Raw genomic sequence first — 141,546 nt, 5'->3', positions numbered from 1 at the left:
GATTTTATTTATTTATTTGAGAGAGAGAAATCGAGAGAGCAGGAGTGGAGGGGGAGAGGCCGACTCCCTGCTGAGCAGGGAGCCCCAATGCAAGGCTTGATCTCAGGACCCCAGAATCATGACCTGAGCTGAAGACAGGTGCTTAACTGACCAAGCCACCCAGGTGCCCCTATATCACTGTCTTTATTTCCTTAATTTATATTCTCTCAGCCTACTCCATGCAGGTTTTATTGCCTATCCCACTACTCTCCATGGAAACTTCCTTTTTTTTTTTTTTTTAAGATTTATTTATTTACAGAGAGCGAGAGACACAGGTAGAGGGAGAAGCAGGCTCCATGCAGAGAGCCCGATGTGGGACCCCATCCCAGGACCCTGGGATCACACCCCGGGCTGCAGGCAGCGCTAAACCACTGCGCCACGGGGACTGTCCTGAAACTTCTTTCAAGATAATCCATGAATGGAAAAAAAAAAAAAAAAGAAAAAAGAAAAAAAAATCCATGAATGACACATGAGAATTAGTCAACAGATATAGGTGACCCTAGGTCCTCTGCCCTCCCCACCACTGGTGCTCTTTCTCTTAAATAAATACTCTTTTTTTTTTTTTTTAAATAAAATCTTTGAAAAAAGACTCTAAGGGATCCCTGGGTGGCCTGCCTTCAGCCCAGGGTGTGATCCTGGAGTCCCGGGATCGAGTCCCACATTGGGCTCCCTGCATGGAGCCTGCTTCTCCCTCTGCCTGTGTCTCTGCCTCTCTCTCTCTCTCTCTCTCTCTGTGTCTTTCATGATAAATAAACAAAACCTTAAAAAAAAAAGACTCTAAGATTTGTGTCCCACTTGGGTTACACACACACACACACACACACACACACACACAAAGACTACAAGAAATAAATATCAATGACAATGGGATTTATAAACTTATCACTTATGCAAGCAGCTTTATGGGAAAAGGAACCTGGAGAATATCAAATCATTTGCATGCTCCAAAATTACTTTCATGTTTTATACTTGTATACACAAATATTTTGTACAGAAATAACTAGGATGCATACTATTTGTATTTACTTTTTTCATTTAATATTAACCATTGACATTATTTTGATGTTCACTTTTCTATGTTAATATTTTACTTTCAAAGCAAAAAGGATGAAATTAAATACGGTTAAAAGCAAATGCACTTTAGTTAAGAAACAACTGTACAAATACAGGATGTGAGAGACTTGACTTAGTAGTATGAGTGAAAATAAAGGCTTGTGGGTTTTTTTAATAAAGATTTTATTTATTTATTCATGAGTGATACACAGAGAGAGACAGAGGGAGAAGCAGGCTCTGTATGGGGAGCCTGATGTAGGACTTGATCCCAGGACTCCAGGGATCAGGACCTGAGCCGAAGGCAGATGCCCAACCAGTGAGCCACCCAGGTGCCCAAGGCTTGTGGGTTTTAGTTTGCCACAAGGTGACTATAACTAACTCAGCAGTGTGATATGGCTGTTGTATCTGTGAATGAGTTCTTGTGCTGTAAATGCAAGTGATGGAAACAGCCATCATGGCAGTGCTTAACATGGACCAGGTGCTGTGCTAAGCATATGATGTGTGTTATATTATTTAGTCCTTGTTTTGCTGGAAGGTATTACTGTCATCATAACTACCTTCTGGATGCAGAAGTTTTCAGAGAGATGTGAGCTGGCCAAGGACTAGCTAGAAACTAGAAACTAGGGGGACAGGATTTGAATTGAGATCTCTCCATCTCATGGAGAGATGATTTCTCCAGTGCCTGGTTCAGATCTTGGCTCAGTAAAAAACAAGAGATTATCTCCGGGCAGAGGGTGGGTTGTGAAGGGGGTGTGGGAAGCTTGTGAAACCATACCAGATGAAGACTCTTTGAAGGATTTAAAGATGTTTAGCTTGGAGAAGGAAAGACTTAGAAGGCTCATAATAAGAATCTTAAAATATTTAAAGATAGGGCTGTCATTGGCAAAGGATAATGAGATTATTTTGTGTAACTCCGGAGAGCAGAGGCTGGAGGTAACCAAGAAGCAGATTCCAGAAAGGATATTTTAACAGTTAAAGAGTTGTACAAAAAGCAGAATGGGGGGATCCCTGGGTGGCTCAGCGGTTTGGCACCTGCCTTTGGCCCAGGGCGTGATCCTGGAGTCCCAGGATCAAGTCCCACATCGGGCTCCCTGCATGGAGCTTGCTTCTCCCTCTGCCTGGGTCTCTGCCTCTCTCTCTGTGTCTCTCATGAATAAATAAAATCTTAAAAAAAAAAAAAAAGAAAAAGAAAAAGAAAAGAGTTTCAACAGAGGCTGTCTCATCTCTCTGTGGTTGTGTGGACCTCCGGCACACACATGTAGGGCAGGAGGCTGTAGGGCAAGAGGATGATCTAAATAATCTCTAAGATAACCCTTTCACCTAAAAGACTTCTGGTCAGTGTTGGAGCTCCTTTTACCTCTTGCCCAAGCTCCCCCATCTTGAAGTTTTCTCTGACACAGTCCCCAGTGATTTGTTCCTTCTCCTGGCTCTTCCTTCCCCTGGTATCTGCCTTTCTCTTCAAGGTGTTACATTCCCTTGAGGGTAAAGAACAGAACTTTGCACATGGCAGGTACTCAAGTACTTGTTTCCATTTAGTAACACGAAGTTTCTTTCGGTTACCTATTGTCTTGTTTCCTGGATTAGTCTTGGAAGTGGATTGGAAGCCTTCTGAGGTCAGAGACTATGGTTTCCATTCATCTGTATTCCCCAGCAGCACCACCAGGTGCTTGATAACCATTGCTCAATTAATTAATTAATTAATTAAAAGATTTATGTAATTATTCGAGGGAGCGTGCACAGCAGGTAGCCCCACGCAGGACTCATCTCCCACCCCAGGACCACGACCTGAGCGGCAGGCAGGTCCCCAACCGCCAGGCGGCCCAGGCGGCCCAGGCGGCCCGCTAAGTGGAGCGGAACCAGAAGCGAGCCTTAGGCGCCCCCAGATGTGGACCCAGGACTGAGAGCGAAAGTGCGAGAACCCCGAGGTCCAGGAACACTACCGTTTTGCATAAAGGAGCGGTGCGTTTCGATGAAAAAGGATACGATCCTATACGCACTAACAGGAAGCTCGAGGAGTAACAGTCTGTGGCCGGAGGGGCTTGACACGCAACCGTTAGTCCCCCGAGAGGAGAGACCATTCTGGAAGGCAGGGCTCCGCGGCGGATCGAAGGTGCGGAGCGAGAGGCAGACCAGCCCCGCCGGGGGATGTCACAGGGCATCCGTCCGGAGGTCGGCGTCTACCACCTGGGTGCGTCCGTGCACACGCGGGGTGGCGCTGAAAGTTCTTGGGAGGATGGACTCCTGCGTCGCCCAATCCGGGGTAGAGGGCTCCGTCCCCTCGCCCCGTCCCCCCTGCGGCGCCCCCTCCCCAGGCTCCGCGCTGCGGGCGGGGGCGGGGCCCACGCGGCCGCGGCCAGGTAGCCCTCCACGCCCGGGGCGGTCTCGCGGCGCCGCCCCCGCCTCCTTGCAGGTGGTCCCCTCGGCCTCCGGGGGGAGCTCAGGGCGCAGCCAGCCCGCGGGCCCCTGCTTCAGGCTCGCCGCCCAATCAGGGCGCCCTCACCTGCCGCAGGTGAGCCTGCTCCGCCGACGCCGCGGGGCCCCGGCCAATCGGAGGCGGCTGGTGTCGGCCGGGCGCCGGGGCCGCGGGGCGGGCGGCAGGGGGCGCGGCTGCACCTGGCGACGGTGAGTCACCCCGCGGAGCGGCGGCTCGCTCCGCCAATCGGGACGCGCGGCCCGGGGCGCCGGCCAATCGCCGCGGGGGGCGGGGCCGGGCGGGGCCCAACCTGGCGGCCCCGGCGCAGTCGGCGGGCGGCGGCGGGGCAGGCGGCGTCTGTCCCCGGGCTCCAGCGGCCGCGTCGGGTCGGGATCCTGGGCGACATGGGCACCGAGGCGACGCGCGGGACGAGTCAGCTCCCTCTCCTCGCATCGGTCATCCTGTGTAAGCTCCCCGGGTTTCGGGAGGAACCGGCGCGGCGGGTCCCAGGCCGGGGGGAGGCGCCCCCCGCGCCCCTCGCCCGCGGGAGGGGAGGAGTCGGGAGGCTGCCAGCCTCGCCTTCCTAGTCCCCCTTCCAGCCCTGGCCCTCCTCCGCGGGCCCCCTCTCCCGGGCCCCCCCTCCCAGCCCCCCTTTCCCTAGCCTCCCCTCCCCCAGTCTCCCTCTCCTCCGCGGGTCCCCTCCCCCAGCTCCCCTCTGTCCCCCTTCCCCTAGCCCCCCTCCCCTAGCCCTCTCCGCGGCTCCCCTCCCCCAGCCTCCCTCCTCCCCCAGCCCCCCTCCTCCGCGGGTCCCCTCCCCCAGCCTCCCCGCCTGGGAGCGCCCTGCACCCCCCCCGGGGGGGCCCCTCCTCATGCCCCCGGGAAGGGCCCTCCTGCCCTCCAACACGCCCCCGCGCCCCTCGCTCCCTCCCTTGGCCCCTGGTGCCCTGCTCCCGAAGGGGCTCGGGGAAACCGAGTGGAGGTGACGCGGGGCGGGGAGGGGGGGTTGGGGGGCATCTGCTGCCGGGGGTGTTCTTGAGTAGCTTCCCTCGGTCTTTGAGTGGCAGTGGTTGCTCTGGGGAAAGTGGGTGCAGAGTCCTTAGAGGAAATAAATGCGAAGTCTCCCCTTTCTCAGAGCACAGCACGTCGAGTTCCTTTCTGGGGTGGCTACCTCGAAAGTCCTTAAAAAATGTTGTTGACTGAGCGCCTATTCCCAGGGGCAGGACCTGTCTGTTGGTTGGCTGGATCCTTCTGGAGCCAGGGCTCTGGCCTCCCCCGCAGCTTCTGAGAGGTTTTGTTTCCTTTGTAAACTCCCTTTCCTGTGGAACAATGAGGCTCGCTGGCTGGGCTGCGCCGTCCAGAGATAGGTTTGGGCTGGGCTGCGAGTTCGGTCTGGGCCACCTAGTTAGGCACCCTGTGTCCCCAGCCCACGGCCGTCCCTCGGGTTCCCGGGTGCCGGCAGGTGCTCCTGTGGATCGTTGTCAGTGTGCGATGTGTGGGGATCTTTGTGTTTCCCCTTGAGGTCGGTGCTTCAGGAAGGGGTAAGAGAACTGAACAGTTAGAGTCGGCATCAGGGGTTATTCAGCAGTTCATTTTGCTCAGTTTTGAAGGGTGGAGGTGCATTCCCTGCCCTTAGATGGAGGGATTGACAGCTCCTTTGTCCCTTATCACAAAAAACATAAGCCCTTGGGGTGAACTGGACCAGAGGCCAGTCTATTCCTCTCCCTATTGTACAGACACGGAAACAGGTCCAAAGAGGGGAAATGACTTTTCCAGATTGACCAAAGGATCTGGGAATGGAACCAAAGTCTCCTGAGCCCCTTCTTTGTCCACTACTGGATGCAGCATCAAGCGCCCTGTGGCACAGGGACCGTGCTCTCAAACATCAGTGGGGGATAATACCTCCATCTCCTGGGGTCCACTCTCTTACCTTCTTATACTTGTCCCCTTCATTCTATGCCTCCACTCTCTTTGATTCAGCTTCCATTCTTTTCCTGTTCTCCACCTTTCTTACTGTTTTTTTTTTTTTTTTTTTAAGATTTTATCTATTTATTCATGAGAGACACACAGAGGGGCAGAGACATGGGTAGATGGAGAAGCAGGCTCCATGCAGGGAGCCCGATGCGGGACTTGATCCCAGGACCCCGGGCTCACGCCCTGAGCCGAAGGCAGATGTTCCACTGCTGAGGCACCCAGGCGTTCCCCACCTTTCTTACTTCTGCCTGAATCTTAGAACTGCTCATGACACCATGGTCTTTTGGTCCCATGTGCTGCTCCTGCTGATACCCAACCTCACGCTGAACCAGTGTTTCCCCCTCAGGACCCAGAAGTTTCTCATCAGTGACGCTATCTGGCCATGTGTGTCAGGCTTACAAGCTTCCTAAAACCAACATCTTTCTTTTCCCCTTTTCCTCTCCTCATTTTCTGCCTTGTGACATCCCCCAATAAGCACATACTGGTGCCGAGGGGGCTGGGATAGCCACATCCAGAGCTTGGGGATGTCCTCTAGTTAGTCTGTTCAGGGATTCAAATGGTTCGGAGGCAGCCTGAGGCGATGGGACGTGCCCAGGGCATGGGGGACCTGACCATGTCACATTTACATCGGGCTAGACCTGGGGGGAGTGATTTGGTTAGTACAAAGAGGATGGAAATGGGAGCCAGATGACCTCCCCGGGCTCTAGTTTGGCTCTGCCTTATTTGTGAGCGCCCAGTCTTTCCATCCGTGGAGCAGGAGTCCTAAGGCTTGGCCTGTGGGTCGACCAGGATAATGGCTACATTATGTGTACACGAAGGGATGACTGTTACTGGGCAGCTGTTAACCCCTTTGGATTTTGGGAGGAGGAAAGAATGCTGCCCCAGGAGAGTTGGTCAAAGGAAGGAGGGTCTCCCCTGCTAGATCCCAAATGGCAAAGGTGAAAAGGTAAGGGCTCCTTCTTGGGTGTGTGGTCTGTCCTCTGGCTCTGGGATGTCTGGAGCATGGGTGGCATGTGTGGGTGCCCTCGTGTTCTCTCTTCTCCCACTGGGGCTGCCTCTCGCCGTGGGCTCTGCCATCAGGGAGGAAGAAGAAAGGGTGGGGTATGATCAAGTCCAGCAAAGGCCCAGGCCCAGCCTGGGAAGCCTAGTGGAGAGGAAAGCCTGAGCCGCTGGGACAGGGATTAGAGCCCAAACACCGAGGGAACCGGGCTTGGGAAAAGCACAACCAGTGACCAAAAGCACAGTCTCCCTCTCCCGGGGGAGCCTGCCTTAGAAAAAGTTTCCAGCAATCTCCAGGCAGGGAGAGGCATTTCTGCTTAGCAAGGCCATGTGAGAATGGATGACTTTTGGTGTAAAAGCACAGGGAAGGAGGGGGAACCTGGGTTGGATCCCTGGTTCTTACCCCCCACCCCATCCCACTGGGGTGGCGTGGCCCCACTGAGGCATTCCAGGAGGCGGCATCTGGGTCAGTCGGCGGGCGCCCGTGTTCTCTGCTGGTGTTTGGGGCGCAAGCCTTCCACCTTTGCCATTGGGCTTTGCTGGCTTTGCCTCCCGCTGCACGGAGGCCAGTGGCTTCCCCTTTCCCCTCCTAGCCACCAGGTGAATTACTCCCAGGAAAGACTTGCTCCCTCGAAACCTGAAACCTGAAACCCAGGGACTGAGGGGGGGCCGCGGGAGGAGGAAATGAGCAAATGAGCGGAGGGGGAGGTGGACTCCAGTGCTGTGCCCTCGCCTCCTGGCCCAGGACACTTTCACTTTGCGATGATGTCTCTCTCCGGTTTCTTTGTGGTCTCGGTTCGCCTGGGGTGTGGGGTGTTTGGCCTCATTTGGGTTTGGGGGTGGAGCTCCTGCACCTACGGGGAGGCACCAGCAGACCCCCTGCCGCGCCGGGCTCCTGTGCGTTTCCCTCACCGCCGGGGGCCCTGGTCTTTAGGATCCCCCCCCCCCGGTCGTTAGGATCCCCCCCACAAGTCACCCGTCAAGGGCCACCTGTTCTGCGGACACCAAAGGGGCTGAGCCCTTTGCTCGAGGATGGATGTGGAAGCCATACACATTTTGTGTGATCGAGTAGGAAATAATGGAGCTTGTTTTCCTCCTCTTTGGTGTCGAGGAGCGACCTTGGGGCCCTCTAAACTCAGCCTTGCTTCCTTTTCGGAGGTTCAGGAAACACCTGGATGACCACTAGTCAGATGTAATTGGGGGAGAGGGTGCAGCATCGCGGGGGGGGGGGGGGGGGGGGGGGGAGCCTCGTGAGTGGATGCCTACTGGGCCTTTCCAGGCATGGAGAACCCAGAGTTCATCTGCCTGCGACTCCCCGATAAGCAGGGTTTCTGTCTAAAGTCCGGCGGGGCAGGAGTTTCGCAATGTTGGGGGGAGGCCAGGAGGAAGCAGCTGGCTGACCGGAAGCCTGATGCCAGCCTGATGCCAGGCCCCAGAGGCCAGGCCCAGGAGGGCGCGCTGGCTGGGGCTTTCCCGGGACTGGGGAGATGGGTGCGGAGGGGAGGGGCCGGCAGGTCGAACTGGAAATTCTGCGGAGAGAGGGCAGGAGGGAGCCGCGGAGGGAGAGCTGGCCTGCCCCCCCCCATCCCACCTGACGAGCCAGCTGACGTCGCTCCAGGCGCAGCCCATAGGCCTGTTGAGCCTCAGCCCCGCCTGTTCGCCTCCGAGCCTTCCTCCTGCCCACGCATTCCTAGTCCTTATCTGTCCCACCCTCACCTCCCGGAGGAGGGTGACTGGTGGGGAGGAAGGGGCAAACTGGGGTGGAAGCCCTGGGCCCAGCTTCTCTGGGTGCGGCCTCGGCATGATAATCCAGGAAACGCTGGTGTCTACAGAGTTCCGAGCCCTGTGCTAGAGATTAGGGATAAAGCAGTGAATAATACCTGCTATCAAGAAGCCCTGAGGGGCGGGGCGTCTGCCTTCTGCTCAGGGCATGACCCCAGGGTCCTGGGATCGAGTCCCGCCTTGGGCTCCCTGCATGGAGCCTGCTTTTCCCGCTGCTTGTGTCTCTGCCTCTCTCTGTGTGTCTCAAATAAGTAAGTAAGTAGTCAGGGATATTGGAAGCAATTAGTCCACATTAGGTAAACTGAGGCCCTAGCTCACCCTCCTCATTCTGCAGCTCTAGCTCCCTTGCGGCTGGAGAGTCCTTTGATGCTCAGATGCCTAGAGGGGAAGTTTAGATGAATTCTTAGAGAAAACCAGAGTCTGTCTGTCTGGCTGGTTTCCCTCCTTTTCCTCCCCACCTCCCCCCCTTTTTAAAAAATGGAAATCAAACAAACTCATGGTACAAAAGCAACTTAAGGAACATTCTAATAATTAACAGGATGTATAGAGGAAACAAAGGTCTCTTAATAAAGCAGTAAAAGGAAGTAGCTCTTCTGTGGTGGGTTTGGTCTGTGTGTACCGGGCGGTGGCTCGTCGGTTCTGTTAAGTCTGGATGCCCCTCCCCCCCACTTCATCACAGCGAGCTCTGGTGGGGGGTCATGAAGCACTTTTCTGGGCAAAGCACAGCGCTGGGGGGGGGGGGCGCCTGGAGGGCTCAGCGGGTGAAGTGTCTGCCTGCAGCTCAGGTCTTGATCTTGGTCCTGGGATCGAGCCCTGTGGAGGGTGCCCTGCTCAGCAGGGAGTCTGCTACTCCCTCTTCCCTCTGCCTCCTTCCTCCACCCCATGTACTCTTTCTCTTGATCTGCTCTCTCTCTCTTCTCTCTCAAATAAGTAAAATCTTTATTTTTTATTTTATTTTTACTTTTATTTTATTATTTTTAAAAGTATTTATTTATTTATTCATGAGAGACAGAGAGAGAGAGAGAGGGGGGCAGAGACACAGGCTCCCCTGCAGGGAGCCTGATGTGGGACTCGATCCCGGGTCTCCAGGATCTCTCCCTGGGCTGAAGGCAGCGCTAAACGGCTGAGCCACCTAGGCTGACCAAATCTTTATTTTTTTAAAAAAAGCACAGTGCTAGGATATACTAATAACTTGGATTCTCTCCTCAGGGAACCATGGATGTATGCTGACTAAGCAGAAAACAGAGCAACATGTGCCAGGCGCTGCCATCAAAGTACAAAATGTTTTGGGAGCATAGAAGGAAAGAGATGCGTTATTTTAAAAGATAAATTTTTATTGAGAAACCATGTGTGCTCAGTGTAGAAAAATGGGAAAGCAAAGGAATACAGAGAAAATAAAAATCACATGTAATCCTATTATCGAGATAAACAGTCCTGGTGTTTAATTCCAGTCTTTTCCTGTATGAATAATGTCATCTATATGTGTATATACTTTATATGTATTATGTGAATGTTTTTTAACTGAAATGTGCTTTATTTATTGATTTATTTATAAAACTTTTATTTATTGATTCACGAGAGACACAGAGACACAGGCAGAGGGAGAAGCAGGCTCTGTGCAGGGAGCCCAATGTGGGACTCGATCCCAGCACCCCAGGATCACACCCTGGGCTGAACACAGACGCTGAGTCACTGAGCCACCCGTGAAATGTGCTTTGAACAAAGTCCACAAAAAGAAAAACAAAAACAAAAACAAAGTCCCTTCAATAGTATTCTACTGCATGGCTAGATTATAATGAAATGTTTACCTTTTGTTGGGCTTTTAGGTTTTCTTTTGCTTTGCTATGCTGAATAATATGAAATTGTCCCTGTACATTCATTCATCTTTAAGTTTAACCTTTAATTATTTTCTTAGACCACATTCCTAGAAGTTGGAGAGAGATTAATTTTGCCTGGGGAAGGTCATAATGGATCAAGGGGCATTTGAACAGGATCTTGAAGGTTGAGTGGGCTTTCGCTGCTTGTCTGATGGAGATGCTCTGCTCTGCAGCATCATCATTTTGGAGCCTCAGAATCAGGCAGACTTGGGTTAAGATTGGTTCCCTTCCCAGCATGGGGCACCTGGCTGGCTCAGTGGGTGAGACTCTTGATCTCCAGGTCATGAGTTTGAGCCCCACACTGGGTGTAGAGATTACTTAAAAAAAAAAAACCCAAAAAACCAAAGTGGGGGGCAGCGTCTGCCTTTGGCTCAGGTCATCTCCCAGGGTCCCAGGATCCAGTTCCGCATTGGGTTCCCTGCATGGAGCCTGCTTCTCCCTCTGCCTGTGTCTCTGCTTCTCTCTGTCTCTCATGAATAAATAAAATCTAAAAATCTAAAAATTAAAAAAAAAAAAAAAAGATGCCCTTCCCACCTTGTTGGCTGTGTGATTTCAGGTAACTATTCTAAGTTCAGTGTTCCCATCTATGAAATGGGATGATAACAGTAGTACTTGTCTCACGGTGTTTTTGTGATTAGAATCTAAGGAGACGGCATGGGCACCAAGCTGGATGTGAGGGCTTGCTGTGTCATTTCTGCCATGACTGGCCATCTGTCGAAGGAGTCGCAAGACCCAGATTCAAGGGGAGGCCTAGACAATCCTTCAGTCACAGTGTAAGAAAAGTATGTGGGATGAAATAAACATATAGATCTATATGTCTATTTTGGAAGGTCCAGTTTGCCACAGTTTTATTATTCAGATGTATAGAGTTTCAAGAATTACATAGTCTTACAGATTTCTACACCATCAGCTCTGTTCTGAAGTGGATGAAAGCTTGTAGGGATCGATTAATAACTAAATGGCTAAATCACCACCTCCGCATCTCTTTACCCAGCTCACCTTCTCTTGTTTCTACTCCCACCCCCTTGTGCCACTCCTCCTTCCTACTACTGTCAGTCCTGGTTATCTCCAGGTCACCTGTGCTGTGTTTTCCTCCTGCCCTTTTTCTGTGCTTGAGATTTATCAGACTCCTACTCTTCAGCATCTTGATGGTAGAGTAACCTCATATTTTCTTTCTTCTGTGCGTGTTTTTTTTTTTTTAAGATTGTTTATTTACTTAGAGCACACATGGGGGGAGAGGCAGAGGGAGAGGGAGGGAGCATCTGTGGCACACTGTGCTGAGCCCGGAGCCAGGTGTGGGGCTCCATCTCATGACCCTGAGATCATGACCTGAGCCAAAATCAGGAGTCAGGTGCTTAACCGACTGAGCCACCCAATCAGTGTTTTTGCTTCTCCTTTCTGGCTTTGTTTTATTCTTCCCTCCTTCTTGTGATCTGATTTTCTTTATCCCCATTTTCATTTCCCTTCCCCCCTCCTTTTTCTCTGAATTAAAACACTTATATAGAACATGGAGAAGAAAAGCTGCCTGTGGTCTCAGATAATACTCAGTCATGTGCTTGGGTCTATTCTTAGAGATTTTGTTATGCATATAGTCAGATTATTTTTATTATTTATAAAAATAGGATCATAGTCTACATATTTTTATAGTTTTTTAAAAAAGATTTTATTTATTTATTCATGAGAGATACAGAGAGAGAGAGAGAGAGGCAGAGACACAGGCAGAGGGAGAAGCAGGCTCCATGCAGGAGCCTGACGTGGGACTTGATCCCGGGTCTCCAGGATCACGCCCTGGGCTGAAGGCAGTGCTAAACCACTGAGCCACCGGGGCTGCCCTATTTTTACAATTTGGATATGTTTTCTGTGCTAGTACGAGTCGATCTACCTTGACCTTTGGGATGTCCATATGTATTTTTTTACATAATTGTATGATGTACCAGAGCCAGATTGCCTGGGTTAGAACCCTAGCTCTACCACCTTTTACCTTCGTGACTTGAGAAAATTACATTATATGTCCCAATGAACTCATATATAAGATGGGAGGAACAATAATATTTATTTCATAGCATTATTGTGAGGATCAAATAAATTAATTCTGTAAAGGGCTCAGAGAGTCCTGACATGACGAGTAAGTATTCAGGAAATGTTAATGGCTATTATTTTATTTATGCTCCTATTTTATTCACTTGATCATGCTCAAGAACATGTGTCTAGAATTCAGTTATGATATAGTTGGGATGCCTGGGTGGCTCAGTTGTTGAGTGTCTGCCTTTGGCTTAGATCGAGATCCCGGGGTCCTGGGATCGAGGCCCCCATCGGGCTCCCCACAGGGAGCCTGCTGCTCCCTCTGCCTGTGTCTCTGCCCTCTCCCTGTGTCTCTCATGAACAAATAAATAAAATCTTAAAAAAAAAAAAGATATGATTATAGTTGACTCTTGAATAATGCAGGGGGTTAAGGGCACCAACCCCATGCAGTTGAAAATCTGTGTATAAGTTTTTGACTCTGAAAAAAACTTAAAACTACTAATATCCAACTGTTGACTGGAAACTTTACTTGGGAATAGTTGACTAACACCTATTTTGTTGTTATGTGTGTTGTGTTATATTCTTAGAGTAAATTAAGCTAGAGAAAAAAAATCTTAAAATCATAAGAGAAAATACATTTACTGTGCTGTACTGTATTTAAAAAAACAAAAATCTGTGTGTAAGTGGACCCATGAAGTTCAACTTGCGTCGTTCAAAGGACAAATGTAGTTAAAAGTATAGGACAGGTCTTCCGAAGATGTTCAGCAGTTCTGTTGATTCTTTCCTTTTAATTATTTAGTTTTTAATTTATTCTATTTTTTAAAGATTTATTTCTTTATTTTAGGGGTGGGGGGGAGAAAGCATGCTCACCTATTGGTGAGCAAGGGGAAAGGCAGAGGTCAAGAATCCTCAGGCAGATCCCCTGCTGAGTGTGGGGAGAGCATGGGTCTTGTTCCCAGGACCCCAGGATTGTGACCTGAGCTGAAGCCAAGAGTTGGCCACTCAACTGACTGGCTCAGACGCCCCTATCTTTTTTTTTTTTTTTTTTTTATTGAGATAGTATTATATTAGTTTCAGGTACACAACATAATGATTTGGTACTTCTGTATATTGCAAAATAATCACCACAGTAAGTCTTGTTAACATCCATCCCCATACATAGTCACAGAATTTTTTTCTTTTTATTTTTTTCCCCTTTTTTTAAGATGTTATTTATTTACTCATGAGAGACACACAGAGGCAGAGACACACAGGCAGAGGGAGAAGCAGGCTCCATGAGGAGAGCCCGATGTGGGACTCGATCCCACGACCCTGGGGTCATGCCCTGAGCCAAAGGCAGACGCTCAACCGCTGAGCCACCCCGGCATCCCCCTCTTTGCATTCCTCCCAGCAGTGCACACGGATTCCCTTTCCTCTACATCCTTACCAATACTTGTTACTTCTTGTCTTTTTGATAATAACATGAAGTGACATTTTATTGTGGTTTTGATTTGCATTTCTCTGATGACGAGTGATGTTGAGCATCTTTTCGGGTGCCTGCTGACTGTATGTCCTCTTGGGAAAAAATGTCTATTCAGATCTCTGCCCATTTCTTAGTGGATCGTGTGGGGGTTTTTGCTATTGAATAGTGAGTTCTTTACATGTTCTCAATTTTGGGGATATTAATCTTTATTAGGTAGGTGATTTGCGAGTATTTAGTCCCCTTTAGTAGGTTGCCTTTTCATTTTGATGATGGTTTCCTTTGCTGTGCAGAATGTTGATTCTTTCACTGGGTGGAAATGTCATCATAATTACTGAAGTCAAGGCTGTAGTCACTGGGAATTCAGCCAACATGCCCGATGCTGACACCCAGCTTAGACCTGTGTGTTCATCTGCCTGGATGAATCACAGAATGTCACAGACTGGGGCTTGAACAACAGTAATTTACTTTCTTTTTAGTTAAAAAAAATTAAATTTATTTATTTAAAAAAGATTTTGTTTATTTATTCATGAGAGACACAGACAGAGAGAGGCAGAGACACAGGCAGAGGGAGAAGCAGGCCCCCTGCAGAGAGCTTGATGTGGGACTCGATCTTGGGTCTCCAGGATCACGCCCTGGGCTGAAGGCGGTGCTAAACCGCTGCGCCACCTGGGCTGCCCTAAATTTATTTTTTAAAAGATTTCATTTGAGAGAGAGAAAGAGCATGAGCAGGGGTAAAGGGCAGAGGCAGAGTCTCAAGCAGACTCCACTGAGGGCAGTGCTTGCCTCAGAGTTTGATCTCGTGACCCATGAATGAGATCATGACCTGAGCCGAAATCACGAGTTGGATGCTTAACTGAGCCACCTAGGCACGCCTCTGTTGCTGCTTTAGACCTTGCATCAAAAACCCTGGCACTCCCACTTTTGTTTCTGCACGCTTCCGTGGATGCAGGAAAGCAGCCTCTACCTTTGTGCATGCAGTCACCTGTAGGCACACTGCAACCCAGGGGCAGAAGTCAGTCCCTGTTGCAAAATGGCAGTTGGAAATTGCCTTTGTGCAGAGAACTTTGACTTTGTTTCAAAACTATGAAGCAAACTTAAAAACACTTAATTTTGATTTTGAAGAGCACCTGACTGGCCCAGTCCATGGAATGTGTGACTCTTGATTTCGGGGTTGTGAATTTGAGCCCCCTGTTGGGTATAGATATTACTTTAAAAAATATTTTTAGGGGGATCCCTGGGTGGCACAGCGGTTTAGCGCCTGTCTTTGGCCCAGGGCGTGATCCTGGAGACCCGGGATCGAATCCCACGTCGGGCTCCCGGTGCATGGAGCCTGCTTCTCCCTCTGCCTGTGTCTCTGCCTCTCTCTCTCTCTCTCTCTCTCTGTGTGACTATCATAAATAAATAAAAATTAAAAAAAATATATTTTTAGGGACTCCTGGGGTGGCTCAGTGGTTGGGCGTCTACCTTTGGCCCAGGGCGTGATCCTGGAGTCCCAGGTCGAGTCCTGCATTGGGCTCCCAGCATGGAGCCTGCTTCTCTGCCTGTGTCTCTGCCTCTCTCTTTGTGTGTCTCTCATGAATAAATAAAAATCTTAAAAAATTTCTTTTTAAAAAACCACTTAATTTTTTAAGCTCTGAAGCTAAGTTTAAGAAAAAGATTAATGGAGGGGCACCTGGGTGGCTCAGTCGGTTGGATGTCTGCCTTTGGCTCAGGGTGTGATCCCAGGATCTGGGATCGAGTCTCACCTTGGGCTCCCTGCGAGGAGCCTGCTTCTCCCTTGGCCTGTGTCTCTGCCTCTCTGTCTGTGTCTCTCGTGAATAAATAAATAAATCTGTAAAAAAAAAAAAAAATAGGAAAGAAAAAGATTAGTGGAATAGTCATCTTTCCCCCCCTGAAAGCAGAACAGTTTATTAAAACTTTTAAAAGATTGAACTGTGGATCAAGTTTGTTTTTCCTTCATTAGGCCGTGCCTCATCTGCCAGTTTTAAAAATTGGCTTATCTTTGCAGATAAACCTTAAGAACTGGATAACGTAGTGAATGGCCTGATGACTTAGTTTGTTAAGTCTCCATGTTGTTCAATGTCAGCTTGTACCAGGCATTATGCTCAGTACTGAGTACTCAGAATAATAAATAACACATGGTCCCTGCTCCCTGGGGGTTTACTGTCTGGTTGGGGAGACCTACACGCGCACAGATGATGTCATTGTACCGTGGGAAGTGCATCGCCTCTGTTTTGATGGGGTTTAGTTAAAGCCTAGGAAAGAGGTCTGAAGCTGGCTCTGATAGGATTGGGGGTGGGTAGGCCATTTCCTGGAAAATTATGTGGATGCATTGCTGCTGACCAGTTAAGAAAGAGGGGAAAGGGTGCTTCACAAAGCTGGAATAGCAGGAGCAAAGCAGAAGTTGTGAAACTGCTTTTGCTGGAGATTTAAGTAATCTATACTGCTAGAGGAGAAGCTGCAAGGGTAGAGAGGCTGATGAGGCCACTAATCACAGGGGTCAGGCAGTGCTGGACCTCTTGCTCGATGAAGAATTTGGATTTTATCTGAGAGGCAACGTGAAATCACTGAAAGCTTGAAGCAAGTGTTAGATTTGCGTTTTTAGGAAGGCTGTGCGATTAGCATAGCACAGCCTCTGGAAGCAGGCTGCCTTGATTTGATTCTGTACCACAACTTAGCTGCTCTGGGCCTCAGTTTCCCTGTGTAGAACATAGAGATGATAGGGGTGCCTGGTTGGCTCAGTCAGTTAAGTGGCTGACTTTTGGTTTCAGTTCAGGGCATGATCTCAGGGTCTTGGGATGGAGCCCCGGGTCAGGCTCCACACTCAGCAGGGAGTCTACTTGAGATTCTTTCCCTTGGCCCCTGCCTCCATCACACAAGCATCTCTCTCTCTCTCTCTCAAATCAATCAATCAATCAATCTTTACAAAATAAAGATAATAATAACAGTATCACCCAACTCCTAAGGTTGTTGTAGGGATAGATGACAGTCCCTATAATATGCTTGCAGCAGTGTCTGGCACATAGTAAGTGCTCAAAAAATACGAGCTCTTCCTCCAACAGTGGGATGGAGGATGGATTTGAATGGATCAAGATTAAACAAGGCAGAGAAAGCAAGTGTAATTGAACGACAGTTGCGATTCTTCAGATATGATGGCACTAATAAGTGGTAGCCCAACTTGGAGGAAGATTTGGGAGGTGATGATGTCATGCTTGCTGTTTGATTTACAAGAGTGAGGGAGCTGGTTGTGAGCGAGTCCATGGTGATAGCACTGATCTGGACAGGGGAGCAGGAGGACAGGTGGTGGCAGATGCAGGAGGTGGTGTGGAGAGACCTGGTGGAGAGGGTGCGAGGAGGCTCAGCCATGGGCGTCTGTAGCTCTGGTGGGAGGCAGGGACTGGAGCCGGCCCTAGGTGGGTGCAGATAAAATTCAGGCTTTTGTTTGAGATTTCCTGGAGAGTATGTGGAGAGGAAAAAAGGCCCGAGATGGAATGCTAGCGATCAAAGAGGAAGCAAGTTTCAAGGAGGAGAATGAGAAAACTCAGAGGAGGTGGGGACTACCAAAAGGGTGGCTCACAGAAACCTAGGGACAGAGTGACTTTTTTTTTTTTAAGATATTATTTTATTTATTTGTTTTTTTAATTTTGAGAGAGAAAAAGAGCAAGCAGGGGGAGGGGCAAGGGGAGAGGGTGAGAGAGAATCTCAAGCAGACTTTGCGCTGAGCGTGGACCCCCAATATGGGGCTCTATCTCACAAAGCTAAGATCATGACCTGAGCCTAGGTCAAGAGTCAGGTGCCAGGTGCTCAACCAAACTGAGTCACCCAGGTGCCCCCAGAGTAACTTCGGAGGAAGGGAGTGGTCTGCGGGGCCACTGACACCTTAACGGGGCCACTGAAGGGAACTGAAAAAGCAAATTGTGGGTATAACCTTAACTCGAAGACTACTTCGATGTTTTGAAAATTGGGATGTGACTTTCAGCCTAGGTATACATTTAATATCCTGTCCCCCCAAGAAGTTATTATTTAATTGATGTATATCATATAATCGGGGTATTTTAGAATTGAGGGATGCAATGCCTGGCGATCTTAGTAAAAGCAATTTTAATTCTAAGGTGAGAGCCAGAGACCTACTGTAGTAGGTTGAGCTGTGAATGAATGTGTTGGGCTGAAAACACTGTGTGTTGACCGACTACTACTTTAAGAAGTTTGCAGAGCTCAGTGGGTTAAGCGTCTGACTCTTGATCTCCGCTCAGGTCCTGATCTCAGGGTCATGGGTTCAAGCCTGGCATTGTTCTCCACGCTGGGCAAGGAGCCTACATTAAAAAAAAAAGAAAGTTTGCAGAGGAAGGAGGGGAGGCGTCCTGCTAGAGAGGAGTGCAAGGTTGAGTGCAGGCTTTCTGTACACGAAAGGCCAAAAATCTATTGATGCCTTTGACTTTGTGGCTTTTCTCATTATGAACTTGGAGTGAATCAAGCATCACGGTGAAAAACATGAATTTTCCTTCTGTTGTGGTTTACGACGTGCATTTGTGGGACCTCCGTGTGTGTGTACAGTGAGCAGTGTGCACTGCAGAGAGGCTGTGGATGTCCTGCTGGAGACAGGGTGCAGTGAGGGAAAGCCCTCCGTCCTGCTGGTCTGTCTATGAAAGTTCTAGAAAAGAGTTAGCCTTTCCAAGGCAGAAGGTTGAGATGGTTTGGTGAGCTGGGATATAAGCATGTTTTTCAAGCAGAGTTTATATTTATTTATATGTCTTATTGAAGAAAACTGAAGTCAGAAAAATAAGTGTACAGAGGGACATGGGCAGATGATGATCCCGTAAGATTAAGAAGACATAATAGTTATTTGGTGCTTCCTGTTGTAGGCATTATGTTTGTATTAGCTCGTTTAACTCTCAACCACAGGCCTTTGATGTAGAAACGGTTATTATCCCCGTTTTACAGATGGGTGAACTGAGGCTCAAAGTGACTCAGGTCGCTTGCCCGGGTCAGGGACCCTGGTTCCAGATGCTTGTTTGGGGTGGCAGGGGGAACGGGGGCCACGATGGCCGAGGTGCAAAGAGGGCGAGATGCAAGGAGGGCGTGCTGGTGAGGCTGGGCTTGATGCACGCAGGGACTCGCAGGCCCAGTAGACCTTGAGTATTGGCAGTCAGCTGCCATCCTGCCTCCGACGGAGGCCAAGGGAGGCCGGACGGCACTGGGGGGCAGCCCTGTGTTTTAAACAGGACAAGCCTGAATTGGGCAACGGAGATCAGGACTATTAGGGAGCTGGGGAGGATGGTTGTCACCCAGCACGCTTGTGTTTCTATGTGATGTGATTTCTGGGGTGTTGTATTTAGTTTTATTTTTTGAATTCTTCTCTTTTTTTAGGATTTGATTTTTAAGGATTTATTTATTTATTTAAGAGGGGGAGAGAAAGACAGACAGACAGTGTAGTAGGGGGAGGGACAGGGGGAGAGGGAGAGAGAGCCTCCAGCAGATTCCCCGCTGAGCTTGGAGCCCAACTCTGGGCTGGATCCTAGGACCCTGAGATCATGACCTGAGCCCAAATCCAGTCAAAGACTTAACCAACTAAGCCACCCAGGCACTCCCTAAGGATTTAATTTTAAGTTAAAAAAAAAAAAATATATATATATATATATACACTTCTTTCTTTTTTCTTTTTTCTTTCTTCTTTCTTTCTTTTTCTTTCTTTTTCTTTCTTTCTTTCTTTCTTTCTTTCTTTCTTTCTTTCTTTCTTTCTTTCTTTCTTCTTTCTTTCTTCCTCCCTTCCTCTTTTCTTTTCTTTTCTTTTCTTTTCTTTTCTTTTCTTTTCTTTTCTTTTCTTTTTTTTCTTTTCTTTATTCATTTATTCGTGAGAGGCACACACATACACAGAGGCAGAGACACAGAGGGAGAAGCAGGCTCCCTGCAGGGAACCTGGTGTGGGACTCCATCCCAGGACCACGAGATCACAACCTGAGCCAAAAGCAGATGCTCAATCACTGAGCCACCCAGGCACCCCTATATTTTTTCTAAGTAATCTCTACACCCAATGTGGGGCTGGAACTTGCAACCTGAGATCAAGAATCGTGAGCTCTACTGACTGAGCCACCTGGGTGCCCCACTCCTTGAATGTTCTAGATTTGAACATTGGGAAGTCAAAAGAACTTGAGCTAAAGTCAGAAGTGATGCAGAAACAATCCCCAAATGCATATGCTGTGATTTCTTTTTTGGTGGCCTTATATTTCAGACACTAGTTGTTAGTTTAATTAGAAGCTCCTCTTTATTTGGGTCGTGTCACAGGTTGGGTCCTAAGGAAGCTGGCTCTCAGAGGTCAATTATTGTACCAAGACGTTTATTAGGGAGTGTTCTTGGGATCCATGCCTCGGGAAGGGCAGGGAAGGGGAAAGAAACAGGATTGGGCAGAGGGAGAAGCTGAGTTGCACTGTAGCCTGAGCTGTTCCCCAGGAAGCTTTGGGCAGGATTAGCCTTTCTGTGTTGCCCCAGAATGGGGGGTTGGGGCCCCGGGGCTCCCTGGAGCTGCCCAGGTCCTCAGTGGATGCCAGCTGCCACTGCCCCTGCCCTAGTGGAGGGCGTGCCCCGGGCTGGGCCATGTGTGGGCCCTCTGCAGAAGGCCGGTAGCTGAGGGCCTTCACCTGGCACAGGTCCCAGCAGCTGGGTAACAGGACCTTCATTCCTAAGGGACATCTGGTTTGAGCATCACGCTGCACACCACAGGGAGCATGTTGTAGAATTTGACGGCCCTAAAAATATAGTTCCCATCATCATAGCAGAGAAAGCTGACCGGGGCCCAAATTGAAGCATTTCCTTATCAGCATTCCCGGTAACAGCTGAGTAAGAGACGCCCATGTGCTCAGTTTTCGAGGAAGTAAGAGCTGTTTGATTTAATTTCTTATCTGTTATTACGTTTGGTTATAAACTTGGCGTTAAAATATAATGCCAAATATATAGATACACTGTAATACTATTAGGAATGATTCACAGATAAATGGACCTGACCTTTAAAAGAATGACATTTATTACATAGTCTTGCCCCCATTAAGTCATGGCTTTTCTGAGAAACAGTGTGACTTATTAAAAAGCCCTGGGTGGCTCAGTCAGTTAAGGGTCAGACTCTTTTGGTTTCTTGGTTTTGGCTCAGGTCATGATCTCAGGGTTGTGAGATTGAGCCCTGCATCAGGCTTCCAGCTGCTTGTCGGAGTCTGCTTGTCCTTCTTCCTCTGCTGCTTCCCTCTGCCTCTCTCTCTCTCATACGTAAATTTAGAAAATTAATACATAAAATCTTAAAAAAAAAAAAATAGGGACACCTGGGTAGCTCAGTGGCTGACCATCTGCCTTTGGTCCAGGGCGTGATCCTGGAGTCTGGGATCGAGTCCCACATCGGGCTCCCTGCATGGAGCCTGCTTCTGCCTCTGCCTGTGTCTGCCTCTCTCTCTCTGTGTCTCTCATGGATAAATAAATAAAATCTTTAAAAAATAATAATAATGAATAAAAATAATAAAATAAAGATTAAAAAGGAAAAGAGTGTGAGGGAACCTGTGTGCTAATCTGAGCTCTGCCATTTTGTAGCTATGAAAACACGGGCCAGCCCCGTAACTTTTTAGACATTTAATTTTCTCATATGTAAAGTGGGAGAGAGAATACATATCTACATTAATTTACCATGTTGTGTCAAGTTGATACAAATAACTTTTTTTTTTAAAGATTCATTTATTGGAGAGAAAGAGCACAGATGGGGAGGGGAGGGGTGAGAGAGAGAGAGAGAGAGAGAATCTCAAGCAGAGTCCCCACTGAGCGAGGAGCCTGGCTCGGGGTTCATCTGTCAACCCACAAGGTCACAACCTGTCAGGTGCTTAACTGACCGAGCCACCCGGGCGCCCCTGTATCTTTAAACATTGAGGCCAAAACAAACACAACAACAAAAACCCTAAAGGACTTTACAGAACATCTAGTTCAAACCTTGTGTGTTTCAAGTGAGAAAAGGGAGGCCTATAGGCCCCTGGCTCAGCGTCTGCCTTGGGCTCAGGGCGTCACCCTGGGGTCCAGGGATTGAGTCCCACATCAGGTTCCCTGCAGGGAGCCTGCTTCTCCCTGTGTCTCTGCCTCTCTGTGTCTCTCATGAATAAATAAATAAAATCTTTTTTTTTTATTTTAAATTTTTATTTATTTATGATAGTCACAGAGAGAGAGAGAGAGAGGCGCAGAGACACAGGCAGAGGGAGAAGCAGGCTCCATGCACCGGGAGCCTGATGTGGGATTCGATCCCAGGTCTCCAGGATCGCGCCCTGGACCAAAGGCAGGCGCCAAACCGCTGCGCCACCCAGGGATCCCTAAAATCTTAAAAAAAAATAAAAATAGAAAAAAAAGAAAAGGGAGGCCTAGCGGTCACATGACCGAGCCCAGCTCTGCGAGTTCTTACTTAAAGACGTGCTTGCGCTTAGCAGACGTGCTGGCGTTTGCCCAAGGAAGACGGGCTTCCTGGAAGCAGCGAGAAAGAAAGCTCGCTTGGTGGACTTGAACTGGGAAAACATGAACGGGGGTGATGATGGTGTGAGTGCAGGTGGGGGCAGAGCCTGGCTCCCCGGGTCCGTGGCTGCTGTCATCTTGGAGCGCCGGCCCCTCCTGCCAACGCCCTTGCCGCTCCCCGGCGCCTCTGCACCCCAGCACCCACCGCCAACCCGGCTCCTTCTCCGCAGGGGGAGGGGGAGCGTCCCCGGAAGGGGACCCAGCCCCGTGGGGTCCTGACCCCATCTCGGACGGCTCTGATCTTAGGCACGAGCCTTTACTCCTCATGCGCTTGGTTCTTCGTGTAAAACTGGGATAATGACACTCGTCCTGCTGATCTGTCGTGCTTGTTTCAGGGATCAAACGACATAATGGATGTGAAAACACTTTAGAAAGCACAAAACGCCCTACAAATGTCAAGTGTTATTATTATCCTCGTTACTGCTCCTCCCCTGCCTCCCCTCCTGCCTCCGTGGCCTCCAGCCTCCCTCTCTGGCCTCCAGCCTTGCTGGCTTCCTGCCAGGAGTGCCTGACAAGTGGTTGCAATTAATTACTTGTTGAGAAGCTTTCTCTGAACCATGAAATGTCATTTGGGGAGATGTTCTTGGACTCGGGGGAATCGGATTAGATTACTGGGAGTTGAAGAGGGAAACACTGAAAAGATGAAAGAACTACCTTGGAAAGAAATGTTTTGTTGCCATTGATAATGGAAGTATTGGCCTGCAATGGTGACAAAAAGCATTTAAAGAAACTTTTTAAAAAAGATTTTATGTATTTATTCATGAGAGACAGAGAGAGGCAGAGACTCAGGCAGAGGGAGAAGCAGGCTCCTCGCAGGGAGCCCAATGTGGGACTCGATCCCAGGACCCCAGGGTCACGTCCTGAGCCAAAGGCCGGTGCTCAACCGCTGAGCCGCCTGGGCGTCCCCAGAAACTCTTCAGGACATCGGTGAGGGGGTGTGAGACCAGGAGGAGCTCGGGTGTCCCGGGTCTCTTCACTGGGGAGAAGCCTTGGGCGCGGCCCAGCTCATGTGCAGCCCCCTTCTGATGGGCTCCTCCTCCTCAGGCTCCCTGGCGTTGGGCAGGGGTGCTGTGTACACTTCGGAACCTGAAGTCAGAGTCGCTGAGAACAAACGTGAGTCGGGGCAGCTGTGGAAGGGGGAAGCTGGGTGGGCGGGAGCAGGTGCAGGGCCCCGGGGACTGGGCGAGCATCCAGCGCAGACTGAAGTTGGGGGCCGATTTCCCCTTTCCCGTTTGCTGCTGCTCCTTCCTCCCCTTGACATTTGTGTCCTCTGCAGCCGCCAAGTTGTCCTGTTCCTACTCTGGCTTCTCCTCTCCCCGCGTGGAGTGGAAGTTTGCCCAGGGGGACATCACCAGCCTCGTTTGCTATAACAACAAGATCACGGGTGAGTTCCCCCCACTTCCTTCCCGACGGCCTTGGTGGTGGAGGGTTGATGGGCCTGGATTCCCAGGGAGAGGTGCCCCCTGGGGCCCAGGTCCCGGCACCTCTCCTGCCACCGCCGCCAGCTTCTCTGCGCTCTCCAGCTCATCCAGCTCATCCAGCCCCTCCTTCCTCTCCTGCCAGCTTCCTATGAGGACCGAGTTACCTTCTCACACAGTGGCATCACTTTCCACTCTGTGACCCGGAAGGACACGGGGATGTATACTTGTATGGTCTCTGATGAAGGCGGCAACACCTATGGGGAGGTCACCGTCAAGCTCATTGTGCTTGGTATGTGCCACCCTTGTTCTGTATGGTCTTGGAGTTCGTGGCGTCCCTAACCCCTCCCTGGCTCTGCAAAGCTTTGGAGCTCATCGATGGCGAGAACGCCCCCGGGTGGGGGGGATTCAGAGTCATGGTGCTGGTGCCAGGAGGGAGGGGATGAGCCCCTGGGGTGGGGGAAGCTGAGGGCATGGTAAGGAACGGAGGCCAGAGCTGATGGATGGGGGTGTCGGCAGTGTAGCCTCTAGGCAGCGCTCCTGACCTTGTGCTCAGCCCCTCCTGTCCCTTCACAGTACCTCCATCCAAGCCCACGGTCAACATCCCCTCCTCTGCCACCATCGGGAATCGGGCAGTGCTGACCTGCTCGGAGAAAGATGGCTCTCCCCCTTCTGAGTTCTACTGGTTCAAAGATGGGGTCCTGATGCCCACAGAGCCCAAGAGCAGCCGGGCCTTCAGCAACTCTTCCTATAGCCTGGATCACAAGACAGGGGAGCTGGTAGGGATGGGGTAGCAGGGAAAGCTGCGGGGGGCACGGGTCTGTAGAGCCCTTGAAGGTCGGGGAAGGAGAACAGCAACAAGATGAATTTGGCATTAGGGTCAGGAAACAAAAGATGGGTGCTTGGACCCTCACTAGGAGGAGCACGGCGTAATGTATAGAACTTTTGAATCAAGGAACGTTGTACATCTGGAAGCAGTGTGATCTTCTGTGTCAGCTACACTGCAATTAAAAACAAAAATGGAAAAAACAAAACAAAACAAAAATGGGGGGTGGGGGCACCTGGCTGACTCAGTCAGTGGAGTGTGCGACCCGTGGTCTTGGGATCATGAGTTCAAGCCCCACTGTCGGGGGTAGAGCTTACTTAAAAAAATGAAAATAGGTTCTTGGCTTCTTCTGGCACAAAGCCCATTTTCTTCCCTTCTGGGCTTTCTTCCCTCCAGATCTTCGATCCTGTGTCAGCTTTTGATACTGGAGAATACATTTGTCAGGCGCAGAATGGGTATGGGACACCCATGAGGTCAGAGGCGGTGCACATGGAAGCTGGTGAGCAGGGGAGGACGTAGCAGGGGCTTGAGCTCAGCCGGGGTGAGGATCGGGGTCCGCTTGTCATCCTGGCTTTGGTGGTGGTGTCAGCAATGTGAGTGAGCATTCAGAGGACTGACCTCTCGTTTGTGTCTCATAGCGGAGTTGAATGTGGGGGGCATCGTGGCAGCTGTCCTTGTCACACTCATTCTCCTTGGATTCTTGATTTTGGGCATCTGGTTCGCCTATAGACGAGGCTACTTTGACAGTGAGTACTTGCCCTCAAAGGCTCTCCTTTTTATCGTCCCCGTTTCAGGGCACGGTTCTTGGGTGCCATCTGAGTACTGACCTGATAGTGAGCCCACATGTGCAGGGGTTACCTCCCGGGTGAGCACCCCTTACCTACTGCGTGCTACTCCCCCCATCCCTCTGTGCCCAGCCCTCTTCCCTCCTGCTCACACTCATGGTCCCGTTTCTTCTCTTTCAGGAGCAAAGAAAGGGTGAGTGAGGTGCTGTCCTGGGGATCTCCGAGGTGGAGGCCATGGATGCATGTGGTTTGAAGCTGAGATGGGCCCGGGGGAAGGGGTCGGAGGCAGAGGCAACCCTGGCTGGGCGGGCATCTGGATTTCTACCTCTCCCTCTGCCCGGGGCCTTGCATTGGTCCTGCCTCCCTCGGCCCACACGTCCCTACTGAGGACTCTGTGCTTCTGTGAGGTTCCCCGTGTGGCCTCGTGAGGTTCCCCGTGTGGCAGGCAGGGGTTAGGGACAGTACTGGGGCCCTGAGCATCCCCGTCTTCTCGCTTATCTGCAGGACCTCCAGTAAGAAGGTGATTTACAGCCAGCCCGCCGCTCGCAGCGAGGTAAGCAAGCCGCCTGGGCGCTGGGTCCCCCCTGGGGGCTTATCAGCTGAAGGAGCGTGCAGAGGGTTGACCTGCGTGTTTTTATCTCCCCAGGGGGAGTTCAGGCAGACCTCGTCGTTCCTGGTGTGACCCTGGTCCGGCTCCTGTCCTGTCCCCCGCGCTTGCCTTATTCTGGTGCTACCAGACTGGCCCGTGATGTCTGTACTTCCGCAGGATGCCTTATGCGTCATCTAGCCCCCACCTGGGTCCCCACTTTTATCTTAGTTAGGATGTGTTTTTAAAGATACTGTCAGCTGTGTGCCCCTTCCTCCTGCGTCCTTCCCCACCTCCTTTTGCCACTTGTGTAAAGCTTTCAGTCCCTGTCCCTGTGAGGGATCCAGCAGGGGTCCTGAGTGGCACCTGCTGACTTCCTTCCAAGTAGGTGGGTGAGGACTGGGGCACGAGGCTGCAGACCCTCTCTGCCCCCTGTGTGTAGTGATCTCGAGCTCAGGCCCTCAGTCCTTTTCTCCTGTGCTGAGGCGGTACCAGCCATTCTAGAACGGAACCTGGAGACCTGGAGACTGAGCAGGTGGTTCGGTGACAACCTCCAGTCCCTCCCACCTCTGCAGCCCACTTCTGTCTTCCCACGGGAAGTGCCACTGGGATCCTCCCGCACCGTCCTGAGCACAACCAGATTGATACTAACTGTGTCTGTAGAAAACAAGACAACAAAACACAAAAAAGACAACAAACCCCAAACAGGAGCTTTTGCTACAGAGAGCACGTGAGCTTCCAGGGACCACGGAGTAAAGGAGTTTTCAGGGAAGCTGGAGCGGATACTCAGGCCATCGGCCTTCCCTTGGCTGCAACACCTGGACGGACCCCTTGGAGAGGCCTCTGCGGGGCTGTGGGAACGTGGGTAATAGGTCTGAGCTCTCTGCTCTTTGCTGAGCGTGTATGTGCGTGCATGTGTGCGTGTGTGTGTGTGTGTGTGTGTGTGTCCAGGAAGACAAAATTACAGCCTGTCATGTGGTGTCTTAGCTCTGCCGAATTTGATCCAGTCTGTGTTGTTGGAGCTTCCGAGCTCTTTGGTGAGGTTTCGTTGGCGTGTGTCTTTCTGTAGCTTGATGTTGCTGGAAACAAGAATTCGGTTTGTGAAAGCTTCTAGGTGGGGGAGGTGGGGGGAGCGGGATGGAGAGGGGGATGAGGTGCCTTTGTACAAACAGAAGATGCCTAAAAAAAAAAAAAAAAAAAAAAAGAAGATGCCTGAAGCCCAGTTTCCCTGCAGCCTGGGCTTGGTCCTGGCTGCCCAGGCCACCCCAGCCTGGTTCCAGGCTCCAGGTGGTGCCTGAACCGCGGTCCCTTAGTCTAGAGCCCTCTGGTGGCAGGAGGATCCCACCCAGCGAGAGGAGGAAGTGGGTGCCCACCCTCCCGCCGCCGCCAACTGGCTGCATTAACAGACTTCTCCAAGGCTGTGGGGAAACTGCTCCAGAGCCCGAGGCAGGAGGGTGCCTCTAAGCCTTTGGAAAACTCCTTCTTCTCGTAGTACAGTGGTCACCGCTAGTTTAAGCGGGTGGGAGCGGGGTGAGGTGCTGTCGAAGGAGAAGATGCTCAGAGACCAGGTGGTGAGGCCGCCGACACGGGAGGAAGCAGGAGGAAGCAAGGTGCACCTGCCTTTCATTGCCTTCCTCGCTCCACCTGGACCCTTTCTGCCTTTAAATTTCTGTCTCCCCATCTGCCACAGTCCCCTGGTCTATTTATTAACCAGCAAGACGGCAAATAAGGTGTTTTTTAGGGTTGATTTTTGCTTCTTTCTGTGGAGGATGCTAAGCCCCACTTTACCATGTTTTATTCCCTTTTCTGGAAAGCCCTAACAGAATCGAGTGGTCTATTAAGAATCCGGAAGAAAAACCCAAACCGACCAAACCATCAGTTAAGGGTCATGCTCCAATAAGAAAATAAATATTCCAGATGGAAATAAAATTTAATGAAACAATAAAAGTAGAAATTATGAAACAGATCAGTAAGAATGAGATTTTTAAAAGTATGTTTCAGCTTTGGATCCTGCTTGGGAGATGGGGTGGGAGGGATGGAGCGAAAACCCCACAGGGAAGCAGAAGTGATTCAGCATTCCTTTGGCCGAGGTGAATGGTTCCTCACTCCCTCAGTCACTTGGGGCGAGGAGGAGTCCTTTATTACCAGCCTTGGAATTCACCTCTGCAGCTTCCCACAGCCCCTTGGAGTTGGAAAACACCTTGTCTGTTTTCATCTTGAAATGTCAAAACTCATTTTTGTAATAAATGTTTATTTTTCACATTGAGTTTGTTTAAATCCTGAGGGTCTATGTCAAAAGAATAGGGACTTCCAGAGTGGTGTGGATATTCAAGATCTTCCTGATGGTCTTATTAAGAGATTTGAGGTATCCTTGGACAGAGCCTGGTGTTTCTTAGGCCTACTGTTGGCCTGTGCTTCGATGGGAATGACTCAAAAAGAAAAAAAGAATGGGAATGACTCAAGTGGACGTTTTATACATCGAAGTGACAATTGGGTGAAGCAGTTCTAGGGAGACGGGGGTTGTGAGATACAAACCTGGTGTGATTGAGGATAAAATGATTGTCAAGGATGTGTTCTGTCTTGAAGGTTCTACAGATTGGGGTACCCGGCTGGCTCAGTTGGAGGAGCAAGCAACTCTTAGTCGCAGGGTTGTGGGTTTGAGCCCCAAATCTGGTGTAAAGATTACTTAAAATCATTTTTTAAAAGATTTTTTTAAAAAAGATTTTATTATTTATTTATGAGAATACACACAGAGAGGCAGAGACAGGCAGAGGGAGAAGCAGGCTCCATGCAGGGAGCCCGACCTGGGACTCGATCCAGGGTCTCCAGGGTCATGCCCTGGGATGAAGGCAGGTGCTAAACCGCTGAGCCACCTGGGCTGCCCGAAGATTTTTTAAAAAATTTATTCATGAGAGAGAGAGGCAGAGGGAGAAGCAGGCTCCTTGCTGGGACCCTGACATGAGACTCGATCCCGTGACTCCAAGATCACGCCCTGGGCTGAAGGCAGGCACCAAACTGCTGAGCCACCCAGGAATCCCCAGATAACTTAAAATCTTAAACAAACAAACAAAAACACACAGGTGCCTGGATGGCTAAGTTGGTTAAGCCTCCCAAATCTTGATCTTGGCTCAGGTCTTGATCTCAGGGTTGTGAGTTCAAGCCCTGCATTGGGCTCCATGCTGGGTGTGGAGCCTACTTAAAAAAAGAAAACAAAAACAGGGCAGCCTCGGTGGCTCAGCGGTTTGGCGCTGCCTTCAGCCTGGGGTGTGGTCCTGGAGACCCAGGGTCGCATCCCGCATCGGGCTCCTTGCAGGGAGCCTGCTTCTCCATCTGCCTGTGTGTGTGTGTCTGCCTCTCTCTCTGTGTGTCTTTCATGAGTAAATAAAATCTTTGGGATCCCTGGGTGGCGCAGCGGTTTGGCGCCTGCCTTTGGCCCAAGGCGCGATCCTGGAGACCCGAGATCGAATCCCACATCAGGCTCCCGGTGCATGGAGCCTGCTTCTCCCTCTGCCTGTGTCTCTGCCTCTCTTTCTCTCTGTGACTATCATAAATAAATAAAAAATTAAAAAAAAAATAAAATCTTTATAAAACAAAACCAAAGAACCCACAACAGAATGTACAGATGAAGGACAGGGGAGGGAAATAGGCTTGGCTCATTCCCCCCCCCTTTTTTAATAATATTTTATTTATTTATTGAAGGGACAACTATGTTTTATGGGGTAAAGGGACAACTTAAGGGGAATAAATGGAGAAAATACAATTTTAAGGAAAGAAGTTCTGATTCTGTAGCTCCTCTGATTTATTACCCCTTTTATATTGGCTGTAAAATTTTTTATTTTACAATTTTAATTATTCATGAGAGAGAGGCAGGGACACAGGCAGAGGGAGCAGCAGGCTCCATGCAGGGAGCCCGATGCGGGACTCCATCCCAGGACCCCGGGATCACGCCCTGGGCTGAACGTAGACGCTCCACTGCTGAGCCACCCAGGCATCCCTGGCTGTAAAAATCTAATATGAAAAGAAAATTCTTTATCGAGGGGTAACTTGTCGAATGATTATTATCATCCATTAATTTACTGAGTGCTATTAATTTCTCCGGTCCACAGGTGGGGAAAAGAGGCACAAATGCTAAGTAACTTGTCGAAATTCACAACCAATAGTAGGCAAGTAGACGATCTGGGATTCAAGAGAGCTGGGGAGAGAAGGTTCCTGAATGCAAGAGCAGCCAAAAAGAGGAGTAGCTGGAAGCAAGTTCACTTTCTCTTTAAAGGTGTCTGTGTGGGTGTTCGGAGGGAGGACTTTGAAAGTAATGATGTCCACCTGGGTTTCCCCACCTCAACTGAGACTGTCACTTGAGTGGGCCTGCCATCTCAACAGGATCTACAGGACAGAGTGGCCTATGAGTGCCACCTTCTGGAATGAAGGATAAAGCCACTGCATTTTTTGCCAGTGACACAGGTGAAAACCAGAAGACATACATATCATATTTGTGGATGGCAACGAGGAGGGCAGTGCCCTCAGCTGGCAGACTGAGAATTCAAATACTTCAATAGAACAAACATGTTTACTAGAGGGGAGGGGCGTGGGCGGTATGGGTGAGGTAAGTGAAGGGGATCAAGAATTCACTTACCGGCCCCCCCCCCCCCCAAAAAAAGTTCACTTACCCTGGGACACGGGGGAGGGGGGTGGGTGCTCAGCAGCTGAGCGCCTGCCTTCGGCCCAGGGCAGGATATCCTGGGATCTAGTCCCACATCAGGCTCCCCACAGAGAGCCTGCTTCTTCCTCTACCTGGGTCTCTCATGAATAAATAAGTAAAATAAAATAAAATAAAAAGGGAATTGCCGAATCACTGTATTGTGTACCTGAAACTAATATAACACTGCATGTTAACTACACTGGATTTAAAACAAAAAAATCTCAATAGGAATGATACACTCCATCTCCTAGACCAAAATTCAATAGTAGTAAGACTGCCTTTAGGTCCAAAAAGTCAACGGATCATTATCAAGATGAGAAAGATGTAGAACATCTAAAACTCAAGAGGCGATCTGTTGGTGGCATTAGACCCCCCGTATCAGGTTGTTTAGGCGCCACACTGTAAGGTCTTGGACTACAGACCAACAGGAACCTGTTCATAGAAGCCGTATGGATGGTAAAGAGACTTAACTAAAAGGGTCAATGCCAAGCTCAGAGTCAAAGTCTCCAGGAAGACAAAATTATAGCCTGCAGATATTTATGGGTTTCTGTATGAATGGCCTCAAGGAAGAAAATTAGGACCAATGGATGGATGTCCAAAGAGGACACAATTCAGAATGTGCCCTTCAGAGCTCTCGGGAGGGTGTTGTGTACTGGAAAGACGGCTGGCTTTGGAGGCACAGACCTTGTTGTCAAACAGCCTTTAACGTTGGCAACGTTTTCTGTCAGTGTCTTGTTACCTAACAAATGGTGATAATACCTGCATTATGAAGTGTTTAAAAGCAAATGAGGCAAAAAAAAAAAAAAAGAAGAAACAAAACAAAAAAAATGAGGCAAGATCTGGAAAGTGCTTCATGTCACCTCACATAAGACATGTCCATGAGAAAAAAAAAAGAGCAAGCTGTCCATGATTGCTTTCAAACTGGACATCTTAGGCCAGGATTTGGCAAACTTACAGTAAATAACCAGGGAATAATTTTTTAATTTCTATTACAAAAGTTTATTTAATAAAAAGAAAATAGAAAATTATTTCTAAAATTATTTTAAATATTTAAACTATTTTAAAATAATTAAATTATTTCTATTATTTCTAAAAATAGAAATTATTTCTATTACAAAAGTTTTTTTTAATAAAAAGATTCAATAAGATGTACGTGATCTAATTTTTATATTATTTTTTATTTATAAGATGCACTGTGGAGAGAAGACATGGAAGCAGGGATTTCTCTGCTTTATATTCTGGTTTTGTTGTTCATACTCTCTCAAAGGCTTCCACCAGGATGATACCTTTTCCTACTATTATCGCCAGGCCAGTGTTACTCTGTCGCCCGCTGGCCACCACTTGCACGTGCTTGTCCATCACAAGATTCATAAAGAGATCAAATCACAATATTCCTTAGACATAGCTGCTATCATTTAATTTCAAAAATAACTTCTTGGCCATGAATTTTTCCAACTCGGGGTGAGCGTCTACCCGGCAAGCTCAAAAATGCCTTCGAAGTGATTTTTTTATACTTTTAGACATACAGTCTCTAAACAACTTTACAGGCATAGCAAGAAAACACCCGTAGATCATGAATGAGCATGGCCACGTTCCATTAAAACTTCATTTATGGACACTGAAATGTGAATTTCACAATTTCCATATTTATGAAATAATGACCTTTTGATTTTTTTCAATCATTTAGATATGAAAACCTATTCTTAGACCCGAGGCTGCACAAAAACGTGTGAGAGGCCAACAGTTGGTATTTTACTCATAGTTGAAATTAAAAGAAAGCAGCTAACCTCATTGTTTTCTAATTAAGTTATTTTATTATTTTTTGAAATGATTTTTGATTACTTAGCCATTTATATATTTGCGAGAGAGAGAGAGAGAGAGAGAGCAAGAGAGAGCATGAGCATGCACAAAGGAGCAGAGGGAAAGAGAATCCCAAGCTCCATCTCAGGACCCAGAGATCATGAGTTGAAGTCAAGAGGATCACACCCTGGGCCGAAGGCAGATGCTCAACCGCTGAGCCACACAGGCATCCCCGATTTTTTAAGAATTAATTAATTTAATTTCACCTTAGTTTTCATTGCTTGCTGTCTTAAATTGAATGCTGGCTCCCTGCCAATACTACCAAAATCACCTGTCAGCAAGGCGAAGCCTAGTGGATTGTCTGCTGTAGTTAGGGGGAGACTGACATTGAGAAAGTAGAGCCTGAGTGGGGGCGGGCAAAGAAGTCGCTTAAACTAAGTGATTTTGTGGAGGCCTTTGTAGGATGATGACTTAGGAAAAGCAGGTAACAGAGGGTTTCCTAACTACTCCTTGTCTGATGAGCCATTTTACTCAACGAGGCTTAGTTGGATGTCTAGGTACTTGCAACTTCATCTTCTGGGCAGAGTTTTCTGCAATAGTAAAGTCGGATAATGCAGACCTTCCTTGTAGACAAGCCACTTAATGTAGATGGTAAACGGTGTGGCTGTTCTTGAATCTAAGTGAGGTTTGGTGAGTTGAGGTCTGGAGCCAACAACCAAGAAAGAATTATTTTTATTTCTTCATGAGAGACACAGACAGAGAGGCAGTGATATGGGAGAGCTGGGCTCTTGTCTCACGGAGTTAAAGAATGAATCTCAAAAAAAAAAAAAAAAATGAATCTCACGGACACAGAGTGAGCAAAGGGAAAGGAGTCTCTAGGTAAAGATACAGAGAGACCTCAGAAGTGAGAGGGGTCCCAGCAGGGTTGCCCCTGAGGGCATGTAGGGTTGGTCTTTTATTGGAAGCCTAATCAGGGAACCTAAATCCTTTTAAGGTTATTTACTGACATCACCATTGAGTAAGTACTAGTGATAACATCTTTAATGCCTTACTTCTTCTTTGGGATCTGGTTTTCCTTTGTTGTTTGGCTCTGGGTGTGATCCCAGGGTCCTGGGATGCAATCCCACATTGGGCTCCTGCCTGCTTCTCCCTCTGCCTGTGTCTCTGCTGAGTTAGGGACAAATGGGGCTAGGCAGGGCTAGGTAGGGGGCCATGGAAGCAGGCTCACTAAAATCCAAAAAAATACTGAGATGTAAGGAAATGAGAGATAAAGGATCAGGCCAGATTACCCTGCCCTGGGTGTGGGTGGGGAGGGTGTCTTTTTATGAGAATGGTTATCTCATAAATGAGATGTTAATATTAGAGTGAAAGAGAGAAGATATGGAGTGGCACTTCTCTTGAGTGTCCTGTTTTGTCTAGTTTTGACTTTTGGAACTGTTAAATAACAAAAATTTAACAGTAAATTTAAAAAAAATTAATTTTTTTGAAAGTAGGCTCCATGCTGGGCATGGAGCCCCTGACCTGGAGATCAAGACCTGAGCTCAAATCAAGAGTTGGATGATCAACTGAGTGAGCCACCTAAGTGACCCTCAACTGAGTAAATTTTAAAGAACTAATGGGCTTTATTAATCAATTCATGGGGGGTCCCTGGGTGGCTCAGCGGTTTGGTGCCTGCCTTTGGCCCAGGGCATGATTCTGAAGTCCCGGGATCAAGTCCCACGTCAGGCTCCCTGCGTGGAGCCTGCTTCTCCTTCTCCCTGTGTCTCTGCCTCTCTTTCTCTCTCATGAATAAATAAATAAAATCTTAAAAAAAATCAATTCATGAATCAGGAAGCCTCCCATCTAGTAAGTAGAGGAGAGCTCCAAAAGGCTACAGAAAGGGAAAGGTTTTTAAAGGTAGAGAAGGAATGGGGAAAAGCAAATTATTAACAAAGAATCTATTGTTTTAGACAAGGTCGTCCTCCTAAGAGGAATGGTGAGGTCTATCACTAAAATTTCTAACGCTGACCAGGAAATCCCTTGTTAACTGGTTAAAGGTTAGATTTCTGGGGGGTTGAAATTACAGTCAGGGTAGGCAGTAAGTCTTGGTCTACTGACTTGGGACCTTAAGGTAAATGACACCATATGGGGCCTCTGGTTTTCTTTTTAACAGAACCATGTTAATGTTTTGCTCATAAAAAAATAAATCCGTGAGAAATAAATGGGAATTACATGGGAGTGCTTGCCAAGAGACTCCCATAATGGCGCAAAGGAGCTGGGCGTTGACCAAGCTTGAGCTAGGATAGTTCTTGAAACAGTACTAAAGAGACAAATTGAACATAGATAGCATGACAAAGGGCTCAAGTCAAGGCTGCACATTTTGGAAGGAGGTATTTCTAGGGACTGTTGAATGTGCTGGGTGAAGAGTCAAACCTAAAAATCGCTCAGTGATTGATTAAAAGGAGAAGTCTCTAGAAGCAGAAAACTAGAAAGTAAGGAGTGTCAAATGGCAAAAATAAACACAATTTAGTAATGAATTCGATGCCCCTTGTGATGAAGTTTTGGAATATAGGTGAGGTCTGGAGCCGACGACCAAGAAAGAATTCTTGAAAAGTCTTTGGTGCAAAATGGTGGTTTTATTAAAGCAGAGACAGGACCCGCGGACAGGAAGAGTGGTTGCCCCGGGCCTGTGAGGAGTGGCTCATTATATACCCAGCAAGCAAAAAGGGAGATTGCAAAAGCATTTTCATATGCTGTGGAGGACCTACAAGATACTGGAGGCCTTGCCATTGTCAAGTTAAAGATTGTTTTTCTTTTTAGCAAAGCCTTAACATTGAGACAGCTGGAAGTTTCCTGTAGTGTCACACATATCCCACCCTGGGTGGGGTGGTTTGTGGGATATCAGCTGTGCTCTGTCCTCAGCTAGACCTGCTCCTTCATCATTTATTTCACTAGAAAGTAATCCATGGGTTGGTTGTGTCTCACAGTAGAGTCTGGTCAAGGAGAGAGTCTTTGTCACCTGGCACTGTGGGTAGTGCTGTGTTGAGGCCCCAGAACAAGCACGTGGTGGGTGGACAGTGACAGGACTCATGGCCCCCTTCATAACTTGCATTAGCCACCAGCCAAAACAAGCACTGCTTTGGGGGCCTTGGGAAGGAGTTCCACAAGTTGCCAGCCACTGGATGCGAAGAACAGGGCTTGGAGGGAGGCTCGGTAGGAAGCAATACACTTAGGACATAACAACAGCTTGTGAGTTTTGCTACCCAAATTCTTGCTGTCAGTTAAGGAAAAAATTGTGAAGGGTTTTGAAATGGTGAATACTGAGCATCCCTCCCAGTGGAATACTAGGTTTTGTCTAGACTAGAGGACCTTCCTTGGAGTTTAGGGATTCTTTTTTTTTTTTTTTTAAGATTTTATTTATTTATTCATGAGAGAGAGAGAGAGACAGACAGACACACACACACACACACACACACACACACACACACAGACATAGAGGGAAAAGCAGGCTCCCCGTAGCCTAATGTGGGACTTGATCCCACATCCCGATCCCACATCCCAGGGTCACACCCTGGGCCAAAGGCAGATGCTCAACTGCGGAGCCACCTAGGTGTGTGTCCCAGAGTTTTTGGATTCTGTAGAGGGTTGTATTCTTCATTATCTTTCAGTGTTTTGTGACTCTGTAGAGAAAGTAGTTAACCCAGAAGTCTGATGATGAAGCAGATGATCCATGTTCATAGAAATGCAAGTGATTCCTGTCTGGTACCCATCTGATTGGTTTCTCTGTAGAAAAGGGGTGATTTCCATAATTTTTTGTTCTATAGGACTAATTAATGACTAGTTGTTAACATGTCCATTTTATATTTCTATGGGAGTCATGATTTTACCTTAAAAATCTTTTCAGGGTGCCTGGGTGACTCAGTCGATTAAACCACCGGCTCTTGATTTTTAGTTCAGGTCATGATCTCAGAGTCCTGGGGTTGAGCCCTGTGACCAGCTCCAGACTCATCGGGGAGTCTGTTTGAGATTCTCTCTCTCTCTGCCTGCCCTCTGTCTCTCTCTCAAATAAATAAATAAATAAATAAATAAATAAATAAATAAATAAATAAATCTTAAAAAAAAAAAGCAAAAAGCCTCTTTCAGGGCACTTGGCTGGCTCAGTCTAGGGAGCGTGCAACTCTTGGTCTCAGGGTTGTGAGTTTGAGCCCCACGTTGAGTGTGTAGCGATTAGTTAAAAAACTGATAATTTAAAAATATAAAAATCTTTCAACTACCTAATATGTTCTGAGGGAGCTGGCTGTCAGCAGTAGGGGTGGATATAGGTTTGGTGGGCCTGAAGTTTACACAAGTTGGGGGGGGGCGTTCTTTAAGGAAAATACAGCATTAGGTAGAGGGCCTTGGAGCTTAAACTTTAAACATTACAGACCATTGTTGAAAGATACTTTTTGGAGGAAAGGTAAAATCATGAATCTCATTCAAATATAAAGGTCAAAGACTTTATTTTGATCATAGGGGAGAATCAAGCAGGCATTATAACCGGCTCAAATGAGAATAGAGAAAGTATGGGGCAGCCCTGGGGGCTCAGCAGTCTAGCGCCGCCTTCCGCCCAGGGCGTGACCCCGGGGTCCCGGGATGGAGCCCCGCGTCGGGCTCCCTGCGTTGAGCCTGCTTCTCCCTCTGCCTCTCTCTCTCTCTCTGTGTCTCTCATGCATAAATAAATAAAAATCTTCTAAAAAGAATAGAGAAAGTAAGTTTAATTATTTGTAAAACATTTTTTAATTTTTTTTTTTAATTGATGTAACTTTCACACCCACCCTGGGGCTCGAACTCACCACCCGGGGGTCAGGCGTCCCACCGGGGCACGTAGTTCAGGAATGAAAGGCCAGAATCAGGGCAACCTAGGGGGCTGCAGACCCTGCCGCCTTGCCCCTCGGCTGGACCCGGGGTGCGCATCTTTGGGGCCCTGGGGGGACGCAAGCCTGAGCCCACCCAGTGCAGCTCCAGCGGCGAGAGCCACACGGCGGCGTGCGCGGGGGTCCCCAACTCCCGCGCTGGACGCCTCGCCCCAAACCTGTTCCCGGGAACCCGCGCGTCCCGGAGGCCCCGGGGACGGATGAAACTGGGGGGCGGGTGCTGGCCGCGCCCCGCCCCGCGCACCTGTGCTGAGGCAAAGGTGACATCTAGCGGCGCTCGGGGTCTCCCGTCCTCGGTGTTTGTGGGGGGAGGCTCCGGAGGGAGGGCGGGGCGGGGGCGGGGGGAGCGCCCGGGCCGCTCGGCTGCCTGGGGCTGGGCCCCGGGGCGCACCGGATCCCGCGCTCGCGGCACCTGCGCCGGGAGGGGCACCTGGGCGCTGGGCGCTGGGCGCTGCGGAAAGGGCGCTTGGGGATCCCAGCAGCTCCCTGGATCCACCGGCGGCGCCGGGAAGCAGCCGGGAGCTCGGGGCGCAGGGCCTTCCGCAGGCTGGCGGGCAGGTGCCGGCAAATGCGGGCAGGTGCGGGGAAGAGTTGCTGAGATTAAGGACCTCTTTGCATCCTCTTTGCATGTTCCTTTGCATCCTCTTTGCACGTTCCTTGCAGCACAATTGTAAAGAGGGATTTTTCTTTCTAATGATTGTGATTTTTCTAAATATGATCCCTCCAGGAGCCTTAACCTTACCAACTTTTAAGCTTCCTTTCTTTTTTTCTTCTTTTTTTTAAAAAATATTTTATTTATTTATTCGTGAGAGAGACACAGAGAGAGAGAGGCAGAGACGCAGGCAGAGGGAGAAGCAGGCTCCACGCAGGGAGCCCGATGTGGGACTCAATCCCGGGACTCCAGGATCACACCCTGGGCTGAAGGCAGATGCTCAACTGCTGAGCCACCCAAGTGTCCCCTACTTTTAAGCTTTTTATGTCTACAGACTTGCAGCAAATATTATTGCTGAATATTTGTGGGATTAAATTGTGGGTGTGTCCCCCCCCCCCCCCACGCTCATCCAATCCGTAAGTTGAAGTTCTAATCCCCAGACCTGTGGAACATGACTATATTTGGAGATGGGTCCTGTAAAGAGGTAAACTAAGATAAATAAGTCATTAGGGTGGACCCTAACCCAGTGTGACTCGGGTTCTTAAAAGGAGGGGAGATCAGGACCTAGATGCAGAGCCAAGGCCGACCCAAGGGCTAGATGGGGCCCTTTGCAAGCCCTGGAGGGAGGCGTGGGTAGAAATCAAACTTGCCCACACCTTATGATCTTAGACTTCCGCCCCTGGCACTGTGAGAAAATAAGGTTCTGCTCAAGCTCCAGCGTCTGTGGTATTTTGTTAGGGCAGCTCTAGCAAACTAGTGTGCCTGTGTTTAAGGATGGTGCCCGTAGAACACCTTCTTCACTTCTACAGGTAAAATCCTCTGGCTGTATGCCATGTTTCCATTCATCCCTGACTCATAACAAAGTCTGATCTCACCCACATGCCGGTGTCTCGCTCCACTCCTGTGTTTTGGAGTCAGACCCTGCTCGGGCTCATCCGTTTCTCTACAGCAAAGGCTGTTTGTGGTGGAAGTCTGCAGCTTGCGTTTCCACTAGGTCAGTCCCTCAGTTCCAGCGTGGGAGCTCCCCTTGAGGGATCATGCTTGTGTTAGGTGCCCCGAAACGCCTGTTTTTCTTCAAATAGAAAACAGGAAATGATAAGCAGCTTGTAAACTGAGAGTCTATCTTGCATCTATTAGTTTATAGCAAAACACAAACAAAATTACACTCTTTCAGCAGGGCACGGACACTTTGGGCAACGGGCACGTTAATGAACTGGTGGTGGTCATGTCCATGGTCACAACCTTTTTTGAATGCATTCTTACAGCAGCACCTTTCAATGGCCATAAAATTGTTCACACCTTGAAGTTCAGTAATCCCTCTCATGGGAATCTGCCCTAAGGAAATAATTAAACAGAAGCAAAAGCTCATATACCTGTATATGTGAAAGATGTTCATTGTAGCATGCTTTGTAAGAATAAAAAATTGGAAAGCAACCAAATTCTCAACAATCAGTAAGTTGTTAAGTTAGAACACAAAAGCCAATGAAATATTATGCAGCTATTAAAAATGATAATTATGAAGAACATGTAAAAACACGAATAATGTTTATGATTTTTACACATATACCTGTTGAGAATGCAAAGTAGGATCCCCTTTATAATTATATCTGTGTGAAAAAGGTTATAGTCAAAAATTGAGAGATGCTAAGAATGAGTACAAAACTTTCTTAGGGTAGCAAAATTGTGAATTGCTTTTTCTTTTAGACATTTTATTTGAAGTATTATAATTTTTATTTTATTTTATGTTTTTAAAAGATTTTATTTATTTATTCATGAGAGACACAGAGAGGCAGAGACACAGGCAGAAGCAGGCTCCCCGCAAGGAGCCCAATGTGGGAATGGATCCTGGATCCTGGGATTACACCCTAAGCCAAAGGCAGAAGCTCAACTGCTGAGCCACCCAGGCGTCCCTGTTATAATTTTTAAAGAAGTGTTCTGATAATGTCGGACTGTACTAGTGGGCTCGGTCAAAATATAATTTTGAAAACTTAAGACATGACTCATACAACTGTAAAGTAAACATGCGTCAGAGGTTTATTCAACTCAGTGAGGAAACTGGCCTGTAGTAGGGCTGGTTCAAAAAGCATTTGCAGGGATCCCTGGGTGGCGCAGCGGTTTGGCGCCTGCCTTTGGCCCAGGGCGCGATCCTGGAGACCTGGGATCGAGTCCCATGTCAGGCTCCCGGTGCATGGAGCCTGCTTGTCCCTCTGCCTATGTCTCTGCCTCTCTCTCTCTGTATGACTATCATAAAAAAAAAAAAAAAAAAAAAAAAAAAAAAAAGCATTTGTAGAGGGGCGCCCGGGGGGGCTCAGTCAGTGAGGTGTCCATCTCTTGATTTGGGCTCAGGTCATGATCTCAGGGTCAGGCATCAAGCCCTGACGTGGGCTCCGTGCTTAGAGTCTGCTTGAGATTCTCTTTCCCTCTGCGTCTCCTCCTTCCCCCACATGCTCTTGCTCTTTCTAAATAAATATATAAATAAATAGGATATTTAAAAAAACAAAACCGAAGAGCATTTGCAGAAGAGAGATTGATAGAGTCAAGAAGGGCATGATGGAGTAAGTCAACTAAGTTACAGACAAACTGAACAATACACATTTGGGGTAGTCTTTAGTCATTTGTGTTTTTACTGGGTGATTTAAGCCCTAATTAATGGTGAAGAGCAAATCAAACAATGTGTGGACATTACAGGGGCACTGTCCAACTGAAGCATAATGCAAACCACATATATATTTAATAGTTTCTATTAACTCTATTAAAGGAAATAAAAAAGAAACATGTGAAATTAATACATTTGTGTGTGTAGCCAAAATATTGTCATTTCAACACATAGTCAATATAAAAAATTTATTTTCTTGTTAACGCTTCAAAATACAGTGTGTATTTAACACTCACAGCTCAGCTCAATCTGTGTGCTAAATATTTACCAGAAAACGTTGATCTGCATTAAGATTTCATAAAATTTATAGTTGAAGAAGTTGTTTCAAACATAGTAAAAAACATACTTAAGACTTCCCTAGTAACTGAAAACTATTCAGTTTTAACTTTGTTTTTATTTTATTTATTTATTTTTATATATATTTAAAATATTTTATTTATTTATTCATGAGAGACTCACACACACACACACACAGAGAAAGAGAGACATGGGCAGAGGGAGAAGCAGGCTTCACGCAGGGAGCTCGATGTGGGACTCGACCAGGGATTCCAGGATCATGTCCTGGGCCAAAGGCAGCCGCTAAACCACTGAGCCACCCAGATGTCCCTAATTTTGTTTGTTTTTATTTTTAAGAAAATATTTATTTATTATTATTTTTTTAAAGATTTTATTTATTTATCCATAGAGACAGAGAGAGGCAGAGGCACAGGCAGAGGGAGAAGCAGGCTCCATGCAGGAGCCCGACGCGGGACTCGATCCCGGGACTCCAGGATCAGTCCTGGGCTGAAGGCGGTGCTAAACCACTGAGTCACCCAGGGATCCCCCCTGTTCTCTTTTTACAGTTGGGATATCAAGGCTTGGAAAGGCTGATAATTTGCAGTTACTAAGAGGCAAAGCAAGTACTTTGATTTCATTAATTTAAATTAATGGTTTAATTTAAAACCCTTTTTTTGGGACACCTGGGTGGCTCAGTGGTTGAGTGTCTGCCTTTGGCCCAGGGCATGATCCCAGAGCCCCAGGATCAAGTCCCATATCGGGGTCCCTGCATGGAGCCTGCTTCTCTCTCTGCCTGTGTCTCTGCCTCTCTTTCTCTGTGTGTCTCTCGTGAATAAATAAATAAATAAAATCTTTAAAAAAACCAAAAACCTTTTTTGAATCTTGCTGGGTCAGTGCTTCCAAACCTTTGCATCCTGGCCCACACAGAAAAGGATGATATTCCCCTGGCATCCCTGGAAGAGGTGCTCCTGGGTGTAGCCCATAGATGACACTCTCTGGTGGTGGGTGTTACGACTAAAGTCTTCTGCCAAGACAATAATAAGTGAATTTAGGGAGTATACAGAGACAGCCATACAGATAATGATCCAATACAACTTTGTTTTATTTATTTATTTATTTATTTATTTATTTATTTATTTATTTATTTATTTAAAAAGATTTTATTTATTCATGACAGACACACACAGAGAGGCAGAGACACAGGCAGAGGGAGAAGCAGGCCCCATGCAGGGAGCCCCACGTGGGTCTCGATCTCAGGACCCCGGGGTCAGGCCCTGAGCTGAAGGGAGGTGCTCAACCGCTGGGCCACCCGAGGGGCCCCTGATCCAATATAATTTTGATTGAAGTAAAAATTTAAATGGTTGTAGAAACATGGCTTTGGCTTTTGCATCACTGTAAAAAATGTACAACCATCGACGAAAGGATGAGAGGAAGAGAAAAGAGAGTCCCGCCAGTGACCTTGCGCAGCTCCTTTTCCCTTTGAGGACAAGGGCCAGATTCGGCTTCCTGCTGTTCTTCCCTGGGGTCACCAGAGGGTGCAGTGCAGACGGGTCACTGCGCGGTTCTCTCAGCTAAGGGCGCAGGGGAGAGCTGGGGCAGGGGGGTTGGGCGCCGTCCTCCAGCTGAGGGTGCGGGGGAGAGCAGGGGCGGGCGCTGGGTGCAGGGGGGAGGAGGGGCGGGGAGTGGCTGGCTGGGCGCTGTCCTCCAGCTGAGGGTGCAGGGGGGAGCAGCGGGGGGGGCTGGGTGCCGTCCTCCAGCTGAGGGTGCAGGGAGAGCAGGGGCGGCGGGGGCTGGGTGCTGCAGCCTGGGCCCGAGGGGCAGGCGCGGAGGGCACCGAAGCTGTGCCCCGCAGCCCACTGGATCAGCAGGCTCCCGTGGGGAGCGTCGCGGGAAAGCCTCGGGGTGTGGGTGGCTCGGGCATGTGGGTGCCCGCGGCCTCGCTCTGTGCTGCTGCGTGGCTGTGCCGGCCGGGTGAGGCGGCGGGACGGGTGCCCCCACCCTTGCACTCCTGCTCCTGCAGCCTCGGCCCCGCAATTCCCAGAGGGGCTGGGTGCTCGGGCTCCCCAGTTCTCCCCACAAGCCTCCTGACCGTTGGCAGGTTTGGCCGGCGGAGCAGAAGGGTCGCAGGGACGGCACTGCCCTGGGGCCGGGGCCCCCGAGTCGCCCCAGGTGTCCTCACATCCAGCAGCCGGCTGGGCTGGTAGAGAAACAACAAGCTTTTATTTTATTTATTTATTTTTTATTTTTTTACAACAAGCTTTTAAAAAAATTAAAATTATTTTTTTAGATGCAAAATCTACTTTTTCTTCCTTTTTTTTTTTTAAAAGAAAGATTTTATTTCTTTATTTTATTTTTTTTAAATGGTTTTTTTTTAAATTTATTTATGATAGTCACAGAGAGAGAGAGAGAGAGAGGCAGAGACACAGGCGGAGGGAGAAGCAGGCTCCATGCACCGGGAGCCTGATGTGGGATTCAATCCCGGGTCTCCAGGATCGCGCCCTGGGCCAAAGGCAGGCGACAAACCACTGCGCCACCCAGGGATCCCTCTTTATTTATTTTAGAAAGAGTGTGAGCAGGGGAAGGGGCAGAGGGAGAAAGAGAGAATCTCAAGTAGGCCCCATGCAGAGCGAGGAGCCTGGGATCAGGACCTGAGCGGAAATCAAGAGTCGGTTGCTCTACGGACTGAGCGCCCCGGGTGCTCCAGCTAGCTTTTTGTTTTATTTTATTTTAAAGATTTTATTTATTTATTCATGAGAGACACACACACACACAGAGAGAGAGAGAGAGAGAGAGAGAGAGGCAGAGACCTAGGCAGAAGGTGAAGCAGGCTCCATGCAGGGAGCCCGTTGCAGGACTCGATCCCGGGACCCCAGGGTCAGGCCCTGGGCTGAAGGCAGTGCTAAACCACTGAGCCACCTGGGCTGCCCCCCCCCCCTTTTTTTTTTTTTAAAGATTTTATTTATTTATTCATGAGAGACAGAGAGAGAGAGACAGAGGCAGGGACCCAGGCAGAGGGAGGAGCAGGCTCCATGCGGGGAGCCCCAGTTTAGTTTAGGTTGGATAGTTGATTACTCACATGGACAGCAGAAGGGTCCGCAAAGGCGTCAGCATCTCCTCTGCCACATTCCCCAGGACAGCACAGGCAGGGGGGCTGGACGACAAGGTGGCACGTTAGCCACGGGCTCTGTGGCAGAGGAGCCGACCTGTGTTCCAGCTACTCAGTTTTGTCACTTGCGGCGGTACCCTAAGAGGTAGGGGTGGGCAGCAAGGCAAAAAGCCTCTGACCTCCCTGGAACCTGGGAGGCCAACACAAATTTGGGATACCTGTTGTGACAGCCTCCCCAAAAAGGTGGGAGGTGGCTGCCCCATAGCAGCCCCCACAAGCTTTCCCAGCAGTCCCCCCACAGGCTGACCCCACATGCCTGAGCTCCTGCCCAGAGATAACCACTGCTGTACCTTTGTTATCATACAATTTGGAACTACAAGAGCTCTTCAGCACATTAAGAGGCATAGATTAAGTAGCAAAGATCCTCTGAGAGAAGGTGCTGGTGACGAGCTGGAAAAAAATGTCATTTTCTGACCCGAATCCCTGTCCTCATTCGGGGTGCAAACTGTTATTTGTAATCAAGAAAAGAAATGTCTCCATTTGTCTTGTGAAATTAAGTTCATATCCAGAAGTTTCTGTATCCCAAATCTTGGGAAATCTTGGGAATTTCTGTATTCCCAAATCTTGGGAATTTGTCATTGTTCAAAACATCACAGTCAACTGGTTCAACTACTTGTTTATTTTTGTCTTTGAGTCAATTTTAGTATTGATCTTAAGCAAGTTCAGCTTTTGATCTTAAGCAAGGAGAGAGCTGGAGCTGTTTTGAATTATCTGATCCTATTTCAAGTGTTGAGGTCAAGGTGTCTTTTGATGAATACCACCTAATGAGGAGGCCGACTACACAGAGACTTACGGAGGCAAATGCCCTCTCTTCCAGAATCATCGCTGTGGTGACAGCACGCAGGCAGGGAGGCTGTCCCATAGGTCTTGGCTTGTCTCCATGGCCCAGCATTATCCTACCTAAGGCAGTTCTATTTTTTCCTGATAAGAGAGGGAAGACCTGGCTAAGCCCTGTTTGAGGAGGGAGAATTCTTTTCTTCCACTGCCAGCAGCCAAGCTCCATTCACTTGTATTACAAAGTCAGCAATGAAGACTAGCCAGTGCCATTGTTAGTAAGAGGCAGCCAGGTCGCAAAGGTGCATCACCGTGAGGCTGCACTTGTCCCCAGGACCTTGAGAATGGCTCCTCCTGGGAGGCGTGCGGTGTCTTGTGAAAAGATGTGGCACAAGTAATAGACTCATGTCAAACAAAATTGTTATTTTTCCTTAGAAACCTGATGGCCCCTTTACATGAGAGGTGAGTAAAATGACTGAGCCCTGCTGGTAGGCCTGTGTTGAGTTAGAGGCTGAGGCCATCTACGTAGGACATAAGCGTAGAATATCCAGGAAACGTAATGCCACCCAAGTGTTTTTTAAGGATTGGCAAAGATAAACACGGACTTTCAGTATCCAAAGATTCAGGAGACCTTGATGTTTAATGGCAAGTAAAAATGTTGGGTAGCCCGGGTGGCTCAATGGTTTAGCACCTGCCTTCAGCCCAGGGTGTGATTCTGGAGACCCGAGATCAAGTCCCACGTTCCCTGCATGGAGCCTGCTTCAGCCTCTTCCTGTCTCTGCCTCTCTCAATCTGTGTCTCTCATAAATAAATAAAATCTTAAAAAAAAATGTTGTAAGGGTGAATAGGATAGAAACAAAGGAGGAAGAACACCTAATACCTCCGGGGAAAATTGCAGGATGGAATGGCCATTACCCGGTGGCTAGATTGAGGAAAACTAGGAAAAAAGTCAGCGCCATTGCACTGACGGCTCAGAGATCTTGACCATAATGACAAGCACATTTGTTTTGCTATTTAACTAAAAGAATTGAGGATTGTCAAGAGCTTTTATTTTATTTTATTTTTTATTTTTAAAGATTTTATTTATTTGAGAGAACGGGAGAGAGAGAGCATGAACAGGAGAAGGAGCAGATGGAAAGGGAGAAGCAGAGTCCTGGATGAGCAGGGAAGCCCATCATGGGGCTCCATTCCAGGACCCTGAGGTCATGACCTGAACTGAAGATAGACATCTAACTGACCCAAGCCACCCAGGCATCCCTGTCAAGAGCTTATAAATGGAATTCTAATTTTTTTTTTAGATTTTATTTATTTATTTATTTATTCATTCTGCTACACACAGAGGCAGAGACACAGGCAGAGGGAGAAGCAGGCTCCATGCAGGGAGCCTGACGTGGGCTCGATCCCAGGTCTTCAGGATCACACCCCAGGCTGCAGGCGGCGCCAAACCGCTGCACCACCGGGGCTGCCCGGAATTCTAATTTCTTATAGCAGTTGTAACAATGACATCACAACGTGGACACCTACCTCTGCTTCTGGATGCAAGGGAAACTGAAGCATCTCATTTATTGTTTATTTATTTAGTTAGTTATTTTTAAAATAAAAAATACATTTTATTTATTTATTAGCATGGGGCTCGAACTCATGACTCTGAGATAAAGAGTAGAATGTTCTACTGACTCAGCCACCCAGAAATCCCTGAGATATTTTATTTTTTAAAATTTATTTTAGGGGTGCCTGGGTGGCTCAGTTGGCTAAGTATCTGCCTTCAGCTCAGGTCATCATCCCAGGGTCCTGGGATGGAGCCCACGATGGGCTTCCCTGCTCATTGGGGAGCCTGCCTCTCCCTCTGCCCCTCTCCCCCACTCGTGCTCTTGCCCCCCCCCTCAAATAAATAAATAAAATCTTAAAAAATTTATTTTTATTATTTATTTATTAAATGATAATTGACATAACATGACTTTCAGGTGTACAGTGTAGTGACTTAACATTTTTATTATGAAGTGGTCACCCTGGGGCCCCTGAGTGGTTCAGTGGTTGAGCATCTGCCTTTGGCTCAGGTCATGATCCAGGGGTCTTGGGATCGAGTCCCATGTCGGGCTCCCTGCAGGGAGCCTGCTTCTCCCTCTGCTTGTGTCTCTGCTTTTCTCTCTGTGTCTCTCATGATAAATAAATAAAATCTTAAAAAAAAAGTGTTCCTCTTGATAGGTCCAGTTAGCATCTATTGTATATACTTATGTTTTATCTTCTTTTCCATATGTGTGTTATTAGGTATAGTAAAGTTTGCTTTTTAACAATAAAGCATAAGCAAATCACTTGGAGGAGCTAGGCTGGATGTGAGGTTGTGGGAGAGCTTTCCCCCATGCTTTTCTCTGTTACTGCACACACATACCATCAAGTTTTTTGCCTCAAGTACATTTTGAATTATTTTGACATGAACAGGCCATTGGTGATAAATCTAAGCCCACAAAAAGCAATACTATATCAAAAGCAATACTTTATTCCGTCTTTTACATTCTTACCAACCATCCCCCACGTCCCAACAATTTCCAACTTGTCACCACACACAGCCCAGCCGTGCCACCGTTGTGTAGTGGAAAGGCAAGTTGGCTACCATTGCTACCACTTAACCTTTCCCTCACTCCCTCAGCTCCTCTTCACTGCCAGTGCTATGACATTCCTTGCTGGTTCTCCTGTTACCCCCCTAACTTCTCTCCCTGATTCCCATTTTCTGGTGCATATGGAAGTTCGGTGATCAGCAGACTTAATCAAAAATGCATAAAAGGCCCAAAGTGGGGAAGAGAGATGGTGGTGGGGGCCCATGCTAGGTATTAAAGCAATCCTACCGACCAGCAGCAATGGAATCACTCTTCCCTTTGGACATGTGAGCAGTTCAACTCCAAAACTCTACCCTGATAGCCTGTTTCCAGAACCATCTCTGATATTATCTGTCTTGGCCTGGGTCCTCTGCAAAGGAAAGCCTGTGGCAAAGATTAAGGTGCTAAAATAACTCGAGAGGAGCAAATTCTGGGAGGTGGGGATGAGGAAAGAAGGGAAGAGATGCGAGAAGTGATTAGAAACCACATGATGTGTGATCACTCTGCCCACCTCTTTGCACTGATTGATTCTCTGAGAGGCGTGGAGGCTGAGAACTGAGAAGTATCTGTCCCATGTCCCATGGTGCATTCTCCAGCCTGGGAGAGAGTGGCTGCATATGAGGAACAGGGACAACTGTGGGCAGAGAGAGGAAGGGGTGTGACAGAGGGAAGGGTCAGCAGATAAAGAAAGTGAAAAGCAAAAGAGGAAGGGAAGGGAGGCAAAGTTGAGGTGCTAAGGGGAAGGCTCATGGAGGGAGGAGAGAAAGATGGAGAAGTGACTGAAGAAAAGGGAATTATTCATATGTCCCTGAAACAAGCCATCCCACTGAGCTCAGCTCACATTGCAGATTCATGAACAAAAAGAAATGATTGCTGTTTTGGGGCATCTGGTGGCTCATAGTGATTTCAAAGTCCTGGGATCAAGCCTGCACTCAGTAGGGAGTCTCTTGTCCCTCTTCCTTCTCCCCCTTTTCCTCCCCCCATTGTGCTCTCTCTCTTTCAAATAAATAAAAATCTTAAAAAAAAGAAAGAAAGAAATGAGTGCTGTTTTAAGCCATTAAGTCTTAGAGTGGTTTGTTATGCAGCAATAGATGATGTAAATGTTTTCGGAGGTAGTTTGTGTTTAATAAGGATCTTTGTTGACAGCTATACGGATAAGGGATGGGAGTGGGCCAGTACTGGACACAGAAGAGGATTAGAAATGGAGGCCAACAGAGGGCCTTGTTCTAGGGCTCACCAACATCAATCCCATGTCCAGATGATTAATTTGAGGCGATCAGGGTAGTTCCACCATCCTGGCTAGTGGGTGGTTCAAGAGTGGGCATTTTTAAAGTGAGCTTTATATCTAGTTTGGTGCTTGTAACTCAGGACCCTGAGATCAAGTCACGTGCTCCACTGACTGAGGCAGCCAGGTGCAACAAGAGTGGGCATTTGACCCATCTCTCGTCAATGAGACATGTGGAAAAGTGTGCGGGGCTTTTGAAAAATGCTTCCCCTCTTCTAAAAAGGAGTGACAGGAAGAGAGGATCCCTCATCCCTCTGGAAATTGATTTGACATATAGATTGTTATGGGTTGAACTGTGTTCCCCCAAATTCATATGTCAGATCCCAAACCCTTGTATGTCAGAATGTGACTATATCTGGGGACAGGGTCTGCAAAGAAGAGATTGAGTTAGCGTGAGGCCATTTGAGTGGGTGCTAATCCAGTGTAACTGGTGTCCTTCTAAGAAGAGGGAATGTGGGCACACAGAGACATTAAGGATGTGTGCACAGAGGAAAGTCCATGTGGAGCCATGGCGAGGAAGATGCCATCCGCAGGCCAAGGAGAGAGGCCCCGGGTGAAACCAGACCTGCTGATACTTTGATCTTGGACTCCCGGCTTGTAGGACTGCGACAAAATACATTTCTATTGTTTAAGCTCCCAATCTGGGCATTTTGTTAGGGTAGCTCTCGCGAAATGATCCGTAGGTGATGTTTGGAACTTGGCAGACGTCTTGCTCAGCCAGATGGTGAAGCCAGGGCAGAGAGAATGAAAGGGTCCTTGAAGATACCATGATGCTGGTGAGAGGATCGTGCCTCTAGATTTCCGTGCCTCTAGATTTCCCATCTCATGAGGCCATTTGTTTACTTTTTGTTTAAGCCACCTTGAGATGGGATTTCTATTAGTCACAGCTGAAAGCATCCTAACTGATCCAGACCTGAGCCAAACAAGGGTCAGGGCAGTAGGATTTGGGGGACGTGGTGTGGGGAGCTGCTTTAAGAGGAAATAGGAGGGAAGATCAATGGGACACAGTGACAGTGAGGGGTTGTGGCTGGATGATAGTGATCAGAGGGGCCGTATCCCTAAGGTTAGATCTACCATTTTCCCGGACTGTTAGACACCATCAGCTGTCCATGTGGATTGTTCCAAAGCTGTACCACTAAGGAGGAAATGCAGAATGATATTAAAGATGTCAAAATATGAAAGAAATGTGTCTTAGAATCATACAAAAAAAGAAAGTACCAAAAGAGGCATAAATTTTCTTTGGAGCTTTTCTTCTTGAGTGCTCTTCTATTTTCATTTATCAATGTATCTTGAGTATTTTGTGTAAATCAGTACTTTGAGCCTACAAAGGTAAAAAATAATACATTAGGAAAAAAGAGACATTTTTCTAAGAATTGCTGTATTATTAGTGCTATAATAACATCGTGTATTAGGTATGTGGTGTCACTGGGAAGGGAGCACTCAATCCCCTTGCAGCTGAGGGAGGATGGTGGGGGGAGCCTAGAGGCGTTGGGGGCAGTTTGTACTAACTTATTCTCGAATGCAATCTCCTGCATGGTGCTCATCTGTAGTGGATTTTCACTAGCTTGTGGCAAAATGAGGAAATTAAGGACAAAGTAGGATCTTTTTATGAAGCTAAATTTAATTCAGCTGAAGGTTTATATTTATTCTGAGATGATCACGTTCCTATTTTGTTGTTAAAATTTCCTTTTTTAATAAGATGATAATGATGGTAGATATTTAATTTGACTAAATGTTTTTACTTTGTTGTTTTTTAAAAAGATTTGTATTTATTTATTTGAGTGAGTGAGAGAGAGAGAGAGAAAGAGCACAAGCACAGGGAGGGGCGGAGGGCGAGGGAGAGAGAATCCCAAGCCAACTCTGTGCTGAGCCTGGAGCCCGACATGGGCCTCTATCCCAGGATCCTGAGATCATGACCTGAGCTGAAATTAAGAGTCAGATGCTCCTCATAAGTTCATTTTCAATACTATTTATATATATCACTGTATTTTCTGCTCTCCTGTTTTTGAGCAATTGTTTTGTTCCCAGTTTTGTTTTTTTTTTTCCTCAATGAAGAACAATGCTGCTAGGACCATGGCTGGGTGTGTCTCCAGGTACACATGTACTCAAGTTTCTTTTGAGTACGTGACTGGAAGTCAAATTGCTGGCTCATTAAAATTTATGAATATTCAACTTTATAAGATAATATCATATTTTTTCCAAAAACTACCAATTTACACTTTCATCAGCAATATATAACTATTCCATCGATCCATATGCTCTTGAATATTTGGTATCATCAAGCTTCTTTATTTTTGCCAATTAAATGCTCTATATTTGCATTTTCCATTCCTAGGGAGATTGAATATCTTTCCGTGTATTTATTGGCTATACGCGTCTCTTTCTCTGTGGAGTGCTTTTTTTTTCTTTTTCCTGTGGAGTGCTTATTCAAACACTTCGCAAAATTTTCTATTGGATCATCTTTTTCTTATCTTATTGATTAATAGAAATGCTTTATATATTAGTATTAATTGACACTAATACTTTGTTAGTTATATGTGTTGCAAATATATTCTCTCAATGTACATCTTTTATTTTTACTTGTTGATGGTATTTTTTGAGGAACAAGAACTCTAATGTTTTTTTAAATATTTTATTTATTTAAAAAAAGATTTTATGTATTACAAAAAAAAAAAAGATTTTATTTATTGGGCAGCCCCTGTGGCTCAGCGGTTTAACATCACCTTCAGCCCAGGGTGTGATCCTGGAGACCTGGGATCAAGTCCCACGTCGGGCTCCCTGCATGGAGCCTGCTTCTCCCTCTGCCTGTGTCTCTGCCCACCCCCTCTCTGATGAATAAATAAATAAAATCTATGAGAAATGAAAACAAGTATTGCTGTGTCTGACCTAGCATACAGACAGCATATATGCTGACCAGTACACACTATGTATGTACAAAGAAGCATTTAAGATACATGGCAAGTGTGACTGTGCTAAAAAAATGCATATGTGAAATTGACAACTGAACTGCAGCCAGGAGAAAAGGCAAAATTTCAAAGATTTGACAAATTAAGAGCAAAAAGAACAGGGCAGAAGCAACCACTGCATTTAGAAAAGACAAGTGGCTAGAAGCGAAAGATAAACTGTTATTTTTAAGACCTGAAGAAGGGGCTGGGAGTAAATTTCTAGGGTCCAAGACCCCAAAGTTGGCCTTTGATCTAGGCTGGGAAGAATTACTAAATTTTTTTTTTAAGAATTACTAAAATTAAAGCACAAGGTAACAGAAGTCTCTGCTAAGGACTTATAAACCTGAAATCATGCTTTAAAAGCCTCCGTTGGAATGAAGCTGATCTATTTTCGACGTTTAGTGGCGTATCTAAGTGCCTGAGCTTGTGCTGGGTGGTACAGCAGGGACGGAAGACAGGAAAGAAGCGTCAGGGCAGAGAGTGGAGCAAGGGGAGGTGGAGCGTGTGATCCCAAGTCTCTGCTGTAGCAAGAAGCAAGCACCCAGGAGCCCTAGGGAGTGACACCAGAGACACCCTGGAGGGCAGGTGTGCCAGGAGGACTGAGAGAACTCTGCAAGGATAGTTAGGTCAGGGGTGTGGGGGGTGGGGGTGTTTGTGGGTGTTTGGGGAGGGGCTGGGTCGGGGAATAAGAAGGGAAACGCTGAGGGGAACGGGAAATTCAATCTAGGCTCTTCATCTTTGGCAGAGTATTGGGTCGGTGTGTAGGCACGTGCAACCGATGTGGTTGGGAAAGTGCTGACACTAACACAAGTTAGACACGACAGACAATAACGTGAAGTAGAATAAAATCCCCCAGGATGAAGTTTGTGCATGTCAAACCAATTTTACTTTACTTATGGTCAGTTGTGAATGTTCCTACTGTTAAAAGGATGAGGCAACCCGGCTGTGAGTTGCAGATTAATACTGACCCCTGAGCACGTGTACTCACTCTCAGACGGGCCGACGCAGCAGGACAAAGTCAGAGGGGACAGAGGCTTGCACGAATCACCTTATGGGTAAAGCTTCGATTTTGATGTCCTGTATTATAATTCACAAACTAGGTGGCAGGGCACCTGGGAGCCATCCGGCTTGCTTTTTTCTTCTTTACAAAGCACTTGATATATGAATACATCAAATATAAAAATCTCAGCATATAATTTGATACTAATCCGATTCTGATTTATACTCTATATCAAAAGATACTAATGTAGGAGACAAATTTATATTTAGTTATCTCTCAGCTGTATAAAGCAATTCATGGGTACATTTCTCCCCCAATTTGTGAAAATGTCTTCATTCTTTTTTTTTTTTATTAACATAGGAACTCCTTTTATTTTAAACATTTTATCTTGGGATCCCTGGGTGGCGCAGCGGTTTGGCGCCTGCCTTTGGCCCAGGGCGCGATCCTGGAGACCCGGGATCGAATCCCACATCAGGCTCCCGATGCATGGAGCCTGCTTCTCCCTCCGCCTGTGTCTCTGCCTCTCTCTCTCTCTCTGTGACTATCATAAATAAATTAAAAAAAAATAAACATTTTATCTTTATTTATTTTTTATTTTTAAGATTTGATTTCTGAGTAATCTCCATATTCAGCGTGGGGCGCAAACTCACAACCCCATGATCAAGAGTCGCACACTCCACGGACTGAGGCAGCCAGGTGCTCCTGTAGAAATATCTTGTTCCAGGGCAGAGAAGCAGAGGTTGAGCCCCATTTCCTACAGCAGATGGCTGGTGGCGGGGACTTAGCCTCCAGTTCTCTGATCGTTTGAGCTATTTCTCCATCCTGAAGCCAGACTAGCAGGTTCCTGAGATGAGCCCTGATGTGGATTGGACTCTGGCTCCTGAGTCCTTGACTCAGATGGGGCTCCACCAGGTTATTTGCTGTCCTGTGTGTTGCTTTTACCAGGCTCGTTCTTCTTGGTGGGAATATCACTTGCCTCTAATTTAACCTGGACCTGAAAGTCATCACACCCAACAAATAAACAATAGCTGGCTGATTTTCTTCTGGCAAGTGAGGGCCCAAGAAGATAAACATACATAGAAGGAGAAGCAGTGTTCTAGCCTTTCTGAGAAGGACCGTTAGAAAAAGGCCCAGAATAGTGGCTGCGCTTGTTAAGAAGCCAGTTATGATTTCAGAAGCACAGACAGTGTGCACGTAGTTGGGAGATAAAGACAACGAGTTCTCATTTAGTGACTATTGCTTTTTTTTTTTTTTTTTTAATGCAGTTTCAAACGAGAATGTTTCCTGTTTTCCTGGAGACCTAGAGTAGGACTTCCCCTTTCACTGGCTGGTCACTGGTGGTCCTTGGACACACTTTCCAATCCCTTCTTTGCAGCCAGTCCCCTTGACATGCTCCCGGATGGCCCGGCATCCAGGGAAGGAAGTCCGCAGAGGGCTCAGACGAGTGCTGATCAAAGATGAAGTTTTTTCATTACTCATTGTTTATGGAGCCTCAGGTGTTGATTCGTGGCTGGTCGGTCACCCCCTAGACCTGGAGCACCTAAGAGTTGACCTGGAGTGTTTACTGCTGTGTCTCCTTTGCTTTTTTTCTTTTTTAAAAGAGGGTTGGGGAGGACGCTCAGCGGTTGAGCACCTGCCTTCAGCCCAGGGCGTGATCCTGGAGTCCTGGGATCGAGTCCCACATCGGGCTCCCTGCGTGGAGCCTGCTTCTCCCTCTGCCTGGGTCTCTGCCTCTCTCTCTCTCTTGAATAAATAAATAAAATCTTAAAAAAAAAATAAAGAGGGTTGGGGAGGGGCAGAGGGAGAGGGTGAGTGAGAGAGAGAATCTCAAGCTGACTCTATGGCCAGCACTGAGCCCAGTGTGGGGCTTGATCTCACCACTCTGGAATCATGACCTGATCCAAAACCAAGAGTTGACTGAGCCACCTAGGTGACCTACTGCTCTGTCTCCTCGATGCCCATGGGATAGTTTCATTTTGGATCTCAGCTTGACATCTGTTCTGATTTACGGATCTGGGTCCTCAGGAAACAAGCCTGGAGCTGCATCCAGCTCAGCCGCTCTCAATAGCTCGGAGATTCACGCTTGCATTTCACCCACAGATTCCAAGGAGTTTTCTCTAGTTCTGGTGGAGATACTCAGCAAGGCTGGAAGCCGTGACTTCTCGCAGTGGGGTCATTACTCCTGATGGTGAGCACTGCAGGCCCACTGCACTTAGGAAGTCCTGCCAGAAGCCTGGAAGATAATGCATGGCTCCCTTCAGGCCTCCTGCTCTCATTTTCCCTTCCTCTCTCCTGCTTCTCTCAGCAGAAATATTCTTATTTCTGTTCTTATTTTCAAGCAGTTCCCTTGATGTGGTCAGTTGTTTGCATGACTAAGGATTCAGCACTCCGGCGTTGAACTCAGTCTGGGGTTCAAATCCCAGCTCTAGGGCAGCCGAGGTGGCTCTGTGGTTTGGCGCCGCCTTCGGCCCAGGGTGTGATCCTGGAGATCTGGGATCGAGTCCCACGTCGGGCTCCCCGCATGGAGCCTGCTTCTCCCTCTGCCTGTGTCTCTCCCTCTCTCTTTCTTTCTCTCATGAATAAATAAATAAAATCTTTAAAAAAACAAAACAAGTCCCAGCTATACCCAAAACTTGGTTTTCTCATCTGAAAAATGGGGATATTACTGGTACTTACCTTTCAGGGTTGTTGTGAGGATTAAATGAAATAATTAACATGGAGTGTCCGGTAGATAATGAGGACCCAGTTTTTGTCACGTGTGGTTCATATCTTTTCCTCCTACAGGCTCTACATATGCTAGATCTTTCTCTGAACCGTGGAAGTGCCTTGCTCTCTGCCCCATATCTAGTGCAGACCCAGGCTCCAAGCTCCCTGGAGTCACCAGCCTTCCTCCAGCCTTCTTTCTTCCCTTACCACCTTTTAGCTGACGTATTCCTTTCTCTCTGGTTTCCATTCCAGCAGGCTCAAGCCTATTTATCTATTGATTGACCTATCTATTTTAAAAAAGATTTTATTTATTTATTTGAGAGAGAGTGAGAACAAGAGAAATCACAGAGGCAGAGGGAGAAGCAGACTCCCCACTGAGCGTGGACCAACGCGGGGCTCGATCCCCGAGACTCTGAGATCACCACCTGAACCGAAGGCAGACACTTCGCTGACTGAGCCACTCAGGTGCCCTGAGCTCATTTTTTTTTTTCTTACTCCGTGGCCCTCGAACTTTTATACTCTTCCTTGGCCTCATCCTCCTCTACCGCTGCACCCCACAGGTAGCGACTGTGATACTTTTGGTGATCGAGACCACACCACTACTTACATCCTTCAGAGTTCTAAGAGTAACAGCTGGGAGGCCAGCTGCCTCAGGGAAAGTGGGGAATGTGGGACTCCAAAACTCTGACAGGCCAAGCAAAGATCAATGTCCTGAGTGGATTAGCATATTTCACTTTTTCTAAAGAACCAGAAAAAGCAGACTGTGTAGTGAGATGAGCCCTGGACTGGGAACACTGGATAATACTGTGTCAATAGGTAGGGATATTTTAAAATTTAATGGAATCTTAAAATAAAAAATTATTACTAAAAAATAATAAGGGGTTATTATTTCTAAAAACAGTTGCAGTTGGGATCCCCGGGTGGCTCAGTGGTTTAGTGCCGCCTTTAGCCCAGGGCGTGAACCTGGAGTCCCAGGATCGAGTCCCATGTCGGGCTCCCCACAGGGATCCTGCTTCTCCCTCTGCCTGTGTCTCTGCCTCTCTCTGTGTGTCTCTCATGAATAAATAAATAAAATATATATATATATATTTTTAATAAAGGTTACTGTCAGGATTATTTTCCCTCAGGTACATTTCTCTGGATTTACAACTGTTCAGAGAACCTAAATGCACACACTTAGTTCATCTGCCTAAACAGAATTATATTATGCAGATTGTTTTGTGAACATCTCAGAGTGCTTTTAAATGTGAACATCATATATATGTCCACATATATATTCATATATATGTCTTACTCTTTTTATTTTATTTTTTAAAAGAGAAATATTTATTTATTTATTTATTTAGGAGAGAGTGAGAGAGCACAAGTGATGGGGGGAGGGATAGAGGGAGAGAATCTCCAGTAGATTCCCTGCTGAGCATGGAGCCTGACATGAGCCTTGATCTCATGACCCTGAGATCATGACCCAAGCTGAAATCAAGAGTTGGACACCTAACTGACTGAGCCACCCAGGTACCCCATTTTACTCTTTTAAAGGCTTCTTAAGGGATCCCTGGGTGGCGCAGCGGTTTGGCGCCTGCCTTTGGCCCGGGGCGTGATCCTGGAGACCCAGGATCGAATCCCACGTCGGGCTCCCAGTGCATGGAGCCTGCTTCTCCCTCTGCCTGTGTCTCTGCTTCTCTCTCTCTCTCACTGTGTGCCTATCATAAATAAATAAAATTAAAAAAAAAATAAAGGCTTCTTAATATACTATAGTATAGAATTCATACTCCTTTTTTTTTCTTCCCAACTATTACCTCCTGGTGAACATTTTGGCTATTTCCAGTTTCTTACTTAACAGTGGTGTAAGGAAGAAACTTATCTATCTTCGGGCATTTGTGAAAGTATTTTTGGAGTGTTAGAGTATTTCTGTTGGATAAATTCAAACAGGGGGGTTATTGCTGGGTCAAAGGGCATGAATATTTCGCATGTTACTAATTATTATTAAAGTGCCTTCTAGTGAATTATCAGAATTGAAGGTAGTCATAGGGACTCCAAACTTATAATTAGGCTTACAAATGGGTGGTCTTGGGGACTTGGGAACTTTGCAGTTGGGCTGTACTAGAATAACCTTGACTCAATGAAATATGATGTAAGTATGGTTTGAGAAAAGGAAGGATGAAAGGGTGAGGTTTGATGAACCTTTAATTCCTGGAATGGCCCCTGACTTTTCAATGTCTCAAACTTACAGAAACCTAGAGTATATGCATGGGAAGTGGAGCTATGGGAGTTTCTGAGTTTATGTGGATTTTGTAGGGTCTTGGGTGTTCATGCAAAAGTGGCTGAATTGCACAGAAGCGCCCTCTCTATAAGGACCCTGCAAGGCAAGATATAAACTCCACGTAGGCAGGACTATCATGGCTTAGCTCACAGTATTTCTCAGGAGGAACAGAATGCTTTCTTGAGGGAAGTCATTCATTCTTTTGGCACTCAACACTCTATAACCAACTATTAAGAAGCAGATACAAGGCCAGACTCTGGAAACACTAACTAGAGAGAGCACAGACTTCATGATGAAGTGCTCAGGGCCAGGCAGGGTAGTGTGTAGACAAATAGCAGTTATCATGTGGTCGAGTACGTTAGAGACTAACTGAAGTCAAGAGGTTTGCTGCTTAGGGTGCATGAAATTAAAGACAATACAAGGAAATGTTGAAAGTAAAGAACTTTTTTATTTTTAAAGATTTCACTTATTTATTTGAGAAAGAGAGAGAGAGAGCATAAGTAGTGGAGAGAGAGAAGCAGGCTGCCCAACAAGCAGAGAGCTTGATGTGGGGCTCCATCGCAGGACCCTGAGATCATGACCGGAGCCAAAGGCAGACACGTAACGGACTGAGCCACCCAGGGGTCCCAGCAAAGAACTTTTCATTACTAGTTATAGGTAAGGAGGAAGGGAGATAGCTCACAAAGTGCTGCCTCCCGTGGGGTTAGTGCAGGAGTGTATTAGGAGACGGGAGCAGGGAGCTTACATAGGAGCTTCAGTTCTGTTGCACATGCCTAGGATGTCAACATTCTAGTGCATACATCGTATGTCCAAAAAGTGTCAGAAAACTACCTGTAGGAGTTCTTAGTATTATAATGAGCTAAAGGTAATTTCAGGACAACTCAGGGGGGCTTCTGCAAAGGTCCTCAGCTCCAGTACAGCTCACACTGACTCACCTAAGGGGCTATCAGGCGAGACACACCCAGCAAGTGCTATCAGATGAAACAACTAGTTGGGCATCTCTTTGGCTAGAACCGTTGGTTCTGCAAAATAAAACACAGTCCTTTCCTGATTTTGTCCCTTCCCCTCCTTCCTTTTGTAGATAGCGTTCAGCTGTCTTATTTGAGTAACTTCCCGTTGCATTCTAGCTAACAAGACCACAAGACATAATACTATGTCTGCTCCCAATTCAGTTTCCAGGGGATGGTAGGTCATCCATGCAACTGGTGGAGAAAGGATGGAGCTGGTGTTGGGGTCAGGCTCAGTGAAGCCGATTCGTAAATGTTGTTGGTTAGTTGCTTTGAACGGCTGGACTTTGTCTTCCATCTTTCATGGCAGGAAATTTACCCTTCCTTGTTGCATCATTCTGGCCTCTCTCTCTCTCTTGAATAAATAAATAAAATCTTAAAAAAAAAATAAAGAGGGTTGGGGAGGGGCAGAGGGAGAGGGTGAGTGAGAGAGAGAATCTCAAGCTGACTCTATGGCCAGCACTGAGCCCAGTGTGGGGCTTGATCTCACCACTCTGGAATCATGACCTGATCCAAAACCAAGAGTTGACTGAGCCACCTAGGTGACCTACTGCTCTGTCTCCTCGATGCCCATGGGATAGTTTCATTTTGGATCTCAGCTTGACATCTGTTCTGATTTACGGATCTGGGTCCTCAGGAAACAAGCCTGGAGCTGCATCCAGCTCAGCCGCTCTCAATAGCTCGGAGATTCACGCTTGCATTTCACCCACAGATTCCAAGGAGTTTTCTCTAGTTCTGGTGGAGATACTCAGCAAGGCTGGAAGCCGTGACTTCTCGCAGTGGGGTCATTACTCCTGATGGTGAGCACTGCAGGCCCACTGCACTTAGGAAGTCCTGCCAGAAGCCTGGAAGATAATGCATGGCTCCCTTCAGGCCTCCTGCTCTCATTTTCCCTTCCTCTCTCCTGCTTCTCTCAGCAGAAATATTCTTATTTCTGTTCTTATTTTCAAGCAGTTCCCTTGATGTGGTCAGTTGTTTGCATGACTAAGGATTCAGCACTCCGGCGTTGAACTCAGTCTGGGGTTCAAATCCCAGCTCTAGGGCAGCCGAGGTGGCTCTGTGGTTTGGCGCCGCCTTTGGCCCAGGGTGTGATCCTGGAGATCCGGGATCGAGTCCCACGTCGGGCTCCCCGCATGGAGCCTGCTTCTCCCTCTGCCTGTGTCTCTCCCTCTCTCTTTCTTTCTCTCATGAATAAATAAATAAAATCTTTAAAAAAACAAAACAAGTCCCAGCTATACCCAAAACTTGGTTTTCTCATCTGAAAAATGGGGATATTACTGGTACTTACCTTTCAGGGTTGTTGTGAGGATTAAATGAAATAATTAACATGGAGTGTCCGGTAGATAATGAGGACCCAGTTTTTGTCACGTGTGGTTCATATCTTTTCCTCCTACAGGCTCTACATATGCTAGATCTTTCTCTGAACCGTGGAAGTGCCTTGCTCTCTGCCCCATATCTAGTGCAGACCCAGGCTCCAAGCTCCCTGGAGTCACCAGCCTTCCTCCAGCCTTCTTTCTTCCCTTACCACCTTTTAGCTGACGTATTCCTTTCTCTCTGGTTTCCATTCCAGCAGGCTCAAGCCTATTTATCTATTGATTGACCTATCTATTTTAAAAAAGATTTTATTTATTTATTTGAGAGAGAGTGAGAACAAGAGAAATCACAGAGGCAGAGGGAGAAGCAGACTCCCCACTGAGCGTGGACCAACGCGGGGCTCGATCCCCGAGACTCTGAGATCACCACCTGAACCGAAGGCAGACACTTCGCTGACTGAGCCACTCAGGTGCCCTGAGCTCATTTTTTTTTTTCTTACTCCGTGGCCCTCGAACTTTTATACTCTTCCTTGGCCTCATCCTCCTCTACCGCTGCACCCCACAGGTAGCGACTGTGATACTTTTGGTGATCGAGACCACACCACTACTTACATCCTTCAGAGTTCTAAGAGTAACAGCTGGGAGGCCAGCTGCCTCAGGGAAAGTGGGGAATGTGGGACTCCAAAACTCTGACAGGCCAAGCAAAGATCAATGTCCTGAGTGGATTAGCATATTTCACTTTTTCTAAAGAACCAGAAAAAGCAGACTGTGTAGTGAGATGAGCCCTGGACTGGGAACACTGGATAATACTGTGTCAATAGGTAGGGATATTTTAAAATTTAATGGAATCTTAAAATAAAAAATTATTACTAAAAAATAATAAGGGGTTATTATTTCTAAAAACAGTTGCAGTTGGGATCCCCGGGTGGCTCAGTGGTTTAGTGCCGCCTTTAGCCCAGGGCGTGAACCTGGAGTCCCAGGATCGAGTCCCATGTCGGGCTCCCCACAGGGATCCTGCTTCTCCCTCTGCCTGTGTCTCTGCCTCTCTCTGTGTGTCTCTCATGAATAAATAAATAAAATATATATATATATATTTTTAATAAAGGTTACTGTCAGGATTATTTTCCCTCAGGTACATTTCTCTGGATTTACAACTGTTCAGAGAACCTAAATGCACACACTTAGTTCATCTGCCTAAACAGAATTATATTATGCAGATTGTTTTGTGAACATCTCAGAGTGCTTTTAAATGTGAACATCATATATATGTCCACATATATATTCATATATATGTCTTACTCTTTTTATTTTATTTTTTAAAAGAGAAATATTTATTTATTTATTTATTTAGGAGAGAGTGAGAGAGCACAAGTGATGGGGGGAGGGATAGAGGGAGAGAATCTCCAGTAGATTCCCTGCTGAGCATGGAGCCTGACATGAGCCTTGATCTCATGACCCTGAGATCATGACCCAAGCTGAAATCAAGAGTTGGACACCTAACTGACTGAGCCACCCAGGTACCCCATTTTACTCTTTTAAAGGCTTCTTAAGGGATCCCTGGGTGGCGCAGCGGTTTGGCGCCTGCCTTTGGCCCGGGGCGTGATCCTGGAGACCCAGGATCGAATCCCACGTCGGGCTCCCAGTGCATGGAGCCTGCTTCTCCCTCTGCCTGTGTCTCTGCTTCTCTCTCTCTCTCACTGTGTGCCTATCATAAATAAATAAAATTAAAAAAAATAAAGGCTTCTTAATATACTATAGTATAGAATTCATACTCCTTTTTTTTTCTTCCCAACTATTACCTCCTGGTGAACATTTTGGCTATTTCCAGTTTCTTACTTAACAGTGGTGTAAGGAAGAAACTTATCTATCTTCGGGCATTTGTGAAAGTATTTTTGGAGTGTTAGAGTATTTCTGTTGGATAAATTCAAACAGGGGGGTTATTGCTGGGTCAAAGGGCATGAATATTTCGCATGTTACTAATTATTATTAAAGTGCCTTCTAGTGAATTATCAGAATTGAAGGTAGTCATAGGGACTCCAAACTTATAATTAGGCTTACAAATGGGTGGTCTTGGGGACTTGGGAACTTTGCAGTTGGGCTGTACTAGAATAACCTTGACTCAATGAAATATGATGTAAGTATGGTTTGAGAAAAGGAAGGATGAAAGGGTGAGGTTTGATGAACCTTTAATTCCTGGAATGGCCCCTGACTTTTCAATGTCTCAAACTTACAGAAACCTAGAGTATATGCATGGGAAGTGGAGCTATGGGAGTTTCTGAGTTTATGTGGATTTTGTAGGGTCTTGGGTGTTCATGCAAAAGTGGCTGAATTGCACAGAAGCGCCCTCTCTATAAGGACCCTGCAAGGCAAGATATAAACTCCACGTAGGCAGGACTATCATGGCTTAGCTCACAGTATTTCTCAGGAGGAACAGAATGCTTTCTTGAGGGAAGTCATTCATTCTTTTGGCACTCAACACTCTATAACCAACTATTAAGAAGCAGATACAAGGCCAGACTCTGGAAACACTAACTAGAGAGAGCACAGACTTCATGATGAAGTGCTCAGGGCCAGGCAGGGTAGTGTGTAGACAAATAGCAGTTATCATGTGGTCGAGTACGTTAGAGACTAACTGAAGTCAAGAGGTTTGCTGCTTAGGGTGCATGAAATTAAAGACAATACAAGGAAATGTTGAAAGTAAAGAACTTTTTTATTTTTAAAGATTTCACTTATTTATTTGAGAAAGAGAGAGAGAGAGCATAAGTAGTGGAGAGAGAGAAGCAGGCTGCCCAACAAGCAGAGAGCTTGATGTGGGGCTCCATCGCAGGACCCTGAGATCATGACCGGAGCCAAAGGCAGACACGTAACGGACTGAGCCACCCAGGGGTCCCAGCAAAGAACTTTTCATTACTAGTTATAGGTAAGGAGGAAGGGAGATAGCTCACAAAGTGCTGCCTCCCGTGGGGTTAGTGCAGGAGTGTATTAGGAGACGGGAGCAGGGAGCTTACATAGGAGCTTCAGTTCTGTTGCACATGCCTAGGATGTCAACATTCTAGTGCATACATCGTATGTCCAAAAAGTGTCAGAAAACTACCTGTAGGAGTTCTTAGTATTATAATGAGCTAAAGGTAATTTCAGGACAACTCAGGGGGGCTTCTGCAAAGGTCCTCAGCTCCAGTACAGCTCACACTGACTCACCTAAAGGGCTATCAGGCGAGACACACCCAGCAAGTGCTATCAGATGAAACAACTAGTTGGGCATCTCTTTGGCTAGAACCGTTGGTTCTGCAAAATAAAACACAGTCCTTTCCTGATTTTGTCCCTTCCCCTCCTTCCTTTTGTAGATAGCGTTCAGCTGTCTTATTTGAGTAACTTCCCGTTGCATTCTAGCTAACAAGACCACAAGACATAATACTATGTCTGCTCCCAATTCAGTTTCCAGGGGATGGTAGGTCATCCATGCAACTGGTGGAGAAAGGATGGAGCTGGTGTTGGGGTCAGGCTCAGTGAAGCCGATTCGTAAATGTTGTTGGTTAGTTGCTTTGAACGGCTGGACTTTGTCTTCCATCTTTCATGGCAGGAAATTTACCCTTCCTTGTTGCATCATGTCTTGAGCACTACTTCTCAAGATCAAGGGCATGGCCAGATTGTCTCTGAGGAAGCTCTGTAGGGTGAGGGCTGCCCCTTGGGAGGGAGACAAAGAAGAGCAGAGCTGATAACCATTGATCCAGCAGAAAAAAGCCATGCAGGGCTACATTAAGAAAAAATAAAATGAAAAATAAAAAAGAAAAAGAAAACGAGGGGTGCCTGGGTGGCCCAGTTGGCCAAGCATTAGAATCTTGATTTTGGCTCAGGTCATGTTTTCAGGGTCATGAGAGCTGGGCTCCCTACTCAGCAGGGAGTCTGCTGGAGATTCTCTCTCTCTCTCTCCTTCGGTCCCTATCCCCATTTGCTCTCTATCTCTCTCTCTCTCAATAAATAAATACATCTTAAAAAAAAAAGAAAAAGAAAATGGAACTTACCTATGTTCAGAGTTTTTTTCATGCATACTCTTAGCTATAGTTATTGATTTGATCCTGAAAACTACCTTGTGAGGAACAGGAGCCAAGGATTGATTTCACAGGTCAGAAGGTCACTTGGCCGGGATCACACAGGTTGTTCTTTAAATTTTTTTTTTAATTTTTATTATTTTAAATTTAATTTAATTTTTAAAAAGATTTATTTATTTATTTATTTATTTATTTATTTATTTATTTATTCATGAGAGACACAGAGAGAGAGAGGCAGAGACACAGGCAGAGGGAGAAGCAGGCTCCCTGCAGGGAGCCCGCCGTGGGGCTCGATCCCGGGAAACCAAGATCATGCTCTGGGCTGAAGGCAGATGTTCTACCCCTGAGCCACCCAGGTGTTCCCGCACAAGTTGTTAAACTGCTGAACTGTCACTCAAGGCTCTGTCCAGAGCACCCTGCTTCCTTCATGGTACCTGAGGCTCTAGCCTGCCGCTCCCGAGTCCAGCTTCAGACGGAGTGATAGGAAATGGATCAAAGGATGGAAATAGAGAAAAAGGGCTGACCTGAGGGAACTGAAAGTATTTGCTGCCAAGGGAAAAGCAGAAGAAAAAAAAAAGTCGTGGGGCCCCGAGGTATAGTCTCAAAGCAAACGCTTTCTGGGGAAGATGGGATGCCATGGCCTCTCCCCTCCATGGGGGCATAAGAAGGATCACAGCTACCTGGTCTTCGTGGAGGGTAGAATTGAAGGGTGGGCTGGGGAGGACAGCGAAGATGAGCTTGGTTGCTGTCTTGGTGAGACAAGGCAAGGGGAGGAAGAGAGAACTATTATGGAAAAGTAGAAAAAGAGGAAAGGAGGGGATATAGAAGCACAGATAGGAAAGGAGCCAAAGCAAATCTATATAAAGACATTTCAGTTTGCATGTGGTTAAACCTAGCTATCAACTTGCTGAGCATCCCCAAGTCTTAGATCTTTCTGGTGTCCCCCGCTGCTTTGACACTTCACCCACTTGTTCAGGGCTCCACTTCTCAGCCCACACGTCCCCAACCCCCCCTCCCACCTTCACGGTGCTCGCTGGAATGGGATAGTCTGGGATAAGGGCTGTTTGGCCCCCCTGCCCATTGGCAGCCTTCTCCGTGTTGCCGGTAGGATGGGGAGACCTGGGGCATTTCTTGGTCGTCTGTCGCTTGAACCAGGCAGCCCGCCCGGGGCCGAGCAATGGACAGGATTTCGAAGCTGGTTTTGTGAGTCACTGTGAACTCAGCACCCGCCCACTTGAGGCCCAGTTTGAGCACTGAGCTCGTGCGAGCTGTAGGACCAGGTCCAGGTACTGGGGCTTTCTCCGTGGTCTTGTTCGCTCTCAGCCGTTGAGAACAGCCTTGAGTTGAGGAAATTGTGGCCGGACAAAGAGCGAGGCAGTTTTGCTCCCTGTTGCCCTGGCTGGCGGCTGCTAAGCCTGTGCACCTGCAGCACGTCTGGCGGGAGAAGAGTGGCTCGGTCCTCTGGGGATGTTGGGGCAGGCTCTCGCCCTCACCCTCCTCCTGCTCCTCCAGGGGCATTGGGGCCAAGGTAAGGGGCCCTGGCCCAGCATGGGGGGTGTGGCAAGGACTTGGGCCATGGAGATCAGAGGCCGGAGCCCCTGGATTGGGCTGCTTACTGGTGGGCTGGCACTGGGCCTCTGGGGCCTCGATGGCTGGGGGGGGGGTGGGCAGGTCAGAAGGCGGGTTGGAGGCCCCCCGAGGGCATCTGGCTGAGCGACTGCCACCTGGGCAGCTGGGGCCCGGGCACTGCTTTCCACTGGCTCCGGGGGCCCTGTGGGCGCTGGGGAGACGCCGGCCCCTCTGCTGGCTGTAGGAAGGACGAAGGAAACAGCCTCAACTTGGTACCGCGACCAGCAGAGAGAAGTGGCCCCTGGGCTCGGGTTTCTCTAAGGAAGTTGGTGGTTCTGGAATCGGAGATTGACAGATGGTCGCTGAGGCAGGGAGACGGCGAAGACAAGGCGAGGGTGATGCCGACTGCCCGCATAGCCCCGTCTCTCCTCCATCAGCGGCCTCCAGGAGCCCAGAGGCTACGCGAACCTGAAAATTATTAGGGAAATGCTGGCTTGGAGCAGGAGGTGGGGAAGGGGGAATAGGGAGACAATGGCAGGAAGCTCCAGAGCACATGGAAAACTCCGCAGGGACCAGCTCTGCTGGGGGCTGCTCCCCCTTCCTCCAGCCCGGCATCGAGGGGGCTCTGAGATGGGAGGCTGCACTCTAGGTCCGCGGCGAGGGGTGAGTGGAGGGCACCCTCGGTGCAAGGGGAGGAAAGGGGGGCACAGGGTGGGGTGTGTCCAGGGCCCAGTACAAACCCGAGGTAGACCCACCGTGGGCAGTCCTGTGTCCTCCAAGACAATCTAGGCTCCAGAGCACTGAGGGGGACCGGCATTTGTAACAAAAGCATTTTTTAAAAAAAATATCTTATTTATTTACTCATGAGAGACACAGACAGAGAGGCAGAGACACAGGCAGAGGGAGAAGTAGGCTCCGTGCAGGGAGCCCGACGTGGGACTCGATCCCAGGTCCCTAGGATCATGGGCTGGGCCGAAGGTGCCGCTAAACTGCCGAGCCACCCAGGCTGCCCAACAAAAGCATTTTTTTTAAGGTTTTATTTATTGGGGCAGCCTGGGTGGCTCGGCGGTTTAGCACCTGCCTTTGGCCCAGGGTGTGATCCTGGAGTCCCAGGATCGAGTCCCACGTCGGGCTCCCTGCATGGAACCTGCTTCTCCCTTTGCCTGTGTTTCTGCCTCTCTCTCAGTGTGTCTCTCATGAATAAATAAATAAAAAATATATTTTTTAAAATAAAGATTTTATTTATTCATTCATGAGAGACACAGAGAGAGAGGCAGAGACATGCAGAGGGAGGAGCAGGCTCCCTATGGGGAGCCTGATGTGGGACTCGATCCCAGGACCCCGTGATCATGACCTGAACTGAAGGCAGACGCTCAACCACTGAGCCACCCAGGTGCTCCTAATTTTTAAACATTGATTGATTGATTTATAGTAGGCTCCACATGCAGCAAGGAGCCCAACATGGGGCTTGAACTTGTGACTCTAAGATTAAAAACTGAGCTAGGAGTCAGATGCTTAACCAACTGAGCCATCCAGGCAACCCTAAATTTTTCTTTTTCTTTTTTAATTTTTTTAACCCTAAATTTTTAAAATAAAAAGTTTAAAATAATAATTTCAGAGTTCCAGAGAAGTTGCAAGTATAGCACAAAAGAATTCATCAGTTGTTAACATTTTATCACATTTGCTTTATTTCTCTTTGTCCTCATATAGGTGTGTGGGTACAAATGTATAAGAAGTATGTTAGCTAACAAAATTTAAATTAAAAAACATAGAAAAAAAGTATAATAATATTAATTTTTGCCGAACCATTTGAGAGTGAGTTGCGGACATCATGTCCCTTTACTCTTAAATTTTAAAGCCTGAATCTTCTAAGAACATGGGCTTTCCCATATAATAAAATATCATATCGGGATCCCTGGGTGGCGCAACGGTTTGGCGCCTGCCTTTGGCCCAGGGCGCGATCCTGGAGACCCGGGATCGAATCCCACATCAGGCTCCCGGTGCATGGAGCCTGCTTCTTCCTCAGCCTGTGTCTCTGCCTCTCTCTCTCTCTCTCTGTGACTATCATAAATAAATTTAAAAAAAAAATAAAATATCATATCAGCACAATTATCAAATTTAGTAAATTTAACATTGATACAATTAGGGCACCTGGGTGGTTCAGTTGGTTAAACATTTGCCTTTGGCTCAGGTCATGATCCCAGGGTCCTGGGTTCGAGTTCTGAATCAGGCTCCCTGCTCTGGGGGGAGCCTGCTTCTCCTCTCTCTCTATCTGCCACTCCCTCTACGTGTGCTCTCTCTCTCTCTGTCAAATAAATAAATAAAATCTTAAAAAAATAACATTGATACGATTAAATACACGGTCTGTATTTAAATATTACCGATTGTCCCAGTAATGTGCTCTATGGCACTCCCCTCCCCAGTGCAGAATCCGATCAGGATCATGTATTACTTTCAGTTGTTATGCCTTTTTTTGTTATGTCTTTTATTTTCCTATTAGAAGAAAAATTTTTTTAAAGTAGGCTTTCACATCCACCGTGGAGCTTGAACTCACAACCCCAAAATCAAGAGTCACATGCTCTACTGACTGACCCAGCCAGCCATCCTTTTTGTTGTTATTATGTTTTTTAAAACTACTTCCCAGCCTTTCTTTATCTTTTATGACTTTGACATTTTTTGGAGTACAAGTCAGTTGTTTTGTGGAAGGATTTTGAATCTGGGTTTGTGTAAGGTTTCCTCGTGTGAGCTGGGCTATGCTTTTTGGGATGCTGTATCTATTTCAGGGCATCCCATCAGGGCATATGACAGCAGTGAAATCTTTTTTTTTTAAACTTGGCTTACTGAAGAATTTAATATACATAATGTATTTGTAAGAAGCTCCTATCACTCTAGAGCTTTGCAGAACCTTTTCAAAAGGCTTCTGCATGTTGCGTAAAAGCCACACATTTCACAGTGGTCTATGTGATCTGGCCTCCCTGAACCCTCCTCCCCTTCCTCTCTCCTTTCTTGCATGTCCTGAGTTCAGCATCTCTGACCTGCTGCTCCCGGAGAGCACTGCACTCCATGGTTTGCACCCAGTTTTCTCTACCTGGAATGCCATCTCCCTGCTGGCCACCTGGCCTGCTCCCTCAGCCCCTCAGGATTCTGCTCAAATACCACCTTCTTGGCGATGACTTCCACTAAAAATGTCAACCTCGTTATCCTGTAACGCCTTATCTCCCTTCGCTTATTTTTCTCTGTAGTCCTCATCTCCATTGTACATGCTCTATTGTTTCCACCTTTGATTTCTTTTCTGTCTCCCAGGCTCCTCTTTACCTCACTAGAATGTAAGCTCCTCAAGACCAGGGCTTTTGTCTGTTTTGTTCATTGCTGTATCTTCAGCCTCTAGAACAGTATCTTGCACAATTAAAATTCACTAAATACTTATTGAATGGATGGAAGGGTGGATACTTTAATCCATAGAAGAAAGTGAGAGTTTGTCTAATGGCGAGTTTCATTGGTGAGAGAAGCTGTTCTAGATTTTATTTATTTATTTATTTATCTATGTTATTTATTTATTTATTTAAATTGTATTTATTTATTCATGAGAGACACAGAGAGAGATAGAGGCAGAGACAGGCAGAGGGAGAAGCAGGCTCCATGCAGGGAGCCTGATGTGGGACTCGATCCTGGGTCTCCAGGATCACACCCTGAGCTGAAGGCAGTGCTAAACCACCAAGCCACCTGGGCTGCCCTATTTATTTATTTTTTTAAAAAAAGCTTTAATTTATTCATTTGACAGAGAGAGAGAGAGAGAGAGAGAGAAAGAAAGAGAGAGCACAGCAGGGGGTGAGAAGGCAGAGGAAGAGGGAGAGGGAGAAGCAGGCTCATTGCTCAGCAGGGAGCCCAATGCAGGGCTGGATCCCAGGACCCTGGGATCATTACCTGAGCTGAAGGCAGACACTTAATGGACTGAGCATCCAGGTGCCCTGAAGCTGTTCTAGATTTTATTTTTTAATAAGATTTTATTTTTTATTCATGAGAGACACATAGAAAGAGAGGAGAGACACAGGCAGAGGGGGAAGTAGGCTCCACGCAGGGAGCCCGATGTGGGACTCGATCCCAGGACTCCAGGATCACGCCTTGGGCTGAAGGCGGCGCTTAACCGCTGAGCCACCCAGGCATCCCTGTTCTAGATTTTATTTCTTTATTTTTTTTTTTAAATTTATGATAGTCACAGAGAGAGAGAGAGAGAGAGAGAGAGAGAGAGAGGCAGAGACACAGGCAGAGGGAGAAGGCAGGCTCCATGCACCAGGAGCCTGATGTGGGATTTGATCCGGGGTCTCCAGGATCGCGCCCTGGGCCAAAGGCCAGCGCCAAACCGCTGCGCCACCCAGGGATCCCTGTTCTAGATTTTAAACCACGTACTCCCTCTGTAGCATTGAAGAAGCTAACTAACCTCTTATTTTTTAGATTTTTCATTCATAAAGTGAAGTCAACAGTGGTGCCTGCTCCATAGGAATGTGTGAGCATAGATGAGGTGTGGTATTATAACTTGCTTAGAAAGTTCTTACACCAAGTCCCTCCAAATGATTGCTCATGTTGCTCAGTTCTTTGGAGGTAGGGTCTATGTTTCACTTAGTTTTGTGATCAGAGGCAAGAAGAGTGACTAATTTGTGAGCTAGTCACTTGAGTTGAAAGTGAGTTAGAAAATCCTGCATGAGTTGATGTTTTAAATGGATGACTCTTTTCTGAGGGTTTTCTCATTGTCCCAACTGGGATCTTTGGGAGAATGCAATATTTTTAACTTAAAAGAACACATATTCAAGACAGTTAATCCTATTATTACATTGTATAATGTAGAATATTCAAATTGTTTTCACAGGGACATCTCCCTCTTGATACCCAGTCCTTCCCTGATGCACACCTTTGGGCCAGGCCCTTGGTTAGGTATTGAGAATTCGATGGTGAATCAATACATGGGCCCGTCCTTCACAGAGCTGATATCTACTACAGGACTCAATACATAATTACAGCTACACAGTGCCCACACAGTAGGTACTCGAAATGCTAACTGAGTGAGTAAAATGAATTATTTTTAGGCATTCTTAGAAACAGATTGAGGTGATTTTGAAGTCAGATGTATTGGGGAACAGGGACTTTCAAATGGCTGCCCAGGGGTGGGTCTGGGCTCTAAATTCAGGTTTGAGTGGGCATTTTGAGTGAACCCCAAAGGACACACTGGAGACTGTGTACACCCAGGGGCAGCAGACAGCATAAAAGGGCAGGGCAGCATCTCATGGATTAGCTCTAAGGCATGCTTGCTGGCTGTTCTTACAGATTGTGTTGAAATTTTCACTTCTCAGGAAGGAGTCTCTGATTCCATCTGCTCTGGCTGGGACCCAGGCAAATCCTAAGAAGACTGTAGTTGTTTTTGTTCATCTCTTCCTCACTGCATCTCCCCTGAAACAAAGTGAATGGTGAAGTCACTGGGCACAGGGAACGGACTGGGACTCAGAGAACTCAGCACCCTCCTGGAGGGAACTGGTTCCATAGAAGTGACTCTGGGCATTGCTGGACCATTGTCTTCGTAAACAGACATCTAAAAGTTTAATTTACTTTTTGTTATTTTAATCTTATTTATTTATTTTTAAAGTTTATTTATTTATTTATTTATTTATTTATTTATTTATTTAACACACAGAAAGAGAGGCAGAGACATAGGCAGAGGGAGAAGCAGGCTCCTCATGGGGAGCCCCACGTGGGACTCGATCCCTGGACCAGGGATCATGCCCTGAGCTGAAGGCAGATGCTCAACCACTGAGCTATCCAGGCATCCCAAATTTTGTTATTTTTAGAGAGAGGGAGAGAGCATAAGCAGGGAAGGGTAGACGGAGAAGGAGAGAGAGGATCTTAAGCAGACTCCACACTGGGCCTGAAGCCCGTTGGGGGGGGGGCTTGATCTCACAACCCTGAGATCATGACCTAAGTCAAAATCAAGAGTCAGATGCTTCGCTCACTGAGCCACCCCGGTGCCCCAACAGACATTTTTATTAAAGTGTGATGCCTGGGTGGCTGAGTGGTTGAGCGGCTACCTTCAGTTTAGGGCGTGATCCCAGGTCCTCGGATCAAGTCCCATATCACGCTCCCTGTGAGGAGCCTGCTTCTCCATCTGCTTATGTCTCTGCCTCTCTCTGTGTGTCCCTCATGAATAAATAAATAAATAAATAAATAAATAAATAAATCTTTAAAAAAAGTGTGACACATGCAGAGAAAAGCATGCAAAATTAGAAACACACATCTCTATGTGTTACTGTTAAATGGACATGTTTGTGTGTCTACCACACATTCACTCCATGCATTAGCTTTTCCTTCTTTCAAAAATGCTACCACTATTCTGACTTCTGCCATCACAGGTTAGTTTGGCCTGTATGTAAAAGGAATCATATGGTATGTGCCCTGTGTTTGGCTTCTTTTGCTCAACATCTGATGAAATTTATGTTACTACTTACACATGGTCATTTCATGGCACTTCAGTGTAGGACTATACAGAGGTTTATTTATCAATTTTGCTATTGATGAATCTTTGGGTTGTCCCCCCTCATTATAATAATGCTGCTAGTAGCCTGTTGTACATGTTTTTCTTTTATGAATGTCTGTTGGGTTTATCGCTAGGTGTAGAATCATGGGGTTTGTGTGACTTGCAGCAGATGCTGGCCAACTGCTTGCCAAAGTGATTGAACCAACCAGTATATGAGAGCCTCATGATGCTTCAGGGCTGCTGACTTTCCTTTTGAGGCCCTGAAAATGGGAAGTGAAGGTGCAGGAGTGTGGAGTCTGGAAGGCTAAAGCCAAAACCAAGGGAGCCACATCTCTGCAGCCTCCCTGATATTCTGCACAAAATTCCTGCAGTAGACTAATTTCTAGGAGTTAGCTGAGACACATTCTTGAATTTAATTAATTAATTAATTAATTAATTAACTTCATTAAGCCTTTACTATGTTCCAAGAACTATGCAAGATTCTGTTGATGAAGCAAAGATGAAACATGTTGATTGTATCCTTAAGAAGCCTTATTTTATTTTTTAAAAGATTTTATTTATTTACTCATGAGAGATACAGAGAGAGAGGCAGAGACAGGCAGAGGGAGAAGCAGGCTCCATGCAGGGAGCCCGTTGTGGGACTTGATCCCAGGACCCCGGGATCATGCTCTGAACCAAAGGCAGGTGCTCAATCGCTGGGCCACCTGGGTGTCCTTCCTTAAGAATCTTTAAAACAGAGGAAAATGAGTATGTGCAGCAATAATTATAAAGGAAGTGTCACTGACAGGCAAGATCCATTTAGAGCACAAAGGGAGCTGTGAAAATGGAGATTCCGTCTAGGGGGAGGTGATGGTGTGGGGGGATGCAGAATTGCTCAGGAGAGGGGTGAGGTAGAAAGATAATGTGAGTAGAGGGAACAGTGGAATGGAAGTAGGGAAACCATAGGTTTTGGATGGGAAATGAAAAACAAGTTCACCTGTTAGCTTGGAGAAAGAGCATAAAGAAGCTGGTTCAGCTAACTGCTACAAGGAGTTGGGAGGGCCATGGGCTGATTAAGGTCAATAGAGGATAAGGGGTTGCACTGTCTGAGGAGAGGAGTCAATATGGCCAGCAAAACCCCCCAAGTGTGGGGTTAAGTGGAGAAGAGGAGAGATGAAATGGGATGTGGGCCCTGGAGGGTGCTTTATTGGCTTTATGATTTTGCTTTGACTGAGGCGGGCCCTGCCCCAGCACTTTTGGGATCTCACTGGGCTCTGCTCACATAGTCCCCAGCGGGTGCTCCCTCTATTGCCTTCACCTTACGCCTAGTGGCACAACCCCAAGCTGAGAAAACCTCAACATCCTTTTGTTGGCTGGTGGAAGTATGCTGCTCTGAGACTCTCCGCCCCCTCCCAGGCACTCAGGCCTCACCCCTCCTCCACCAGCAGCACGGGTCAGAGTCAACAGAGCTGACTGTGGACCCTGCACAGCTTTGGAGGCTGCAGCTCCTGCACCTGAGCTCTGGGCTGAGTGGGACTCCCTGCTGGTCAGATTTTCTTGACAGCCCCAACCCCCCCCCCCCCATGCTGTCTGCTCTCCCTCTGCAGAGTTACTGTTTTATCCCATTTGTTCTTAACCACCGGAAGAGGGGCCCCAAAGCTGCTGAACAGTAGCAACAGCAGTGGTGGCAGCCCCAGGGCCTCCCCTGACCACCGGAATCTGCTGTGGCTCTCCCCTCTGAACAAGCCAGGACTCTTTGTCAGAGCCTCTCCTATCTCTCACACAGGCTGAGGTAACTTGTATGAAAGTTATTTTCATTCCGGTGTTTCTTGTCTCTCCATTTGGTGTATAAGCCCTTTGGGATGGGACTGAGTCCCAGCACCCGGTACATAGTACCTTGCCTGCTTGCTCTTCCACTGTTCCTTCCCTACAACATCCTGCCCCCATCCCCTCCCAGCCCTGCCCCACTCTGATCTTCTTTCTCCCCACACCAGGCTGGTGAGGGCTGCGGGAGGAAATTCAGCACCAAAGAGCAATGACCAGTTCAGAGCCTCCATTCTCAGCCAGGCCCTCAGTGTCCTGGGATTCCTTGCTTTTGGCGCTCAGCTCTTCCCATTTCCCAGAGAGATGATTCCAGACATTCAACATTTTGTTGAGGGCCAGTTCCATGGTCACAGGCTCCATCAACTTATACCCACCTTCTGCAAGAAAGCAGACACCTGGGTTGGATTCCCACCCACCATTCCCCAACGTCAGAGACACCAGTGAGGGGTTCCCCAATGTCAACGACCTCATTTGCTCCCATAAGCAACCCCATTAACCTCTGCTTGGCTCATCCTTTCTTGCATGCTCTGGACATTACTACTTCCTCCACGAGGCCAGCCCGGGACCTTTCTGTCCCTGATGATGACTCTGACTTTTCTTCAAACTGCTCCTTTTCTGCTGGCTTTCCACTCTTAGTTCACTTCCCTTGCATTTAAAAAACTGTATCGCACTACCTATTGTTTCCCCTCTTGCCTTCCTTTCCTGTGTGACTCCTTTACCACTCACGCGGAACACTTCACTCTGATACCTCTGGCCACCAACAGTGTGTGGGGTTTCTGAAAGCAGTTCTCTGTGACACCAGCTGGGTGTCCTATAATTCAACTCAATTCTGACTCTGTCTGTCCAGAGATAGCATCAGATCTCACAAGTTCAGGATTCAGTCCTGCAAGACTGTGTGGCTCCCTGCTTCAGATGCCAGTCACAAGCCCTGGTTGTCATCTGTGCTTCTGACCAACTGGTTATAGGTCAAAAGTTCCAATGACCGCCCCTCACAGAACTCAGGGAGATATTTATGTTTACCAGCTTATTAAGGGATGTGATAAAGGGTACAGATGAAGAGATACATAGGGCAAGGTCTGGGAGTGAGGGTCCTAAATACAAGAGCTTCTGTCCCATGAAATTGGGGTGTGTCGTTCTAGTGGGATGGGTTCACCTACCTGGAAATTCCCAAAACCTATGGTATTGGGATTTTATGGAGGATTCCTCAAGAGTATCCCATGATCCCATAAGCATGATTGGTTAATAACTCTAGCCCTGTCTCCCCCCTGGAAGTTAGGGAGTGGTGCTAATTTGAATACTACCAACTCTTTCTTCTCCACTTTATGTTGGAACAAATGACGTCTTTATACAATGTGTGCCTATTAGCGTGGATTTATAATTGCTGTTTTAAGCTCTTTTTTTCCCCATATCATAAAAAAGAGTTACAAACCAAAAAGTAATAATGCTGGCTGTGGTAGTTACCTATGTAATTCCCTTCAGCACTGTTCTTTATTTCTTCACGTGACTTTGGGTTACTGCCTGGTGCCTTCATCTCTTTAGTCCTGCTTTATAGGGTAGGATAGGCCTGCTTTATAGACCTGTTAGCAACAACTCCCAGCTTTTGTTTGTCTGGGAATGTCTTCATTTTTTTTTTGCAAGATAATTTTGTTGGACATAGAATTCTTGGTTGGTGGCCTCCACAAGCTTTCAGTGCTTTACATACATCATCTCACTGCCTTCTAGCCTTATGGTTTCTGAAGAGAAATTGGTTGTTAATCTTACTGGGGATTCCTTGTGCATTACAAGTTGCTTTTCTCTTGTTGCTTTCAAGATTCTCTGTCTTTGGTTTTTGACATTTTAGACTATATCTTGGTATTGATCTCTTGTGTCTAACTTATTTGGAATTCACTGAGTTTCTTGGATATGCATATTCATGTATTATTGAATTTGGGAAGTTCTGGGGCATTATTTCTTCAGATATTCTTTCTGCCCCTTTGTCTCTTTCCTTTCTTTCTTGGGCTCCCATTATGCGCATGTTGGTATATTTGCTGGCATCCCACAGGTCTCTTAGACTCCTTATTTTTCTTCATTCTTTTCTCTTTCTATTCCTCAACTTGAATAATTTTTTAAAAAATTTTATTTATTAATTCATTCATGAAAGACACACACAGAGAGAGGCAGAGACACAGGCAGAAGGAGGAGCAGGCTCCATGCCGGGAGCCCGATACAGGACTCGATCCCAGGTCTCCAGGATATCGCCCTGGGCCAAAGGCAGGCACTAAACCACTGAGCCACCCAGGGATCCCCCTCAACTTGAATAATTTTAATTGATGTAGTTGTGTTGTTAAATTTCGGACAGCTGATATGAAGTTTTTGACTAGGGGTGCCAGGGTGGCTCAGTTGGTTAAGGGTCTGACTCTTGATATCAGCTCAGGTCTTGATCTCAGGGTTGTGAGTTCAAGTCCTGTGTTGGGCTCCATGGTGAATATGGAGACTACTTAAAAAAATAAAAGGGAAGCCTTGATGGCTTAGTGGTTTGAGCATCTGCCTTCAGCTCAAGGCATGATCTCAGGTTCAGGGACCGAGTCCCACATTGGGCTCCCTGTGAGGAGTCTGCTTCTCCCTCTGTCTGTGTCTCTGCCTCTCTCTCTCTGTGTATCTCTCATGAATAAATACATTAAAAAAGTTTTTGCCTATTAAGTCCAATGTTTACGATTCTTCATGGGCAGTTTCTGTTACTTTCTTTTCCTCCCTTGTAAATAGGCTGCACTTTCTTGTTTCTTTATATATTTTACTCTATTTTGTTCGTACATCTTTTGCTTAGGATTTTTGCACCTATGGTTCTGACTGAAAGAGCCTTTAATTTTCTTCTCTTGTGACAACCTTGCAGATTTTGGTGTCTACCTAATAACTATGTTAACCTAATAAAACAAGTTCAGAAGTATTATCTACTTCTATCTCTGAAAGCTTTTGTATAAGATTGAAGTTACTTCTTTCTAAATATTTTGTAGAGTTAACCAGTGATGTTTACTTTGAGAGAAAGTTTTTCAATATAGATTCAATTTACTTAATAGAAAATTTCTATTTAATCTCAATTTTAAAATTTATTGATGGAAAGCAGTTTATATGCTCTTATATGCTTGTATCTTAAAATCTTAGTATCTGTAGGAGCTGTGGTGATATCTTTAAAAAATTCTGATATTGCTTATTTGTATCTTTTCACATTTCTTTTCATCAATCTATGCATTAACCATACTTCAGTTTTTTTATAAAATAAAAAAATGGCTTGTTGATCCTCTGTTGTATAATATTTTCCATCTCTGTGTCCTTTCTCTCTCTTTTTTAAAAAAGATTTTATTTATTTATTTGAGAGACAGAAAGAGCATGAGTGGGGGGGAGGGGCCGAGGCAGAGAGAGAAGCAGACTCTCCGCTGTGCGTGGAGCCTGAGGTGGGGCTCAATCCCAGGACCCTGAGATCAGAAATTGGGCCAAAGTCAGATGCTTAACTGACTGAGCCACCCAGGTGCCCCTGGCATAATGTCATTTTTGCTGCACTGTATTCAGAAGGCCAGCCCAGTTACAGGAGATGGGGAAGTGAGCCCCATCTCTCGATGATGAGTGGAGCTACAAAGCCACATTGCAAGGGGCATGGCCATTTTTACATTCTATCATATTGATTTTCTGCTGAAATTCTCAAACTTTAAATTTTAATTCCTTGAAACATTAAATAGAATTATACAGTTATCTAGATGCCCTTTAAGCCTATTTCTATTATTTTTTCTTTTTGAGTTTTGTACATGTCTCCTCTCCTTAGGCTTGTTTGTTTTTTATTTCATTTTGGACATTATATGTGAAAATCTTAGGAATAATTTTTTAGAAGATTATTTACTTATTTGAGAGAGAGGGAGAGAGAGCGCACACAAGTGGGGTGGGGGAAGGAACAGAGGGAGAAGCAGCCCTCCTGCTGAGCAGGGAGTCCAATGTGAAGTTTTATACCGGGACCCCGAGATCATGACCTGAGTCAAAGGCAGACAGTTAACTGACTGAGCCACTCGGGCACCCCTCAACATTTTAGAAATAATTTAATGCTTGCGTTGATGTTATTTTTCTCCAGGAATAATTTATATTTGTCTCTAGTAGGCAGCCAAGTTAGAAATACTAGAAATTCTAGATTAATCCAATTAAGAGTTGGGATGATTCAAAACTAAGCTTCAGTTCCTGTGAGAGTTGGTCTATTTCTTGTTTGCTCTTACCCTCAGTGTGTAGCCCTTTATGATACCAACCCCAAATCTGATGGATTTAGGTATACCCACTTCTTTTCTTTTTAAAGATTTTATTCATTCATTTATTTATTTGAAGGGGAGGAGGGGCAGAAGGAGAGGGAGAGAATCTCAAGCAGACTCCTTGGTGAGCACAGAGCCTGACTCTGGGCTCCATCTCACAACTCTGAGATCATGACCTCAGCAGAAATCAAGAGTGCATCGCTTAACTGGCATATACCCACTTCTTTACACAAGATCCCTGAACTTTGTGTCCTTTTAGTTTCTTGAGTTTATTGCAAACCTCCAGGGAAGAGGAGTCAAAAATGCTGGTCTCACCTCTCTGAATTTCCTTCTTCCAGATCTTGGCCTCATAGTATTTCACTGCTTTATTAGCTCCCTGATGCCTTTAGCAACATGCTTTTATATTTTGCCTTTTTTTTTTTTTTTGGTTATTCTCCATGGGAGGGTTGGTTAACATGTCTTAATGTGGTCTTCATTATCATAATTAGAAGTCATTAAATGATTGTTTTTTAAAATGATTGTTTTTAAAATCTTTTAAAAGATTTTATTTATTTGGGAGAGAGAGTAGAGTGAGAGAGAGAGAGAGAGAGAGCACGAGTGGGGGTGAGGGGCAGAGGGAGAGAGAGAAGCTGACTCTCTGCTGAGCAGGGAGCCCCATGCGGGGCTCTATCCCAGGACCCTGAAAATCATGGCCTGAGTTGAAGGCAGACCCTTAACCGCTTGAGCCACCCAGACACCCCTTTAGATGATTATCTATCTCAACTATTAAGTATATAATGTGGAGTAAAAGTGTTTTCTGCTTTCAGATCACAAATTCTCTGGAGTCGGGAACCATGTCTTGTACACAAAGAGGCCACAACTCTTCAGGGCCCTGGTTACACTGGGGATTGTAACCAGTGGGGATTGTTTTCAGGATCTTTGTGTAATGCTTGATTGTGCCTGTTGACCTATTCTCATATATATATAGAACTATGGGAGACAAAGACACAGTCTCTGTTTCTGGTTTAGCAAAGGGCAGAGCCAGTTCAAATCATGGAAATATGAATAGGAACCCCATGTGTTTTATTTTGTTTTAGACTTTATTTATTTATTTGAGAGAGAGAGAGAGAGAGAGAGGAGACAAGCAGGGGAGCAGCAGAGGGAGAGGGAGAAGCAGACTCCCCACTGAGCAGGGAGCCCGACACGGGGGCTCGATCTCAGGACCCTGGGATCATGACCTGAGCCTAAGGCAGACATTCAACCGACTGAGCTTCCCAGATGCTCTTGTTTGTTTTTTCAAAGATTTTTTTTCTAAGTAATCTCTACACTCATGTAAGACTTGAACGTACAACCCCAAGATCAAGACTTGCATGCTCTACTGACTAGCCAGTGAGGTGCCCTGGAACCCTATGTGTTTTATTCTTCAGAGTCAAGATTAAAGAAACACAATCGATCAACCAAATAATTTCCTTAATTATTTACTCTGGCTTCTGAGGAAATGCCAGGATGAAGGTGTGGTTGGGAGTGAGCGCGTTTATAATGCATATGAAGATCTAAAAATCCTTCTCTCCATTGCTATCCTCTTAACGTCCTGTCCTGTCCTCGACTTTAACAGATCTGTTTGTATAACAATCCCCATTCTTCTTCTAAATTCTTTCTGATGTTCCCTGGCAAAACTTTGTATTTCCTGCATCCACTATTGCTTGCTAAAAATGGCCGCTGAAACTTCCATTTTTCTTTACTGACTGGACTTTCCTCGGTAAGCAATAACTAGCAGCTCTACATCACACCCTTATTTTTTTAGCACACATCTTGATCTCTAGAGAGGACAAATGCGGGATATATCAAGGCCATGTAGTTTTATTTTTCTCTAATTATTCTTAAGGGAGCAATCGCTGTGGAGACTTTCTAGTGACTAAAAAGCTGGCAAACGTTAATGACTAATGACCACAGTTTGATGTGCTAAGTGCTACAAGAGAGGATTACGAATCTAGTTCTGTGGGAGGACAGAAGAAGGAGCTATGAATTCAGGTTAGAAGGTTCGTTGGCCATTCAGAATTTCCAGCAGTCACCACAGGCCACTAGTGGTCATCTCAGCACTGCAGGGAGGGAGGAATGTCAGATACCACGTTCAAACCATTGTGGTTAAGAAGTTGTCCTCTACAGCTAAACTGACCGGATTTCAAGCTCGTCTTTCTCACTGTGTAACTTGGGCTAGTTAGTTTTAAGTTCTTTCTACTCATTTTTTTTTTCCACCTGTAAAATGGGGATAAAACTCTCTTAGGGTCATTGTTTATTATTTTTTTTCCTTTAGGGTCATTGTTAAAATACATAGTTAAACATGGTTAAAACCTAGAAAGTGTTTAAAACCTGCTGCCCCACAGTAAGAGGTCAGGAGATTTTTAGCTATTATTACTGGCTGGTGGGCTCCTTCAGATGAGGGACACAGAGTTTGGGGAGAGAGGAGACAGGAAAGCGAAGTACACCTTCAGGTTCTCTTAGGCTCTGATCTCCCCAAACATAGCCCCACCCTCTTGGCTCAAGGGAAGCCACATCCAACTGCCTGCAATGCTCTGGGTGGATACCCTTCCTGCCACCTCCAGCCTGGGTTCTCTTTTCTGGAATCCTTAGGTTCTGCTGAACGTGTGGTTGGACTCTCAGGACAGCAACTCTTCTTACAGCCCCTCGGGGTGCCGACAAAGCACATAAACTCTGCTCAATGGAAGGTGAAGTGGTACTTAGCTTCGGAATTTTCCGAGATACTGACTTGGAAGAATGGGTCTGATGTCAAATACGTTCCACAGACTAGTAATCATTTCGACAATGCACTCAGTTTTACAACCGAGAACTTAGCGCTTCTCATCGAGGCAGTTCGGCTGAACCACAGTGGCTGCTACACGCTGGAGGTGACTGATGAGAATGGGAAGGTGGATAATCACTACTTCCAGGTTTCTATATTTGGTGAGTCCCTAGGACAGCTCAGCCTGCCCCCTGCCTCCTGTAGGGCTCTTACTCCAGCACCTTTCTGATCAGAATCTCTGCTTCCAGATCATATAGAGATGCCCCAAATACTGAAGGAGTGGAGGGTCCTGGAAGGAGATACATGTCAACTGTTTCTGTCCTGCTCGGTCTCGAGCAGTGGTAATGTGAGCTATGCTTGGTATAGAGGGAGTGAGCTGATCCAGACAGAAATGAATCTCACCAGATCAGAAGAGCAGGTTGTCAATGACTCATACATATATACCTGCAACGTCAGCAATCCAGTCAGCTCGGCAAACCACACCCTCAGACTCACCCAGGGCTGTCCGACTGCCAGCAAGCGTAAGTGGGACACTGGACTACTAGGGTTGAAGGTGTTGGACCCCATAATCAGGCTCAGGAGACACTTGGGTATAAGATCTCTTGGCTGCCTCCTCAAGGGCCTTGCTACCCCTCCCTGGGGTGGTTCTGGCCTCTGGGCCCAAGGTTCCCATAAACCAGGCCTGTCTTAGTCTGGGAAGAATTTTATCCCCATCAAGAATCTCCTAGGAGATGCAAGTCTTTCTTCATGGAGGGAAGGCTTAGTTATTTGGTGGGTGGGTCACAGCCCTGCCATGGCTACTGACCATCATCGCTTCCTTCCTCTGAGAGACTGCTGGAGATCTACTTCCTCCTCCTAGAGGGACAACTCCCCCAAGCCACATAGTTCCCCAAGGGGTAACTATGGTGTACAACAGTGCCCTGGGTCGTGGGAACATGAGGATGATCACAGGGGTTTCTGGAAGACTTATTGATTTATTGCTTATGCTCATCCTAAGACTTATGTCGAGTTAAGTTTGCACCAATTTTTATGAAATAAATACTTAATGTGTCAGCATGGGCATTACAGGGAAAAACCTACTTGCTGTCCCTGTCTTTAAGGAACTTACAGTTAAATAGGGGTGACAAAACCAGACATTCCTGAGCAAAAGAGAAACGAGCAAGCTGAAGCGATTTGGAGGGACAAGGACCGCTGGCTTTTGCGTCATGTCAGCTATGGTTTCGTTATTCACTAGCTCTGTGATCTCAGGCACATTCCTTACTCTCTCTGGGCATCAATTTTTCTCTTGGGTAAAATGGGAGTGATAATAGGTACCTCCCAGGATTGCTGGTAAGATTAGATGAGGTTCTGTTTGTGAAGAGCCTCAGCTAGCACTCGGAACACGTAATTCCTTTCCCTTCTCCCTGGTCCGTGGGCTCCTACGACCACATGTGTGACACAGATATTAAATGTAGAAGTTCAAATGAGGAAGAGCAGAGGAGTGGCAGGAAGGGGAAAGTGGGGGCTTGCCTGGCACAGAGTGGGGTGCAATAAGTTTTGGTGAGTTAACAAAAGGATGGACAGTTGTCACATTTGCTGTGCCAGATGCTTTACATATATTAGGTCATACAGTCAACCCCCTTGTGTAGATAACATCATCTCCTTTTAGAAGTGAGAATACGGAGGCTCAGAGAAGTTAAGGAAGTTGCCCAAGGGCACAGAGCCAGGCCTGCCAGGTATTAAGATCTGTGCTCTTAGCATCACTCAGGGGAGGTCCCTCAACCGCAGAGAGAGCTGGCTTGATGGTGAATTCGTGGGGTGTGAGAGGGGAGTGCAGGTTTGCACAGGTGCGAAGCGGGGAGGCGGGCTGACAGCTCAGGCCTCGTGCTTTCCGGTCCCTAGAAGACAACTTTGTGTACTTTCTGGTGATCGTCGGCGTTTGTCTACTCATACTGTTCCTGGTCACGCTCACCTGCTTCTGCGTGTGGAGGAGGAAGAAGCGGCAGTCAGGTAAGTGGAGGGTCCCCAGGAGGTGCTGCTGCCGACCTGACGCCCCCGGGGCCGTGCGCCTGAGAGCACAGCACCTGCTTTGCCTCTGGAGCGTTGGGACATGGCTGTGCATGTTCCGGGACCCGCAGCAGCGGATGCTGGGCCCTGGCTCCCACGTCACACCTTCGGGGCCCTTGGGATGTCCACAGTCCCACGGGCCGGCTTAGCTGCAGGTGCTGGGTTGTGGGGGACCTGCCCGCCTTGGTGCAGTAAGTGTGTCGGGTGGTTGCTGCTCCCGCGCCCTGTGGGTACCCTGGGGAGAGTGCTAATCTGCCTCCTTTCTAGAACCTTCCTCAAGGTCTCAGCCACCTGGGATGGAGGTGGGACTGGAGGAAGCAGAAGTCTGGATGGGATACCCTCTGGAAGTCTCTCTAGCTCTGTCTTTGCTGCTTTCCTCCCACAGCGGCCTGCCTGGGGGAGCCTCTGACGGTTTATGAAGATGTCAACCACGTGCAGATGGGGAGGAATCAAGTACGGCCTGGGGGCTGGGGTCGGTCTCCTAGCCTGGGGGTGCTTCTCGGGCGGCGGGCAGGAACCAGGGGACACTGGGTACCACCCAGGTGGCTTCTCAAAGGGCTCCCCAGCCCCGGCCTGCCCTCCCGATGGGCCTCCTGGCTCTGGTGGTGGAGAAGCAGCAGCAAGTGGGAAATTGCTGAGAAGGCAGGAGCCCAGCACACCCACAGGGGGCGGGATTGGGGGGGATGCTGCTCCCGCTCCCCGGGCGGCCCTCGGGGCGCTGTCCCTGCCAGGCTCACCGGCCCGCTAGGCCCCCCAGTCCGGCTCCCTTGTATCTGGCCATGGCCTCTCATGTCCTTGCAGGTCTAGGTTCACCTTTAGGGGTCCCTTGCTGGTCGCCCTGGCTGCAGGGGACAGCAGACTGAGCGGGCGCAGGGGCGCTGGGGCTCTGGGGGTCTGCGGGCCCACACCGGGGCCAGGCCGGGGTCCCCTGGGGTGCTTGAGGCAGCAGGCAGGTCAGCACAAGGCGCCGGCCTCTGTGAGAACTGCTCCGGCCAGCCTCCGCAGGGGAGGCCAACTCTGCTGGGGGGTGGGGGGTGGCTGAAGGGGTGGCTGTGGGGGGGCGGCTGCATGGCGGGGGCTGCAGGGAAGGCTACAGGGGGGCTGCAGGGGTGGCTGCGAGGGGGCTGCTGGGGGGACTGCGGGGGGGTTGCTGAGAGGGGGCTGCTGGGGGGGTGAGGGGGGCTGCGGGGGGCTGCCCTCGGGGGGACTGCAGGGTGGGGGCTGCGGGGTGGGGGCTGCAGAGTGCCCCCTGCTGCTCTGGCTGAGCAGGGCAGGAAGTGGTCCAGGCGTGGGGGGGTGCAGAGCCTAGCTGAATGTGGAGGGGGGTGCGTGGGCCTACAGGCCCCTTCCCACCTCCATTCTGGGTGCTGGACCTGAGGAGGTGAGGCAGGAAGTCACAGGGGCGAGATTTGCCACCTTATCACATGGGAGGCCTGGTGGAGCGGACAAGCTGCTTCCTGGGGCCTGGTCTCAGGGGGAACCCGGCAGGGGGTTGGGGTGGGGGGCGGTGGAGGGGGTGGAGGGTGGACTATGGGGGTGACAGGCGAAGGAGACCCTTTCTCCATCACTACCCGATGCGGACAGACTCCTGAGAGCAAGTGCATCCACCTGTAGCGGCCGAAGCCCAAATGCTCCCGATGACTTGCCTCTCCTCCCACACAGGGAGGATGGTTTTAGGTTCAGGAAGTGAAGACTAGTGGAGGGGAGTCAGAGTACAAGGACTCTCGGGGATGCAGGCCTGTCTCTGCCTCTGACTCCGGAGCTCCTCCTGCGTGGCCTCATCCCTTGCTGGCTCCTCCCTACTGGCTCCGGGTTTACGTCTGAAGGCTTAGATCTCGAGTTCGTGTGTTCTTACTGGGGGCTCAGTTCTGACCTCTCTGGAGACACTTCACTCAGGTCTGGGCAGAAAAGCAAAGCCGGAAAAATCCTGTTTTTTTTTTTTTTTTTTTCCCCAGATGTCTATGACTTTCTAGCCTCCAAGGATAGTGAGGTTTTCTCTGCTCCTCTAGCTCCTTCCCTGTCTAATGGACACTGCTGGCTTCCTCTTGTCCCCTTCGGAGCCCCACCTGGTAATGTGTGCTCAGGGGTGAAACATCCCCAAGCCAGGCTCCTGTGGGCAGGAGGGGCCAGGACCAGGACGGTCTCCCCGCCTTTGGCTCCAGGTCCAGGGGTTGTTGTGGGGCAGCAGGCCTGAGGCCCAGGACAAACTGGCCCCCAAGGCCCGGCCTAGAGAAGGGGCTTTAACACAGTGAAAGCTTCTGAATTTTAAGGCCCAAGGTAAGGCTCAGATCACAGCCCTACTCAGAGCTCAGCCCATTATCAGTGGTTAATGTGGCCAATTTGGCTGTGAAGTCAGCAGAGGCAAGTTTCTAAATTACCAAAGTAAAGCAAGTGATAGGATTCCCCTTGGACGTGTCGGTCACTCAGTGCATCTCTTCACACCTGGGTGGTTCCTTGGGTGGGACACTAACTACTCCAGGTGGGACACTAACTACTGCAGGTGGGTCATTCCTCCTACGGTCTCTCCCCAGCCTGCGGCAACTAATGACCACCTCCCTTCCAGCTTCCCGGAGCCCTTCCGGTTTGCTCTCTCTCTCCCCACCCCATCCAAATCTGGACGGACGCAGCCCTCCGCTCACGTTACCACGTGGCCCTTTACTATTTCTTGTGCAGGAGCAGAACCAGAATCCGCCTGGGGAAGGGAGCACCATCTACTCCGTGATCCAGTCCCAGGTACCACTCCGTGTCTCAGATCCATCCCATACCTGCCTCCAGGGCTCCCTGAGGCCTTCCGGAAGCTCACACTCCTGAATAGCAGGACTCTTGGGGCTCCTAGAGTCTAGAGGACAGCTTGGCCTCAGCTGCATTAAATTGAAACGATCTGTGTGGCTCTGGAGTCTCTTGGCAGAGCTGAACAGGGCTGGAAAGTCTGACGTAGATAGGCCTTCTCTCTCCCTCCGTGCGTGGCAGCGGGTGTGGCCCAGGTAGTTGGGAGGAGGAGGAAACTTGGCAGGGGACTCAGCTTCTGTTTTTCCCTCCCTGCCACTTCCAATAAGTGGGGCCCTTATAGGTTGTCTTTGTTTTTTTAATCTCTGCTCCTCATTATACCTGTTTTCAGGAAAGAGGGTATCTGGGTTGTTCTCTTTTATCTTTCATGACTTAACAATAACATTTATTAAGTACTTACTATGTCTATTTTCCTAACAAATCTCACATAACAGCCTCACGAAGTAGGTCCAGTACAACCTCCGTTTCTCAGATGAGGAGCCAGACACAGGTTAACTAATGTGCTCCAGGCCGTAGAGCCGAGGAGTGGCAAAGCTGAGCTAGAGGCCTTCTGGGCCTCCGCCCCACCTGCCCCCTTCCTCTTTCACTTTCAGGGATTATAGAAATTCACCATAAACTGGAGAAGCATCCTCTAATTTTGACAGCTAAAATAACATTATCGCTAACCCAGACTGGGGCATCTCTCTCGAGGGGAACGCTGCTTCTTGGTGGCCAGTGATGAACAATTTCTGATAAATATAACTTATTTCTTAAAGAATTCAGTCCCAACGAAGTAAACTCTTCAACTTGGTGGCTAAACTGCCCGGCAAAGAAAATTCCTGGGGAAATGGTGATAGGTTTCAGGGAATGATCTAGAGAAGGAGGAAGAGGAGAGGGTGAAGGGACAGAGGGGGAAGGGAGGGCAATGAAGGGAAGAGGAGCTGAGGAAGAAAGAGTAGAGGAGGGAGGGAGGTGCTCAATCCTCACAGCCACTCAGGAATCCCCAAGTTGGGGACTGACTCCTTCTCCCCGTGATATTGAGATTTACTGATAGTGGGGTCAAAGCTCAAGAGCCTTAGGGAGAGAGCAGGAGTGGCTGATATCCACCAGTTTTCTAGCTTTAGCCACATTGCATCCCAACAGGAGGAATCTGAATAAATGCAGGGAAGAGCTCATCTCAGACTGAGATGCTGAGTGATAAGGAGCCTCCTCCTCTGGAACTTCTTAGAAGGAGGGTGGTTACCTGCCTTTGAGGACATCTGGCTCAGGTGCAGAGAAGGAAGGCATGTTGCCAACGGGATGTACTGAGGTGTTGAGGAAACACCTCTGGCGAGTCTGGGGTTTCAATTCTGCTTCTACTGTGACTATACAATCTGACTTGGGCTATTTATCCTTTCGGAGCCTCATCTGTGGAGTGGGGCCAAGGATGATCATTCCTCTCGTCGGTGTGTTATCAAGGTTAGAGGAGAATGCGTGTACAGACTAGGTGCCATCTTAGTGGACAGGGCCGGACTGGCATTCAGGTGTCTGACCTCCTGAGTCCAGGGTTCCTGTGGCTAATACTTCGGGCTTCTCTTTGGGCAGGACTGGGGGGAGGGGTGGAAGAGACGGCCTCTGAGGGCCCTAGGATGCTGCTGGGTCTATGTTCCTGAAATACTCTTATTTCTCTTCTCTTTAGTCTTCTGCTCCTACATCACAAGAAAACAATACTTTGTATGCATTGGTACAGCCTTCCCGGAAGGTGAGTCTCCTCCTCCAGGGCGTGCTGCGAATGCAAATGTGGATTTTGCGCGTGCACGGGAGGGCCACATTTGCAGAGTGCGTGGGCAACTTCCCTGTGAGTTGCCTTCTGTTGTGTATATCTAAGCAGTTTGGGTTAAATGGCTTTATTTAAATGAGGAAGAAATGCCTTTCTGATTGTGTTTGGAGAAAAAGAACAGCTCTGAGACTAAGCCAGCAGTGGATTAAAGGAGTCTCTAGGTGTTTCTGTGGGACAAGAACAATCAGAGATAGAAAAGTGGTGCTTTGTGCAGAGAGGCTAAGCTGTCCTTAGGAGGCCAACTGAGGCGACAGCAAGAGATACTAGAGGGGTTTCCAAGGTGGGGGAATATAGCCCAGAGCCAGAGGAGTAGCCCAGACCTAGAGAGACACAGTGTTGACTTTCAGGGAACCAGAGAAAGGTTCTGACCAGTCATCTGCTGGTGGGGGCCTTGGGGCTGAGGCAACCCATCACTGTCCCCTCAAATCCTGCTCTGAGCTGAGCTCACAGCTCTTTTGTGTACTTGGTGCTCATTAGTCATCTTTTCCCCTTGGGTGGGAGAGGGGTTGGATGAATGGTATTTCCAAGGCTGGAGTCATAGTATGAAGACTTAGACTTAACATGGTAGTATGAGAAGTTGGGAATATGCCAAACTGTGGAAGTGTTGAGTACATGCAGGTCAGGGTCAAATGTGGGAGAGATTTAAGACAGATTTTTCAGACTTTTTATTCACCCTCCTTTCTTTTTTTTTTATTTAAATAAATTAATTTTTTATTGGTGTTCAATTTACCAACATACAGAATAACACCCAGTGCTCATCCCGTCAATTCACCCTCCTTTCTTTCTTTTTTTTTTTTTTAAAGTTTTATTTATTTATTATTTATGATAGTTACAGAGAGAGAGAGAGAGAGAGAGAGAGAGGCAGAGACACAGGCAGAGGGAGAAGCAGGCTCCATGCACCGGGAGCCTGACGTGGGATTCGATCCCGGGTCTCCAGGATCGCGCCCCGGGCCAAAGACAGGCGCCAAACCGCTGCGCCACCCAGGGATCCCTCACCCTCCTTTCAATAAGTTATTCAATCGCTCAAGATTCTGCCATGAGAGACATTTATAATTAAGTTACCTGCTGCAATACGTGGCCATAGGGATGGTCACAGGCTTGGTGTTGTTTAGGAGACTCTACATTCTACTGAAAGTGCTTCTGAATTCCAATGTTCCTAGGGTTTCACCGTGGTCAGGGTATGTGGTAGGGTCAGTTCTTATGTGTGTCCAGAACTGCTTACACTAGGGGTGTATGTGTGTATGCTCTGTGTTGATGAGATGCATGGTCTGAGCAGTATTTGTATCAGGCCTGTCTGAAGGCGTGTGTGTGAGTATGCTTGTGTGTGTGCTGGGAATGTGTGCATGTGCGGATCTGAGGGGTATGTGGATGTGGGAGAGTAACCTCTGACTTTGGTTCAGAAGGTTCATATCACACACAAGTATGTCTTGTGTCTTCTCTGGAGGTCATAAACCCCATTACTTACTCTTGGGGCAGGAGATTCTATTCACCTTTGGCTGTGGGTCCAGAGATTTTTTTGGACCTTGTGTCTCTTTGGGGGCCTCTCATATCAGTTAGGAGTGGGATATTTCCCAACTTGAAGTTAAGCCCTCTTTACTGTCTGAATTTGCAGTCTGAATCTAAGAAGAACCAGAGCTCTTCCTTCAGTCATACTATCTATGAAGAGGTAAGATTCTGGAACTACCTTCTTCTTCTTTTTTTTTTTTTTAAAGATAATTCATTTATTTAATCATTAGAGAGAGAGAGAGTGCACATGAGCAGAAAAACAACAAAATAAATTGTTTTATTTTGGAATAAAAGGAAGCAGGCTCCCTGCTGAGCATGGAGCCCAATGTGAGGCTCAATCCCAGGACCCTGATGAGATCATGACCTGAGCCAAAGGCAGACTCTTAACTGACTGAGCTACCCAGGCATCCCCGAGGGATCGTCTTACCCACGTTTTCATTTTAGAGATAAAGAAACTGAGTCCAATGAAAGCAAGGGTCTAATTCAAGGTCATATCATGTATTAGGGTTGGACTCTTAATGGGGAACTTGAATTTTATTTTTTAAATGTATTTTTGTTGTTTTATTATCTCCATTTTAAAGATTTTTATTTATTTATTTGTTATTTAAATTCTATTAATGAACATATAATGTATTGTTAGTTTCAGAGGTAGAGGTCAGTGATTCACTAGTCTTACATTATACCCAGTGGGGAGCTTGTGTTTTAAATTAGGGCTGTCCTCCAGCTAGTCTCCAGTTGTGGGCTGTACACTGGACATCTGTCCCTTCCAAGGCTATATGGGGCAAGGGTGAAGAAAAGGGAGGGTAAGTAGATCTAAATGATTTTCTAAAGTTAGCAAGTAATTGGGAACCATTCTAGGGCATAGGTAATCTTGAACTGCTGCTGGGATAGACACTATAAAGTGACCATTGAGCCTGGTAGCTGAATATATTCCCATCAGGCCATTTAAGTAATGGAAAATAGGGACTCAACAGTCATTAGGGGCGTATTATGTATTTGGCAGCCTGCTAGTGGCTTCATGCGAATTATCTCATTTAATTCTCATAGAGTGCCATGAGGTAGGTATAATACTTCCCACTTTTACCAGAGAAATTAGGGCATGGAGGGCACTCCCACCCACTAGCCTCATGATACATCAGAGTTTCCAAGGCCCAATAAAGAGGCTGCCAGTGGTCACAAGGGACAGGGTGGATGGGTACCTGCTGGGATTCCTGGCACTTCAGCTGTAGCCTCACATTAAAGCCAACTAGACAGACTACGGTTGTAGAGGACACCTCGTGGGCCAACGCAATCTAGGCAGGGTCATGTTAAAAAAAAAACACTAGAATTGGAGCCAGAAGACCTGGCTTCAAGCCCCTCCTTTACTTCATACTAGTCGTTGACCCTGTTATTTATTTAACTACTCCAAGCTTCATTTTCTTTATCTGTAAAATGGGGATAATAATTCATACCTCCCAAGGTTGCTATGAGGATCTCCAAGTGGGAGGTTCTGAAGTTCTCCTTTTCTTCCACAGGTTGGAAAGAGACAACTCAAAGCCCAGAACCCTGCTCGGTTGAGCCGCAAGGAGCTGGAGAACTTTTGCATATATTCCTAATTGCTGCAGCTGTTCCCTCTCTCACATCCCAGCATTGCTTGGGGGAATCAGCACAATGGATGATACCACAGGAGTCTACAGAATGGGGCGCAGTCCAGAGAGGATACGGGAGTTTGTTTATAATCTGTATCTTGTTTTGAAAGTGATTTCTAATAAGAGCAGGACTGTTAAATAATATCTCTCAACTTACAGACTGGACAAGAACGGGTAGACAGGTTGGGTAGTTCTTAAAAGACCGCAAAGCAAATCCAAAGCCGCACAGCAAGTTTATCAAGTGCTATGCAAATGCAGGGTGCTGTTATTATTAGCATCAAGATCCCTTCCCCTGGTTTTCTAACGTGTTACTCATCTTTCCTCCTCTCTAATCTGGAATGACCATATTTCTAGACCCTCCCCTTGCCCAGGCCCATCTTCCAAAGAGGGAGGAAAGATAATGGTGACTCAGAGCAAGAGAAACAGCTCCCCTCTGTGAGGATGGACTAACTAGCTACAAGCTGCTGGCAGTTCTCCATGGAGGAGGCTGGGGTTTTACTCAAATATAGGGGAAAAACTTCCCCCCACATATTAAACCTTTACCTCTGGCCACTTGGTCACAGCGGAGAGTGGGCAGGAGTGAGAGTAGATGGCGCAAAGCAAGCTGATCTCTGAATGGAAAAATCACCCCGAGCCCATACCGTCCTGATAAAGGTACAGTGAGACCAGCTTTGTCTACGGTATGAGGTTTGATTTACAAGAACACATCGTTAGAAATCTATTTTAGCTTCTTCGCAAATTCTTCACAATTAGAAACCATATTCTATTTAAGTTCTAAGCCCTGATGAGTGCTCCCCATGGCATATGCTGGAGGAAGGGCTCAGCTGGCTGAGCAGCTGGGAACTAGACAGTCTGCGGGGCTCCCCTGAGTCCTCAGGCCAGACTTCCACAAGGCTGTGGTGACCGGGGCTGAGACTCTGGCTGGGCCCAGGAAGGCGATGAGCGTGAACTGGAAGAGGTCCTACTCAGAGACCCCCAGCAGTGGCTATTGCATGGAGCCTGCTTCTTCAATTGCCCCACTCTGTATTTAACATAGGAGTTTAATATAAAACTAATATAAAATGGTTATTCAAAGGCAATCGAAATTTCTTTTCTGAGTTAAATTTATGTGCCCCTTCCATATTCTTTACTTTACCTCTCTGTAGTAACCGAAGGGCACTTGTGCCCATCAATAAACCCACGTCTTTAACCTACTGGAGAGAGGTCTGGACTCCTTGTAAACTATCAGTGTCTCCCAGTCTTATTCACACTGGAGCAGATGATTCCAGATCCCCAGATCCCAGGCCATTCAGTCTCATGGCAGATAGTCACAGCTTGCACTTGCTCATGCCCTGCCTGGTCCCTCTTCCCTGGGGGCTGCTTGGCTATCTCCTGGAGACAAGTGAGGACGGACCACATGAGGAGAGAAGTTCTTTGGGGGTAAACAAGGGAAGCTTATATGGAAGAGGCATTTTAAGCATTTAAAAATACATCAAAAGAGTGATACACATATATGGTTAAAAGCAGAAATCCAGACTACAAAAAAGTATGCAGTAAAAACAACAACCCAGTACAGTCCCTGGAGGCAGCCACTAATACATATTTTGTATTTCCTTTTGGAAATTTTGTATAACTATATAAATATATATATGTATATATATGTAAATATATATATGTGTATGTGTGTGTGTGTGTATATATATATATATATATATATATATATATATATTCACATTTCTTCTTTATTCAACTGGTAGCATGTGATACACACTGCCCTGGAGTTTGTTCTTTCCATTCTTAGAGCTCATTCCATATTAGCAGGTACTCGTCTTTCCTTTCTTTACAAAAGCAGCAGGGCTTGCTGTACCATGGGTACACTATCATGCATTTAGCCGGATTCCTACAAATGGACTGTTAGGTTATTTCTGTCCTCTTATTTTAAAAGGTATTGCAGTGGACATGATTTTACATAGATCTTTGTGTCCGTGAGTGAGAATATCTGTTCGATTCGTTTTAGCAGATGTTTAGAAGATGGTGTGAAGGTCTAGGATCCTTGCAACAACACTGGACCAGTCTTGGCAGAGCTCTGAGGTGGTGTGTATCTGAATTGGGAAACTGTATGAGCACTCGAGGAGACAGATGGAGCGGGGACGTCTTGAAGGCTGGGGACTCCACGAAGGAACCTGTGTCTGATTTATTAATGGGCTCGGGAAGTCATAGGGGTAGCAGGAAGGGGGTGGGTCAGATCCGGGCATCGTAGAGACACTGAAGGCAATTCTGAAGTGTTTCTGTCTCTAGGAACTCCAGGCCCCATACTGTCCAGCAGTCTCTCCAACTACAGGGGTAGAAGCAGCAGTTGCTTTTCTTTTCAGGTGAAATTTTCATAGGTAGGGATTTCAGGAGATTCAGGATCATTCTGTTGTGGTGGTGGCACCACCTGTGAGCCAAGAGACACATAAGAATATGGTTAATAAAGGCTGGGATGCTCTAGTGTCTGGTGAGAGAGGAAGGTCAGGCTGGGTTAAGACTGGTCCATGCTGTAGGAGTCAGGTCATACGGACTGGTCTAGGGGTGGGACAATCCATCAAGCTGATGGCAGGCATTTACGGAGAATCTCCTTTTTTTTTTTTTTTTAATAAAGATTTTATTTATTCATGAGAGACACAGAAAGAGAGGCAGGCTCCACGCAGGGAGCCCGATGCGGGACTCGATTCCGGGAATCCGGGATCAGGCCCTGAGCCAAAGGCAGACGCTCAACCGTTGAGCCACCTGAGCATCCCAGTGGAGAATCTCCTAATGGGAGGTTGGCTAGGCTCTCTGTAAGGAAGATAGAGGGCGGTTTAGTATAGCAAGTCAAGGGATTACAAAACTGACAATAAAAGGCCTTGCTCTCAAGGCCTTTTATATTACATATAGATCATAAATATATATAAATAAAAATATATTTATTTATTTGAAAGAGCAAGAGCACAAGCAGGGGGAGAGGCAGAGGGGAAACCAGGGTCCCCATCGAGCTGGGAGCTGAATGTGGGGCTCGATCCCAGGACTCCAGAATCATAACCTGAGCCAAAGGCAGAGGCTTAACAGACTGGGCCACCCAGACGTCGCGACAAACATCTATATAAAGATATTTCAGGTGGTAGAAGTTATGTATCCAAGTGATGCATCCAGGCCCAGACCCTTAGGCCCTCGTGTTCCCAGGGTCCTGAGGACTCGCTGTTCAGGGAAGGCCCTGAGGAGCAGCTGAGATGTGAGCTGACGCAGGGAGGAGAGGAGACATAGTGTCAGTAGTAGCTTGGGACTAGCATAAACCTTTGAGGTGTCGTGTGTCAGAAAATAATAGCTCAAGTGGGTGTGCGGATTTCCTGAGCAAGTGGGCAATGATGGCCTTAAGGGATCCAGAATCAGTATTCGTGGTCCTGAAAATTCTGAAGGCAAGGGATACATACTGTCAAGACCTTTGGCTGGGGAAACGCACTGATTTCCACCTAGACTGTGAGTGAGGGTGGTTGCAGGGATCTGGAGTTCCTGGGGTGGTGTGGGAGCCGTGCAGGACTAACCAGACCAGAGGTGACTCAAGGCCATTCTGAAACTCAGAGTGGGACGGATGTCTGTGACTCTACGATTGATCAGTATTGGCCCAAATACAAAGAGCCAGGTCAGAGTAGAAAACAGCTTTGGGAATATAGTGAAAAGCGTAGATGTGCTGTCAAGGCCACAGGTGAAGTACCTTACAGGCTAAGCAGAGGCCACATTCCACAGGACAGGACATGAGGTAGATGATAGTTGAGCTGAGCTGCATATCTGTACAAACATTTCCTGAGCAAATTCTATCCATCTTTTACGGTCCAATCCAAATTAATTTTTTTCATGAAGCCTTTCCTGTCTACCTCAGTGCAGTGTTCACTGTCCCCCTACTTCCAGTGTCTGGGAAACCTTTGGGAACGGCACACCTAACAAGTCGTATGTAGTATGTGTTTTTATTTCCCTCCCAGGTGATTGAATTGGTTCCACTTTTCCTCCACTGAAAGCCAGATAAGGTAACAGGCCTTCGAGGTTGAGGAAGGTGCCTTAAACATATATCTGAATCCCCAAAGCACTCAGCCTTGTTCTGGGCAAACAAAAGGTGTTCAATAAATATCTACTAATTGATTCATTAGTCACAGGGAAGCAGTAGAAATGAACAACTTCGAGAGGTTTTCTTTTTTAAAATCTTGTTTGGGGGCGCTGGGGTGGCTCAGTCAGTTAGGCATCTGACTTTTGATTTTGGCTCACGTTAGGATCTTAGGGTCATGAGATCGAGCCATGTCCAGCTCCACACTCAGAAGGGTGTCTGCTTGAGATTCGCCCTCTTGCTCTGTCCCTCTCCACCTCTAAAATAAATAAATAAATAAATAAATAAATAAATAAATAAATAAATAAATATTTTTTTAAAAATCTTGTTTTAACACCTTAAAACAAGGAGGAAAAACAAGGAGGGGATTCTGGGGGAGATTGGAAAATAAAAGTATGTATGAGCCCAAAGTTTTCAGGGAAGTGAAAGCAGAACAGGCAGCTAGATTCAGATCAAGGTTAATTATTTAAGATTATTCAGGATTGGGGATGCCTGGGTAGCTCAGCGGTTGAGCATCTGCCTTCATCTCAGGGCAAGATCCTGGGTCTGGGATCGAGTCCTTCATTGGGGTCCCTGCATGGAGCCTGCTTCTCCCTCTGCCTGTGTCTCTGCCTCTCTCTCTCTGTCTCTCATGAATAAATAAATAAAGTCTTAAAAAAAAAGATTATTTAGGATTGTTTTAAAAGTCTTTGTGGTATTTATTTTTATTTATTTATTGAAGATTTTATTTATTTATTCATGAGAGACACACAGAAAGAGGCAGAGACACAGGCAGAGGGAGAAGCAGGCTCCATGCAGGGAGCCCGAAGTGGGACTCGATCCCAGGACCCCGAGATCACACCCTGGGCCCAAGGCAGATGCTCAACCACTGAACCACCCAGGTGCCCTCCTTGTGGTTTTTATTTTTATTTTATTTAATTTATTTAAAAATTTTTAAATTTATTTATGATAGTCACATACAGAAAGAGAGAGAGAGAGGCAGAGACACAGGCAGAGGGAGAAGTAGGCTCCATGCACCGGGAGCCCGACGTGGGACTCGATCCCGGGTCTCCAGGATCGCGCCCCGGGCCAAAGGCAGGCACCAAACCGCTGCGCCACCCAGGGATCCCCCTCCTTATGGTTTTTAATACCGAAAGCCCAACTACTATCTATGTGACCTTTGGCAAAATTAGCTTCTGCGAATTTCAGCTTCTTTGGCTGGAAAATGTGGGTGACAACACATTTATAGAGGTGTCCTAAGGATCCCAAGAGAATATGTTTGTTAATGTTTTATGAACGTGATGTAAAAGTTTTTTTATTATTTAATAGTAAATTCTACCATTAAGGGATCTTTTAACACCAAAATAAAACCAAAGTGTTGTAGTTAATAGCACATTTTCAAAAAAATCTTGACATTGGACTATTGGCTAATTTCTAATTGTTTTGGAAAATTACCATTTTGGTGGATTAAGATTAGGTTTAGAAGTAGATTTAGAAATACGCATAAATCATACAGTATTTGTATTTACAGCTTCTCATTCTGGTCAGTGTCAAGAATAACCAATATAAAACATTATTAAATTAATCAGAAATGTTCAGCCTTTGGCCAAACAGATGTGAATCAGAAATATTTGTTTGTTTGTTTTTTTTTAATTTTTTTTATTTATTTATGATAGTCACAGAGAGAGAAAGAGGGAGAGGCAGAGACACAGGCAGAGGGAGAAGCAGGCTCCATGCACCGGGAGCCTGATGTGGGATTCGATCCTGAGTCTCCAGGATCGCGCCCTGGGCCAAAGGCAGGCACCAAACCACTGTGCCACCCAGGGATCCCAGAAATATTTGTTTAAGCATCTCTGTTGGGATCCCTGCGTGGCTCAGCAGTTGAGCATCTGCCTTTGGCTCAGAGTGTGACCCCAGGGTCTCAGGATTGAGTTCTTTATAGGGGTCCCCACAGGGGGCCTGCTTCTCCCTCTGCATGTGTCTCTGCCTCTCTCTGTGTGTCTCTCATGAATACATAAATAAAATCTTTTAAAAAAAAAGCATCTCTGTTGACCATGGAGTATGTCAAGGGGGTGCATACTGGATAGAACTTAGTTACTTTGCCATGGGGATATAGGACTTTCAATTTTTTTTTTAACTTTTATTTATTTATGATAGTCACAGAGAGAGAGAGAGAGAGAGAGAGAGAGGCAGAGACACAGGCAGAGGAAGAAGCAGGCTCCATGCACCGGGAGCCCGACGTGGGATTCGATCCCGGGTCTCCAGGATCGCGCCCTGAGCCAAAGGCAGGCGCCAAACCGCTGCGCCACCCAGGGATCCCTCAATTTTTTTTTTTAAAGATTTTATTTATGTATTCATGAGAGACAGAGAGAGAGAGAGAGAGAGAGAGAGAGAGGCAGACACACAGGCAGAGGGAGAAGCAGGCTCCATGCAGGGACCCCAACGTGGGACTCGACCCCGGGTCTCCAGGATCACGCCCTGGGCTGAAGGCGGCCCCAAACCGCTGAGCCACCCGGGTTGCCCTAGGACTTTCAATTAAAATGGTCTGCACAATAATTCCTTGTTTTAGGAGCCTTGGGATACAGAGAAAATTGTTCTCACCTTTTGAGGTGTCTGTATAGAGCTGTAGATTGTGGCTGAATTCTCTTTCTGCTGAGGAACTGAGGTCTTTCCCTGTAACAGACCAACATCAGACTACCCATAATCACCTATGAGAGATTTCCAGAATTTACCCTTCAGCCCTTAAGGAAAGGGGACACTGTACCAGGTTCAGGTCTTAGACAGATGATGGTGGCTGCGTTAGTGCAATGGGGACAGTGCTTCTGTTTGCTGAATACCTCCCTTATTAATGGCCCAAGATTTGGAGCTGAGGACGAGCTCCTTCACTTCAAGGGACCCCAAAGTTTGGTAAACATGGATAGAGCCACAGTTATCTGCCCATGTGCTGCTGATCCTGGCCCCCAGTCTGGAGGGACTAGTCATCCAGGATATTGGATGGTTCTAGAAGTGGAGGAGGCGGAGGGAACGTATACTAATCAAAAAAGCTCACCCGAGAGTTGAGGAATACTTGCGTATACACCGTGCTGTTTTGGGCCACAGGCGCAGGCACTATGCGTTCCGGAGTGACGAGATCATACTCTGCTTGCCCCTCAGATGCTGAGTCAAATTCAGTGTCCTCCTGGTTGACCAAGACATACTTTTGGTGTCTTCCAGCCTTGAGTGTGTCAGTCCTTTCCTGGTCCTCCTCACTTGTTTCACTGCCGTCGGAGGTGGACTTGGTCTGTTGCTTGGCAGGCTGAGGGAGCGTGTCCAACTCCTGATACCCTTGGGAGAGCATATTGCACAATGTGCGGCCAGTGGTGAGTTTCAAACGCATTGTGCAGGCTGGGTAAAAAGTGTGGCAGCCCCCACCTCTTTCTTGTTTTGTGCAAGGATCCAAGCTGCACTGACTTCTACCCCAGGTGAAGCCTAAGGAATTGGAGGAGAGGTTGTTCTGTCTCCCCACAGGGGATTCTATTCCACTCTTTCCTCCTTTTTTTTTTTTTTTTAAGATTTTATTTATTTATTCATGAGAGACAGAGAGAGAGAGAGAGAGAGAGAGAGAGGCAGAGACACAGGCCAAGGGAGAAGCAGGCTCCCTGTGGGGAGCCAGGTATGGGACTCGATCCCAGAACCCCGGGATCACAACCTGAGCCAAAGGCAGATGCTCAACCCCTGAGCCCCCCCTTCCTCCTTTGAAGCATTCACTCATTTTCACTTGGTAAACATGCATGGGGTATGGCACGGGATGAACCCAGCAACTCTCTGTGAGCCCAACCGGCTCTGTTGGATAAGCCATCCTAAGTGCCGTGATGTGTACTCTGGGAAAGCACAAATGTCATTAGACCTGCTCTTGAAGGAGGATGCTGTCCTGCTGGGGGTCAGATCCATACAGAAATCAATGAATGCAAGCCCAGCTCTGGTAAGGGTGAGATGAAAAGAGTGAGGAAAATGTGAGGACACGGGCTCTGGTTAGGAAGCAGAGAAGAACTGATGAAGGTGGGATTGAGATGCGCCTTGATGGAGGGGCAAGATTTTGATGAGGGACGGATTATTCTTGGTTGAAGAAGCACCACGATTAAGGGCAGGTGTGAAACCCTCTCTTTTGGGAAAAGATGGCATTCAAAATATTTAACAACTGCAATGGACTGGGTGTAGGACAATCAGAAATGAGTGTCGGTTTTGAACAACTGGTTGGCACACTAGGTGCATGTCTACCTGCCTACACTCTATTTCTGAGTGTAGAAATAATGGCTCACATTTACCAAGTGCCTAGTATGTGTCAGCCACCATTCTAAACACTTTTCATTAATAAGCTTTTTCAATCTGGATGAAACCCTGTAAAACAAAAACTATATTTTTTGCAGATGAGGAAACTGTAGCACATAAGGTTTAAATATTTGCCCGAGTAAGTGGTAGGGTCAGGATTTGAATGCTTGGGAAACTTTGCCCTGATTTTTCTCCCTTGATGTTCTTAACTACTCCTCCTAATAGCTCCCTACGGGCTTTGTGTAGGAAAAAAGTAGGTAAAGGGTGGTCTGACTAAATCCTGAGTGATAATATAACAGTAATTACCACCTATTGAGTGCACACTGTTGTCACTGACCCACTCAGTACTCACAGCAACCCTAAGAAGTGGGTGCACTTATTTTGCAAGGTAGGGAAACTGATGCGTCGAGACTGAATTGCCCAAGATCACTAATGAGCAGAATCAGGGTTCGAACACAAGACTGTCTGATCTCAGAACACATACACCCGGCCCTTAGGTTTTATTGCTTTTTGAGTAACAGACAAAGTCCACAAGGAGCTATTGGTGGTTTTAGAGCAGTCAGAGTTGAGCTTTGCAAAGTGATGAGCAGAAGGGATAGAAAAGAGAAACTCTGGAGAAGGAATGGCCGGTTAGAAACTATTATACTATTTTAGGGAAGAAGAAACAAGGAATGAGAGTGTCTGGTAATGAGGACTGGTTAAATAAATTAAGTCACATCTGTAGGATGTAATAAATGGGAGCCAGTCTTACATATATTAATATTACTAGGATATTCTGTTAAGGTAAAAAAGCAAGGTTCAGAAAAATGCTATAGATCGCTCCCATATGTGTAATTAAAAGAATGTCACCTACACACACACAAACACACACACATTACACATTCACAAATATATCTAATGCCTATCAATGTATTAAAGACCCCAAAAGGATTTAGAAACACATTTTTTAAAAAAGATCTTACTTATTTATTCATGAGAGACACACACACAGAGAGAGAGAGAGAGAGAGAGAGAGAGAGAGGCAGAGGGAGAAGCAGGCTCCATGCAGGGAGCCCAACGGGGGACTCGATCCCAGCACCCCGGGATCAGGCCCTGGACTGAAGGCGGCACTAAACCGCTGAGCCACCCGGGCTGCCCTGAAAGGAGACTTAATTGTATACCATGTGAATATATGACTTTTCAATTAAAAAAAAAACACTATTCAATAAACAAAAATTTTGTGACACAATGAACCTCGGTAGTGAAAGAAGATCTAGAGAAGAGGAGACTATGGGATGCCTGGGTGTCTCAGCGGGTCAGCATCGCCTTTGGCTCAGGTCAGATCCCTGGAGTCCGGGGATCGAGTCCCATGTGGGGCTCCCTGCAGGGAGCCTGCTTCTCCCTCTGCCTGTGTCTCTGCCTCTCTGTTTCTCATGAATAAATAAATAAAATCTTAGAAAAAATAAATAGAGAAGAGGAGACTAGGGAGAGATGGTAGGGAGGTTAAAGAGGCAGACCTTGGGAGCTGAGGAAAGGCACCGGGAGGGAGGAAGAGCAGGGGTGACAGTGGTGTCTCAGCACTTCTTTACCCCTCCTTCTGTGCCCAGGGCACCAAGGAGCAAGAGCGTGGGCTGGGGGAGGCCAGGGTCTGCCCTGCCAGCTGTGAGGAGGGAGCTGGCGGGAAGCTCCCCACTTAGCCTCATTCTCACTTTTTGGTTCCTTTCTCCTGGCTACACTTTCCCATCGGAAAAGCCTACACTGTTGGATTAGTTGAGCTGCTGGCCTCCCACCCAGGCCCTCCTCCTGTTCCATCTCCTTGGGGTATCTCCTCCGTGAGAGGTTACATGGGTGTTTTTAAAGCAGAGTTTGTCCGAATGGGTGGAGTTTGGGGATTCCTTAGAACTTCAGAGCTTAGAGTTCAGGGTGGCAACTGAGGACACTGAGTGATGGGAAGGGGAGGCGGTTAAGATGCAGGCAGCCCCGCTCACCACTCCAACACCCATCAAGACAGCTCCACTTCTATACACTTTGTGCTATTGGGGTGTTGCACAGTATTTTGTTTGAAGAAAGCATTCCTTAGATTTTTCACAAATTGGAAAATCAGGGCACCCTGGTGGCTCAGGGGTTGAGTGTCTGCCTTCAGCAAAGGTCATGACCCCGGGGTCCCGGGATCGAGTCCCACATCAGGCTCCCTACAGCCAGCCTTCTTCTCCCTCTGCCTGTGTCTCTGCCTCTCTCTCTGTGTCTCTCTGAATAAATAAGCAAAACCTTAAAAAAAAAAAAACTGGAAAATCACTCCCTCAGTGATGTTCTTGGGTAAAAGACGTCCTAGAGAGTCTCATGGGTTTTAATTCTAATTAGGTTTTAGTTTTGCTCCTGCCACAGATTTTTCTATCTGGCCTTTATTTCTCCCTTCTCAGAGTAAGACAACTATCTCCGTCTTCATCAGAGGCCACGTTCAAGGGATCATGATCAGTACTGGGGGAACCCTAGAGACCCCAGAGGACAGCTGCCTCCCCTGGCTCTGGTTACCATCTTTCCAGGGTTCATTCTGGTTGTGGTTTCTTTCCCCAAACCACATTCCTTCTCCAAACCACATTGATAATCAAACTTTAACAGGCATGTGATTTACCTTGAGATGCAGACTAGAGCTCATTATGTGGGGAAGTGCCCACGATTTGCATTTCTAACAAGCTCCTGGGGGATGCTCATGTTGCTGGTTGGTAGACCACACTGAACAAATAGCCAGCTTTGGAGCTTCCATCTGGCCCAGAGACCCCACAGCCTGTGTCACTGTGATTTTACCTGGTTCCTCCACTGGGGTTTCAGCTTGGCTGGGGCAGGAGGTTGGGGCTGAACCTGACAAACCTAAGAAGAGAAGGTTTATCAATAAGGCTGTGAGGAGAGAGGCGGAGGATTCTGAGTGTCAAACGGACAAAGCCAAGGAAAAGGCTTTAGGGAGGAGGTGAACCCTGGAGTGAGTAGGTGCGCACAGGAAAGGGTGACCAGAATCCTAAGGTCATCTTCAGCTGAGGAGCCTCCTGTTGGCTGTCTGTACCCCCGTGGTAGCCACCCATCAGATTGGTTTGCTGGCTTGCAGCGATTGTTCAGGGATCCCATGCGGCCTTACCAATATCTACTTCCTGGGAACTATTCCAATTCCACTGAGATATGAAATTCTGAGGGAGCTGCCAATCATAATAGCTAACCCTTTTGGGTTAGACAGTGATTGGGCCAATCAATGGTCACATGACCCAAGACTGTGCCAATCAGAAATCTTTTGAGTTGCAGTTGGAGGGATGCATCTTTTTTCTCTTCCTGGTGGCTTACCTATTAGTAGGTGGGAGTCTGCAGCTACCAATGGCTGTGTTGTGGCACACGCCACCCCCACCCCTGCCCCTCAGCTCAAAGCGGAAAGTAAGGGTGAGAGATGGAGAGCTCTGGTGATTTTTGAGTCTCTGGTAACCTTTGTTTTTAAGGCCAGCTCCTTCCCTGTCTTCCTCACGGATTGATTATGTGAGTTCCAAAATAATAAATCACACCTCTGGCACCTTTTAAAAGTAGTTTGAAAAAAAAAAAGAAAAAAGAAAGTAGTTTGAGTTGGGTTTCAATGATTTGTACCTAAATTTAGAGTCCCAACTAACAGCCCTCCCCTCATCACTCTGAGAAGAAATGAGGTTTTGGGAAAGAAGGGGTAGGAGGGGATCGTGACAGGGCAGACAAGCCTTCAAAGGTCGTAGGAATATGGTCTAATGCTGGCAGGTGTCCATGATCTCAGAAACCCACAAGGTCTTTTTCGCTTCCAAATGCACCAGATGGTCACAAGGCACAGAACGATGACAGCCATCACCGTGAAGATCACAATGTAAAACTTCATGCTTCTCTTAGGCCCTTTGAAGAGGAAATGAAGGATGTATTAATATAAATAATAACAAGGAGATTGGAACAATGGACCAAGCATTATGGCCATCCTACCTGGCTCGTAAAAATCTCGTGCTATTGCAGAAAATATTCCTTTTCATTCATTCATTCTACCACTATTTATCGAGCAGGCATTGTTCTGGGATAGAAGCTATAACAGTATTTAAGGCAGACACTGTTCCTAGGTAGAGAGATCTATGCCTTACCCAGCGTCACAGAGTTTTAAATATCTGAACAGGATTTGAATGCAGGCTGCCTGTCCTGACACATCCTTCTCCATCACACTCCACTGCTTCTCTCTCTAAACGGTTACACCGTAGCTCTAGGCTCAAGATAGAGCCAAGATTTCCACTTAACAGGGCTCTAAATCCATCCTCCAGCCTGATCTAGCATTGTCACAGCCTAGGCAAGCCTTCCTTTTTTTCTACTTCCTTCTAGAGCAGAGAGAGCACAGAACTCAGGGTTCTAATCATACTTTTGCTGTGCGACCTTGGGCACATCCCTTACCCTTTCTGAGTCTCAGTCTTTATGTAATGGAGAATAGTAACAGTATCTGCTACATAGGATTATGGTGAAGTTAATTGGGCTAAAATGACCTAGAATAGTGCCTGGCATCTAGTAAGAGCCACTAGGACTTCCTTAGAAAGAAACTAGAAGTTTCCACTCACAGTCTGTGTTACTTTGTGGTCTGCATTCCTTCACCTATCAATTTCTTTTCTTTTTTTTTTTAAATAAAGATTTTATTTGTTTATTTGAGAGAGAGAGAGAGAGAGAGAGAGAGAGAGAGAGAGAGAGAACACAAGCAGAGGGATCAGCAGGCAGGAGAGGGAGAAGCAGGCTCCTTGCCGAGGAGGGAGCCTGATGCAGGACTCAGTCCCAGGACCCCGGGATCATGACCTGAGCCAAAGGCAGAAGCTTAACCAACTGAGCCACCTGGGTGCCCTTCACCTATCAATTTCTATCAACTCATCTCCACTAGCCTCTGACACTGTACTGTCCAAGAGTAGTAGCCACAGGCCGTGGTATGAGCCCTTGGAATGTGGCTGGTATGAGTGGAGAATTAAATTGCTTATTTAATTTAATTTTTAAAAAATCGAAATTGAAATATGGCTATTCAATTTCTGCTTGAAAAATCGATAAGTAGGTTTGGAACAACTTGGATATATAAAATGTACCTTTTCAACTGTAACTTTTATGAAATCTGAATACAGATCAAGTACTTTCCATCTGAATTGGGATGAGCTATTGGTGTAAAAGACATGCTGGATTTGAAAAACTTAGTAGAACATGAAATATAAATTATTTCAAGTATAATTGTATTGAATGCAATCTAAAATGGTGATATTTTGGATTTGGTGGGTTAAGTAGAATACATTTATTAAAGTTAGTTTTACTTGTTTCTTTTTGCTTTACCGACTGTGGCTGTTAGAAAATATAAATTACATGTGTGATTCCTATTCTATTTCTATTGGAATGTGCTGCTCTAAAGTACCCTCGCCAAAAAATAAAATAAAATAAAATAAAATAAAATAAAATAAAATAAAATAAAAAAGTACCCTCGCCCATACTCCCTCACTGTATTCCTAAAAAGCCGCTCAGAATGCAAATACTTGGATCCAAGCATCCAAGGCCCTGAGGTCTGGCTGAGCAGAGGTAAAGGGTGACCTGGACAGATGTTGCCGGAAAGAAACTGCTGGGAGCTGCTGCTGACAGGGTTGCTGGCGATACACGTGAAGTTGGGATGATTTTCACCATTTGTCCAAAAGACATTGAGGTGAGGTCCTCTTTGGGACTCGATAGTTCCTTTTGGTAGGGGAGTCCATCTGTATGTCACGTTGTGTCCACTGTCCTCCACTGAACATGTCAGACTGACCCTGCAGATGTCATTCTCAGCAAGCTCAAGGCTCCAGGTAATCTTTGGCTTCTTCAACCTCCCTGTGTAAGGAGAAAGACAGACCTAATGCAGAGTCAGGCCTGCCCGCTGGGCAGTCACCACATCTTCACTCATTTAGAATATTCTCATGAAGTTGTGAGCTGGCACTGCCTTAAGGCTGGGAAAGTGCCTCCAGAAGCCACAGACATTCTGAGTGCACCTGGCCTTTCCCTTGGTAGCCAGGAAATCTCAGACATATCATTTCACCTCTTTGGTCCTTTGATGCCTAGATGCTAAAAGAAGGAATTAAAGAAGAGTGGAAAAAGAAAGATACCGCATCATCCTACACAATACTCTGTGTAGCTGTGTAGAACTAGCGGCACAGGTAAGCACAATGTTCCATGTGCTTTGAAGATTCTTCAAGGCTTCCATGTGGAGGCTCCATCATCTAAGTTTTTTACTCAAGAGATAAAGTGTAAAGAGGTGAGAGCAACAATGGCACAGAGTTAGTGCTCAATGAATGTTAGTAGCTTTGTTTTTTAAAAGATTTTATTTATATGTGATAGAGAGTGTGTGTGTGTGTGTGTGTGTGTGTGAGACAGAGCATGAGCAGGGCTGACGGGAAGCAGGCTACCTGACGAACAGGAAGCCTGACATGAGGCTTGCTCCCAGATTTCTGGGGTCATGACTTGAGCCGGAGGCAGATGCTCAATCTACTGAGCTACCCAGGGGCCCCAATTTAGTAATTTTAAAAGAAATATGATTGGCACCAGTTGTACCCACTTTATTATTATTATTATTATTATTATTATTATTATTATTTAATCTTCTTGCCTCTTAAAAAATATTTGAGTCACAATATGCTATAAATGTGGACTAGCTGACCTCCAGCACATTTTAACAGGGCCATGGATGGTGACTCTTCACAGATACTTAGACACCAACAAACCCAAGCAGGGGATGTGATGACCATGTCTGGATGGTACAGGAGAAGGAGCTGGCAAATGTAAACCCAACTGTAAAGTCAAGATCCTGCGAGGCCCAAGCCTGAGGAGGAAGACCGCAAGTTCTGTCCCTCATGCTTGGGAGAGCTAAGCAGCCTTCCTGCGTGGAGGTCATGGGGTCTTTGGACACTAAAAGCTTTCTCCTGAGTCTTCTCTGATTTCACTCCAGCCAGCTGTGCCCTTATTCATACGTGATAATATTCTTTTTTTAAAAACATTTTTTACATGATAATATTCTATAAAAATACAGGTTGAAGAGTTCCCAGACCCATTTGACAAGCAATACAGGAAGACAGGGGCAAGTACTGAAGGTCAGATGGTGCAGACCTAATTGAAAGCCCAGCAGAAGGGGGACCTTGGCAGGTAGATGTTGCCCTATTGTTGACCAGTCTGGACTCGATAGCTATCATAGTGGCCTGAGGCATTTTGGTACAGAAGAGAGGTTCAAGGGGGCGGGGGAAGGAAGCAGGAAAAGCAGCAAAGAGGAGAAACATCTCAGGGAAGGAGTTTAATGGTGAGCACTCAGCTCAGAAACTCACCATAGACAAGCAGGGTGATGTGTTTTGTTTTGATGACTCTGGAGGCCTCTGAGCACACATAGGCAGAGTAGTGCCCTGCGTTCTCCATCTTTACCTGGTCAATCTTCAGGGAGAAGTCTTGGCTAGAGTTCTTGTTTGGATCCTTGAACTTAATGGGTGGATCAGCTGTTGCCATTTCTTTCTGTTCTTTGCTGATAATAGACGTGTTAAGCATCCAAACGACGTTCTCTATGTGGTGACTGGCTGAGAATGTTAGGGGCAGGGTGACCGACTCCCCCAGGACTCCCACCACCGTCTCCCCCATTGGTTCTCCTCTGGAGGCTCTTGGAGCTGTAGTCAGAGATGAGACATTGTGGCTTCAGTCATTGGCTCTCTTCCCTGAAGCCTCAGCCTGCCTGAAGGAGGTTGAAGCCTAGTAGGCTCTCTTGCCCGCACCCCTTCTCCCTTCCTCTGATGAGCATCCCCGCTGAGCTCTTGTCATGGACAAATATGCACCTGGCTCTGCCTTCTGCATACTCAGGTCTTTCTTGCCCTCCCTGGCCTTCTGAGGAGACCTCAGGGGACACTTCCACCCAAACAAAGACAAACTGGACCTCTTCATCCATATTCTCTTCCCTTCCCTTGCTCTACCCTTAGAGCTTCACAGTTCCCTGGGAGTTCCCAAGAGCCTTGACAGTCTCTCTCAGGCCCCGGAGGGTAGAGAATAAAGGGTCTCCAAGCCTGTCTTCTTCCTGTGGGATATAAAGGCCCCGGAGGGTAGAGAATAAAGCGTCTCCAAGCCTGACTCCACCTGTGTCCTGCCCAAGCCCTGGTGGTTTAGACTCCATATCTGTTCAGACCTTTTCTGGAATCCCCTGGAGGACCTACGTGGAGCCCGTACCTGTACAGAACTGCTGGACGCGGACAGGGCTGGAAGTATTCTGGCTGACTGGGTTCCTGGCCGTGCAGGTGTATGGCAGGTCTGGGTGACACAGCGTCCATTGGATGGTGAGAGTAGAGCCCTCATGGGATTCAGAAGCATTGGCATCCCTCCCGGTCCAGCTGTACAGAAGATTTGTCCTTGCTTTCTCCACAAAGCAAATCAACGTAACGTTACAGGAGCCACTATCAGATTTGTTCACAGACTTTATGATGACTTGAGGCTCCTGCACTTGCTCTGTAGGGACAACAGCAATGAGGAGATTGCTCAGATCCCTCCCTTCTGCAACAGGAAAGAATAAGGTGATGATGATAGAAGACCTAGGGACAGAAGGGAGAAGCCAGAATCGTGTTCTAGGGAAGTTTTCTCTTCATTTTCCACTGCATACTAGACCTCAGTGCCTCTCTCTTATGCTTCTGCAAACCCTGAATGGGTGTTATCTCCACGAGTCAACATGACAATAGTCTAGTTACTCCTCTGTTCCCCATCAGTATATGAATTACTTAAGGACAGGACCAAGGCCTGTGCCTGAACATTTAACACCTTACTGGCTCATGAAAGTCACTCTGGAATGTTTGGTAAATAAATGGACAAATGAGTCAACCCCAAACACTGCAGAGCAGGGAGGTCTGCCTCTAGAATTTGAGTTGCTTTTGCCTTTTGGTCTAAATTTATGATCATTGTGCTTCCAGACCTTCTTCCTGGTCCTTTCCTTCCCTTTTGTTCCATTTTTTCCTCTATTCACAGTGTGTGTAGGTATTTAAGTTTGCTTTTTTGGGGAACTGGTAATACATAAAATTGAAAAGATACAAAAAGGTGTACATAATTTAAACAGCAAGCTTTCTTGTCCCCAACCACCCACCCATTTCCTCTCTCTAGGAATTACTATTATGAATTTCTTGTTGATATTTCTAGAAATATTCTAGGTATAGATACATACATGACAGCATACTATATATACAGTCCTGAATCCTTTAAAAAATAATAAAAATTAGATTTTTGGGGAAAATGGCAGAGAAGGACCTTAAGCACACCTTGCCTCACTAGATAACACCACACCAATGTAAATAGCCCAGAAAATGACCTGAAGATTGGCAGAACAAATTCTCCACAGCTAAATGTATAGAAGAGGTCACATCAAAGAGGGTGGGAAGGGCAGAGATGCAGTTGGGAATTGACGGACCCACAGGACTATCCGTGGGAGGAAGGGATGGTGTGGGTACAGAGCAGGGACAGAAACAGATTATCACACGGGGAGGACAAATCCCTGTAACATTTGCTTTTGAAAATCAAAGGCACCTGATTTCATGAGTTCTTACAATCAGCTGGGCTTCACATCTGGAACTTTAAAAATCAGCTAGCTCAGCTCTGGGAAGAAAAGAAACAGTCCCTGCCCTTAAAGAAGCAGCACAACAAACAGCCCTGCAGAAACAGCATAGAAGCAGCAGTTTGAAAAACACCTGGAATACATGGGAGAGAGATTTGTTTACTAATCTCAGAGCATGTGCTGGAGGGGCAGAGATCGTTGGGAGATTTCTCCAAGAACAAAGGAGCTGGTGGGTATCATATCCCTCCCCCGCCCCTCAGCCTAGACATACGGACACCTGTGGGAACCAGTGCAGTGCCAACACTCAATACCTAACTTGCTAACAGCACACTCGGCCCCCGCATTCTCCTGTAGACATGCCTCTTCCCATGCCTCCATTCCAGGTCCCCTCCCACAGCAGACCTACGCAAACCTTGCTAACACCAGATACCTCTCCCCAACCTCCACTTCTGCAGATTCCGCCCCCCAACCCAGCTTGCCTGGGTTCCATTTGCTACAGGTCCCTCCCTGCAGCCAACTGGCGCAGACCTTGATGACACTGCTCAGCTTGCCCCTGAGTTCTCCTGTGGTTTTGCCCCTCCAAAGTGATCTTGACCAAAGCCCATCCAAAGTGGTGCCACAAGCCTGGCAGTGTGTAAGCAGTGCCATCAGGGGCCAGCACCATTCCAAAGTGACTCCTGACCCAGGGAGAAGGGAAGGTAACCACACACACACACACACACACACACACATACACACATGAGTTCAACTGTGGCCCCACCAATGGGCTAGGGGCAAACATCTGGTCTGAATGCAGGTCATGCCCACCAAAGAAAAGCTTCCCAGGGAACCAAACAAGGAAAGCACCCTATAGTTCACTGCTATTGCATCTCTGGCAAATGCCTAGTCTGACTCAACTCAAGCTCAGGCAGCCCCAGATTGGCCCACTAACAACAACATGAGGATCAAACCCTGCCCACAACAAGCAAGGACAATCATTGCAGATGACTGGACTGAAGACAAAAGAGGTCAGTCACAACAGCAATGCATACACAGCACATATAGTAGACACCCCTGAATCTCCAAGTTCTGGTGAATGGGACATTGCACTTCAGGGCACTCCTGGACCTCTTCTTCATAAGGCCACTACTTTCAATAGCAGGAGGCACAACTTACTTTCCTACCACATATAAGCAGACACAGAATTAGATAAAAGAAGGAGACAGAAGAATATGTCCCAAATGAAAGAATAGGACAAACTCATGGCAATAGAGATAAAAGAAATGGAGATAAGTAATATGCCTGGAGAATTTATTTATTTATTTATTTATTTATTTATTTATAGAAATTAGATTTTTAATTTTTTAAAATTTTTATTTATTTATGATAGTCACACACACACACACACAGAGAGAGAGAGAGAGAGAGAGAGAGAGGCAGAGACACAGGCAGAGGGAGAAGCAGGCTCCATGCACCGGGAGCCCGACGTGGGATTCAATCCGGGGTCTCCAGGATCGCGCCCTGGGCCAAAGGCAGGCACCAGACCTCTGCGCCATCCAGGGATCCCTGGAGAATTTATTTTATTAAAACATTTTTGTTTATTTATTTGAGAGAGAGAGAGAGAGAGAGAAAATGAGCATGAATGGGGGCAGGGGAGAGGCAGAGGGAGAAACAGACTCCCTGCTGAGCAAGGAGCTCAACACAGGGCTTGATCCCAGGACCCCGAGATCATGACCTGAGCTGAAGGCAGATGCTTAACCAACTGAGCCATCTAGGTGCCTCTGGTGGAGAATTTAAAGTAATGGTCATAAAGACATTCGCTGGACTTGAGAAGAGTGGAGGACCTCAGTGAGACCTTTAAAAAAGAGATAAAAAAACATAAAAAGGGTTCAAATTTAAGTGACCATCAACTTAATATAGCCTGCTATATGAAGAGGATGTTATATACAAACCTAATGGTAACCACAAATGAAAAACTAGTAATAGATATGCAAAAAACAAACAGAAAATAATCTAACACTAAGGAAAGCCAACAAACCATGATAGACGAGAGTAAGAAAAGAAACAGAGAACTACAAAAACAACAATAAAACAAGTAGCAAAATGTCAGTAAGTACATTGCAATAATTATTTTGAATGTAAATGGACTGAAAGCTCCAATCAAAAGACAAAGGGTGATAGAATGGATAAAAAAGCAAGACCTACACCAATAAAAAATAAATTTATCAAAAAAAAAAAAAAAGCAAGACCTATCTATGTGCGCCTACAAGAGACTAAGGCCTAAAGACACATGTAGATTGAAAGTGAAGGGATGGAAAAGCATTTATCATGCTAGTGGAAAGGAAAAGAAAGCTGGGGAAGCAATACTTATATCAGACAAAATAGACCCTAAAACAGATGTAACAAGAGACAAAGAAGGACACTATATAATCATAAAGGGAACAATCCAATAAGAGGATATGACAATTGTTATTTATGTAGCCAACATGGGAGTACCCAAATACATAAAGCAGCTAATAAAAAAAATAAAGGAAGTTATTGATAGTAATACAACAATAGTAGGGGAGTTTAACACTCCACTTACATCAATGGTAGATCATCCAAAAAGAAAAGCAACAAGGAAACTGTGGCTTTGAATGACACACTGGACCAGATGGATCTAACAGATATATTCAGAACATTCCATCTTAAAACAGCAGAGTACACATTATTTTCAAGTGTACATGGAACATTCTTCAGAATAGATCACATACTAGGTCACCAAACAAGTCTCAACAAGTTCAAAAAGATCAAAGTCATATTGTACATCTTTTCTGACCACAACACTATGAAACTAGGAATAAATTACAAGAAAAATTTGGAAAGAACAGAAATACATGGAAGTTAAATAACATGCTACTAAACAATGAATGGATCAGCCAAGAAGTCAAAGAGAGAATAAAAAAATACAGGGAGACAAATGAAAATGAAAACACAACAGTCTAAAATCTTTGGGATGAAGGAGAAGATGTTGTAAGAAGGAAGTTTATAGCAGTATACACCTACCTCAAGAAGCAAGAAATCTCAAATAAACAACCTAACTTTATATGTAAAAGAGCTAGAAAAAGAACAACAGCAACAAAAACCCAAAGCCAGTAAGAGAAAGCAAATAATTGATATTACAGCAAAAATAAATGAAATAGAAACTTAAAAAAAAATTATTTATTTATGATAGTCACAGAGACAGAGAGAGAGAGAGAGAGGCAGAGACATAGGCAGAGGGAAAAGCAGGCTCCATGCACTGGGAGCCCCATGTGGGATTCGATCCTAGGTCTCCAGGATTGTGCCCTGGGCCAAAGGCAGGCGCCAAGCCGCTGCGCCACCCAGGGATCCTTTTTTTTTTTTTTAAATTTTTTATTTATTTATGTGAAATAGAAACTTAAAAAAATAGAACAGATCAATGAAATCAGGAGCTGATTCTTTGAAAAGATCAAGAAAATTAATAAACCTTAGCCAGTCTTCAGGGGTGGGAGAGGGGAGGTAGGAGGAGGAGGAGAAGAGAGAGAGAGAACTCAAATAAATTCAGAAATGAAAGACGAGAAATAACAACTGACACCACAGAAAGATAAAGGACTATAAAAGAATGTTATGAAAAATTATATGCCAACAAGTTGGACAATCTAGAAGAAATGGGCAAATTCCTAGAAACATATAACCTCCCAAAACTGAATCAGGAAGAAATAGAAAATTTGAACAGACTGATTACCAACAATGAAGTAGAGTCAATGATATAAAAACTTCCCCAAAATAAAAGTCCAGGACCAGACAGCTTCACAGATCAATTCTACCAAACATTTAAAGAATAAAAGCCATTTGATAATTCCAGTAGGTACAGAAAAGCATTTGACAAACTACAGCATCCATTCATGATAAAAATCCTCAGCAAAGTAAGTTTAGAGGGACTATACCTCAACATAATAAAGGCCATATAGAAAAAACCCCACAGCTAACATTTTACTCAATAGGGAAAAACTGAGAGCTTTCCCTCTAAGGTTAGATAAACATCCTTATCTATAAGGATGTCCACTGTCACCACTTTTATTCAACATAGTTCTGGGTGTCCTAGCCACAGCAATCAGACAACAAAAAGAGGGGCGCCTGGGTGGCTCAGTCGGTTAAGTGTCTGCCTACGGCACATGTCATGATCCCAGGGTCCTGGACTCAAGCCCTGCTTCAGGCTCTCTGCTCAGCAGGGAGCCTGCTTCTCCCTCTCCCTCTGCCTACTGCTCCCCCTGCTTGTGCTCTCTGTCAAGTAATAAATAAATAAACAAATAAATAAATAGATTTAAAAAAAGACAACAAAAAGGGATAAAAGGCATCCAAATTGGTAACAAAGAAGTAAAACTTTCACTATTTGTGGATATTATGTATAGAAAACCCTAAGGATTCTACCAAAAAAACTACTACAACAGATAATGAATTCAGAAAAGTTGCAGGATTCAAAATCAACATACAGAAAACCATTGCACTTCTATACACTAATAATGAGGCAGCAGAGAGAAATTAAGAAAATAATCTCTTTTGCAATTGCACCAAAAATAATAAAACACTCAGCAACAAACTTAACCAAGGAGGTGAAAAACTAGTACTCTGAAAACTATAAAACACTGATGAAAGAAATTGAATATGGCACAAAGAAATGGAAAGATATTCTATGCTCATGGATTGGAAAAGCAAATATTATTAAAATGTCCATATAATCCAAAGCAATCTATCTACAGAGGTAGTATAATCCCTATCAAAATACCAACTAGAAAAAACAATCTAGTTGTTTTTTCACAGAACTAGAAAAAACAATCCCAAAATTTGTATGGAGCCACACAAGAACTGAATAGTCAAAACAATCTTGAAAAAGAAGAACAAAACTGGAGGTATCCTGATTCCAGATTTCAAGATGTATGACAAAGCTGTAGAAATCAAAGCAGTATGGTCCTGGCACAAAAATGGACAGATCAATGGAACAGAATTGTTCCCAGGAATAAACCCATGATTATATGGTGATTAATCTTTGACAAAGGAGACAAAAATATGCAATAGGAAAAAGACAATCTCTTCAACAAATAGTGTTAAGAAAACTGGAAGGGGACTTGCAAAAGAAACTGAATCACTTTCTTACACTACACACAAAAACAAATTTAGGATTAAGGACCTAAATGTGAGACTAGAAACCATAAAAATCCTAGAAAAGAGCAAAGACAGTGATTTCTGTAACATTGGCCACAGCAACATTTTTATAGATATGTCTCCAGAGGCAAGGAAAACAAAAGCAAAAATAAACTACTGGGACTACATCAAAATAAAAAACCTGCACATCAAAAGTAGCAATCAATAAAACTAGAAAACAACCTATTGAATGGGAGACGATATTTGCAAATGACATATTGGATAAAGGGTTAGTGCCCAAATTATATAAAGAACTTACACAACTCAACACCCCAAAAACAAATAACCCAATTAAAAAATGGGCGGAAGACATGAACAGACACTTCTCCAAAGAAGATATCCAGATGGCCAACAGACACATGAAAAGATGCTCATAATCACTCATCATCAGGAAATGCAAATCAAAACCACAATGAGATGTCATCTCATACCTGTCAGGTGGTTAAAATAAAAACACAAGAAACAAGTATTAGCAAGGCTGTGGAGAAAAAGGAACCCTCATGCCCCTCATGCACTGTTGGTGGGAAAGCAAACTGGTATAGCCACTGTGGAAAACAGTACGGTTCCTCAAAAAAATTAAAAAATAGAATGAATATATGATCCCGTAATTCCAGTACTGGGTATTTACCCGAAGAATATGAAAACACTAATTTGAAAAGATATACGCACCCTTGTGTTTATAACAGCATTATTTACAATAGCCAAATTATGAAAGCAGCCCAAGTGTCTATCAATAGATGAATGGACAAAGAAGATGTGGGGGATCCCTGGGTGGCTCAGCTGTTTAACCCCTGCCTTTGGCCCAGGGCATGATCTTGGAGACCCGGGATCAAGTCCCATATCAGATTCTCAGCATGGAGCCTGCTTCTCCCTCTGCCTGTCTCTGCCTCTCTCTCTCTCTCTGTGTCTTTCATGAATGAATGAATAAATAAAATCTTAACAAAAATAAAGAAGATATGGTATCTAATACATATATATTCATACATACATATATGAATATTAGGCAGCTATAAAAATGAATGAAATCTTGTCATTTGTAACAACATGGATGTGGTTCTAGAGAGTATTATGCTAAGTGAAATAGGTTAGTCAGAGAAAGACAAATACCATATGATATCACTCTTATGTGGAATTTAAGAAATAAAATGAACAAAGAATAAAAAAGCCAAACCAAAAAACAGATTTTTTTTTTTTCAAAAAACAGATTCTTAACCACAGAGCACACACTGATGGTTGCCTGAGGGTGGGTAGGGGATGGGTGAACTAAGTGAAGGGGATTAAGAGTACACTCATCATGACGAGCACTGGGTGCTGTATGAAAGTACTGAATCACCATATTGCACACCTGAAATTAATAGAACATTGTATGTTAACTATGCTGGAATTTAAAAAAGTTAACAATATATCTTGGAAATTGTTGTATGTCAGTACACATTGAGTTCATTCACTCTACTTCTATTCACTGCATAGAATTCCATTTTTTTTTAACACATGCAGAGCACTCGACAAGTCAATAAAAGAAGGTCAAACTACTTGATAGAAAGTTGGTGCCATAGGCTGAATGGTGTCTTCCCCAAGTTCATATCTTGAAGCCCTAACTTCTAGCACCTCAGGATATGATTTTATTTGGATATAGGACTGTATCTGGAGACAGGAGTTGTTTTTTTTTTTTTTAACCACATATCTTTTATTTTTTTAAAGATTTTATTTATTTATTCATGAGAGACAGAGACAGAGAGAGAGAGAGAGAGGCAGAGACACAGGCAAAGGACTCGATCCCAGGACCCCGGGATCACGACCTGAGCAGAGGGCAGATGTTCAACCATTGAGCCACCGGGGTGCCCCAGAAATATGGATTTTATTTTATTATTATTATTTTTTTAAATATATATTTTTAATTTTATTTATTTATTTATGATAGTCACAGAGAGAGAGAGAGAGAGAGAGAGAGAGAGAGGCAGAGACACAGGCAGAGGGAGAAGCAGGCTCCATGCACCGGGAGCCCGACGTGGGATTCGATCCCGGGTCTCCAGGATCGCGCCCTGGGCCAAAGACAGGCGCTAAACTGCTGCGCCACCCAGGGATCCCAGAAATATGGATTTTAAAAGTGATTCTGGTGAGGGCTCAGAAAGAAAAGAGGAGAGCCTTAGAGAAAGCTTCTACTATCCTAGAGTTATATATGTATTATCATGAACAGAATATTGGTAGAAATATGAACATTACAGGTGTTTCTGGTGAGGAATCAGGTGAAACTGAGGATGTATTATTGAAAACTGGAGAAAGTGTGACACTTGTGCTCAAGTGGTGAAGAACTTAGGCAAATTGTGCTTTAGTGTTTTGTAGAAAGTAGAACATTTAAGTGGTAAACAAGTACTTAGCCAAGGAGATTTCTAAGCAAAGCATTGAGGGCACTGTGTGTTTTTTCCTTTCTGCTTGTAGTAAAAATTTGGAGGAGAGGCACACACTGCAGAAGGAAGTGCTGAGCAAGACAAAACCACCAGAACTTGAAAATTCGGGAAATTCTCAGGCTATCCATATTACAAAAACTAAGAAAGCGTGTCTGGGGAGAACACTAAGGATGTGGCGAAGCAACATTTGCTAGAGAGATTACAACGTGACTCATGGGTTAAGTCAGCCATCCCAGCAGAAATGCCGCCAGCGTGGACCAGAGGAACAGAGATGTGGACAAAAAGAAGAAAGGCCGTCAGACTCGTGGGATTCTCTAGGATGGGCCAATAGAGCTATTCAGCTGAGATCATGCCTTCTCCTTCACGGGAAGAACAGCCCTCAAGAACAGTTTGGAGTTTGATAGAGCTGCCATGGCCTTTGCCACCATGGGCTCAGAGGGGACAGACCCAGGGGCAGTTGGTGAGGTGATGTCCTCCTGGGCAGGGTTCCTGCCCAGGGTGAAGGAGGTGGGGCTGCCACCCCAAGGGGGCCGAGAGAATAGAGCATAGAGCCAAGGACTGTTCTTGAAAACTAAAGTTTAATGGAACTTGGCCTGCTAGGTTTCAGACTTGCCCTAGCAAGGCCCATGACTCCTTTCTTCTTTTCCATTGCTCCCTTTTGTAATATGAATGTCTATCCTATGCCTGTCCTGTCATTATAGTTTGGAAATAGATAACTTGTCAGGTTTCAAAGGTTCACAGCTGAGGAGGAATCTTGCCACAGGATCAATTATACCTCAGGTCTCACCCATAAAATCTTTAGGGGATATTTAGATAAGACTTTGGACTCCGCTAAGATGGCGGAATGGGTTAGTGCTAATGGGATGGCGCTTAGATGTGGGGATGTTGGGATAGAGTGAAAGTATTTTGCATGTGAGAAGGAAATAAGTTTTGGGGGGTCAGAGGGCAGACTATTATGTCTCATCATGTCCCCTCAAAATGCCTATGTTGGAGTCCTAATCCCTGGTACCTCAGGATGTGACTGTATTTGGAGACAGAGCCTTTATTTATTTATTTTTTAAATATTTTATTTATTTATTCATGAGAGACACAGAGAGAGAGGCAGAGACACAGGCAGAGGGAGAAGCAGGGTTCTTGCAAGGAGCCTGATGTGGGACTTGATCCCGGGACCCAGGGATCATGACCTGAGCCAAAGGCAGAGGCTCAACCACTGAGCCACCTAGGAGCTCCTGCAGACAGAACCTTTAAAGAGATAATTAAGTTAAAATGGAGTCATTAGGAACCAAGAAACAGACTCTTAAGTATAGAGAACCCACTGGTGATCACCAGCAGGATAGTGGATGGAATTATGGGAGAAATAGGTGATGGGGATTAGGATTACACATATCATGATGAGCACTGAGTCATCTACAGAAGTGTTGAGTCACTATATTGTACCCCTGAAACTAATATAACACTGTATGTTAACTAACCAGAATTAAAAAAAAAAACTTAAAAAGAAGAATGACTTATATCGATTGTATATTAACCAGTAAACTATTTATTTATTTATTTATTCATTAATTTATAAAAACTATTTAAAAGAGCACTTTTAAACTTCTCATTTCTTTTTAAAATTCTCTTCTACAAAAGTTTATCCCCAAGTATAAAGATTTTTTAAGTATCCTTAAAAAAATGGGGTTGTTAGGGTGGACCGAATCCAGCATGACGGGAGATTAGAACACAGACAGGACAAACAGAGGGATGACCATATGAGGACATATCAAAACGCTGGTGGGGCACCTGGGTGGCTCAGTGGTTGAGCATCTGCCTTTGGCTTAGGGCATGACCCCGGGGTCATGGGATCGAGTCCCATATCGGGATCCCTGCAGGGAGCCTGTTTCTCCCTCTGCTTGTGTCTCTGCCTCTCTCTCTGTGTCTCTCACGAATAAATACCGCCCCCCCCCTTAAAGGTGACTATCTGTAAGCCTAGGAGCAAGAAAAAACCCAACCTGCTGACACCTTGATCTCGGAGTTCTACCCTCCAGAACTGAGAAAATAAGTTTCCGTTGTTTAAACCACCCGGTCTGTGGTATTTTATTATGGCAACCCTAGCAAGCTAGTATAGGTGGGTAAAGGGTATTAACAGAGTTGCAGAAAAGATAGTACAAATGCTTCCTAAACATATTTTGGTTGTGTTTTCACTCTGCAGCTATATTCATAGAACTGGGTGTAAAGGACCAACATGGTAGTCCTATTTGTCCCAGAGGGGTAAATACCTGGGGGTGGGGGAAATCTGCTTTTAAAAATTGGGGCACCTGAGTGGCTCAGTCGGTTAAGCAACTGTCTTCAGCTCAGGTCATGATCCTGGGGTCTTGGGATGGAGCCCAAAGTCAGGCTCCCTCCTCAGAAGGGAGGCTGCTTCTCCCTTTCCCAGCCTCTCCCCTGTTTATGCTCACTCACTCTCTCCCTCAAATAAATAAATAAAGTTTTTTAAAAAAGTAAATAAAAGATCAGGGATGCCTGGATGGCCCAGCCGATTGAGCATCCGCCTTTGGCTCAGGTCATGATCTCAGAGTCCTGGGATCAAGCATGTCTAGCTCTGTGCTTAGTGGGGAGTCTGCTTCTCCCTCTCCTTTTTTTTTTTAAGATTTTATTTATTTATTCATAGAGAGAGAGGCAGAGACACAGGCAGAGGAAGAAGCAGGCATCATACAGAGAGCCTGATGTGGGACTCGATCCAGGGTCTCCAGGATCATGCCCTGGGCTGCAGGCGGCGCTAAACCACTGCGCCACCGGGGCTGCCCTCTCCCTCTCCTTCTATGCCTCCCCCCACTCGTGATCTCTCTCTTTCTCTCTGTCAAATAAATAAATAAATCTTTAAAAAAATGAGGGGTGCCTGGGTGGGTCAGTTGGTTCAGCATCTGGCTCGTGATTTCAGCTCAGGTCATGATCTAGGGTCATAAGATTGAGCCCCAAGTGGAGTCTGCTTCAGATTCTCTCTCTCCCCCTGCCCACTCCCATCTCAAAATAAATTTTAAAATTCTTCAATAAATGATAAAAACCCACAGAAGTCTCTGGAACTCACCATAGAGATGCAGGAAAAACTCCTTGTCAGTGGTGACTTTAGCATTCTTATAATTTATCTGGGCTTTGTAGGGTCCTGCATCTTCCAAAGTCAGATTGTTGAGAGATAAGGAGTAACTGTTGAAGCTGATGTTTAGTCGGTCCTGGTAGCTTTTGTCCATAATGATAATATCTTTTTGTGCACTTGCAAAAGCAAGAGCTTTTTGGGGACGACTCCAGGTGACATGCTCCAACTCTTTGTCTATTGAAATGTTCAGGAAGAAAGTCACCGAACCCTCTAGAATCCCTGGCACCTCCATTTGGGCTGAGTCCTTTCCAGAGGCTCCTGGCCCTGCAGAGACAGAAGAGGGACTTGGCGGAGGTGCTGGACTCCTCAAGGCAGCCTTCATTCACTCATTCAATAAAGACGCACCAGTAAGAAATGTCAGATGTGGAGAAATGAAATGAAATTCCTGTCCTCCTCCCTCTGGGCTTGTTGCCTAAACAGAATCATTCATTCATTCCCTCACTTAAGAAACACTCTCCCACAAACGCATGTACAATAATCAGTAAAACAGACTTTCTAGATTTCTGTCCCAGCAAAGGAATTAGCTTTGTGACTTTGGGTGAATTTTTGCATTTCTCTGAGAATCAGTTTACTCATCCATAAGACTGAAACGTTCACACCTATACTATCTTCCCTTAGAGATATAGTAGAGACGGAATAAAAACAGTGCTGTAAATCATAAAGAACAAAAGAAGTTAAAGAGGAGTGTCTTTTAAAAAATAAGATAGGTTGATGTATGGCTAGCAGGGTGGGTAGATGGACGGGGCATGAGAAGGCAAGCGAAACGACACTAATGGTAGAACTGGGGTGCAAAGCACATGAGTGTTCAGTGCAAAATTCTTTCAAGGGTTCTCTGTGTTCAAGAATTTTCATAATGAAATGTTGGCAACAAAAAGAACACTTCTCATCTCTGTCTCACTCTTCTTTTACTTCATTGTTCAGGGGATCTCAGACTGGCTTTGCCTTGGCCAGGGAAATCTGGTCTGTCCTTAGGAACAAGGTTCGGGGTTGGGAATAGTTAAGTAACATTGATTCTGCTCCTGATTTCATCTTGGGAAAGACCAAGATCCCCGATAAACATTGTTACCACAGCTTCCACAGGCCCGGCATCTGTCCAAGGCAGCTCATTTTCTTGTAGGGGCCCTGGGAGTGTCTGCTGGGTGACCCCAGTCTGGATTCCCAGATTCAAGGGCTTCTGAGGCTCTGGAGAGTCCTCTGAAAATTCCAGATCAAATCAGATGGGTTCAGGACCCAGATTACTCCAGGGATCTGGGTGGGAAAAATATATAGAAAATATTAGAGAGACAGGAAAAGCAAAGTACAGCCTAGAGGGGTGGAAAGAGGCTGAGGTGTGCTCCGAAGGCCCAGAGGGTATAGGGTTCTGCAGAGCTCTATAGAAGAGACACCAGATTGGTGCAGATTGGTGCGGGGCTAGGGGGCGGGAAGGTGGTTCACTACCCGTATCGGTCAAGCACTCGGACTTTGTAGAGAGGTGGCTAGGGAGGACCAAGCTCGGGACCTAGGAAAAGCTAGGCTAGGTCAGTTGAGGTGGATTCTGAGGGGAGTCCGAAGGCAGAAGCTGGGTTGGTGCAATGCTGGTTTGAAGTTACCTGAAAGAGAGCTCTTCCCTTCTGGAAGACACTGCTTATGATTGCTATGGCATGTTAACACTGCAGAAATTACCTCATTCGATCCTCAAAATTATCTCAAAATTAGCCCCTTTCTACAGACGAGGAGCTAACATTTCGAGAGTTTTCGCCACTTGCCCGAGATTACAGGGTTGGTCAGCTGCAGAGCCCAGATTCCATTAACAAGATGCCCCAGAATGCGGTGGCCCAGAGCGCTGCCCACCCCCATCCTAGGAGGCCAGAAGGTCCTGATTCTTGGCTGGGCACGTGTGACTGCACCCGTTTCTCCTCACATCAAAGCTAAGCAAAGGCTCACAGACTTGATAGGAGTGGGATGTGGTTCCTATAGGTCCAATCCTGTTACTGTCACGGGGAACAATGCTATAGGACTCTCAGTACAGTGACAGGAGTCCCAGTATTGGCCATCTTATTTTGAACTATGCCATTTGGCAAATAATAAAAGGGTATTTATTCAATGATCTCGATAACCGAATTTGGCTTCCCCATCTTTAATAGTTTCCAAATCATGCACTTAGTGATTATTATAACAATCAGTTTCCACCAATTATGTGCCAAGCGCTTGCTTACATATATCATTTTTGATCATTTTTAATCTCGGAGAGTCTTGCATGATACATCTTACTAATCACCTTCTACATTTAAGAAACAGAGGCTCACACAGCTAGGAAGTAATGGAGCAAAGATCTGATTTCAAATGTTTCCGATACTAGGCCCACCACTTTGGAGTATGGACTATTCTGAGCTGAGGGCAATCAAGACCCTGTGAGCTCAAGAGATACTTTTGCCCCTCCCTTAACCACACAGAAGAATCTAAATTCGGGGTCTTTCCCAGATAAGGGTTATTAGCAGAGATAAATTTTATCTGAGTGACCCATCTGTATGGTGGGGCAAATATCTAATTACCAACATCTGCTCTTCTCCACCCTATAAACTACATTGCTTCGCTCTGAAGTCCCAGACCCCTGCCCCCTTCTCCTTAATTTAGGATGACATATATACCACATTTTGCCCCAACGGTCTTTGGAATTTCCATGTCTGTGTGGTTTCCCATGTGCTATTAAATTTGATTGTGTTGGGGATCCCTGGGTGGCTCAGCGGTTGAGCGCCTGCCTTTGGCCCAGGGCATGATCCTGGAGTTCTGGGATCAAGTCCCACATCGGGCTACCTGCATTGAGCCTGCTTCTCCCTCTGCCTGTGTCTCTGCCTCTCTCTCTCTCTGTGTCTCTCATGAATAAAAAAAAAAAATTGATTATGTTCTGTTAATTTGTCTCATGTCAATTTGATTCTTATTCTGGCTAGAAGGACCTTGAAAGGGATAGGAATTCTTGCTCCCCTAAAAGGGGATGGGATATTCTTTCTCCTTGACATACTAAAGTGGAAAGATTTTTCACCCTCCTGCCTCCTAAGTTCCTGAAACCATTCCTTGGAGACACAAGACATCAAAGAAACTCCCTGCTAGACCAAAAGAGTGAAGTTTGAGGATACCCCAACCAGTGGAGCTAGTCAGAGGGAAGTGCCTCTTTGACTTGAAATTTGCTTGTTGGTCATCTGAGGCTTGGGTGACAGTAGATTGGGTAACTTCAGGTTTATCCAACACAACCAAGTAGCACCACAAGAGCTGGGTGTAGATATATATAAACAGCTGTGATACTTGATGTTTTTGTGGGAGCAAAGTTAAGATGGAAAATGAAAAGAGATCATACTGGAACCCAGGCCTGGAGTCTAGGTCCTGCCCCATATATCATCTGGGAGTCCTTCTAGAACTCCCCTCACTGCCCACCTCTCCAACTCCCACTGTTCTCAGGCCCCTATGCTACCCGTGCTAACCTCCAAGGTCCTGGGGAAAACAGGAGTCCAGAGGGACAGTAGATGTCACTGTACCAGATAGCTGAGACCCTCCCTGGGGTACTGGGTCAGCTCTGCCCATTGGCCATCGGCCATGCTGCTGAGAGATTATTTCTCAAAAACTTGCAGGACTTGGGCCTTGATGGAGAGGTAGGATGAGGGGAGAAAAGGACATTCAGAGAGAAGCCACTTAGCCCAGGGCCATGAGACCATCTCCAGATCCCGCAGGGAAGCCTGAAGTTTGGAATGTGTGATAAACATGGCAGGACGTAGAAAGAAGCTCCAACAGTTCTATGTGTCCCTGGGAAAGAGGGGGTGGCCTGTCATCAGGATTTCCCTCTATCTCTCTGTGGATTTTATCCACATTATCCAGAGAACAAATTCATCACTCAGCATTTCTTAGTAGGAAAGTGTGAGGGTGAGAGGAACGTAGTCTGGGGATAAAGGTGAAACATCTGGGAATAAAGTGAAACCCAAGGGAAATTACCACGGGAGAGGAGTTTTCTGATCTTACCAATAAGAACGTGACCAGCCCAGAGAGGTGGTGGCCGTAGCGGGGACTTACCCAAGAACAGGAAGAGGAGAAAGTTCCACAGAAAAGAAGAGAATGCGTGAGGCTGGCTCTTCCGTGGTTTACTGGAGAAGGGCCGTAGAGCCCCGTCACCCGGATGTCTCTTTGGGCCCGCCATGATGATGTGCTCTCAGCTCTCGGGCTGAAAGAGGAAGCTCTTACCACAGCGCCCCTGTGTGTGTCAGTGCGTGAGCGTGCGTGCGTGTGTGTGTGTGTGTGTGTGTGTGTGTGTGTGAGACGGGGAGGGTTGTTTGCATCTGGCACCACAGACTCCTCCCCTTGCTCAGGCTGGTGTAGGGGTCCCAAGATCAGAGTCGTGTGCTGGGTGCCTGGGTGCCTCAGGGGCTGAGCCTCTGCCTTCGGCTCAGGGTGTGACCATGGGGTCCCGGGATCGAGTCCCACATCAGGGCCCCCTGCAGGGGCCTGCTTCTCCCTCTGCCTGTGTCTCTGCCTCTCTCTCTCCGTGTCTCTCATGAATAAATACAATTAAAAAAAAAGAACAGGGACGCCTGGGTGGCTCAGCAGTTGAACTTCTGCCTTTGGCTCAGGTCATGACCCCGGAGTCCTGGGATTGAGTCCCACGTGGGGCTCCCTGCATGGAGCCTGCTTCTCCCTCTGCCTGTGTCTCTGCCTCTTACTCTCTCTCTCTCTCTGTGTCTCTCATGAATAAATAAATAAAATCTTAAAAAAAAAATCTTAAAAAATAAAAAAATCTTAAACAAAAAGAGTGCCATGCTTTACTGACTGAGCCAAACAGGCGCCCCTGTAGTCACCTGTAGTCACCTCTTCTTGAGAGTGGGATGGGTGCACTGGCTTGATTCTACTGAGTAGAATGTGGCAGCAGGGCTAAGGTGTCATTTCTGAGATTAGGTTGCACAAGATTGTGTCTTCCATCTTGGTGTGTGTGTGCGTCTCTCTGTTTCTCTCTCTCCCAACCCCACTCCCTTTGCTGGGACCCAGTATTGTGTTGTGAGCTAAAGGCTTCAAGACAAGGAGCCAGGGAGCCTGCCAGCAAAAACCCACCAAAGAACTGATGTCTGCCAACACTTGATGAGGACTTGAGGCTGCCAAGAGCCGTGGGGGCGAGGCTGGCAGCGGCTACCCTGACGTGACGAGGACTTTGTGAGAGACCCACAACCAGAGGCACCAGCTGTGCCGTGCCTGGTTTGCTGATCCACAGAAACTGTGAGATAACAAATGCTTATTTTAAGCTCTCAAATTCTGTAATCTGTTGCATAGTAGTCTATAACAAATATCATGGTCCAATGACGTCACTCTTTTGCTTAAGCCCTGACATGAAGCCACTTTGCGTTGGCTTCATGTCACGTACAACTGAGAGGCTTTTAACTGATCTGAAGGAAGCACCAGCAAAGCTGCTCTGAGGATGGATGTTGCCAGGGGGCAGCTGTGCACTCGGCAGGTTGGAGGACAGCATTATTCCCTTTACCTTGCTGTGGCAAACTGACTTTTTTCTTTTTTCTTTTTTTTTTTTTTTAATAGATTCCATACCCAGTGTGGAGCCCAACGCAGGGCTGGAACTCATGACCCTGAGATCAAGACCTGAGCTGAGATCAAGTGTCACATGCTTAACCAACTGAGCCACCCAGGTGCCCCTGGAAGCTGACTCTTTAAATAGATGATATTTAGTGGTTAGTTCAACTGTGACTTGTTGGTGTCGTAAGACTCAGATCATATGATTGTTTAGGCTGTAGCCTGAGAGGACTTGGAAAGAACTTATAGGAAAGCCAAACGGGTGGTTTCAGGTGACACTCAGTGACTACTTGTCAGGTGTTAGACCCTCCCCTAACTCCTGACACTCATGGGCTCATTTAATCCACACAATAGCTCTATGCGATGGTATTTTTATCATCCTCATTTTATAGATGAGGAACCCAGGGCACAAAGAGGCTAAGTAGCTTACTTTGAGTTTTATAGTTAGAATTTGAGCCCAGGAAGTCTGGATGGGAGGGGGAGAGGGGACGATGAGGGTGGCAGGCATCTTCCACTAGAGGGCATCTTTAGGTCACGGCGGCACCGTGCAAGCCTGAGGGTGAGGCTCTTCTGAAGTTTTGTGCGGTAGGCCCCTTTCTTGCCTCAGCTAGTCCTGGCCTGTGACTAGAGCATGGTTGTCTAGAGAGAATTACAGGACACAGGAGAGGTTTCCGCAGCCCAGATAAAGGGTCTTATAACCCAGGTGCCATGGACTCAATGTTTGTGTCCCCTCTGTTCTCTCAATGCATATGTTGACGTTTTATCTCCAAGGGGATAGTGTTAGGAGGCAGGGCCTCTGGGAGGTGATTCGGTCACGAGCATAGAGCCCTCATGAATGGAATTAGTGTCCTTATGAAAGCAACCCCAGAGTGCTCCCTTGCCCCTCCTGCTATGTGAAAAGAGAGTGAGCAGATACCGGCTATGAAGTGGCTGGTGGGGTCTCCCCAGACACTGAATCGGCTCCATCCCTCGACTGCCCAGCCCCTGTCAGAACTCTCAGAAGTAAAGTTCTGCTGTTTATAAGCCACCCAGTCTCTGGCATTGCTGTTAGGGCACCACGAACTCACCAAGACATCAGCTAAAGGCAAAGAGCTTCTAGCAGGTATTTTTAAGCAGGGGTGCAGTGTTATTCAAGGACCTGTTTGGAAGCTTACTCCAGCAGCAGACGGAGAGGATGGAAGGGATGGGGCTATGGTGAGGGGTCAGGTAGGAGGCTGTCAGGGAGCCCAGGTAAGAGCATGAGAGCAGTCACACGCTGAGTGGGAGGAGAGGACAAAAGTGGCAGGCGGGTCAAAGATACCGATGATAATACAAATTTTCACCAACATTTATTGAGCAATGACTATGAGTGATGCTTTGTGCTTCACATATTTTCTTTTACTCTTCAAACCAATCCTGTTTGGTTGGTACTCTTACTATCCTCCTTAGAGACAAAGCAACTAAAGATGACTGTCATCGGAATAACCCTCTCGGTAGTGGTGAACACAGGTGGACACAATCTTGTGATACATAGAATCCAATTGAAGTGTGAGCATTTAAGTACAGTAAAAACCTAAAGGAATATGAATTTTGATATAATGCAGTTGGCAAGTGTGTCCTGTACTCACCCTGTCCCTGTCTTCACACAGCAAGGACTAATATTCTCATTGAGTCATGGATACAAAGGCATTTTGTGTTGGGATCCAGGGAGGAGGCAAATTGAGTTTGGCATCTCCAGTTTCTCTGTGTCCTTGAGCCAGGTCAGCAACTGCCAGGGGCCAATGACTGGAAAATTTCTGGAATCCCTGCTACTGTCCCAGAAGTCCAGCCATGCACAGGCACCAGAATCATCCATCTACTGGGCATCACCCCCAGGGAGCATCAAATCCCAGCCTGAGCCGTAATTTGGATCCTGCAGCCACTGTCCGACGTTCCACTGCATTGATTCACCACCAGTTCCTAACCAGCCCTTCATTAACTTTGCAAGTAAAATGACCCTGCGTTTTATACAACTGTATTTTTTGACATCACTTTTAATATTATGTGGGTTTTTTTTTAAAGATTTTATTTATTTATTCATGAGAGGCAGAGAGAGAAGCAGGCTCCATGCAGGGAGCCCGACGTGGGACTCAATCCAGGGTCTCCAGGATCATGCCCTGGGCTGAAGGCGGCGGTAAACCGCTGAGCCACCTGGGCTGCCCTATTATGTGAGTTTTTAACGTGTTTATAACTCCCGCAGATTAGAATATGAAAAGAATACAGAATTTCAACAAGTTTAAAGCTTTTTACACTTAAATGGAGAGATAGTTAAATATCTCAAGAGCTAAAAGAAATGTAACAGCAAGTCCAGTGCTATAGTTACAGCAAAGGGAAGAATTAGGCGATATCACAGTGTGCAAGTTGAATTGAGGGACACAGGCTATGAGACTAGCCTTCTTTTTAAAAGATTTATTTATTTATTTGAAAGAAGGAGAGAGCACGTGCGTGCACATGAACAAGTGAGTAGAAGGAAGGGCAGAGGGAGAGAATCTTGAAGCAGACTCCCAGCTCAGCGCGGAGCCCAGTGCGGGGCTCCATCCTGCAACCATGAGATCAGGACCTGAGCCAAAACCAAGAGTTGGACACTTAATCGACTGAGCCACCCAGGCACCTGAGACCAGGCTTTTAGAGGACATCAACAAAGCAGATAAAGGCACCTGGGTAGGTACCATGAGTAGATGTCTCAGTGATGTTTCTGGTCAGTAAGCAACCTTAGTTGGTCGAGCAGGTGCCCCAGAAAATAGCTGGAATCCAGATGACATAACCGTGTCCTTTATGAATCTTTCAGTCCTGGATAGATAAGGAATTCAGAGTAGGCATGTTCAAGGTATCAGTTAGTACTTTTTGTTTACATATACGTGTTATTTGAGACCTCAGGCTTACTTAAAAAAATTTTTTTTGACATCAGTCTTACTAATGTGATAGTTAACTTTGTGGTTCTGATTTGAACTATGCATTTGAACAACTGATTTACATTTGTAATTTTATTTTTTAAAATTAATACATTTTTTGTTGAAGCTTGCTTGGCACACAATGTTACATGAGTTTTGGGTGTACTACATCATGATTGGACAGGTCTATACGTTATGCTGTGCTCACTGCACATGCAGCGGCCATCTGTCACAACACAGCACTATGACAGTTGAATTGAAGTCTATATGAAGTATTGAATATTTGAAGAAAACTTACGAATTGCCATACCAATAAGCTCAATGTACTAAATTTACAAGCCTTCTTGTATTTGGGGAGTCTTATTTATTGATTCAAATACTTTGTCCAAGGTGGGTGGGCGGGATGGGGGTAATAGCTGATGGGGATGAAGGTGTGCACCTGTCGTGATGAGCGCCAAGAGATGCATGGAAGTGTTGAATGACTATACTGTGCACCCGAAACTAACACAACCCCGTATGTTGACTCTCCTGGAATAAAAATAATAATACTAAAAATATATTTATATCTTATGTCTTAAAAAAAGAAAAGCAGAAGAACTCTATCGAAAGGTCTGTTTTCAACTCTGAAAAAAAACGAAAGTCCTTTAAAAGGAAACTAAATGCATTACATTCAATAGTGAGATTTAAAGTCCTTAAAGAAATCCATTTATAAATTTGTAAAGTGTCAAATATTATCAATAGCCTCTCAAAAGGAGGTTAAGGGCTGCCTCATTTGTAAATGGAATATGATTTACAAGCTGAACTGCCCTTGAGACTGGTCAAAGTTTAAAAAATTTTTTTTGGTAAATTTAATACGAATTCTTAAAAGCAATAAAGCCTATGGATAATTTTTTTATGCACAAAAACCATTTTCAAGGAAATAAATGATAATGGGGAAGTCTTCTTGGGAAGTAGTTTGCTAAGATCATAGGTAAGCAGCAGAGGCATGTTTCAAATCAGAAAGCTTCATATCCACCCCACTGTACCCACCCCCAAGGCTAAAGCATCCTACTTTGTTTTTCCATCAACATGATTTTCTTTCCTACTAGCCTGTGAGCAACATGGTTGTAGAGACTTCCTTTCATCTTCTCTCAGGCCCCTTGGCACAGTGCCTTTGTGGCACCCAGCAGGAGCTGGTATGTATGAGGAGTAAATGAGTGAGGAGGGGTCAGTGAGAATGGTATCCAGACATCCAGGAGCGGAGAGAATTTCAAGTAGGGAGGGTCCCAGTGTCAAACTTAATTGGCGCTCCTATAGGATAAGGACCAAAGAGTCTATAAGCTATGACCAAGGGGAGGTCATTGGTGACCTTTTACAAAGCAACGTGTGGATTCTCTTCAACAAGTCTTGTTGGGGCACCTGACCTCCATTCACTGAAGACCAGGGAGATACTTGTCAAAGTCTGAGAAGTAAGGGGCCTGATGGGAGACACTAGTCACAACGACATCCTCATGGACATGTCAACTGTCTGCAGAGCCTAGCAGAGCCACGGGGACTATTTGGTGTAGAGAGGTGGGGAAGGGAGCATCACACCTGTGTCTCCTCTCCTCTTTCCCTCCCTCTACCCATGGATCAGGACTTTCATGCAACTCCTTCAGTCATATCACCAAAAGCACAAAATAACAAAATAATATCTGACCTCGTCGTTCGTGGTTGGAGGTAGAGGTGGTCCTAAAGGTCTTATTTCCTGGATTTTTTCTACCCTGTTTCTGTGCTAAAGAAGCTACAGCCAGCAGCCTGTGCTTTCCTCCTTTCTGTCTTTGGGTTGTTCTGGGCTCGCTCTTCTCTGCCTGCTGACTCAATGTCTGCTATGCACTTAGCAATCATGTAGGAGCTAAGCCCCTACTACGTGCTGACACTGAGCTAGTCAGTGGGAATTGAAAGATGAGAAAGAAAGGCTAGGGTGAGGTGGGTGAGGCAGGTGGCAGATATTAGGGTGATCCAGTAAGCAGATTTGCTGGAGTCAATTTACAGGGCTGAGAAAACCCAAGGCATTTTGGGAGAAGAGTCTAGAAATAGTGTGCTGTGACTGGAGTTCAAGATCAGAGAAGTGGTGACATGGCATGAGGCCAAGGTTGACGAGAAGCAAGAGAATAGGAAAAGCTTCGTCTACCAAAGCTGTGAGCCTGGACTTTACCTTGTAGGAGTGGGGGACTTCTGAAGGGTTTATAGCATGGCTGTGACATTATCAACTTTGACTTGGAAATAGCTCCCCTGGTCTTTTTCTCATGTGTCCCCTCATCTCTACCTCTTGTGACTCCAAAGCTACATGTGATTATTGTGGTGAACTCTAAAAGGAGGAAGTGTTTGTGGGCTGACATTTACACGTCTACGTTGGCCGGCTGTCTTGAGGCAGGCGAGTCTGCTGAGGCTACCGTGGGTCTCTCTCTACCAGGGTCCTTGCTCCTGCTTGGTTTTCTCATGGGTAAGTCTCTTCCCACCACTACCTTCCGGGCACCCCTCCCTGCCTGCAGAGCATTCTAGCCATGGGTGGTTTTCCCTGAAGATGCTGCCTCCCTGGGAGCCAGGCTCCATGTGTGTACACATATCTGCGTGCATGTGTGTGCGTGCATGTGTGTGTGTGGTGCATGTGCTACCATCTCAGACTGGGCAGGCCCAGACTGTGTCCTTGTCACTCTCACATTTCTTCTGCTAATGAGTCACAGGGAACCTGGGCTTCTCCACACCGGCTGATGGTGGCGGCATGAGATCGGGGACTTGTTCTGTCTTCATCTTGCCATTTCAAGCATGATCCTCTTTTGGATCTCTGCCCCTCCTCCCTCTTCCACCAGTCCCCCGGGAGTCAGCCTTCATCAGGAATTGGACTTGCTGTGTCCCATAAACGACTTCAGTAGGAGATCTCAAACCTGGCACTTAGCAGCTGTTTCTGTCCTTCTAGATTCTTGCTGCTTGCTTTTGTCGCTGAGGACCTGAGTGGTGGCAAGAGACAGGCATGGGAACCAGAGGTCAGGGGAAGGAAGCTTCTGAGAAATCTGCAGGAGGGGCCAGGCTTTGATCTTTGTCTTGAGTTTCAAGCTTTTGCTTTCATTCTCTTTCAGGAAAAAATCAGCATGTGTGGTTTGAAGGCCACCTGCCTCAGGATTGTCCCCACGTTAGGCTTTGGGGAGTCCCCTAGGCCTACTGATGAATCCCTTGCTGTATTTAAAACTTGGTGGTGAAGGGAAGCAAAAATTCTTATCTACCCTCAAGGCCTCCTACCTGAACTTATGTGAGATAGATAACAGAAGAGAAAAAAAAAATACCCAAAGTTTTATGACCTGAGCATGGAGGCCCAATAATGAAATTGAGACCTAAAGAAATGACGGAGGAGGCCGTTTCTGTACTTTCTAGACAGAGAGACCATACATCTGTGAGGAATTGACAGGACGAAGAAAACGTCCTGTCGGGAGCTTCAACTAGTGAGGAATTTTAAGCAGAGTTTGGGCTGCGGGGGTAAGTAAGTTAAAAAATAACAATAAAAAATAAACAAGGGTTGTTTGTCAGCCTTCTCAGCTCTAAATTTCTCATCTCTGGTGATCAGGATACTCTTTACCTCCTGGTCCAAGTCTGTCTTTCACATGGGAGATCTGTGTCCTGCTTTCAGGGGACAGAGGAGGGCCTGGGTGTCCTTGCACTAACTGGCTCTTAAGTAACTTATTTAAATAATCAATATGCCCAAGTGGCCCACCTTGGGGTAGCCTGCCCTTGGCCCCAATCACAGTTTACAAAGAACCTTTACATAAATTATAAAAAGAACCCTTGATCTCCACATCAGACTTCTGATATAGAGAAGGCAGATGGGATCACACACACTTTACAGATGGTGAACTGAGGCTTGGGGAGAGTAGGTGACGTTTTCTGGCCCAAGTCTGGTAATCTGCAAATAGAAGCCAGCACGGCCCAGCGGTAGGAACACAGTAGCACCATGGAAATTCAGAGAACGGTGTCCTCGGCCAAAGCAGCAGAACTGGCATCGAGATTCCTGCACGGCCCTCCTCAAGGCTCCTCACCTCTCCTTTCCTATCCCCGCACAGAGCAAGCTCTCTCCATGGCATCCAGGCCAGCCCCTTGGTGGTCCCTGCCCCTGGGGGCATCTCCCAGGCAAATGACAAAATAATGGGTAAGACAGGTCCTGCCTCAAAAAATGTTCACGGTTCTTCAGTTCAGTTCTGGAAACATCTACTGGGGCTCTCGTGTGCCAGGTCTTGTGCTGTGTGTGTGTGTGTGTGTGTGTGTGTGTGTGGTGGGACGGGGGGTCAGCAGGACTCAGGGAGGAATTAGGTATCGTGAAAGCCCATTGCTGGTGGTACAGTGTCATTGGCAGAGCACCAGCTTTGGGGTCAGGTGAACTTGGATCTTCATGTGGACTCGGCTGCTTCCTAGCTGGTGACTTTGGACAAGTTTCTTAAGCTCTTTGTGTCTCATGATCTTTATCTTTTAAGTGGGAAGAATATCTGTCTTACAAGTTTATTGGGAAGTTAGATAAAATAACGTGTTTGCCCTACTCGGCACGGTGTCTGGCATTTGGGATTCATGTCCTGATCTGATCCCTCTGTGTCTCCCCTCACCTGAATCCAGAAACAGAATTTGGACCCAGAAGCTCCACGCATGTGCACTGCAACTAACCCTGAGGCTAAACCACCAGCCTTCCTTTCTCACTCAGATATTGGGCGAAGACATGCACACAGCTATCTGTAGGAGACAGGATGATGTAAATGCTTAAAAATAGACTAAAAATGGATGAAAGACCTAAACATGAGACAAGAATCCATCAAAATCCTAGAGAATACAGGCAGTGTTCTCTGTGACCTCGGTCACAGTAATTTTTTGCTAGACACATCTCCAAAGGCAAGGGGAACTAAGGTAAAAATGAACTTTTGGGACCTCATCAAGATAAAAAGCTCTTGCACAGCGCAGGAAACAGTTGATAAAACCAAAAGACAACCTAGAGAATGAGAGAAGATATTTGCAAACATCTTATCAGATAAAGGGCTCACTCAAGGGACGCCTGGGTGGTTCAGTGGTTTAGCATCTGCCTTCGGCTCAGGGCGTGATCCTGGAGTCCCGGGATCAAGTCCCACGTCGGGCTCCCTGCATGGAGCCTGCTTCTCCCTCTGCCTGTCTCTCTGCCTCTGTCTCTCTGTGTCACTTGTGAATAAATAAATAAAATCTTCCAAAAAAAAGAAAGGGCTCACTCAAAAAACAAAAAATCCAATGAAGAAATGGGTAGAAGACATGAACAGACATTTCTCAGAAGAAGACATGCAATTAGCCAACAGACACATGAAAAAATGCTCAACATCAGTCGGCATCAGAGAAGTATGAATCAAAACCACAATAAGATATCATGTCATACCTGGCAGAGTGACTAAAATTAGACAGTCAGGAAATGACAGATGTTGGTGAGGATGCGGAGAAAGGGCAACCCTCTCACGCTGCTGGTGGGGATGCAAGCTGGTGCAGCCGCTCTGGAAACCAGTATGGTGGTTCCTCAAAAAGTTGAAAACAGAGCTGCCCTACGACCCAGCAATTGCACTACTAGGGATTTACCCCAAAGATGCAAATGTAGTGACCCGAAGGGGCACCTGCACCCCGGTGTTCAGAGCAGCAGTGTCCACAGCAGCCAAGCTATGGAAAGAGCCCAGATGTCCATTGACAGATGAATGGATAAAGAAGACGTGGTATATATATCTATATATATAGTGGAATATTACTCAGCCATCAAAAAAAGAAATCTTGCCATTTGCAACGATGTGGATGAAACTAGAGGGTATTATGCTAATCGAAATAAGTCAATTGGAGAAAAACAATTCTCATATGATCTCACTCATATGTGGGATTTAAGAAAGATCATAGGGAAGAGAGGAAAAAATAAAACAAGATGAAATCTGAGAGGGAGACAAACCATAAGAGACTCTTAATCATAAGAAAGAAACTGAGGGTTGCTGGAGGGGAGGCAGGTGGAAAGATGGGGTAACTGGGTGATGGGTGTTAAGGAGGGCACGTGATGTAGTGAGTACTGGATATTACATAAGACCTGATGAATCACTGACCTCTACCTCTGAAACTAGTAATATATATTACTTAATTGAATTTAAATAAATGAAAAGGGCAGCCCCGGTGGCGCAGCAGTTTAGCGCCGCCTTCAGCCCAGGGCGTGATCCTGGGGACCCGGGATCGAGTCCCACGTCAGGCTCCCTGCATGGAGCCTGCTTCTCCCTCTGCCTGTGTCTCTGCCTTTTTCTCTCTGTTGTCTATGAATAAATAAATAAAATCTTTAAAATAAATAAATAAATAAATAAATAAATAAATAAATAAATGCCAACAAAAGCACGGGCTGAAGGAAACCAAGGATCGGTGTGGCTGGACCAGAAGTATGGAGCCCAGCATGGGAGCAGAACTTGAATGAATGAGGCCTGATGAGTTACTAAACTTGAGGGTGCAAGGATGAGCCAAGGTCTTCAGTCGGGGTGGGGGCCTCCACTCGGATTTCAGGCCCTGGGCCCAGTGTGGGGCGAGGAGGGTGTAGCTGGTGCTAACACCTGCTGCCTTGATATACTTCCCATTGGCTACATGATTCTCCAGGTGGAGCCAAGGTAGCTCCACAGAAGTGGACACTGGACTGTCGAGTGGATTCTGTGGTATGTGCCCAGGACACGGACCTGCCGCTGTGTGGGTCCTACTTGGGGTGCCCACTCCCACAGGACAGCAACACCTCTCCCACCCCTTGTCCCCACAGCCACAGTCATAGGACCTCTCAGGTCAACTTTTGACAAAGAGACACCACCTGGCCTGGGAATGGTCGCGTTCTGAACCAGGACCCCCATTCTTCCTTGAGCCATGCAGCCTTGTCTTTCTGAACCACCGTGCGGCACACCTGGGTCAGTTTCAGACTTTCTGTTTCCCGGGACAGTTGTCAGTGTTGCAAAAATACTCCAACCGTCACACTACTGAGCGATGGTTTTTCACATTTCTCTGCAAGGGTGCTGGAGTTTTGGTGAGGGGGCAAACAAGGTGCTGTCACTAACTTATTCCAGTGACATCAAGAATCTTTAATAACACCAATCCTGAGGTATTTACTTGCATTGTCTCATTTAACCCCCACAAAATCCTGGAAGATGGCACTCCCTGTTACACAGGTGAGAATGCCAGGGCTCAGGGAGCGTAGTAACCTCCCAAGATCACACAGCTAGGACCTAGCAGGGGTTTGAGCTCGGGCAGCGTGACCCGTGCCCTGGTGTTTCCGCTCTTCTCCTCAGTAACCTGGTGCTGAATGACGGTCCCCCGACCACCCTTCGCCTTGCACTAGCCTTCCTTCTAGAAAGAAGTTCCCAGAACACTGGCTGGGCCTCAGAACGGGCTCCTGTCCAGCAGTGTCTGAACAAGCCATTCTGGGGTATGCTACAAGGCACTTTCTGCTGTGGTGGGGCCGGGCTAGGTGAGCTCTGCTCCTGTTGCCTGGATCAGCAAGAGGGTGGCCCAAGTAACAGTAGAGATCGTCCCCCTCAGCACCTCCCAAGAGTTTTCCTTCTTCCTCCTTCTCTGCAGCACCTGCAATCCTAGCACAGCATCTATTAATTATTTTTATTATATGTGCATTTGTTAATGTAAACGCTGAAGGAGACCACTTTGGTGTGAAGGGAAGGCACGGCCTTGCGCTCTTGTCCTACCACCGACTAGCTATGTTGTCTCGAGCAAGCCACCTAATTTCTTTGGGTCCTGGTTTTCTCACCTATAAAATGGGAATAATAATCACTTACTGGACTCTCAGGCCTGCCGTGAGCCTCTGGCTTAGTTGGGCTGCCCCTGAAGCTTCTGATCTGTGTCTCTGCAAGGCCAGGGGGTTCCAGAGAGGACCCTGTGATGGTAACTGGGACCATAGGCAGATCTGTCACCCTGCCCCTGCACCTACAGCCAGGACAGCCTGTGGAGAGCATCTCCTGGATGTCCCGTTCGGTCTCCATGGCAATAGCCACCATAACCTTGGCGGAAGCAGGAGGGCCAGACACCTTTTACCAGGCAGAAACCCAGTACCGGGGTCGTGTGAGTGTGGTAAGCCCAGGCCACACCTTGCAGATCAGCGACCTGAGCTGGAAGGACGCCCTACCGAGCCCACATTAACCTGAGGAACTCACACATCACCCACACCCGAAAGTACAGTCTGCGAGTCTATGCTGAGTGTCCTCTGGACGGTAACAGGTATGAGGGTGGTGCTCATTGAGTAACATTTACACTTTTGTTTCTGATTACAAGGTTAATAGGTGCGCACTGTAAAACAACAGGACCTCTGGGTCTGTGGTGGGCAGAGAATGGGGCCTCGGCCCCGAGAACCCAGTCCTGCCACAGCCTACTTGAGTGGCCTAGAGCTTCCTCGGTGCTAAAGTAGGAGCGCTACTGTGGTGAGAATAAGGCGAGACAGTCTGGACAGACACATGGGAAGGCTGTGATCATTCTGCTTAAAGATCTTTAAAAATTGTTTCAGGAGGGAAAACTGCAAGAGAAATGTCAGAGGTGGGTGTCTGTCACCCCAGCAGCAAGGGAGGGCCGGCTGATTCAGCCTGTAGAGACACAGTCAGCCCGGTTCAGATCCAAGCACCTCATTACTCATGTAGATAGTGAAAGAGCACCCCAGGTCCTTCACACCAGAACTAATGACAAGGGGGCCGGTTGACCACAATGCAGGTGCCAGAAGGCCTGTCACCACAGAAACAAGCTGGGACTGCGGTCAAGGGTGGTAGAGGCTGCAGCTCTGTGCCGAGCTGCTGCAGCAGGAACCCCCTTCCTCATTAGGAGCTAACTAACCCATGAGTGCTTCCCAGGGGAGCCAGGGGGGCCGGTGGAGATGCTTTTGGGGTTTTGAGGGCCACCATCTTCTCGTGTCCTGGGAGGATCCCAGGGCATTTTGCCAAGACACAGATTAACCGGTCCCCGTCTTTGCCTGAGGGATGCGGGCGAGGTTGCCAGGGTGCCACTGCAGATCTGCTCCTCTACACTGGGAAGCAAAAAGGCTCACTTCTGAGTGAGGATGACCCAGGGGAAGCTAATTGATGAAGAGAAAGCAGAGAAGCTTTTCAGGGTTGAGTCATGTTCTGGGAAATATTCCTATTTGAGGAGGCCCCGTTTTTTTTAAGTGTGGGAAGATGGACCTGCTCCCTGGTCAGGTCCACATGGTCGGGGAGGAAGGATCTCTGCCATAAATCAGGCCTGGCCTGGCCATGGACTGTCCTCACACAGGGCGAGGGCCCTCGGGCCTTCTGGGACCTCGGTGGGACTGTGTCCTAGGGTGTTCCGGGGCTGGTGGGACAGCCCCTCTTACTGCGCTCCAGTGGAGCCTCATACAGTCCTGCGGCAGGAGAGGGGCTTTTAGTTCTGGGCTGCTGAGACTGAGCCACAGAGAGAAAAAGCAACAGGTAGAAAGTGGCAGAACCAGGAATAGAACTCAGGCCGCTTGATGTCACATCCTGTGCTTCTGGTTTTTCAGGGCAGTTGGGTGCTTGAACTAGGGGGATGCTGCAGACAAGAGGGCCTGCAGGAGAGTGGGGGTGGGGAGGACTTGGGTCCCAGAAGACCACACTGGGGGAGGCAGTGGAAAGTACCCAGGCCGCCTTCTCCCCTGGGCACATCGTGGCCTGTGGTCCCATTTTGCCCAGTTGAGCTGCCGTCAGGTGGGCCCCAGGACTGAAGTGGAGTAACAGCGCAGCCTTCTTCCACACCCTGGCCTGGCTGTCCATTGTCGGCAGCCACACTTCCTGCCACCACCCCCCACCCACTACCCCACACCCCCTGGCTCTGGCCTGGGGACATAGGTGGGCAAGTAATGGCAATTATGGCAACATGGATACTGTAAGGAAGTATCTGAGCTCCTGGTCTTGGGGGAAGAAGGAATGGGGTGCAGTTTGAAGGGATACACGGGTGTGGGAGAAACCCCGAAGGCCCAGGGCCACATCTCCTGGGGGGCCTTGCTTGGGGTCCACAAGCTTAGTGTGTACTGCGGCGACCCCACGGGGAAGACATGCGACTACAGCACAGTTCTGTGCTAGTGGGACCCAGGCTTCGGGGTCAGGTCCATTGGATTTGGGTCCCGGAATGGTCATTTAACAGCTGAGACTCGGGCAAGTTCCTTGAAGCTCTCCGAGCCTGTTAAATGGAGCAGGAACAAAACGTCCGGCCCCTGCTTCATAGGGTTGTTCTGGTAATCAAATGACGCCAAGTGGCACGGCCCTTGTAGAGCCCAAGGCTCCCGATAGACGTGGGCAGATTCTCTGTTCCTCCTGATGTGGACTCAGGATGACGCAGTGTCTTGATGTCAATGCCTTGTGCCTTCTGCCCTGTGACGGGAGGGCCCAGGGCAGTTCTGCAGTGTCCTCAGTTGGTCCCTCTTCGTACCCGCAGAGCAGCTGGCCTGGCCCCACGTCACACTGAGCTCCAGGATCGGTGAGAATGGACACTGCGTCTTCACCCTGACGTGTGTGGCGGAAAGCAGAGGGGGCTCTGTGTGCTACAGCTGGATACCTCTGGGCCCCCGGACCGTGGGGTCCCATGGGGGGGCTGTCCTCAGTGTCTCCTTGAGGCCCGCGGCCAGCGCTCTGATCTTTACCTGCGTGGTCAGGATCCCATGAGCACCAGCAGCTGTCTCCCCGTGTCCAGGTACCTGGGAGCCGAGCCCGCACCCTGCACTGCAGCTCCGACGGGACAGGGGAGCGGGGGGAGACAGAGTCTTGGTCCCCCAGGCCCCGGGGAGAGGGGCCAACAGCCCTGAGAGAGGAGAGCTGGGTGGGCCCGTGTGGGCAGGGGGCGGGGGGGGGGTGGAAGGCCCAGGGGAGCCGGTGCGGAGGCTGGCGGGGTTTCCGTGGGAGGAGCTGCGTGGGGCCTGGCAGCCCGTGCTGAAGCTGTGGTCTGTCTGTCTGTCTGTCTGTAGGGCCGGGAGTCTGGGGGGGGGGGACACGGTGGGGGACACGGTGACCGGCACCCTTGGGGAGTTGGCCCTTCTGGCCCCGGAGGTCCTGGTCGGGCACGAAGTGGAAAAGGTTACCTGGAGCTCTGGCGGGCTCGGCGCGGGTTTGCAACCAGGGCCAGGAGGCCAACCGATCCTGGCCGCTGGGCCGCAGGGAGGCCACGGGGGGTGACTGAGTGTCTCCAGCGAGGCTCCTCTCTCCTCCCTGAGCCTGCAGCCCTGGGCTTCCACAGAGCCCGGGTCACCCCGGGTAGTGCCCCGACCACATCCCCAAGGGTTTTACCCTGCGTGTCCTTGTGAGGGGCTGGGGGTCACGTTTGGGCTGTGACCTTTCCCCTCTCCCCTCTTTGGCCAGACCAGAGCTTCTCAGAGCTCCGGGCTTCCTTTCTCGCCCAGAGAAGCTGCAGGAGCCCAGTCTCGCCGTGAGCTCGGGGTGGCGGAGACCACGGCCGCGCATCACCTGGTCCGGCCCCTGCCGCGGCTGAGAGGATGTGAGCTGGGCACCCCTGGGCCGGGGGAACCACTCTCCGGTCTCCAGCAGCCCGGGGCCCAGCTGAGCTCCAGCCTGGGCCTCCCCTCGGGTAACCCTGCCCTCTGCGGGCTCCCTGGCCGCCTGGGTCCCGGGGCCCAGTGAGCCCGGCCGCCTCCCTCCGGGATGGGCTGGGAAGGAAGGGAGCGGGTCACCCGCGGCCTGGAGGGTCTCCTGGGCAGAGAATGGGCTCCCTGGGTGCCTGGCTTCGGGCTGCTCGCTGGGCTATGCGCTCAGCTTGTTCCTGGGGCTCCCCGAGGGGAGTGCCCCGGCCGCCTTGGTCTGCAGAGCCACCGAGGGGGCCCCCGACAACCTTGGCCCTGTCCTCAGTGAACCTGCGGCTGCCGAGGGCGATCCCAGGCGGTGCCCCTCTGGCATCAGGGGCCTGGTTTCCACAGGCCGCGGCTTCTGCCTCACTCCAGACTCCCTGTGTCCTCGCTCTCCTCCGCCGGCTTCTGAATGTCTCTCCGATCCCCGTGTCTGCTTGCTTACCAGCCACTTGCTCTTCTACCCTTTGTGGCTGGTGTGCCCCAGCGACATCCTGGATGCTAAGTTCAGGGGCCACCCCTCACCTGTGCTGTCCACAGCCCGCCCTCCTCGGGGCCCTGCGCTGCTGGCTCCCGGGGGTCTTCTCTTGCATCACAGTCATTAGGGGTCCCACCCAGGCCTCTCTTGCCCGGGCAGAAAGCTGGGTGCCATTCAGAACCCTTGTCCGCTGCCACCTGCTGGGGTTCACGTCTCCTGGTTACCCCACTATCTCCCCTCTGGGTCATGCTGCTGATCATGCTGCTAGGGGGTGGGGTCTGAAAGAAAGAAATGCTCCGATTACTTTTCTGCTTAAAACCTCATGGTGAAAAAAACAAAAACAAAAACAAAAAACCTCATGGTGTCTGCCCACTATCAAAGGTATAAACATTTTATCCCCTCTTCATTCATTTAAGCAACTCATGTTTACAGAGTATTTATTATTATTACTATTATTCTAAGTGGAATATAGTTACCATACAATGTTGTATTAGCTCCAGGGGTATCGCACAGTGACTCAACATCTATATGTACCAGGAAATGCTCACCACAGTGTGTGCGGTCACCATGCAGTTATTACAATATCATTGGCTATGTTTCCATGACTTATTTATCTCATTCCTTAAACGAGCATTTTATAAACTTACAGAGCATTTTTTTACTTTTTTTTCTTTTCTTTTCTTTTTTTTTTTTTTGAGAGAGAGATAGATAGAGAGCCTGTGTGCAAGCTGGGGGTGGGGGCAGCAGAGAGGGAGAAACAGTCTTTTTCTTTTTTAAAAAAAATTTATTTATTTATTCATGAGAGACACAGAGAGAGGCAGAGACACAGGCAGAGGGAGAAGCAGGCTCCATGCAGGGAGCCCGATGTGGGACTCGATCCTGGGACCCTGGAGTCATGTGCTGAGAAGGCAGACGCTCAACCACTGAGCCACCCAGGCGTCCCAGGAGAGACAGTCTTAAGCAGGCTCCATGATCAGTGTGGAGCCCGACATAGGGCTTGATCCCATGACCCTGAGATCATGACCTGAGCTGAAATCAAGAGGTGGACACTTAACTGATTGAACCATCCAGGAGCCCCTTACAGAGCATTATTTTTTTTTAAAGATTTTATTCGAGGCGTCTGGGTGGTTCAGCCAGTTAAGCCTCTGCCTTCAGCTCAGGTCATGATCCCAGGGTCCTGGGATTGAGACCCGCATCGGGCTCCTGCTCAGTGGGGAGTCTGCTTCTCCATCTCCCTCTGTTGCTCCCTCTGCTTATGCTCTTTCTCTCTTTCTGTCAAATAAATAAAATCTTCAAAAAATATTTTATTTATTTACTTGAGAGAGAGAGAGAGAGAGAGAGAAATAGCACAGGTGGGAGAGAGGGAGGAGAGAGAAGCAGATTCTCCACTGAGCAGGAAGCCTGATGCAGGGCTCATTCCTGGGACCCCGGGATCATGGCCTGGGCCAAAGGCAGAGGCCCACCCGAATGAGCCACCCAGGTGCCCTGCCCAGAATATTTTTATGGTGCCCTGTGTTGTTCTAGGCATTGAGGATAGAGTGAAGAAGTCTGGATAAGTTGCCATTCCTCAGGGAACTCAGTCACAATGGTCACAATTCACAGCTAATCCTACTAAATGATTTGGTGGGGAGAGGTACTGAGCATGTTGTATTGGGCCTTCATCTGTGTCTATCTTCTCCATTGAATGAGACCAAAGTGCATTTTAGAATTATCTGCATCTCCATTACACAGCATGGAATAGGCATGAAAAATATGAGTCTGGCAGTTATTTAGAGGGCAGCCTGTGCTGGACGTAATGGGGCACAAGGAAACATGGTAATTAGCTGTGGACACTAACATTCTCCCTGCCTTCCATGGGGCCTA

At 46.9% G+C, this 141,546-nt stretch overlaps 4 protein-coding genes across 8 annotated transcripts; 3 read left to right on the top strand and 1 right to left on the bottom strand.

The window, feature by feature from the left end:
• Positions 1–3,458: 3,458 nt before the first annotated feature.
• F11R (F11 receptor) lies at positions 3,459–28,019 on the top strand. Of its 2 annotated transcripts, none has more exons than XM_041773982.1 (10): positions 3,459–3,970; positions 23,189–23,257; positions 23,421–23,528; positions 23,708–23,854; positions 24,139–24,341; positions 24,785–24,887; positions 25,027–25,134; positions 25,354–25,366; positions 25,678–25,726; positions 25,820–28,019. In XM_041773982.1, the coding sequence occupies exons 1-10, from the start codon at positions 3,910–3,912 to the stop codon at positions 25,853–25,855; spliced, it is 897 nt and encodes a 298-aa protein (XP_041629916.1). In that variant the 5' UTR covers positions 3,459–3,909; the 3' UTR covers positions 25,856–28,019. The 2 variants fall into 2 exon arrangements, 1 of the variants encoding a protein (XP_041629916.1); XR_005990661.1 differs by lacking the exon at positions 25,027–25,134 and adding an exon at positions 25,183–25,253 and having other exon boundaries at positions 3,784–3,970.
• A 37,125-nt stretch (positions 28,020–65,144) lies between these two features.
• Positions 65,145–91,549, top strand: CD244 (CD244 molecule). The gene is made up of 9 exons (XM_041723518.1): positions 65,145–65,358; positions 80,595–80,924; positions 81,012–81,284; positions 82,645–82,752; positions 83,195–83,262; positions 85,483–85,542; positions 87,254–87,316; positions 89,007–89,060; positions 90,415–91,549. Exons 1-9 carry the CDS (start codon positions 65,298–65,300, stop codon positions 90,493–90,495), a joined length of 1,098 nt encoding a protein of 365 aa, XP_041579452.1. The 5' UTR covers positions 65,145–65,297; the 3' UTR covers positions 90,496–91,549.
• A 202-nt stretch (positions 91,550–91,751) lies between these two features.
• LY9 (lymphocyte antigen 9) lies at positions 91,752–123,357 on the bottom strand. 4 transcript variants are annotated; one of them, XM_041723516.1, is made up of 11 exons: positions 123,231–123,345; positions 120,259–120,440; positions 119,127–119,456; positions 107,105–107,380; positions 106,225–106,554; positions 104,474–104,743; positions 102,674–102,778; positions 101,693–101,755; positions 97,650–97,924; positions 97,202–97,273; positions 91,754–92,944 (listed from the first exon to the last, which is right to left on the bottom strand). In XM_041723516.1, the coding sequence occupies exons 3-11, from the start codon at positions 119,422–119,424 to the stop codon at positions 92,876–92,878; spliced, it is 1,758 nt and encodes a 585-aa protein (XP_041579450.1). In that variant the 5' UTR covers positions 119,425–119,456; positions 120,259–120,440; positions 123,231–123,345; the 3' UTR covers positions 91,754–92,875. The 4 variants fall into 4 exon arrangements, with proteins under 4 accessions (XP_041579449.1, XP_041579450.1, XP_041579448.1 ...); XM_041723515.1 differs by lacking the exon at positions 120,259–120,440 and having other exon boundaries at positions 91,752–92,944; positions 107,105–107,287; positions 123,231–123,357; XM_041723514.1 differs by lacking the exon at positions 120,259–120,440 and having other exon boundaries at positions 123,231–123,357.
• Positions 123,358–128,736: 5,379 nt separating this feature from the next.
• LOC121471522 (SLAM family member 9-like) lies at positions 128,737–139,263 on the top strand. Its single transcript, XM_041722338.1, is given in 8 exon segments — positions 128,737–128,811; positions 129,941–130,104; positions 135,511–135,777; positions 135,779–135,867; positions 138,068–138,283; positions 138,286–138,322; positions 138,594–138,702; positions 138,985–139,263. Coding segments are annotated over 8 exon segments (1,236 nt in total).
• Positions 139,264–141,546: the final 2,283 nt, after the last annotated feature.

This window comes from Vulpes lagopus, chromosome 11 (assembly GCF_018345385.1).
Source record: "Vulpes lagopus strain Blue_001 chromosome 11, ASM1834538v1, whole genome shotgun sequence".
NCBI lineage: Eukaryota > Metazoa > Chordata > Mammalia > Carnivora > Canidae > Vulpes > Vulpes lagopus.
Note: the sequence above shows the minus strand (reverse complement) of the source record. Positions and strands in the feature narration are given on the sequence as shown.

Excerpts from the sequence above, each read along its gene's own strand:
- F11R (XM_041773982.1), top strand. The coding sequence starts at position 3,910 with ATGGGCACCGAGGCGACGCGCGGGACGAGTCAGCTCCCTCTCCTCGCA. Across the intron at positions 3,971-23,188 it reads CCTCGCATCGGTCATCCTGT|GCTCCCTGGCGTTGGGCAGG; the intron begins GTAAGCTCCCCG and ends CCTCCTCCTCAG. Across the intron at positions 23,529-23,707 it reads CTATAACAACAAGATCACGG|CTTCCTATGAGGACCGAGTT; the intron begins GTGAGTTCCCCC and ends CTCTCCTGCCAG.
- CD244 (XM_041723518.1), top strand. The coding sequence starts at position 65,298 with ATGTTGGGGCAGGCTCTCGCCCTCACCCTCCTCCTGCTCCTCCAGGGG. Across the intron at positions 81,285-82,644 it reads CTGTCCGACTGCCAGCAAGC|AAGACAACTTTGTGTACTTT; the intron begins GTAAGTGGGACA and ends TCCGGTCCCTAG. Across the intron at positions 87,317-89,006 it reads TGGTACAGCCTTCCCGGAAG|TCTGAATCTAAGAAGAACCA; the intron begins GTGAGTCTCCTC and ends CTGAATTTGCAG.
- LY9 (XM_041723514.1), bottom strand. The coding sequence starts at position 123,354 with ATGGCGGGCCCAAAGAGACATCCGGGTGACGGGGCTCTACGGCCCTTC. Across the intron at positions 97,925-101,692 it reads AACCCCAGTGGAGGAACCAG|GGTATCAGGAGTTGGACACG; the intron begins GTAAAATCACAG and ends TGCTCTCCCAAG. Across the intron at positions 92,945-97,201 it reads CTATACAGACACCTCAAAAG|GTGGTGCCACCACCACAACA; the intron begins GTGAGAACAATT and ends CTTGGCTCACAG.